Consider the following 126,024-nt stretch of genomic DNA (forward strand, 5'->3'; position numbering starts at 1 on the left):
ATAAATGTTCCTTTTGTTCAATAAAGTCTCTCTTTATATCCAAAAACCTCTGTTTTGTTTGCGCGTTTTCTTCAGTAATCCACAGGCTCAAACGCAGTCACGACAGGCAGACAAAAAATCCAAATTGTATCCGTAAAGTTCATAGAAACATGTCAAACAATGTTTATATTCAATCCTCAGGTTGTTTTTAGCCTAAATAATCGCTAATATTTCAACCAGACAATAACGTCGTCAATATAAAAGGTAAACAAGAAAGGCACTCTCTCGGTCACGCGCATGAAAAAGCTCTGTGACACAGCAGGGTACACTCATTCAGACTGCTCTTACTCCCTAATATTTCAGAATACAAGCCTGAAACTGAAATTTCTAAAGACTGTTGACATCTAGTGGAAGGCATAGGAACTGCAATTTGAGTCCTAAGTCAATGGATACTGTATTGAATAGAAAACTACAACCACAACAAAAAATCCTACTTCCTGAATGGATTTTTCTCAGATTTTCTGCCAAATCAGTTCTGTTATACTCACAGACACTATTTTAACAGTTTTGGAAACTTTAGAGTGTTTTCTATCCAAATCTACAAATTATATGCATATCCTATCTTCTGGGCCTGAGTAGAAGGCAGTTTAATTTGGGCACGCTTTTCATCCAAAATTCCTACCCTAGAGAAGTTAATGGAAACAGAATGCACCTGAGCTCAATTTCAAGTCTAATAGCAAAGGGTTTGAATACTTATATAAATAAGGTATCTGTTTTTTATTTGTATTAAATTTACAAAGATTTCTAAAAACCTGTTTTCACTTTGGCATTATGGGGTATTGTGTGTACACTACTAGGAATATTTTGGGGGGTTGTGGCTAATAGTGTTGTTCCCCAGCCCAGAGTTGAGGACGCTGTACCATCCACTGACCTCCACTATCTCGCCCTGCTCAGTGATGTGGTCCCCTGGGTCCTTGGCTGCGCCCGTCTGGGATTCCAAGATGGCTGCCCAGTCTCCCTTGTTAGGCTCCAGCCAACCACCTGCAGGAAGAAGTTACAAAATAGACATTTACAAACATGGCAGAGAAAACTCTAAATATGGAGTTTGAGTCAATGTCCTGGTCAAGTACATAAATTATGTGTGTGAACATAAGTTGTATTGATTGTATTTTATAAATGAAGAAAATGATAACCAGATGCATCACTATTCCCATTGAAGATCTGCACTGTGTGTAGGCTATATGTATTTCTCTCTTACCTTGCTCCCCCATTTTTAGTCCACTCAGCAGATCAATGCTCTCTGGTTCGTCTTCTATTGTCTCCACTTTGACTATCAGCAGATCAGGCTTCCCATTCTCCATGTCTACTGACTGTAAGAGATAGTGAGAGGATGTTGGATCAAGAAATCTGATATGAGCACCCTGCTATGGAGAATCTTCTGATTGAGCAATGAGGGATTGCCATGAGTACTATGCAAACATGTTAGTTGACTTGATACGATGCAAACCTGTTAGTTGATTTGATTACGTGACACTCTTTAAAGAGATGAATCAGATGAACTCGTGGATACCATTATTGTCTCTGCGTCCAGTATGCAGGCAGTTAACAGGTAATTCAGCGAACCAATGCTAACTAGCTTGCTAGCTGTACCGGAAGACTTCCAGCTAGTTAGCACTGGTTCACAAAATTACCTCTAACTTCCCTTTTAATGGTTTGATAATTCAAAGGCATGGTACCACACTTAATACAAAATAAATCAAGACCTGGGTCCTTATTCACAAAGAGTCTTAGAGTAGGAGTGCTGATCTAGGATCTTTCCAACTAATCTTATTCATTATTATCTTAAAGGAAAAACGGATCCTAGATCACTCCAACTCTGATGCCACATTCAAAACAATTTGTGAACTCGAAAAAATATGAGGTCAAATCATGACATCGGTGATATTCAGGTCGGAAAGTCGGAGCTCTAGAAAGAGACCCGAGTTGGAATTCCGGGTTGGATGACCGATGATTTCCCCCAGTCAGAGCTAGTTTTTTTCCCCAGAGTTCCCAATTGCTTTGGACGCACTTAAGTCGGAAGACTGAGATTTCCGAGTTCCCAGTTCCGAGTTGTTTTTAACGCGGCATGAGAGCCCACTCTATGGTTCATCCTATGGTACTACAGCCATACATTTTTTAGATGTGAATATATAAAAAAAAATATTCATGGCCAATACACAGAATTCATTTTCTGAATTGAACATCATTTCATGGAATGTGAAGTTTATGGCACATCGCATTAAAAGGAAACAAATATTTAATTACCTAAATAAATTCAAATGTGTCATAGCTAATGTTCCCTCAGCTGCATGTCCAGCAGCTCCCCGAGGCTGCCAGGGCAGCTCCCCGAGACTAACCCGGACGACACTGAGCCAAATGTGCGCCGCCCTATGGGACTCCAATCACGTTCGGTTGTGATACAGCCTGGAATCGAGCCAGGGTCTGTAGTGATGCCTCTAGCACTGAGATGCAGTGACTTAGACCGCTGCGCCACTCGGGAGCCCTAATAAGCTAAGTAGACAATAGGCAGAGGGTAGCACCGTTTGTGTGATTCTCTGTAATAATGGTATGGGAATAATAATGCTTTTTATTTTGTAAAGTGGTTTCTTGAAATCAAACAACATTTTCAGTCACCTCCTTGTCTGAAGGAATAGTGGATAAACAGGTTAATGTCAGGCCCTGCATGTTTTTCTCATGGAATGTTGGCTGCTACTGTAGGCTGAATGATAGAATAGCTATTAACATGTTAAAATGTTATGGGATGCATTTTCTCCATTATTTTTGATGGTAGGCCACTCTGGTAGGTCTACATTATGATCAAATAGCCACAGTAGCCTAAAAGGCCACTGTTAAACTGCACCATTAAAGCAGGTACAGCCTCAGTGTTCAGAGTACCGGCGTGCTGGAAATTGCACAGAATTTTTAATGCTCAAGCTTGCACTCAGCAGACCTGAAATTTGCTCAGTGCCCAATTTTTTTTGAGGGAACATTGGTCATAGCCCTGTTGCAAGAAACTCATATAATGGGACACGACATGGAAGAAATGTTAAAAGATTGGGATGGAGAAATACATTTAACATCTTACTCGCAAGGGGAGTGGCTTATAAGGTTAATTTAGAATCTGTCAATTCAAATTGCACGCTCCCTCAAAACATCTGTGGCATTGTGTTGTGTGACAAAACGGCACATTTTAGAATGGCCTTTTATTGTCCCCAGCACAATGTGAACCTGTGTAGTGGTCATGCTGTTTAATCAGCTTCTTGATATGCCACACCTGTCAGGTGGATGGATTATATTGGCAAAGGAGAAATGCTCACTAACAGGGATGTAAACTAATTTTTTGCGTATGGAACATTTCTGGAATAATTTATTTTAGCTAATGAAAAATGGGACCAACACTTTAGATGTTTAGAAATTTTATATTTTTGTTCAGTATATATAATTTGGGCTAATTTATTTCCATTTTCTTTTCTTATTGGACCCACCACTATGCCATTTCTCTCCTTTTCTATTGGTTTTCATATCAACTTTCTTTTATTGTCCAGACGCCACAATCCTAACCATATTAGCAATGGTGTTTTCCCACTAATTGCATTTTGGCAAATGTTTTAAAATGTTGTTTTCTTGGCTGCTTCATTACATGAGTTGCATGTTCTGTTAAGATGCATTACCATAATCTAAATGTGATTTATGTCGTTCTGAGCAACGTAGGTGGATATTAATGGGTTATGCACCCACGGCATATGGGTCCGGTAATTTTCTCAAATGGACGGTAAATAAATCTTCCCGGTTACATTGTCCGGTGCCACATTTTCCTAACGGAAATCCTGACGTTTGAAATAAATCATTGTTAATTAAAAAATAAAAGGCTTTGTGGATATGGACCCTGACCAAATATAATTTAGACAGTAGTTCACAGTGGGCTCACCTCAGTGAGACTGTGTGTGGTCCTGTGCTGCTCAGCTGGTTCCTCTGTGGGTTCAGGAGGTGGTGTAGTCTGGTTGTCCTCCATGACCATGGTCTCCTCAGGGTTCCCAAGGCCCTCCTCCTTCACCAGCAGTACCTCCTCATCCTCCTTGAAGAGAGAGGTGACACAAATTACACAGACATACACTCCTCAGGTAGGTACACATAGATAATAAACACAGTGTATATCCATCCCCACTACGTTTGAGTCCTACTGTAGTTACAGAATAACTTCATTGTTGTTAAACCCATCATGGTGGACATAAATATGTTGTGGGGAAATAGTCAAAAGTCACCATCAGACAAATCTGACTAAACTATTTTGACGTGTAAAGTAGGTGTTTGTTTGTGAGTGGGTATATTTAGTAAGTGTATATTGGTTATAAAACACTGTCAGGTGTATGCGAATAGGGGGAGATCGGATGTGATGTGTACTAAAGAGTCTTTAACTTGTCTCCTCCACTTCATCTACACTGATTTGAAGTGTATTTAACATGTGACGTCAAAAAGAGATCATAGCTTTCACCTGGTCAAGTCTGATCCCTTATTGACATCACTTGTTTCAATCAGTGTTAAGTCATTTTATGCTTTGAGACAACGGAGACATGGATTGTGTATGTGTACTATTCAGAGGGTGAAAGTGCCTATGAACGGGGTATGGCAGTAGGTGCCAGGCGCACCAGTTTGTGTCAAGAACTGCAACGCTGCTCGGTTTGTCACTTTCCAGTTTCCCGTTTGAATCAAAAATTCAGGTGCGTACAAAGATAAACACACTTCCAACATCGAGTGTTTACCCATCCCCACTACGTTTGAGTCCTATACTGTAGTTACATAATGACTTCATTGTTATTAAACCCATCATGGTGGACATAAATATGTTGTGGGTAAAGATGTCAGCTATGATAAGTCAAGTCATCAGACAAACCTGACTAAACAATTTTGACATGTACAGTAGGTGTTTGTGTAGGTATATTTAGTAAGTGTATATTTGTCATCAATAGTTAACACAGTCACAATTAACCATAAAAATGAATGAAAATTAAACATTTGCTTTTTGGTCTTAATTTAAGTTAAGGCATGAGGTTAGTATTATGGTTAGATTTAAAATCAAATTAAGAGAAATTGTAGAAATAGGTGGGGTTTAGCAATAATTATGACTGACTGTTAACTAGTGATGAACCGTGTTATTGGTTTTAAAAGCAGAATAGGGTGAGATCAGATCTGATTTATATTAAAGGGAGTCTCAATGAATGTCAGAATGAAAAGTCCCATTTTTGTGTTTATTAAACAAACAAGTTAAATACAACATATGAAAACACAGGTCTCAACAACAACAAAAAAAAAACAGCATGAACTTGATTAACTGCATTCATTTTCTCATTAAAAAAGTGTCTTGGGAAAAAAATTAAGCAGTTGAATTTAAGTAATGTAATATTCTTTCATGAACATCATATAGCCTATACAGTACAAACACAATTTGAAACAGACTTTAGGCTTACAATGCATTCAGAAAGTATTCAGACCCCTTTACTTTTTACACATTTTATTACACTACAGCCCTGTTCTAAAACGGATTCAATTTTTTTTTTCCCCTCAATCTACACAATACACCATAATGACAAAACAACCCCCTTTTTTTTTTTTTTTTTTTTTTTTTACATTTCTGCAAACTTTATATAAAAAATCCTCGTATCACATTTACATAAGTATCCAGACCCTTTACTCTGTACTTTGTTGAAGCACCTTTGGCAGTGATTACAGCCTCGGGTCTTCTTGGGTATGAAGGTACAAGCTTGGCACATTTGTATTTGGGGAGTTTCTCCCATTTCTCTTTGCAGATTCTCTCAAGCTCTGTCAGGTTGGATGGGGAGCGTCCCTGCACAGCTATTTCCTGGTCTCTCAAGAGATGTTTGATCAGATTCAATTCCGGGCTCTGGCTGGGCCACTCAAGGACATTGAGACTTGTCCCAAAAGCCACTCCTGTGTTGTCTTGGCTGTGTGCTTAGGGTCATTGTTCTGTTGGAAGGTGAACCGTCACCCCAGTTCGAGGTCCTGGGCGCTCTGGAGCAGTTTTTCATCAAGGATCTCTCTGTACTTTGCTCCGTTCATCTTTCTTGATCCTGATGGCTGAAAAACATCCCCACAGAATGATGCTGCCACTACCATGGTTCCCCGTTAGGATGGTGACAGGTTTCCCCCAGACGTGACGCTTGGCATTCAGGCCAGAGTTCAATCTTGGTTTCATCAGACCAGAGAATCTTGTTTCTCATGGTCTGAGAGTCTTTAGGTGCCTTTTTGGCAAACTCCAAGCGGGCTGTCATGTGCCTTTTACTGAGGAGTGGCTTCCGCCTGGCCACTCTACCATAAAGGCCTGACAATACATTTGCAAAAAATTCTAAACATGTTTTTGCTTTGTCATTATGCATTATTGTGTATAGATTAGTTTTGATTTAATCCATTTTAGAATAAGTAACAAAATGTGGAAAAAGTCAAGAGGTCAGAATACTTTACAAATGCATTTTATGCCTTATTGCAATATATACTGAAATCTGTTACTCTTGTTATTCCAAATGCATCTGTGGGTCTTTTTAGCTGATAACAATAAATGCATCTTCGTCAGAAGCTATTAAATGGAATGGTTACTTTCTATGTTATTGAGTGGAATGGTTTTTCTGCTGGTGTATCCTGAGGTAGCTCCTCTCTGAGAACCTCTTCCTGCAGTGTGTACAGGCGAACGACCTCTCTCCCGTGTGGACCTTCAGGTGCATCTTCAGCTGGTGCTGACGGGAGAACCTCTTCTCACACTGGGGGCAGCTGAAGGGTTTCTCCCCTGTGTGGACCCTCTCGTGCCTCTTCAGGTCACCAGCCTGAGCAAAGTGCATTTGACACTGGGTACAGCTGAAAGGTTTCACCCCTGTATGGACCCTCTGGTGCCTCTTCAGGTTTCCAGCCACAGAAAAGTGCATATGACACTGGGTACAGCTGAAGGGTTTTACCCCTGTGTGGACCCTCTGGTGGATCTCTAGCTTTTGGGGGCAGCTGAATCCTTTGTTACAGAACATGCATAGGAACCGTTTCTCTTTACCATTGCCTGATGTGGCTCCCACTCCCTGAGCCGGGACTCTAGCCCTGTCGTTTGAGTTCAATACCTGATCGGAAAGGACATGGCTGTGTAAAGCGAAAGGTGGCATTAATGTGGACGCAGGATTGTGATCCCTGAATGTGTGTAAAGGGGAGTGGGAGGCAACATTTAGATTTGTCTCTAAGCTTCCCCTGTAATCTAAGAAATCTCTGCCCTGTGAGTGTCCGTCTCCTAGGTGACTATCTGCATTCCATATGGGAGAAGCATCACCCTCCACTTTCACAGTCACTTCATCTACCACTATAACCTCCCCTTTCTTATCTAGGCACCCTTCAGAGTATACACTACTACTGTACCGGTTCCAGTCCCCTCTGGACAGATCAGTCTGTGTCTCTAAACCCAAGGATATGTTGCCAGGTTCCATCTCTGTGGTGTAAGAACAAGACGGATCATCACCACCAGTGTCTAACGCATCACCATCTCCACGGGAATGAACTGTCTTCTGGCTCTGGTGAAATACCGGTAAATACTCTGAGCTGGGAGCAGGAGGACAGCCCAGTCTCCCCAGCCCCAGTCTCTCTGGGTCTGATCTGTGGTCAGATCCTGTGTGTAAGAGCCTTTGTGTTACAATTAATATCTCGGTGTCCATCTCTGACTTGAGGGCGGCCTTCGGCGTTCCACTGACCTCTGTGATGCTGGGTTGGGTCCAGGCCTGGGGCACGGTGGTGGTGGCAAGGTCCTTGGTGGCTACAAGGTGCTTTCCAGCCGCTCCAGTCTGGATGTCTTTGCTGTGTCTTGGGTCCTCCTCTCCTACACACCTCTCCTGCTTGACCCCAGAACTTGCAGCCTCTGCATCTGCAGACTGACATAAGAAGAGGGGAGGTTATTACCAGTACATGAGTAGAATTTGATAACAATGTCATAAGGAAGTCTCACAAGCTCCCCTATGGCAGATAAATAAGTATGTCCATGTAAGCAAGTAAATAGCTGAGGGGAGTCTTCCTGAAATAAACTGTCCACATTTTATTTTCTGACGTAATACTATTACACTAACCTCTATCACAATAACGTGCTGGGTTGAGGTTCCACTCCCCTCATCAACAGTGATTGGTTGGTCATCTCTCCATGTATTGTGTCCTGCTGGCTTCACAAAGCTCCCGTGGCCTCCAGTAAGATGTCCTTCACCTGAGAGAGCGATTGGGGGGAAAGAGGTGGTTAGGTACTGTCAATGCGCAATGGTATATTGTACACTATTGACAGTTTTGACACTGTCTAGAATTGGCAAGGATGTAAGATAACACTTCGCATAACTTCTTGATATGATATTTATAGATTGAAAACAATATAATGCATGGAACATAATCAATGAGTAAATAATGGGAAATGCAGTAAATCAAGAATGGTTAGAACATGATAGTGTCTTTCTGCAAGTTAGCTAAGTAATCAGAAGTATTGCCTAATATCCAAATAATGATCAAGACCGAATTCTGGTTAACACATCTAAAGTTACACATGCGCAGATGTGAACGGGGAGACCGGCCCGCAGCCTCCACCTTCTGCAAAATGTACCGCTTGTCATTCCTCTGCACCGGTCGAGGATCTTGACACTACTGGGGCGACTGGTGAGGACGCGGTCCCGTGCCACCTTCAGTTCCAGTAGCTGTAGTTTCCTCCGCAATGACCTGTTTTCTTTCTGGCTTTGAGTTATTTCCAAACGAAACACTGCATAGTCGTCGTCTACGAGTTTACAGACTTCTGCCACGGCTGCATTCGCTAACACCTCCATGATGGAGGCTATTTGCGTGTGAAAAGCCATACAGTTAGCCATTGTTAGCAGCTAGCTAGTCAACGTCCGTGTTACCTAGATAACATCGATCAACCAAGTCCTGTTTCAAACGCGAATTAAACACTATATGGGGTAAGTAGGCGATGCTGTGGAGTTCAATGGGGCATATTGAGTTCCAGGGTGTTAATAAACGTCAAAATAACAACAAAAAACGCTAACTTGAAAATTGTTACGGTTCCCTTCCGTTTACGATTCTTCTTCAGTGGTTTTCAAATGGCGGTTGACAACCAACTTTAATGATGCATTTCCGCCACCGTCTGGAGTGTGGATCAGAGATAGGGAAGGTTTAAAGTTTAACCCTACCCAATTAAACCCTTCTCCCTAAGTAAACGAAATATATAATTCAATACAATATCACATTAAGGTTTTCTTAACAGTTCAATAAAACGTGGCTCCATAATACCATTATTCCAGAAACTGTCCCTTTCCCTTCCATATCAATGTCACTGAAATAGAATGTGTTCCACTGTCTCCATCTCCCTCTGCTTGTGATTTAACTTCCCAGTTGGATGTTTCCCTACTAATTTCAAAGTGCTGTTGAGCCTGATGAGTCTCAGCCTTGTGATTACATCTTCGTCCCTTCTCTCTGGACCTGAGGACCTCCCTGCCCCCACCTTTTCCTGGATCTTATACAGGTGTCTTTCCCTTCCTCAACTCATACCATTTTTATAACTGTTCTTATTAATCCATTGGTCTCTGCTTTACTTAAGAGAAATGATCTTATTGGTTGGTGTAATAGAACAAAGGGAGTGGTTAAATGAAAAAGGTATGCAGTGTTTAAAAAAATATATGATACTGCCTATTACATTACACATAAAATCTCCTATGATCAGTATCTTTCAAGCTCAGAGAAGACTTGTTTCGAAAGAAGACTGCGTTAACAAGAATAGAGTAGAAAATGAACGAGGTTACCGGCTTCTACCCCTGCCGTAGGTGTGCGTTAATAGGGACTCCTGTATTAAACTGCGAATTCAGTAGCTCTGCCACTGGTAAGCAATACACTATGAAGCAGTTCCTCACATGGGCCAAACCAGTAAACAGAACACGTATTATAGAACACAGGAGTGGTGTAAGGAGAAATTACCCTAAATCCCCAATAGCACGTCTTTTCTCAAAGGCCGGTCACCCAGTCTCCTCCATGTCCTTCTGTACAGAATATAAATTGTTCACATAGGGGTGGTAATCTTGAACTGAGTGTTCTCCAGACAGAATACAGGTGGATGTTCTAAAAACTCTCCACCTATCAGGCATGAACAAAGAATCGTTATTGAAGTGTTTTCTGTAAGTTTTACTGGAGCTTGATACCCCCATCTAGTGTTTTCTTTCAAGCTCCCTACTCTATATTCTGTTTTTCTACAACCCTGTGTTATTTATTCTGAGGAAAGGTTCACATGGTATTTCTAAAAGCAATAATTGATTATGTTTCTCTGTCTGCTTATATACACAATGTATTAGTTCATGCATTCTATTGTATAAGGTACTGATTTAATGTATTTTCTTTCTTGATCATGTGACACATGCAATTATCCTTGAAATCGAAGTCAGAGGTGTGTGTGTGCCGATCATTTAAGTCGCGAATCAAACTCATTCACCGGAGGGCCGAGTGTCTGCGGGTTTTCGCTCCTCCCTTGTACTTGATTGATGAAGTAAGGTCACTAATTAGTAAATAACTCCCCACACCTAATTGAAAGGAAAAAACTAAAACCAACATACACTAGGCCAGAGGTACTCAGCTCTTACCCTACGAGGTCTGGAGCCTGCTGGTTTTCTGTTTAACCTGATAATTAATTGCACACACCTGATGTTCCAGGTCTAAATCAGTCTCTGATTCGAGGGGATCAATTAAAAGTGCAGTGGCACTGTCTTCAAGGTTCAGAGTTGAATTTGAGGGCACTAGGCCCTCCATGGAATGAGTTTGATGCCTCTGATTTACACTGATGATGGCTTGATGGGGAAGCGTATTGTTTTCATCTTTTCACCATATATATATATATATTTTTTTGCATTTATTCCTCTTTTTCGACAGTGTCCGAGTCTACATCTCTTGCAATAATTACCCTCCTAAACCGAAGTTAAAAGGACAGTTTGTAGAGACCAGTCAGTCTGGAATATCAAGTACAGGGTTGCATTTGTTCATGTTTAATATTTCACCCCAGTCATCACAAGACCTGAAGCCTTCATGCCATTTTCTGCAAACAGCTTGAGGTCAACGACTGTTTGTAACGATCCCATAACACAGATGATAGATAAGCTTGTGTGCTCTGGGATTTTGCATAACAGAAACAGTTGAGGGGCTTGACTTGAGCATGTTTTGGTCATTATTGCATTGATGAACACAGTGAAGTACATCAGTTTAAATACATCCAACTTTGTGTGTAACCAGGATTCCATCCAACCTTTTTATGTGAGAAAAGTACATTGGATAATAAATGTCAAAACAGGCCTGATGGAAACAGCAAATCTGGCGGTAAACTCTCCAAATGTCAACATAACAAAATAGGCTAGACACGGACGGACCTTTTTGTGTCGTTAAAATGTATTCTGCGACAAATGGCGGTGGAACCCCAAATATTGATATAATAACCATCATCATCGAAGTGAACTTGGAGGGCACGAAAAACACGATATGTTGTCTGGTATTCTCACTACGGCTCGAGAAAGCCGGCAGTTTATCGAGCTGACAAGGTACAAATCTGTCACTCTGCCCCTGAACAAGGCAGTTAACTGACTTGCCTAAAGGTAAAAAAAAAAAAAATTAAATGCACAGTGAGCTTGATGCTATTTTCAATTAAATATCAAAGGTCTTATTCTGGTGAAATGACGATTGGCTGCCGTTTGAAAAATAAAAAGAATCTCACCCTTATCCATAATAATCCTACCTGCATTGTATCTGCCAGCTGGAGCTCATGTGCCAAGACCACAGTGTGGACATTCGCAATAACCCAGCATTTTGTTGTGATAAAGCCATTAGTAGAGTTGAACAATAGAAAATAGATAGAATAGAAACCCATGTAATTTAAGACAAAATTAATCAAGGCATGGGCCCGTATCCACAAAGCGGCTCAGAGTAAAAGTGCTGATCGAGGACCAGGTCCCCACCTGTCAAATAAATAAACACATAGTGTTATTATTATGATCTAAAAGGCAAAACTGATCCTAGAACAGCACTCCTACTCTGAGAGGCTTTGTGGATACAGGCTCTGACCTAATACCATTCAGACAGTAGTTCACAGTGGGCTCACCTCAGTGAGACTGTGTGTGGTCCTGTGCTGTTCAGCTGGTTCCTCTGTGGGTTCAGAAGGAGGTGTCGTCTGGTTGTCCTCCATGACCTTGGTCCCCTCAGGGTTCCCCAGACTCTCCTCACAACCATCCTCCTTCACCAGCAGCACCTCTGGACCCTCCTCCTGGAAGAGACATGTGATACAGACATACACTCCCTCAGGTACGTACACACAGATAATAAACACACTTTCAACATGGAGTGTTTACGCTTCCCCACTACATGAGTCCAATACTGTAGTTATAGAATAACTTCATTGTTGTTAAACCCATTATGGTGGACATAAATATGATTTATCATCTCAGATAAGCCTGACTTAACTATTTTGAGGTGTACAGTAGGTGTTTGTTAGGGTGTGGGTATGTGTAGGTATATTTAGTAAGTGTATATTGGTTGTAAAGCGTGAGATCAGATGTGATGTATTCTAAAGAGACTCTCAATGAAAGTCTTGGAATGAAAAGTCCCATTTCGTGTTTATTAAACAAACAAGTTTTAAACACACCATATGAAAACCACACATACACATGTCTCAACTACAAATCTGCATGAAGTTGATGAATATAAAATATTAAAAGTGTCTTGGGAAAATGTGTGAACATCATATAGCCTACAAAATACAACCACAATATGTTACAGACTTTTGTAGGCTTATTTATGCCTTATACACTGCTCAAAAAAATATCGGGAACACTAAAATAACACATCCTAGATCTGAATGAATGAAATATTCTTATTAAATACTTTTTTCTTTACATAGTTGAATGTGTTGACAACAAAATCACACAAAAATGATCAATGGAAATCAAATTTATCAACCCATGGAGGTCTGGATTTGGAGTCACACTCAAAATTAAAATGGAAAACCACACTACAGGCTGATCCAACTTTGATGTAATGTCCTTAAAACAAGTCAAAATGAGGCTCAGTAGTGTGTGTGGCCTCCACGTGCCTGTATGACCTCCCTACAACGCCTGGGCATGCTCCTGATGAGGTGGCGGATGGTCTCCTGAGGGATCTCCTCCCAGACCTGGACTAAAGCATCCGCCAACTCCTGGACCGTCTGTGGTGCAACGTGGCGTTTGTCGATGGAGCAAGACATGATGTCCCAGATGTGCTCAATTGGATTCAGGTCTGGGGAACGGGCGGGCCAGTCCATAGCATCAATGCCTTCCTCTTGCAGGAACTGCTGACACACTCCAGCCACATGAGGTCTTGCATTAGGAGGAACCCAGGGCCAACCGCACCAGCATATGGTCTCACAAGGGATCTGAGGATCTCATCTCGGTACCTAATGGCAGTCAGGCTACCTCTGGCGAGCACATGGAGGGCTGTGCGGCCCCCCAAAGAAATGCCACCCCACACCATGACTGACCCACCGCCAAACCGGTCATGCTGGAGGATGTTGCAGGCAGCAGAACGTTCTCCACGGCGTATCCAGACTGTCACGTCTGTCACATGTGCTCAGTGTGAACCTGCTTTCATCTGTGAAGAGCACAGGGCGCCAGTGGCGAATTTGCCAATCTTGGTGTTCTCTGGCAAATGAAAAACGTCCTGCACGGTGTTGGGCTGTAAGCACAACCCCCACCTGTGGACGTCGGGCCCTCATACCACCCTCATGGAGTCTGTTTCTGACCATTTGAGCAGACACATGCACATTTGTGGCCTGCTGGAGGTAATTTTGCAGGGCTCCTCCTGCTCCTCCTTGCACAACGGTGGAGGTAGCGGTCCTGTTGCTGGGTTGTTGCCCTCCTACGGCCTCCTCCACGTCTCCTGATGTACTGGCCTGTCTCCTGGTAGCGCCTCCATGCTCTGGACAGTACGCTGACAGACACAGCAAACCTTCTTGCCACAGCTCGCATTGATGTGCCATCCTGGATGAGCTGCACTACCTGAGCCACTTGTGTGGCTTGTAGACTCCGTCTCATGCTACCACTAGAGTGAAAGCACCGCCAGCATTCAAAAGTGACCAAAACATCAGCCAGGAAGAATAGGAACTGAGAAGTGGTCTGTGGTCCCCACCTGCAGAACCACTTCTTTATTGGGGGTGTCTTGCTAATTGCCTATAATTTCCACCTGTTGTCTATTCAATTTGCACAACAGCATATGACATTTATTGTCAATCAATGTTGCTTCCTAAGTGGACAGTTTGATTTCACAGAAGTGTGATTGACTTGGAGTTACATTGTGTTGTTTTAGTGTTCCCTTTATTTTTTTGAGCAGTGTATGTCACACAATGACTGGATGCAAAATTCTACCCAGGAATATTAAACACTGAAATCTGTTACTCTCTTTATTCCAAATGTATCTGTGGATCTTTTCTGCTGACAACAATGACCATTCATCTTAGTCTTTAATGCAGGGTTTGATCTAAATGTCAGAAGCTATCGAGTGGAATGGTTACTTTCTATGTTATAGAGTTGAATGGTGTTTTTGCTGGTGCATCCTGAGGTAGGTCCTCTCTGAGAACCTCTTCCCACAGTGTGTACAGGCAAATGGCTTCTCTCCCGTGTGGACCTTCAAGTGCATCTTCAGCTGGTCCTGACGGGAGAACCTCTTCTCACACTGGGGGCAGCTGTAGGGTTTCTCCCCTGTGTGGACCCTCTCGTGCCTCTTCAGGTCACCAGCCTGGGTGAAGCGCATGTGACACTGGGTACATTTGAAGGGTTTTACCCCTGTGTGGAACCGCTGGTGCCTCTTCAGGTTGCCAGCATGGGCAAAGCGCATATGACACTGGGTACAGCTGAAGGGTTTCACCCCTGTGTGGACCCTCTGGTGGATCTCCACCTTCTGTGGGCAGCTGAAGCCTTTGTTACAGAACATGCAAAAGAACTGCTTCTCTTTACCGCCTGTTGTTGCTCCCTCTCCCCACACCTTGGCCGTTTGGTTGTTTGAGTTCAATACCTGATCTAAAAGGATGCAGCCTTGTGAATCGGAAGGCCCCATCGACATGGACACTGGGTGTAAAGGGGAGTGGGTCGAGACATTTAAATTTGTCTCCAAGCTGTCCCTGTAGTCTAAGAAGTCACTGGAGCTGCCATGCGAGTGTCCTTCTCCGAAGTGAGTCTCGTCTGCATTCCATGTCACAGGAACATCGCCCTCCACTTTCACAGTCATCTCATCTACGACCAGACCCTCCCCTTTCTTATCTAGGCACCGTCCAGAGTTAACACTACTACTGTACTGGTTCCAGTTCCCTCTCATTGGATTAGTCTGTGTATCTAAGCCCACAGGCATGTCACCAGGTATCATCTCTGTTGTGTATGAACAGGACGGATCATTGCCAGTCTGTAACGTGTCACCTGAGTCCTGATGGGACAGAACCGTCCTCGGGTTACCGTACTGGAAATATTCTGAGTGGGGAGCAGGACAGCCCAGCCCCGTTAAAGTCTTGGTGTCTGTCTCTGACTTGAGGACGGCGTTTGGCGTTCCACTGACCTCCGTGATGCTGCGTCGGGTCATGGGTAGCACTGTGGCAGTGGTGGGGTCCTCCGTGGCTACAGGGGGAGCTCCAGTCTGGATGTTACGGCTGTGCCATGGTTCCTCCTCTCCTTCAGTCTTCTCCTGCTTGACCTCAGGACCTGCAGCCTCTGCATCTGCATCTGCAGACTGACACAAGAAGAGTGGAGGTTATTAACGGTACATGAGTGGAATTGGATAACAATGTCGTAGGGAAGTCTTTTTTTTTAAACCAAGTTTGTATATGTTTTGTCTTTTTTTTTGGAGGGGGGGGGGGGGTACAATATTAATGTCAATTTACACAGTTCATACGGTAACCCGAGGCTGCCAAAGAAAAACATACAGAGAAATTATCATATTGATCACACAGTATTGTGTAAATAATAAAATTGGTGTAAAGAGAGAAACATAAAGAGGTGGTCCTGCACCACCAACTCCCCCATTCCATTTAGACGTCTTCACGGGTCCAAAGAGGTTGACGTGCACTGTCAACTATGGGACCTTATATAGACAGGTGTGTGTCTTTCCAGATCATGTCCAATCAATTGAATATACCACAGGTGGACTCCAATCAAATTGTAGAAACATCTTAAGGATGATCAATGGAAACAGGATGCACCTGATCTCAATTTTGAGTGTCATAGCAAAGGGTCTGAATACTTATGTAAATAAGGTATTTATTTAAGGTGGTAGATTAGCTTTAATGTTGCAGATAGATTGTGGCTTCCATTAATGTAATTGTCTGCATCATTTCCAATCCACCATATAAATATATATCATTTTATTTTTTAATGTGTTTTCCTTTATTTTTTGCAGCAGCAGCACTGCCTGACAGCAGTAATAATCTCTTATTGATTGAGAGATTCAAGGAGCTATCATCGTTAAGTAACATAGTAGATGCAACGCATTCAATATTTACATTCATGCACTTCGAAATGAACTTTGTCCTAGAAGCATTTAACTACAGGGCATTCCCACATCATATGAAGGATGAGGGGAGCCTTTCTGAAATAAACAGGCCACATTTAAAGTAACTAATGTTTTATGCAACACTATTGCACTAACCTCCATCACGATAACGTGCTGGGATGAGGTTCCATTCCCCTCATCAACAGTGATTGGTTGGTCATCTCTCCATATATTGTGTCCCGTTGGCTTCACAAAGCTCCTGTGTCCTCCAGTGAGATGTCCTTCGCCTGAGAGAGTGATTGGGGGGAAAGAGGTGGTTAGGTTAGCTACTGTCAATGTTCAACACTATATTGTACACCATTGACACGGTCTAGAATTGGCAAGGGTGTAAGGTAACACTTCTCATCACTTCATACAATTTATTGATTGACTGAATTATGTTCTATGCATCTAATTGTTTTCATTGAGCTAATAATAGGAAATGCAGTAAATTAAGAATCTGGTTAAAATTTGATATTATGTCTTTGTGCAAGATAGTATGCAATAATTGCCTTGATTACTAAGCTATCGAAAAACTGTCCAAGGCTCAATTCTGGGTAATACATCTGAACACATGTGCAGAACGGGTGACAGGCACTGAGCTATGCCGCGCAGCCTCCGCCTTCTGCAAAATGTACCTCTTGTCATTCCTCTGTATCGGTCGAGGATCTTGACACTACTGGAAATGGCGAGGACGCGCTCCCGCAATGTCCTCTCTGCGCGCTCCCGTGACACCTTCAATTCTAGTAGCTGTAGTTTCCTCCGCAATGCCCTGTTTTCTTTCTGGCTTTGAGTTATTTCCAAACGAAACACTGCATAGTCGTCGTCTACGACTTTACAGATCTCTGCCACGGCTGCATTCGCTAGCACCTCCATGATGGAGGCTTTTTGAGTGTGAAAAACCATACTGTTCACGTTAGCCATTTTTAGCTAGTTAGCAGCTAGCTAGCTAGCTATCAACAAAATCCTGTCTCCAACGTGAATTAAACTACCCTAGGTACGTATGTGATGCTGTACAAGTAAATTAGTCATATTTTAAGTTCCAGTGTGTTAATAAACGTCTAAATAACAACAATAAAACCGCTAACGGGGAAATCGTTCTTAGTCACTGTTCACTTCCGTTTACACTGAATAGAAAGGATCTCATTGGTTGGCGTCATACTGTATCTCAAAGGGTTTTGTTAAACGGAAAAGTAATGCGCGTTGTTGTTTGAAACACGGTAATGCTTATTACATTATATTACACATAACATATCCTATGATCATTCTCTCAAGCTGAGAGCAGACTTGTTTAGAAAGAACAGTAGCCGTGTCCGAATACCCGTAGTAAGTAGTATGCGAAAAAAATACGTTTTATAAGTATATGAAATTTCGAAAATATGCCGCCTTCATATTCCAGTCGGAACTAGAAACTCCGAAATTTCCGATCTGTAGATTCGTTGAACGCCTGTACATCCGACTAAAATGTAAACGCAGCATTGGTACACTGAAAGTTACAACTAAAATGCTTGATTGTGTTGACTCCCGCCATTCGTTCATTTTGGTACAGGCGTCATTTTATCTGCTCTTGTCAAACACGTGAGTCAAAAATATGAGTTTAATATACTATATCAAACGCTGAAATTAGTATGCAGTTTAAGTATGTAATACTAGTATGGGTATTCTTACAAGGCCACTGTGTTAATATTAATAGAGTAGAGAAGAATAGAATGACTGACTTCATTCCATTTACACTGAACAAAAAATATAAACGCAACATGTAAAATGTTGGTCCCATGTTTCATGAGCTGAAATAAAATATCCCAGAAATGTTCCATATGCACATATAAAATATCCACTAACATCCATGTTAGGAGCATGCTGCCTTTTCCAAGATAATCCATCCACCTGACAGGTGTGGCATATCAAGAAGTTGATTAAACAGCATGATCATTACACAGGTGCACCTTGTGCTGGAGACAAAAGACCAATCTAAAATGTGCAGTGTTGTCACACAACACAATGCCACAGATGTCTCAAGTTTTGAAGGAGCATACAATTGGCATGCTGCCTGCAGGAAGGTCCACCAGAGCTGTTGCCAGAGAATGTAATGTTAATTTCTCTACCATAAGGTTCCTCCAACTGAGTTTTAGAGAATTTGGCAGTACGTCCAACCGGCCTCACAACCGCAGTGTAACAACGCCAGCCCATGTGTAACCACTCCATCCCAGGACCTCCACTCCTGGCTTCTTCACCTGTGGGATCGTCTGAGACCAGCAACACGGACAGCTGATGAAACTGAGGAGTATTTATATCGGTATTAAAGCCTTTTTGTGGGGGAAAAAATAATTCTGATTGGGTGGGCCTTGTTCCCAAGTGGTTGGGCCTATGCCCTCCCAGGCCCACCCATGGCTGTGCCCCTTTCCAGTCATGTGAAATCCATAGATTAGGGCCTAATTCATTTATTTAAATTGACTGACTGACTTATATGAACTGTAACTCAGTCAAATCTATGAAATTGTTGCTTGTTGTGCTTATATTTTTGTTCAGTGTAGTTGAGGTAATATGAACATATAGGTAGGGGTAAAAGTGACTAGGCAATCAGGATAGATAATAAACAGAGTAGCAGCAATGTGTGTGAGCATATGGAGTGTTTGTGTAAGTGTATGTGGGTAGCGTCCAGCGAGTGTGCATAGTCAGTGTAAGAGTCGGTGCAATAAAGGGTCAATGCAATAGTCTGGGTAGCCATTTGATTAGCTATTTAGCAGTCTTATGATTTGGGGGTAGAAGATGTTCAGGTGCCTTTTGGTCCCAGAATTGACGCTCCAGTACCGCTTGCTGTGTGATAGCAGAGGAACAGTCTGTGACAATTTTCCGGCGCTTCCTCTGACACCGCCTGTTATAGAGGTCCTGGATGGCAGGGAGCTCGGCACCAGTGATGTACTGGGCCATCTACACCACCCTCTGTAGTGCCTTGCGATCGAGGGTGGTGCAGTTGCCATACCAAGCGTTGATGCAGCCGGTCAAAACGCTCTCAATGGTGCAGCTGTATAATTTTTTTAGGATCTGAAGGGCCATGCCAAATCTTTTTAACCTCCCGACGGGGTAGAGGCGCTGTCGCACCTTCTTCATGACTGTGCTAGTGTGAGAAGACCATGTTAAGTCCTTGGTGATGTCGACACAGAGGAACTTGAAGCTCTCGACATGCTCCACTAAAGCCCTGTGGATGGGGCATTCTCACCTCTCCTTCTCCTGTAGTCCATGATCCTTTGTTGAGGGAGATGTTGTTGTCCTGGCACCACACTGCCAGGTCCTCCTCCCTGTAGGCTGTCTCATTGTCATTGGTGATCAAGCCTACCACCGTCATGTCATCAGCAAACTTGATGATGGCATTGGAGTCGTGCTTGGCCACAGTCATGGGTGAACAGGGAGTACAGGACGGGACTAAGCCCACACCCTTGAGCGGCCCTGTGTTGAGGGTCAGCGTAGCAGATGTTACCTACCCTTACCACCTGGGGGCGGCCCGTCAAAGTGCAGGATCCAATTGCACAGGAAGGTGTTCAGTATCAGCAGTTCCTCATCAACTACCGTTCATTAACACAAATTATAAAGAAGAGCATTTAAAGGTTTATATGATCAAATCAAAGTTTATTGGTGGCGTACACAGTTTATTGGATGTTAGTTACTAGCTAAATGCTTGTTACCAGCTCCTAACAGTGCAGTACAATGTCAAACAATGAAAAATTAAGAAATAACAGAACGAATCAATCCAAATAACACTATCAATAATCCAAATAGCCATTGGTGGTGCGTATATACACAGGATGAATGATATGTACAGCAGTAGATGTATTAGAGTGAGCTATTTCGAGAATACTGTATATACAGTGGGGCAAAAAAGTATTTAGTCAGCCACCAATTGTGCAAGTTCTCCCACTTAAAAAGATGAGAGAGGCCTGTAATTATCATCATGGGTACACTTCAACTATGACAGACAAAATGAGAAGAAAAAATCCAGGAAATAACATTGTAGGATTTTTTATGAATTTATTTGCAAATTATGGTGGAAAATAAGTATTTGGTCACCTACAAACAAGCAAGATTTCTGGCTCTCACAGATCTGTAACTTCTTCTTTCAGAGGCTCCTCTGTCCTCCACTCGTTACCTGTATTAATGGCACCTGTTTGAACTTGTTATCAGTATAAAAGACACCTATCCACAACCTCAAACAGTCACATTCCAAACTCCACTATGCCCAAGACCAAAGAGCTGTCAAAGGACACCAGTAACAAAATTGTAGACCTGCACCGGGCTGGGAAGACTGAATCTGCAATAGGTAAGCAGCTTGGTTTGAAGAAATCAACTGTGGGAGCAATTATTAGGAAATGGAAGACATACAAGACCACTGATAATCTCCCTCGATCTGGGGCTCCACGCAAGATCTCACCCCGTGGGGTCAAAATGATCACAAGAACGGTGAGCAAAAATCCCAGAACCACACAGGGGGACCTAGTGAATGACCTGCAGAGAGCTGGGACCAAAGTAACAAAGCCTACCATCAGTAACACACTACGCCGCCAGGGACTCAAATCCTGCAGTGCCAGACGTGTATCCCTGCTTAAGCCAGTACATGTCCAGGCCCGTCTGAAGTTTGCTAGAAAGCATTTGGATGATCCAGAAGAAGATTGGGAGAATGTCATATGGTCAGATGAAACCAAAATATAACTTTTTGGTAAAAACTCAACTCGTCGTGTTTGGAGGACAAAGAATGCTGAGTTGCATCCAAAGAACACCATACCTACTGTGAAGCATGGGGGTGGAAACATCATGCTTTGGGGCTGTTTTTCTGCAAAGGGACCAGGACGACTGATCCGTGTAAAGGAAAGAATGAATAGGGCCATGTATCGTGAGATTTTGAGTGAAAACCTCCTTCCATCAGCAAGGGCATTGAAGATGAAACGTGGCTGGGTCTTTCAGCATGACAATGATCCCAAACACACCGCCCGGGCAATGAAGGTTCCAGCAACATTTCAAGGTTCCTGGAGTGGCCTAGCCAGTCTCCAAATCTCAACCCCATAGAAAATCTTTGGAGGGAGTTGAAAGTCCGTGTTGCCCAGCAACAGCCCCAAAACATCACTGCTCTAGAGAAGATCTGCATGGAGGAATGGGCCAAAATACCAGCAACAGTGTGTGAAAACCTCGTGAAGACTTACAGAAAACATTTGACCTCTGTCATTGCCAACAAAGGGTATATAACAAAGTTTTGAGATAAACTTTTGTTATTGACCAAATACTTACTTTCTACCATAATTTGCAAATAAATTCATTACAAATCCTACAATGTGATTTTCTGGAATTTTTTTTTCTCATTTTGTCTGTCATAGTTGAAGTGTACCTATGATGAAAATTACAGGCCTCTCTCATCTTTTTAAGTGGGAGAACTTGCACAATTGGTGGCTGACTAAATACTTTTTTGCCCCACTGTAAATACAGTGTGTATAAAAAAAGAAGAGGGAAGTGTCCAATGTTTCTATGCATGGGACAGCAGTGTTGAATGTGTTTGTGAGTATGGGTGTATGCATGTGTCTGAGTGTATACAGTGCCTTGCGAAAGTATTCAGCCCCCTTGAAATTTGCGACCTTTTGCCACATTTCAGGCTTCAAACATAAAGATATAAAACTGTATTTTTTTGTGAAGAATCAACAACAAGTGGGACACAATCATGAAGTGGAACGACATTTATTGGATACTTTTCTAACAAATCAAAAACTGAAAAATTGAGCGTGCAAAATTATTCAGCCCTTTACTTTTAGTGCAGCAAACTCTCTCCAGAAGTTCAGCGAGGATCTCTGAATGATCCAATGTTGACCTAAATGACTAATGATGATAAATACAATCCACCTGTGTGTAATCAAGTCTCCGTATAAATGCACCTGCACTGTGATAGTCTCGAGGTCCGTTAAAAGCGTAGAGAGCATCATGAAGAACAAGGAACACACCAGGCAGGTCCGAGATACTGTTGTGAAGAAGTTTAAAGCCGGATTTGGATACAAAAAGATTTCCCAAGCTTTAAACATCCCAAGGAGCACTGTGCAAGCGATAATATTGAAATGGAAGGAGTATCAGACCACTGCAAATCTACCAAGACCTGGCCGTCCCTCTAAACTTTCAGCTCATACAAGGAGAAGACTGATCAGAGATGCAGCCAAGAGGCCCATGATCACTCTGGATGAACTGCAGAGATATACAGCTGAGGTGGGAGACTCTGTCCATAGGACAACAATCAGTTGTATATTGCACAAATCTGGCCTTTATGGAAGAGTGGCAAGAAGAAAGCCATTTCTTAAAGATATCCATAAAAAGTGTCGTTTAAAGTTTGCCACAGGCCACCTGGGAGACACACCAAACATGTGGAAGAAGGTGCTCTGGTCAGATGAAACCAAAATTGAACTTTTTGGCAACAATGCAAAACGTTATGTTTGGCGTAAAAGCAACACAGCTGAACACACCATCCCCACTGTCAAACATGGTGGTGGCAGCATCATGGTTTGGGCCTGCTTTTCTTCAGCAGGGACAGGGAAGATGGTTAAAATTGATGGGAAGATGGATGGAGCCAAATACAGGACCATTCTGGAAGAAAACCTGATGGAGTCTGCAAAAGACCTGAGACTGGGACGGAGATTTGTCTTCCAACAAGACAATGATCCAAAACATAAAGCAAAATCTACAATGGAATGGTTCAAAAATAAACATATCCAGGTGTTAGAATGGCCAAGTCAAAGTCCAGACCTGAATCCAATCGAGAATCTGTGGAAAGAACTGAAAACTGCTGTTCACAAATGCTCTCCATCCAACCTCACTGAGCTCGAGCTGTTTTGCAAGGGGGAATGGGAAAAAATGTCAGTCTCTCGATGTGCAAAACTGATAGAGACATACCCCAAGCAACTTACAGCTGTAATCGCAGCAAAAGGTGGCGCTACAAAGTATTAACTTAAGGGGGCTGAATAATTTTGCCGCCCAATTTTTCAGTTTTTGATTTTTTAAAAAAGTTTGAAATATCCAATAAATGTCATTCCACTTCATGATTGTGTCCCACTTGTTGTTGATTCTTCACAAAAAAATACAGTTTTATATCTTTATGTTTGAAGCCTGAAATGTGGCAAAAGGTCGCAAAGTTCAAGGGGGCCGAATACTTTCGCAAGGCACTGTATATGAGTGCAGAGTCTGCGTGTGTGTGAGAGAGCTTGTGTGTGTATTTTGTGTGAGTGAGCAGGTGTATGTGTGCAAAAAAAGTCTCTACGATGCAGGACAGGCAGACAGCCAGTGATGGCTGTTCAACAGCCTGATGGTCGGATGTTAGAAGCCGTCCCGGAGCCTGTTGGTTCCGGCTCTGATGCTCCTGTACCGTCTGCCAGACGGTAGTAGAGGGAACAGTCCGTGGCTCGTTGGCTGAGGTCCATAATGATCTTCTTGGCCTTCCATCGACACAGAGTGGTGAAAATGACCTGGAGGGCCGGCAGCGTGCCCCAGATGGTGCTTTTGGCTGATCACACCACTCGCTGAAGAGCCGTACGGTTGAGGGTGATGCAGTTACTGTACCAGGCGGTGATGTAGCCCAACAGAAAGCGCTTAATGATGCATCTGTAGAAGTTTGTGAGTGTCGTAAGGGCAATGCCGAACTTCTTCACCATGGTGCTGATGTGATCATATCAGGTCCTCGGTGATGTGCACACAGAGGAACTTGAACCTTTTGACCCTCAACACTGTGGCCCAGTCTATGTGGAGGGGGGTGTGCTCTCCCTTCTGTCTCCTGTACTCCACAATCAGCTCCTTGGTTTTGTTGACTTTGAGAGAGAGGTTATTGTCCTGACACCACTCCGCCAAGGCTCCAACCTCCTCACTGTAAGCTGTCTCGTCATTGTTGGTAATCAGGCCTACCGCTGTCATGTCGTCAGCAAACTTGATTGTGTTGGAGTCGTGGGTGAACAGGGAGTACAGGAAGGGACTGAGCACACACCCCTGGGGGGCCCCCTGTATTAAACGTCAGCATGGCAAAGGTGCTGTTGCCTATCCTCACCAACTGGGGTCAGCCTTTTAGGAAGTCCAGGACCCAGTTGCACAAGGATGAGTTCCAAGGTAACGAGCTTTGAGGGCACTATGGTGTTGAAAGCTAAGCTATAGTCGGTATTCCTCTTGTTCAGGTGGGATAGTGTGTGCTTTTCTAGTGTGAATGTGATTGCGTCGTCTGTGGATCTGTTGGGACGATAAGATGGAGGTGATGTGACCCTTGACTAGCCTCTCTAAGCACTTCCTGGTGACAGGAGTGAGTGCTATGGGGCAATATTGACATTTAGTTCAGTTACCTTAGATTGCTTGGGTACAGGAACAATGGTGGACATCTTGAAGCATTTGGGGATGGCAGACTAGGATAGAGAGATTGAATATGTCAGTAAAAACTCCAGCCGGCTGGTCTGCGCACGCCTTGGGATGCCGTCCGGGCTGGCAGCCATTTAAGAGTTAACAGTCCCTGCCACATGCTTCTTTGTGTCTGAGCCGTTGAATTGCAACTCCACTTTGTCCCTGTACTGACTTTCTGCTTCTTTGGTTGCCTTACGGAGTTTGTAGCTGGTCTGTTTGTACTCCATGTTCCGGGTCACCTTACCGTGGTTGAATGCTGTGGTTCCAAAGTTTTGCGCAAATACAGCCATCTATCCCTGGTTTTTGGTTGGGGTATGTTAGAAACGCTTTGCTGTACACACAGAAACATGACATTATAAAATGTTAACTACGGTCAAGCCTCTCTCTAACACTGATTCAAGTATCTAACAATATGGATCTATTGGAGTCTTTGCAATGATACAAAAATAACCAAGTCAATCAGCACAGAGTCAATTTTGTATTTAATTTCAACAAAATGGTCATACACTCACATAACATGAAGTACAGTACTTATATTGCACAAAATGATACATGATACTTTTCACTAACACTTTACCTTTAATGTAAATCTGGTACCTCACTTTAATAAAATACATGTTTAAATACTTTGGAAAAGGTTCAACATTACACATCTTCACTATTTTATGTCAAGTAAATGTGAATTAAGGCACTCATTATCTCACTATAAAATACCAGTATCAACCTAAAGTGACAAGCAGTTAGGGTTGGACCCATCAATTAAGCATTTTTACAGACACCATCACACCAACCATCACCATATCATCTACTCTGCCTCATCATACTAATTTTTTCCTCAGTTCACCTCATCCAGTTCCCTACTACACCCAAAACCAACAGAATTACAAACAAACTAGTACTACTACATGTCACTAGACTCTATACATGGGCCGTGTGCATTTTCTGCTGGTGTATTCTGCGGTTGCTCCTCTCTGAGAACCTCTTCCCGTAGTGTGTGCAGGCGAACGGTCTCTCTCCCGTGTGGACCTTCAGGTACATCTTCAGCTGGTGCTGGTGGGAGAACTGCTTCCCAAACTGGGGAAGCTGTTGGATTTCTCTCCTGTGTGGACCCTCTGGTGCCTTTTCAGGTTGAACGAGTGGGAGAAACTAGCCTGGCACAGGTGGCAGCCGAACGGTTTCTCCCCTGTGTGCATTCTCTGGTGTCTCTTCAGGTTGGAAGAGTCAGAAAAACTAGCCTGGCACAGGTGGCAGCTGAATGGTTTCTCCCCCGTGTGCATCCTCTGGTGGAGCTCCACTTGTTTGGGGAAACTGAAGGCTTTCCCACAGAACGAGCACGGGAAGCGCTTCTCTTTGGCCCTGCCACCTTTACTGATTACGTCTCTACTACTGTCATTTGTCAGTGGGCTTGTTGAGGCATTGTCAGAGTTCTGGTTTAACATTAGGAAATTGTGAGGAGGATGAAGGCCAGGGAGTGTCTGTGTTGTCACAGGGTCCATGTTCCAGTTGATAGATCCTATAGAAGGCAGACTGAAGGCAGCACCTGTTAGGGGGTTAACCTGAGGCCCCATCAGTCTCTCTGAATCACAACTATAGGAGCAGGATGGAGCATCACTAGCCAAGTCTATGGCTGTTCTCTCCCGTCGCATACGGACACCTCCCCATCCCTGCAGACCAAATCTACGCCTCGCCCTGGTCTCAGCCAGTCTGTTGTCATGGAGACTAAATTTGTTTGTTGTTTTATGTTCGACAGTCTGTTTCTGGTTGTGGTTAACAGCGTTGTTCCCCAGCCCAGAGTTGAAGATGCTGTCCCATCCACTGACCTCCACTATGTTGCCTCTAGTCCTGTCCTGCTCAGTGATATCATCCCCTGGGCCTTTGGCTGCACCGGTCTGGGTCTGGAAATCTAAGATGGATGCCCAGTCTCCTCTGTTAGCCTCCAGCCAACCACCTGCAAAAAAAGACTACAAACATGGCAGTGAAAAAACTCCATATCTAGAGTTGAGTCAATTACCTGGTGAAGTTCATACATTATAATGTGTGTGTTTCGGTAACTAAACATAAGTTATATTGATTTTATGAATGAAGAAAATAAATAATAGCCAGGTGCATCACTATTCCCATTGAAGATCTATTACTGTATGTAGGCTATATGTATTTCTCCCTTACCTTGCTCCCCCATCTTTAGTCCACTGAGCAGAGCAATGCTCTCTGATCCGTCTTCTATTGTCTCCTCTTTGACCAGCAGCAGATCAGGCTTCCCATCCTCCATGTCTACTGGCTGTAAGAGATACAGAGTGAGAGGGTGTTGGATCCAGAAATCTGATATGAGCACCCTGATTTGGAGCATCTTCTGACTGGGCAATGAGGGATAGCTATGAGTACTATGCAAACGCATTAGTCAATTTGATTACTTGACACTCTTTAATGGCTTGATCATTCAAAAGGCATGGTCCCACACTTAAGACAACGAATCAAGACCTGGGCCTGTATCCACAAAGCCTTTCAGAGTAGGAGTGCTGATCTAGGATCAGTTTTGCCTTTTAGATCATAATGAATAAAATGATATTAGATCAGCAGTTTTACTTTGAGGATACGGACCCTGACCTAATACCATTCAGACAGTAGTTCAGTGGGCTCACCTCAGTGAGACTGTGTGTGGTCCTGTGCTGCTCAGCTGGTTTCTCTGTGGGTTCAAGAGGTGTAGTCTGGTTGTCCTCCGTGATCATGGGACCCTCAAGGTTCCCCAGACCCTCCTCACACCCCTCCTCCTTCACCAGCAGCACGTCTGGACCCTCCTCCTGGAAGAGACAGGTGATACAGATTACACAGACATACATTCCCTCAGGTACGTACACAGATAAACACTTTCAATATGGAGTGTTTACCCATCCCCACTATGTTTGAGTCTCATACGATTTCACAAATTCCTGTACATGCAAATGTAACCGCAAAATTATTGGCACCCTTGATAAAGATCAGGGAAAATACTAAACAAAAAAAATTGTTCATCTTTATCAAGTTTCCATAATTTAGGACCCCATTGAATATGCCTTATATACAGTATATATAATTAAAGTAGTTGAATGGAAATAATGAAACACATCATATATCCTACACTAATATATATATATATATATATATATTAAAAAAAAATCACAGAATGTCTGGATGCAATATTCTACCCAGGAATATTCAACACTGAAATATGTTACTCTCGTTATTCCAAATGTATCTGGATTTTTTTTCTGCTGACAACAATGAACATTCATCAGTCTTTGATGCTGGGTTTGATCTAAACGTTAGAAGCTATCGAGTGGAATGGTTACTTTCTATAGCTCGGTATCCATTCAATTGACGCCAGATTTGAAAGAAAACGTGCACATTTTCCCAACAGTGGTGTTTCCACCAAACTGACTTGATGCAGATAAAAAAAATAATTGCGTGATGACGTAGCGCACACGAAATGTACTTTTTCGCTTACGTTCTCACGTACAGAATAAAAATATTACGTTCAATGTGTTTCCATCGCATTTTCAACTCTACGGACTGTTGCGTTAAATATCAAATGTGCCTAATCTGGTCTTGGCACGTGGGCTCTAGCCAACAGCTCGCAGATACAGTACGGGTAGGCTAGTCTACGTCATGATATTATTATGGAAAAGAGCAAGAATATTTAGTAAGTCAAGCCTTGATATTTCTTTGAAAATGAGCATCAAGATCACCGTGCACTTTCACCACCCTCGGGAGCCTAATAAACGAGCCTAGTCGTAGTGGGAGGACCACACACCATGTCATCGCGTGACTCCAAGTTTACTTCGATATGATGGCTTTTATATCAACATTTGCGCATAAAGGCGTTTCCACCGCCCATTCTCTCATAATGAATTTTACAGACGCAAAAAGATCCCATGTCGAACAAACAAATTCTGTCGGCATTTAGAAAATTGTACCGAAACTTCCTGTTTCCATCACAGCTGCCATGATTTTTTTTTCTCGGTATGACTTTACTTGCACAAAATCTGTGAATGTAAACGTGGTTCATGTTATAGAGTGGAATGGTTTTTCTGCTCCTGTGTGGACCTAGGAATATTTTTAGCTGGTCCTGGTGGGAGAACCTCTTCTCACACTGGAGGCAGCTGTAGGATTTCTCCCCGGTGTGGACCACCTGGTGCCTCTTCTGGTGTCCAGCTTGGGTAAAGTGCATACTGGGTACAGCTGAAGGATTTCATCCCTGTTTGGATCCTATACACTACTACTGTACTGGTTCCAGTCCTCTCTAGACAGGTCAGTCTGTGTCTCTAAACCCAAGGGCATGTTGCCAGGGTCGAAATGGGATTGAATCGGGTTACTCTGAGTCGGGAGCAGGAGGACAGTCCAGTGGCCCCAGCTCCAGTCTCTCTAGGTCTGATCTCTGGTCAGATCCTTTGTGCAAGAGCCTTTGTGTTAAAGTGTCTGTCTGTCTCTGACTTGAAGACAGTGTTCTGCGTTCTACTGACCTCCGTGATGCTGCGGCAGGTCCTGGGTTGGGGCGTAGCAGTGCGGTTCTCCGTGGCTACAGGGGGCGTCCCAATCTCGATGTCTCTTCTGTGTTGTGGGTCCTCTCCTTCAGACCTCTCCTGCTTGACCTCAGGACCTCTAGCCTCTACATCTGCAGACTGACACAACAAGGGAGGTTATTATTGGTACATGAGTTGAATTGGATAACAATGGCATAGAGAAGTCTCACAAGCTCCCCTATGGTAGATAAATAAGGATGATCTAGAAGAAAAAGAAACGCACACTCTAGGAGCTCAGATGCAAAAATTTAATTACCAACGTTTCAACAGCCAAGCTGTCTTCATCAGGGTATAATCACAAACACTGCGGGATGACTCGTTTATGTAGCGTCAAAAGACACAGGTGTCTGTAATCATGGCCAAGAGTGGCCTAATATCATTGGTTAATTCTCACATATTAAAATGTCATACAAAGAACAGCATACAAACAACAAATGGATAGCTTACGATCATAGACAGATATGACTACACAAGCTTACAAACAATTACAATGGCAAAGTCACAATAATCACAAGAATTGCTTCAGGTCAAAGTCTACGTTGAGACCGAAGGGCGCAAGGGTCTTTAAGTGAAAGATCCAGGCAGCCTCTCGTTTTAACAATAAATTATCAAGGTCACCCCTTCTCCTAGGGAGGGTGACATGTTCGATGCCAATATAACGCAGAGACGAAATCGAGTGGCCTGCCTCCAAGAAGTGGGCCGCAACTGGATTTTTTATTTTTTTATTTTTTTTATTTCACCTTTATTTAACCAGGTAGGCTAGTTGAGAACAAGTTCTCATTTGCAACTGCGACCTGGCCAAGATAAAGCATAGCAGTGTGAACAGACAACACAGAGTTACACATGGAGTAAACAATTAACAAGTCAATAACACAGTAGAAAGAGAAGAAGAAAAAAAAGAGTCTATATACATTGTGTGCAAAAGGCATGTAAGTAAAGTTTTTACACCTAATGGTGCTACGATGCTCTGAGATACTTACTTTTAATTCGCGCTTTGTTTTACCTACATAATTTTTACCACAAGGACAAGTTATAAGATAAATAACTGCCTTAGTGGAGCACGTAATAACACCTTTGATTGGGATCGATTTCCCTGTTTGTGGGTGTTTGAAGGATGTACATTTATAAGTGCCATTGCATTGAGCACAGCCATTACATTTGTAATTTCCATCCAGTAGGGACGCAAATAGACGTTGTTCAGAAATATCTTGGGGTGGTAAATCAGTGTACCAATTGGTCTCTGAGATTTCTGCCCCGCGAGAATACGACAAAGGGAAGGTCCGAAAACACATTACCGAGACGATCATCGCATTTTAGGACGTGCCAATGTTTGTGAACAATTCCCTTAATTTGTTCAGAGCACTTTGAATAGCGGGTAGTTAGAACACAATAATGCGTGTTTTTGCGAGACTGACCTTGAAAAAGGTCATGTTTCGTTTTGTTTTGAATTTTCTCAATGGCAATATTAATCGGATCATTCTTGTAGCCCCTCTCCTTGAACTTTCTTTGCGTCTCAGCCATATTTCTGTCGAAATCTGATTGTTTTTTGCAAATTCTTTTCATTCGACAGAATTGGCTGTAGGGCAAACTATTTTTCAAGAGAAGTGGGTGACAACTATCAGCCCTCAACAAACTGTTACGATCAGTAGGTTTCCTGTAAATTGTATAGAACATTATCTTCACACAAGATCAGAAGATCAAAAAAACTGATTTGACGTGTGTCAGATAGCATAGTAAATCTCAGATGCTCAGAACAGGAGTTAAGAAAAGCATGGAACGCCTGGAGCTGTTTTGCATCACCCCTCCATAGAACAAAAATATCATCAATATACCGTTTCCAAATAATGATGTGAGACAAGAAAACATTTTTGAGAGGTTGAAAATAGACTGTTTCTCCATGTAACCCACATACAAATTAGCATAGTTAGGAGCCATGGGGGATCCCATAGCAGTACCTTTCGTCTGAATAAAGAAATCATTTAGAAACATGAAATAGTTATGTGTGAGTACTATTTCAGCCAATGTTATAATGCAGGCACTGGAAGGAAGTTCATTAGGGTCACGTTGCAGAAGAAAATGTTCCATAGCTTCAATGCCGTCCTCGTGTGGAATATTTGTGTATAACAACTCAACATCAAAAGTAACTAACAAGGTATTCTCAGGGAGAGGATCAATAGATTCAATGATAGAGATCATACTGCTGGTGTCCTTTATAAAGTAGGGGAGCTGTTCTGCGAGTGGTCTAATAAAAAAGTCAACAAAAGTAGATAGAGGGGCCGTTACTGCATCAATGCCCGCTACAATAGGGCGCCCTGGAGGTTGTGTAACATTCTTGTGTAATTTCGGCAAAGTGTAGAAAGTGGCAATTTTAGGGTGTTGAAATCATGCTATTTTTTGGTTATCTACCAGAACTTAAATACCCATCTAGGACAGTAAAGATAGTGTTCTGAAATTGGGAAGTGGGGTCACTTCTGAGTTTCTTGTAAAAGGTGTTGTCAAGCAGCTGTCTATGACACTCATGTACATAAACTGTCCTATCCATGAGTACAACTGACCCACCCTTATCAGCAGGACGAATAAGGACTGACGTATCGGATTGTAAATCAAGCAAAGCTTGTTTTTCATCCTTAGGTAAATTATGGAAAGATTTGGACCCCTGTTTATTATTCTTAAGGAGATTTCCAACATCATTTTCCACAAGTCTGCAATATGTCTCGAGCGAGTGATTGCGTTTGGCTGGAGGTATAAAATAACTCTTGCTTCTAAAAGGAGTCGGAGTATGTGCAGGAGAGCAACCTACTGGTTCAATAGAAGTGTCAGAATTAGGGGAGCTAAAGTATTCCCTTAAGCGGATATTTCTAAAAAACTTAAACATGTCTACCTTAACATCAAAATCGTTGCACTGGGTTGTAGGCACAAAATATAACCCTTTATTAAGCAAAGAACCTACTGATCGTAACAGTTTGTTGAGGGCTGATAGTTGTCACCCACTTCCCTTGAAAAATAGTTTGCCCTACAGCCAATTCTGTCGAATCAAAATCATTTGCAAAAAACAATCAGATTTCGACAGAAATATGGCTGAGACGCAAAGGAAGTTCAAGGAGAGGGGCTACAAGAATGATCAGATTAATATTGCCATTGAGAAAATTCAAAACAAAACGAGACATGACCTTTTTCAAGGCCAGAAATACACCCTTGAGTTTGAAATAGTTGAGGCTAGTCAACAGCCATTACTGTCAGCTTCTACATGCGAGCGCCTTGGGCATATTAACTTCACCATCCCAGCTGATCTTAACATTATAGACAAAGTCCAGGCTGGGCCCCTGAGCAAGGAGACACTCCTAAGCAAAGTACCATGATGTCTTCAACGCACCGGTTGAGTCAGTTCCCGGGGAAGTCCACTTTGAGTTGGAAGCAGCAATCCAGCCTGTCCAGTGTGCACCCCGCAATGTACCAGTGGCCATGAAAGCAGCTACGAAGGCTCAGCTTGACAAATACGAAGCAGATGGCCACATCATATCCGTCACCGAGCCTACAGACTGGATAAGTAATATGGTTATCGTCAAGAAACTAGACAAGCTACGGATATGCATTGATCCTTAAACACCTCAACCGGGCTCTGCGACATTCACATTACATTATGCCCACGTTGGAGGATGTTCTTTACAAGCGCCCAAAGGCCAGAGTCTTCACACTCGTGGATGCCAGAGATGCCTTCCTGCAGTGCAAGCTCGACGAGCCCGGCAGCTACATGACCACCTTTTGGACACCCTGGGGCAGGAAGAGGTGGTTGAAGCTTCCGTTTGGTGTCTCCGTGGCTCCAGAGGTGTATCAGTGGAAACAGCATGAGCTGTTGATGGGACTCAGTGGCGTGGAACCCATAGCAGATGACCTCCTCGTAGTGGGCTGTGGGGACAGTGATGAGGAGGCAGAATGTGACCATGACGCCAAGCTGCTGGCCCTGATGGTCAGATGCAGACAGATCAAGCTAAGGCTAAGCATAAAAAAGCTTCAGTTTAAAGTGCCAGAGGTCCGCTTTCATGGGCACATCTTGTCCTTCGTCACCTACCTGGCCAAATTCCTACCGCGGCTCTCTGAAGTGTGTGAGCCACTGAGGAGGCTCATGAACAAGGACACCATCTGGCATTGGCTCCCAAAACATGACGCAGCGGTGAGGGAAATAAAACAACTGGTCACCCAGACACCTGTACTGCGATACTACAATGTGTCAAAACCTGTCACGATTCAGAGTGACTCAAGCCAGTATGGACTTGGCTGTTGCCTCATGCAGGAGGGCCAGCCTGTGGCATTCGCCTCTAGGGCACTCACACCAACAGAGCAGAACTATGCCCAGATAGAGAAGGAGTGCCTCAGCATTGTGTTTGCATGCCAACGCTTCCACCACTACCTGTACGGGCGCGACAATATTACTGCAGAGACAGATCACAAGCCCCTTATTGCTATATTCAGCAAGCCTCTCCTGAATGCCCCAAAACAACTGCAGAGCATGCTACTGGCCCTACAAAACTACAACCTCAAGGTGGTGTATAAGCCAGGGCCAGAGATGTATGTGAGTGACACGCTCAGCAGGGCTACTGCATCAGGCACTCACACACGCTCCATGCATGAACAACATGCAGTGTGCAGCTTACAAACAGAGCAAGTGGATGTTGAACACATCAACCAGGCTGACTACCTCAATGTTACGGACCAGCGCCTTATACAAATCAGACAGCACACAGACAGGGACGAGCAACTCCAGGCATTGAGGTCTGTGATTCTGATGGGCTGGCCCGACTGCAGGGAAGAAACTGCTTTAGCCGTCAGAGAATATTGGCCAGTCAAAGAGGAGCTCAGTGTTCAAAACGGAGTAATATTCAAGAGTCAGAGAGTCGTTATTCCCCGGTCTCTGCGCCCTGAGATGTTGGCACGCGTGCACTCAAGTCACATAGGAGGTGAGGCCTGTTACAGACAAGCACGTGACACACTGTATTGGCCAGGAATGCAGAGTGAAATCAAAGACTATGTCAGTAAATGCACAATCTGCATGAATATGCCATTGAGCAACAGAGAGAGACGATGATGTCCCACGAGCTACCGATGCGCCCCTGGCAGATAGTAAGTCTAGATCTCTTCCAGCACAGTGGCAAAGACTTTCTGCTGGTAGTCGATCATTACTCAGACTTTTGGGAGATCGACCTCCTCCCCGACCTCTCAGCAGAGACAACGATCAAACGCTGCAAGGCTCAGTTTGCCCGCTATGGCCAGCCAGATAGGGTAATTTCAGACAATGGACCCCAATTCTCCGGAGTTGAGTTCCGAAAATTTGCTGCAGGATGGGAATTCGAGCACGTCACTTCATCACCACGACACCCAAAGGCTAATGGGAAGGCGGAGTCCGCAGTAAAAATCGTAAAGAACCTCTGCAAAAAGGCTCTGCGAGAGGGCAAAGATGCCTGGAAAGCAATCCTGCAGTGGCGCAATACCCCGACAGAAGGCATGGATAGCAGCCCGGCACAGCGCCTCATGGCACAGCGCTTAAAAGCAGTTCTGCCAGTAGCCAGCACTCTCCTAGAGCCATGTGTGGTGACAGACGTGCTGGTGAAGCTACGTCACAGAAGACAGGTCTCCAAGTTCATCTACGACAAATCAGCAAAAGACTTACCTGAGCTCAGGGTGGGTGAAACGGTGCGAATGAAGCCCCTACCAGGGGACCGGACAGGCCTCTGGAGACTCGGATCCTGTGTACAGAAAGTGGCACCACACATGGCTCCAGTACCGTAACAGGGTTGACCTTCGGATTGCTGAGCCAGCACCTACTCAGAACCCTGATGGCCAAAGGGGTCGCATGACAAAATACTTAATCTGTAGGTTTCCCATCAGGGATTGTTGACAGACAGATAAAAGTGAAGAGAATATCAAAATGTGTTGTTACCTGCGGAAAAAAATAAAACAAATAATACTAAACTGTTCATGTTGGAAATTGTTACTATTTTATTAAATGGAAGATGTTATAAAAGTAAGATGCCATGTTGGTAAATGTTCATTACTGCAACTCTTGTGTTTTACCGGGGTGCTTGAGATACCCGGATGTGTTCTGATGTACTGAACAAGACTGGTTACTCGCATCAATGCCTCTGTCTCGTCATTTAACATTCAAGCCTTAATTAATTAATGGGCCACATTTTATGTACTGTCATTTTTCATGTTACACTAACCTCTATCACGATAACTTGCTGGGTTGAGGTTCCACTCCCCTCATTAACGGTGATTGGTTGGTCTCTCCACACGTTGTGACCTGCTGGCTTCCCAAAGCTCCTGTGGCCTCCAGTGAGAAGTCCTGAGAGAAAGAGGTGGTGAGGTACTGTCAATGATCAACGGTATATTGTACACTATTGACACTGCTTGTGTAACAGTATAACTTTATAAACCGTCCCCTCGCCCCCGGGCTCGAACCACAGTTGTTGCACACATCAACAACACATCAACAACTGACACGCATCGTTACCAATCGCTCCACAAAGGCCGCTGCCCTTGCAGAGCAAGGTCTCAGAGCAAGTGACGTCACCGACTGAAACGCTATTTAGCTCGCACTACCGCTAGCAGTTACATCCGTTACACTTTTGACCTCCTCCTTTTCCGCAGCAAACAGTGATCCGGGTCAACAGCATCACTGTATAACTTTAGACCGTCCCCTCGCCCATACCCGGGCGCGAACCAGGGACCCTCTGCACACATCAACAACAGTCACCCACGAAGCATCGTTACCCATCGCTCCACAAAAGCCGCGGCCCTTGCAGAGCAACTTCAAGGTCTCAGAGCAAGTGACGTCACCTATTGAAAGGCTATTTAGCTCGCACCACCGTTAACTAAGCTAGCCGTTTCACATCCGTTACACCTGCAACTGGGTAAAGTTCATGATGCCGTTGACCTTAAAGGGCCCCAGGACCAAAGATCCACCACTATATTTTACAGTAAGGTGTGAGGTTATTTTCTGCTCATGCATTCTCATTTCGAAGACAAACCCACCATTGGTGTGCGTGGCCATAGAGCTCTATTTCATGTTATCCAACAAATGATTCTGATTAATAAGGCTGTAATACACAATGAATTGGGATATACAGCCTGAAACTAATGCCTGCAAATTTAAAATTTAAATTTAAAACGTACTATACATTTAAACTTACTCTGGCAGACAAAATATAGACAGGAAAGTATTGTTTACCCAACTTTTTAGAGAGCTGGTGGGTATATGGTTCAGTTTGGCACCAAGGTAAAAAAAAAATTGGGGGGGATATTCGTTTTTCATCTTCAATAGCTATGTCAGGACAATGAAAATGGTATATTCTGAATCAGAGGAGGATTGTGAACAATCCAGTTACTAGCAGTTGATATTACGATGTCAATAAATGAATCTTAAATGGTGCTTGCTTTTTAAATGACTGAATATATACAGGGCAATTTAGCAATTAGGATTTTATTTGTAACGGTTTGATAAATTAGGCATTGTTGCACTCTGTTGGCATATAGATAAATGCACATATTTTTTCCATTTTTACTCAGAAAGAAAGCATGCAAGTACTCCAACAGTCGAAAAATGTCAATGCCCATCCCTATTATTTTCAAACTGTATATACCAATAAATTGTGTATTGCAGCCTGATTAATCTGACTACCAACAAATGTAAGTTTGCTAAATGGCATTGGCACTTGGATTGGAACCGGTGCCCTGGTCAGATGAAATGAAAATTGAACTCTTGAGTGCCTATTCAGTAATCTGGCCCTGGATGTAAGGTAACACTTCTCATAACTTGTTGATACACAATTTATTGATTGACTATGTTCCATGCATCACTTAATTTTTTTTTGAGTATGACAATTGGAAATTCGGTAAAGAATATTTTTGCAAGAATAATTTGCACTTAATTGACATGGCTGGTTAAAAATATATATATGTGCAAGATAGCCAAGTAATCAGGGGAAGTAGGGTATACTATCCAAAAACTGACAAAGACCCAATTCTGTAACACATCTGAACACATGCGCAGAGGGGAACGGGGCGACAGAATAGAATGTAGAATGTACCTCTTGTCATTCCTCTGTATCGGTCCAGGATGTTGACACTACTAGATCGACTGGCGAGAACGCGCTCTCGCATTGTCCTCTCTGCGCGCTCCCGTGCCACCTTCAGTTCCAGTAGCTGTAGTTTCCTCCGCAGTCCTCTGTTTTCTTTCTGGCTTTGAGTTATTTCCAAACGAAATACTGCATAGTCGTCGTCTACGAGTTTACATATATCTGCCACGGCTGTATTTGCTAGCTCCTCCATGATGGAGGCTATTTGAGTGTGAAAAACCATATGGTTAGCCATTGTTAGCAGCTAGCTAGCGTTACCTAGATAACATATATCAACCAAGTCTCCCAGCGCGAATTAAAGACGGCCTGAGGTAAGTATGTGATGTTGTGCAGTTAAATTAATCATATTTTGAGTTTCAGGGTGTTAATAAACGTCTAGATAACAATAAAAACGCTAACATCGAAATCGTTCTTGGTCCTTGTTCGCTTCCGTTTACTTAAGAGAAAGGATCTTATTGGTGTGCGTCATAGGTGGAATGGTATAATTAGATGAAAAATGTATGCGTGCTATTCTTTGAAATACGGTACTGCTTATTACATTACACATCAAATATCCTATGATCAGTATTTTTTTAAGTTGAGAGCTGACGTGTTTATGAAGAGCAGTGTGTTAGCAAGAATAGAGTAGAAAATAGCATGACTTTACCTCAGTAAGGTAAATATTCAATAGTCCTTGTTATAGTCTGACCAACTCAGTGGCCTTGTGGTTAGTGTCTGCCCTGAGATTGGAAGGTTGAGTTCAATCCCTGGCCGAGTCATACCAAAGACTGTAAAAATGGGCCCTGATGAGTCTAGGCTTGGCACTCAGCATTAAGGAGCTAGATTAAGGCTAAGGCCCTGCAATAGACTGCGTCTTGTCCAGGGGGTGTACTTGTACGTCAAGCTGCCTCACACTACAGAAATAGGAGATGAGCTAAGGTTCATGCAAGGCTACTTACTTGTTATAGCCTATGTTTACCATCTCTCTAAAAACAGTTTTTTACAAATGACAAGTTAACAAAGCGTTACCCCAATACACTTAACATAACTATAATATAACAGCTAAAGAATGGTTCCCAGATATCCCCTGCGCACATCTCACACTGCTACGATTTCTTCCCGTTGTGGACACTCCTATGTCTATAAGGTTACTTGGGAAGGAGAAGCTCTTGTAACATAGTTTGCACATGAAGGGACTCCTTGAGGCAGCTGAGGAAGGTTAGACCCAGGTCCCTTCTATGAACCCTTTCAGTAGGCATTAGACGGGACCCTGAAAGAGAAGACTACCACTAGAGGGGTCTCCCGCCACTCCCTGTGAAGGTTGAATCCCAGGGTGACCTGCTCTGTTCAGCATGGATACTGTGGTGTTTGTATCATAGGAACAAGATGGTCTATCAGCCACAAGTCCTGCTTCATCCCTGCACTGAGACTGTGAAGAGAAGGGTCTGGGCTGCAGACTGGATCCCTGACTGGAGTCTCTCTGATGACCACCTGTCCACTGGTTGTGTTCTATGTAGTGGTTGTGGTGGAGTCTCTGTCCCTTGCGGTTGGGTCCTGGTTCCGACTCGGGAAGGAAGAGCGATGGCTCCTGATCCAGGGTTCTGAGACGGGGCCAGGGTTTGTGACCAGCCACCTCAGTGGTCCAGTCTCTCCCACCAGTAACACTGGATATCATCAGGTCTTCAAGGACTGCAGTCTGCAAACAAAGATGGTACAGAAAAGCATAAAGGTTTATATAAGAAACTCTTTACTGTACACAAACATGACATTATAAAATGTTAACCAGTCAAGCCCATCTCTAACACTGATTGAAGTACCTAACAATATGGAGCCATTGGATTGAATTTTTATGTTCAAACTCCGTCCCTGCAATGATACAAAAATAACCAAGTCAGTCAGGACAGTGTTAATTTCGTATTTAATTAAAACAAATCACATTTATTGCACAAAACGATATGTGACAAGTAGAATGACTTTTCTCATCATGGTAACACTGCCTTTTCTGTAAATCTGGTATCCTCCCTTTGGTAAAATGAATGTTAAAATACTTTGGAAAATGTTTTACGTTACATTACACACAGCTTCACTACTTCATGTCAAGTAAACATGAATTAAGATACTATCATTATCTCACTATAAAACACCAGTATCAAACAGGACAAAGTTGTCACTTTTCATCAGTGAAGCATTTTTACAGACACCACCACACCAACCATCACCATATCATCTACTCTGTCTCATCATACTCATTCTTCCCTCAGTTCTCCTCATCCAGTTCTCTACTACATCCTAAACCAACAGAATTAACTACAAACTAACTAGTACTACATTACATGTCACTATACTCTACACATGGGCCTGTGCATTTCCCCCAGACCCTCCTCACACCCCTCCTCCTTCACCAGCAGCACCTCCTCCTCCTGGAAGAGACATGTGACACAGACACACACTCCCTCAGGTAGGTAGGCACAGATAATAAACACACTTTCAATATGGAGTGTTTACCCATCCCCACTACATGAGTCCTGTACTGTAGTTACAGAATGACTTCATTGTTAAACCCATCATGGTGGACATAAATATCATGTGGGTAAAAACAAGTCAGTTATGATAAGTCAAATGTCATTATTGGTCAAACCTGACTAAACTAGTTTGACGTGTACAGTAGGTGTTTGTGTGTGGCTGTGTGTAGGTATATTCAGTAAGTATTGTAAAACGGCTAGCTGACGCCGTCTGAACCCTCATCCGCTAGTGACTTAAATGCCGAGTTGACTTAGGTCTGACCACAGGCGGTCCGGTAAGAACCAGGCAGATGTGTCCATATCAATGCTATTCGTTTCAAAGGAATGAAGGTGTGGCGGAGGTGTGTCAGCAGATGCCATATTCTGACCTTGACTTGATTCCCGCATAATTCCGCCACCTTTATGCACGAGGAAACTACGAATTAGGTCGAGCACACCTTCCGCTTCCAAGTGAAAAAAGCATCTACTTAATTTTTTCTGATAGAAATTACACCATTCTCCATGCACTGTCAGTTACAAATTGATAAGAGCTATTGATAACACCTAGGTAAATGAATAATCCGTTTGGATTGTAAATATAAATTACAATCGTTTAAGATCTATTTTACCTAATGATCGCAGGAGATAAATGTGAAAGCAGTCATATTTCAGCTAACTGAAAAGCATGTCAACATGACCGGTATTTCAACTTTTCCACAGTGTAGTATAAATCGCTGTGTCGTTATTCTGACTTTTAATTGTAGGCCTATGGCTTGATTTTGTAGGCATAATTTCATTACATTGTTAGTTTAGCTTTCATTCCTCTGCCATGTCTGTGTGGTTGTTCCTGGGGGTCGCTAGCAATAGTGGATTGTATTAGGCTAACGTATTACAAATTGCGCAATAATTTGGGACACGTAGCCTATTTGAATCATGGAACGCAGTTCCGTGATTAGGGAAGATTTATAGGACTATTGTTGAACTCCTGTTGCACACATGTTTCACCTTCCAATATTTCATGGAATAAACCATTTAATTTGGCAATTTTCATAACGAATCAAACCAATATTTTTGATTCACCAATATTTTTTGTGCGTAATAGGCTCTCCAAACCTGTTTATGTATGATTCATAAATACTTTCCTAACCCTAAATATTCTACAAGATTATATATTTTTAAATCTAACAATTGGTGCTGAAAAAGAGACGAATATGCATGTATTTAAATTGCTTTCTTTCATTGATCCCTAATATTCTGAACCATTCTCTCCATATATTCTAATGAGTCTGTCAAAAAAATTCAAATTATTAAAAGTACACCAAATTTAAAGGGATGACTGTAGATAAATGTCCTGAAAACACGATTGATTGAAAACCCCACAAGAAAATCTGTTGGCCAGCCAGTTGGAGGGATTTCTGCGGTTGAATTAAATTGATTCAGCCCGCGCAAGGGAACCACGCCTGCAAAGCCTGTTACTCACCTGCATAAGGTACGTCTACCAACTACTGAGAAATGCGTAAGAAAAAGGTGTACATTACATAAATCTGAATCTGGCCCTTGGTCACCACCACACAGTTGCACATACATTTACACCATAAGTGATAATGTGGTTTATTTCAGATGAACACTTCTAGAAGAAACTCTGAAAACTTGGTCAACAGCCAAACTTGTCGTCTGTCTACAACTAAAAACACCAATAGGGCAGCGAACATAGCATAGCAGGGGGCTCTAAAGGTGTCAGCATGTTTCAGTTAGGCTTTAAAATACATTCGCTTGAAAAATGAGAAAAAAGCAGCAAAAGTAATGTTTGTCCATTTTGAAATGCTGTAGCCAGAATACAGTTCCTCAAAATAGTCAGAATTAATATAAGATAACTCAAGACATCGGTCATTAATTTTGACGTTTTTACCGATCTTAGTCGCGCAGTTTTACGTCTAAGATGTTGGATGCAGTATTTTTCGACGAAAACGAGTTGTCTCTCGTTGAACTACAACAGACCTTTATTGAAGAATCCCTACTGTTGACCAATCACTGATGAAGGTGCGTAGACTTCGGCTCCGAACTTCTGCTTGCCTCCAGAAAAAATGTGTGCCCGAACAGCCGAAAAAAACACTCACTGATGTCCAAAACTAACAAAAATGTCACCAAATGTCATAATTCACAAACTCTATCGAACTGTTTCGAGTGGGAAGCATGCGGGCACCTTCAGCCTGGTGGGCTAGGCAACTGTCTACCAACTCAGGCAGGTGGCTGAAATCTAAGCAGGGTAGGAGACTGCAGACCTGCAATGGGGCAGTTAACTTAGGGCCTAGCATGGCAGGGGGGCTCTAAGCCTGGCTGGATAGGAAGCTGCACACCTAATAAGGCAGGGAGACTGAAAACCTGACTGCAAAGCAAACGTTGGGCTTAGCAATGTAGGGTGCCTAGGGCCTGAAAGAGCAGCAAACTTAGGGGTTACTAGTGCAGGAGGCTGTGGACCTAGAACAGCAGAGGACTGGGGACCTAGCACTAAGACAGGAGTCCAGGAACCTAAGTCAGAACAGTGTGAACCTGCAACTAGGGCCAGAGACTGAAGACTGGGTACGGCCGGAAACTGAGAGCCTACCAAGAGAGCCTTTTTTCTGCGTCAGGGACTGGGAGACTAGTCATGATCGAGGGAAAGATGAACGGAGCGAAGTACAGAGAGATCCTTGATGAAAACCTGCTTCAGAGCACTCAGGACCTCAGACTGGGGTGAAGGTTCACCTTCCAAAAGGACAACGACCCTAAGCACACTGCCAAGACAACGCAGGAGTGGATTTGGGACAAGTCTCTAAATGTCCTTGAGTGGCCCAGCCAGAGCCCGGACTTGAACCTGATCAAACATCTCTGGTGAGACCAGAAAATAGCTGTGCAGCGACGCTCCCCATCCAACCTGACAGAGGTTGAGAGGATCTGCAGAGAAAAATGGGAGAAACGTCCCCAATACAGGTGTGCCAAGCTTGTAGTATCATACTCAAGAAGACTCGAGATTGTAATCGCTGCGAAAGGTGCTTCAAACAAAGTACTGAGTAAAGGGTCTGAATACTTTTATATATGTAAATGTGATTTCAGTATTTTTATTCTCAATAAACTGGAAAAAATGTTGCTTTGTCATTATGGGGTATTGTGTGTAGATTGTTTTCTCTCAATGTAATCCATTTTAGAATAAAGCTGTAACGTAACAAAATGCGGAAAAAGTCAAGGGGTCTGAATACTCTTTGAATGCACTGTAAATGTAAGTCCATTATAATTTCTACAGTTTAGATTTGTCATTTTTATGTATATCGAGTTTGTTTCTCCCCAACCTAAGAAAATTATATAAAAAATGTTCCCTAGAGTATGCCCTCCTGATCTCTTCTCTTTTACAGGGCAGGTCCTCGTAGTCCCTCAGCAGCTCCCAGCTGGTGAGGGAGGTCACTACCTGACCAATGGTTGACTGTGTGATGAGAGAGGTGCGTAAGACCTCGCAGCTCATCTTCTTCTGGGACTCGATGGCTTCGTCCGTGTGTTGTGGGTGGTGACAACAGCCTCATGGCTTTGCAGGGCAGGATAACTCATCTGCCTCCTGGGCGCAGAATTTTATTCTGTTTTGGGTGCAGAATTTAATTATGTTTTGGGTAATGGAACATCTTAACCGTAGCCAAGTCAGAATCCGGCGAAACAAAGGACCATGTAAAAACGTCCATTCAAGTGCGTCCAGTTTGCTGGAATGGCCTTTTCTTTTTTATACATGTGTATTGGTTATAAAGCGCTGCCTGGTGTTTTAAGAATATGGTGAGATCAGATGTGATGATGTATACTAAAGAGTCTCAAATGAAAAGTCCCATTTTGTGTTTATTAAACCAACCTTTTTTAAATACACCATATAAAAACCACACATGCACATCAACTAAAAATCTGCATGACCTTCATAAACTGCATTCATTTACTCATTAAAAGTATTGTGGGAAAAATATTCTGTACTTGAACATCATATATCCTACACAGTGCAAACACTATGAAACAGACCTTTCAGGCTTAGATATCACACGTCTGTCTGGATTCAATATTCTACCCAGGAATATTCAACACTGAAATTTGCTACTCTCTTTATTCCAAATGCATCTGTGGATCTTTTCTGCTGACACCAATTAACATTAACCTTAGTCTTTAATGCAGGGTTTGATCTAAATGTCAGAAGCTATTGAGTGGAATGGTTAATTTCTAGGTCAATCCGTGGAATGTTTTTTTCTGCTGGTGTATCCTCTGAGAACCTCTTCTCGTAGCGCATACTTTCTCCCGTATGGACTTATAAGTGCATGTTCAGTTGGTGTTGGTAGGAGAACCTCTTCTCACACTAGGGGGTTGTTGTTTTCTCCCCTGTGTGGACCCTCTGGTGCCTCTTCAGGTTGCCAGCCTGGGCAAAGCTCATGTGACACTGGGTACAGCTGAAGGGTTTTACCCCTGTGTGGACTCTCTGGTGCCTCTTCAGGTCACCAGCCTGGGTGAAGCGCATATGACACTGGGTACAGCTGAATGGTTTCTCCCCTGTGTGGACCCTCTGGTGGATCGCCACCTTCTGGGAGCTGCTGAAGCCTTTGTTACAGAACATGCAAAGGAACCGTTTCTCTTTACTATTTCCTGATGTGGCTCCCCCTCCCTGTGCTTTGGCCCTTTGATCCTTTGAGTTCAATACCTGATCGAAAAGGTATTGTGAATCGGAAGATGCCATTGGCGTAGACAGTGGGTCGCAATCCCTGAGCGTGTGTAAAGGGGAGTGGGTTACGACAGTTAGATTGGTCTCTAAGCTTTTTCTGTAGTCTAAGAAGTCATTGGTGTTGCCCTGTGAGTGTCCTTCTCCAAAGCGAGTCTCATCTGCATTCCATGTCAGAGGAGAGTCACCCTCCACTTTCACAGTCACCTCATCTATGACTATAACCTCCCCTTTCTTATCTAGGGACCCTTCAGAGTATACACTACTACTGTACTGGTTCCAGTCCCCTCTCATTGGATTAGTCTGTGTATCTAAGCCGACAGGCATGTCACCATGTATCATCTCTGTAGCGTATGAACAAGACGGATCCTTGCCAATCTGTAACGTGTCTCCTAAGTCCTGATGGGACAGATCCATCCTCGGGCTCGGGTTACCATCAAGTAAATATTCTGAGTGGAGAGCGGGACAGCCCAGTCGCCCCTGACCCATTAAATTCTTGGTGTCGATCCCTGACTTGAGGACGGCATTCAGCGTTCCACCGACCTTCGTGATGCTGCGTCGGGTCTTTGGTGCCGCTGGGGCGGTGGTGGGGTCCTCCGTGGCTACAGGGGGCACTCCAGCCACTCCAGTCTGGATGTGCTCTCCTTCAGATCTCTCCAGCTTGACCCCAGGACCTGCAGACTGACACAAGAAGGGGGGGTTGATGGTATTTTTAAAAAGTTATTTAACCTTTATTTAGGTAGGCAAGTCAGTTAAGTACAAATTCTTATTTACAATGATGGCCTACCCCGGCCAAACCCGGGAAACGCTGGGCCAATTGTGCGCCGCCCTATGAGACTCCCAATCATGGCCGGATGTCATTCAGCCTGGATTCGAACCAGGGACTGTAATGACACTTCTTGCACTGAGATGCAGTGGCTTATACCGCTGTGCCACTCGGGAGTAGAATTGGGTAACAATGTCGTAGAGAAGTCACACAAGCTCCCTTATGGCAGATAAATGAGGATGTACATGTAAGCAAGTGAATAGCTGATGGGAGCCTTTCTGAAATGTACTGTAATTTTGATTTAATACTATTACACTAACCTCTATGATGATAACTTGCTGGGTTGAGGTTCCACTCCCCTCATCAACAGTGATTGGTTGGTCATCGCTCCATGTATTGTGTCCTGCTGGCTTCACAAAGCTCATGTGGCCTCCAGTGAGATGTAATTCACCCAAGAGAGTGATTGGGGGAAAAGAGGTGATTAGGTTAGCTACTGTCAATGTTTAACGCTATATTGCAAGTAATCAGGGGAATTAGGCTATTTCATACTATCCAAAAACTAACCAAGACCCAATTCTGGTTAAACATATGTGGTTAACACAAAGTTACATGTGTAGAGGGTAACGGGGCGACAGGCCACGCAGCCTCATGCAAAATGTACCTCTTGCAATTCCTCTGTATCGGTCGAGGATCTTGACACTACTGAAACGACTGGCGTTGACACGCTCTCGCATTGACCTTTCTGCGCGCTCCCGTGCAACCTTCTTCAGTTCCAGTAGTTGTAGTTTCCTCCGCAATGCCCTGTTTTCTTTCTGGCTTTGAGTTATTTCCAAACGAAACACTGCATAGTCGTCGTCTACGAGTTTACAGATCTCTGCCACGGCTGCATTCGCTAGAACCTCCATAATGGAGGCTATTTGAGTGTGAAAAACCATAGCCATTGTTAGGTAACTTTAGCAACTAGCTAGTTAGCGTTACCTAGATAACATATATCAACCAAGTCCTGTCTCCAAAGCGAATTAAATAATACCTGGGGTAAGTTTGTGATGCTATGCAGTTAAATGAGTCATATTTTGAGTTGCAGGGTATTAATAAACGTCTAAATGACAACAAAAACGCAAACGTGGAAATAGTTTTTGGTCACGGCTTACTTCTGTTTACGTCGTCTTCTTTGAGGTTTTATCGACGGACTACACAAAAATGGTGTATTGTTGCCACCTACTGGGTGTGTTCAAACTGGGAGGTTTTAAAGGGATAGTAAATGCAAAATCAATATTCGTGTCAAATTACCTTTAGCTTCCTTGAAGCTTCTGAAGGCCCATGGTGACAGAATCCACAATAATACATTGTTGTACATATGGCTACAGCCTGGAGTTAGCATATTATAGGGTGTCCACCCACTAAACGCGCTGAGGTGATGAAATTTCACTTCCTTATGTTATAAAATTTACCAAGACAAATCTGATTCTTCATGTTCTATCTCGCTCAGTGGGGTCTGTAACATATCCGCCACCAATAAAAGACAATACTGTGCAGCCGTCTTCATCGACCTGGCCAAGGCTTTCGACTCTGTCAAGCACCGTATTCTTATCGTCAGAATCAACAGCCTTGGTTTCTCAAATGACTGCCTCGCCTGGTTCACCAACTACGTCTTAGATAGAGTTCAGTGTGTCAAATCGGAGGGCCTGTTGTCCGGACCTCTGGCAGTCTCAGGGTTCAATTCTCGGGCCGATTCTTTTCTCTGTATATATCAATGATGTCGCTCTTGCTGTGAGTGATTCTTTGATCCACCTCTTCTTTGGACACTGTGTTAACAAACCTCCAAACGAGGTTCAACGCCATACAACACTCCTTCCGTGGCCTCCAACTGCTCTTAAATGCAAGTAAAACTAAAAACATGCTCTTCAACCGATCACTGCCTGCACCCGCCCGCCTGACTAGCATCACTACTCTGGACAGTTCTGACTTAGAATATGTGGACAACTATAAATACCTAGGTGTCTGGCTAGACTGTAAACTCTCCTTCCAGACTCACATTAAGCATCTCCAATCCAAATCTAGAATCGGCTTCCTATTTCGCAAAACAAAAGCCTCCTTCAACTCATGCTGCCAAACTTACCCTCGTAAAACGGACGATCCTACCGATCCTTGACTTAGGCGATGTCATTTACAAATTAGCCTTCAACACTCTACTCAGAAAATTGGATGCAGTCTATCACAGTGCCATCCGTTTTGTCACCAAAGCCCCATATACTACCCACCACAGCGACCTGTATGTTCTCGTTGGCTGGTCCTCGCTACATTTTTGTCGCCAAACCCACTGGCTCCAGGTCATCTATAAGTCTTTGCTAGGTATAGCAGCACCCACGCGCAGCACGGGCTCCAGCAGGTATATTTCACTGGTCATCCCCAAAGCCAACACCTACTTTGGACACCTTTCCTTCCAGTTCTCTGCTGCCAATGACTGGAGCAAATTGCAAAAATCACTGAAGTCAGAGACTTATTTTGTGTGTTCTCTACTCTAACAATTAATCCACAGATACAAGGGGAAACCTAGTTGGTTTCTAGTAATCTCTCCTTGTTCAGTCATCTTCTGTGGATTTTACAGTTGAAGTCAGAAGTTTACATACACCTTAGCCAAATACATTTAAACTCAGTTTTTCACAATTCCTGACATTTAATCCTAGTAAAAAAATGTCCTGTCTTAGGTCAGTTAGGATCACCACTTAATTTTAAGAATGTGAAATGTCAGAATAATAGTAGAGTGATTTATTTCATCTTTTATTTCTTTCATCACATTCCCAGTGGGTCAGAAGTTTACATACACTCAGCTCTGTCCTCCTGGTGTAACCGAGTCAGGTTTGTAGGCCTCCTTGCTCGCACATGCTTTTTCAGTTCTACCCACAAATTTCATATAGGGTTGAGTTCAGGGCTTAATGATGGCCACTCCAATACCTTGACTTTGTTGTCCTTAAGCCGTTTTTCCACAACTTTGGAAGTATGCTTGGGGTCATTGTCCATTTGGAAGACCCATTTGCGACCAAGCTTTAACTTCCTGACTGATGTCTTGCGATGTTGCTTCAATATATCCACAATTTTCCATCCTCATGATGCCATCTATTTTGTGAAGTGCACCAGTCCCTCTTGCAGCAAAGCACCCCCAAAGCATGATGCTGCCACCTCTGTGCTTCACGGTTGGGATGCTGTTCTTCGGCTTGCAAGCCTCCCCCTTTTTCCTCCTAAGATAACGATGGTCATTATGGTCTAACAGTTCTATTTTTGTTGCAAGATCGAATCCCTGAGCTGACAAGGTAAAACATCTGTCGTTCTGCCCCTGAACAAGGCAGTTAACCCACTGTTCCTAGGCCGTCATTGAAAATAATAATTTGTTCTTAACTGACTTGCCTTGTTAAATAAAGGTAAATAAAATAATATAAGATTTGTTTTACTGTGGATATAGATACATTTGTAACTGTTTCCTCCAGCATCTTCACAATGTCCTTTGCTGTTGTTCTGGGATTGATTTGCACTTTTCGCACCAAAGTACGTTCATATCTAGGAGACAGGACGCGTCTCCTTCCTGAGTGGTATGAACGCTGCGTGGTCCCATGGTGTTTACACCTGCGTACTATTGTTTGTACAGATGAACGTGGTACCTTCAGTCGTTTGGAAATTGCTCCCAAGGATGAACCAGACTTGTGGAGGTCTACAATTGTTTTTCTGAGGTCTTGGCTGATTTCTTTTGATTTTCCTATGATGTCAAGCAAAGAGACAATGAGTTTGAAGGTAGGCCTTGAAATACATCCACAGGCACACCTCCAATTGACTCAAATGATGTCAATTAGCCTATCAGAAGCTTCTAAAGCCATAACATAATTTTCTGGAATTTTCCAAGCTGTTTAAAGGCACAGTCAACTCAGTGTATGTAAACTTCTGACCCACTGTAATTGTTAATAAGTGAATTATAAGTGAAATAATCTGTCTGTAAACAATTGTAGGAAAAATGACTTGTGTCATGTACAAAGTAGATGTCCTAACCGACTTGACAAAACTATAGTTTGATAATAACAAGAAATTTGTGGAGTGGTTGAAAAACAAGTTTTAATGACTCCAACCGAAGTGTATGTAAACTTCCGACTTAAACTGTATCTTCCTCACTAACTTTAAGCGTCAGCTGTCAAAGCAGCTTACCGATCGCTGCAGCTGTACACAGCCCATCTGTAAATAGCCCATCCAACCAACTACCTACCTCATCCCCATATTTGTTTTTCTGCTCTTTTGCACACCAGTATTTCTACTTGCACATCCTCATCTGCACACTTATCACTCGTGTAAATTGCTAAATTGTAATTACTTTGCCACTATTGGCCTATTTATTGCCTTACCTCCTTACTTCATTTGCACACACTGTATACATATTTTTCTATTGTGTTATTGACTGTGCATTTGTTTATCCCATGTGTAACTGTGTGTTGTTGTTTTTGTCGCAATGCTTTGCTTTATCTTGGCCAGGTCGCAGTTGTAAATGAGAACTTTTTCTCAGCTGGTCTAAATAAAGATTAAATAAAATAAATAAAAAATGTACATTTCGGAAACGTAAAACGTCTGATAATAAACAGCACGCTCTGTTGACAGCAGTGACTTTTGAGGAATTAACATGACACAAGCTGAATTTACTGTGAAACGCATTCACTAAAATTAGATAATAATGTCTCAAAATTGGCCATTTTACAAGGGTAAAAGCTCCAATAACTTTTAAAAAGATTACGATAGAGAAATTAGGTTTGGACCATTGGTTTTCTTAGAGTAAACAATTATCACAACACAGAGGATGTAATATGGCATTTTCCCCTAGATTGGCTTCCCTGTTGATTTTACCCACGCACAGCTACTGCAATTCAGGAAGTGATTCAATTATTATTATTTTTTAACCTTTTGTCATGAGTAGCTTCTCCATCAGTTTATTAATTAGTCTGTATATAAAGGATCTCACAGGATAGCACACATATCACAGCTGCACTTGGTTTGGGAGACACAAAAAACAAGGACAGACAAACTCTTCTCCTTCATGTCATTTACCATACGATTCATTCCTCAGTAGAGCAATGTCGACTTCTTCCAAGACTCCAAAAATGACTCCTTTTGACAGGTGGCACATCAATGCAAGACACAATATATTCATAAATTTGGTTGAGACACGCCTTTTCTGATCAGCAGAAACACACTACATGGAGACGGATTCACCAAGTCTGGCATAGGCCTACATTTGTTTTTCCAAAAACCGCAGGAATATCAGATAAAATGGGATATGATCAGAATCCACAATTTTTTCTCCTTTTCCCATTCTTTTGGACAAAAATCCACTCATCCTTTTTTACACCGCCATCCGATTCAAGTTCCACATCCGCTTCCACCTTGTCGCCTAGCCGCACCCACTTCTGTTTACACTGAAGAGAAAGTATCTTATTGGTTGGCGTCATAGCTCAAAGGGTGTGGTTAAATGAAAAAGTTATTTACCCTGTTCTTTGAAATAAGGTACTGCTTATTACATTACACATCAAATCTCCCATGATCAGGATCTTTCAAGCTGAGCGCAGACTTGTTTAGCAAGAATACAGTAGAAAATAATAATGACTTTATTCCATCTACATCACCTCAGTAAGGTCAATATTAAACTGTCCTTTATTCTAGCCTAGTCTCTCTAAAAACAGGTACACAAGCCTATTTTAAATGACAAGTTAACCACATAATTCATAAAATCTTTGTTAATTACCCTCTTACCCAAAGACACTTCACATGATAATTATAATATGTCAGCTAAAGAATGGTTCCCAGATATCCCCTGTGTACATCTGAAGACAAACTGCTACGATTTCTCACCATTGTGGACACTCCTGTGTCTGATAATGTTACTCAGTTTGCACTTGAAGGGCTTATCCTTAGTGTGAACGGTCTGGTGCTTCTTCACATAGTTCACCTCAGCAAAGCGCTTTACACACGTGAGACAGGCATTCGGCTTGTCTGTGTCCGTCCTAATGCTCGGCCTCCCATGATGTGACCCAATGACATCAGAGGAGGTAGAAGCAGGAGCCACGCTCAGGTGGTTAGTCTTTGAGCTCCCTCCTTGACCTCTAGTCATTGTTTGGGTGTTGTTGGCATTGTGTGCTTGCTGTGTTATAGGCTAGGTACCTCTTGTGGTGAATGCCCATCCTGACCCTGTCTGTATTGGTGGGGTAACTGAGGAAGGCTAAACCCAGATTCAGGACCAGGCCTTGTAGGAACCCAGTCACCAGGCATTAGACAGGACCCTGAAAGAGAAGACATACTTTATTTGTTTTTGGCTTTTTTTTTAAGTGACAAATTCTGTATCACTTACTATACACTATACGTTGTCCGTGTGCATTTTCTGCTGGTGTATCCTGAGGTAGCTCCTCTCCGAGAAACTCTTTCCCCAGTGCGTACAGGCCTTTCCCCCGTGTGGACCTTCAGGTGTATCTTCAGATGGTGCTGGTGGGAGAACCTCTTCTCACACTGGGGGCAGCTGTAAGGCTTCTCCCCTGTATGGACCCTCTGGTGCCTCTTCAAGTTGGACAATTGGGAGAAACTGGCCCGGCAAATATGACAGCTGAACGGTTTCTCCCCTGTGTGCATCCTCTGGTGGATCTCCACCTGTTTGGGGAAACTGAAGGCTTTCCCACAGAATGAACACGGGAAGCGCTTCTCTTTGCCACCAGATCTGCTGATAGCATTACTACTACTGTCATTTGTCAATGGGCTTGTGTAGCCATTTAGTGTTGAGGCAGTGGCATTGTCTGAGGTCTGGTTTAACATAAGGAGAGTGTGAGGAGGATGAAGGCCAGGGAGAGTCTGTGTTGTCGCAGGGTCCATGTTCCAGTTTATAGATCCTATAGAAGGCAGGCTGAAGGCAGCACCTGTTAGGGGGTTAACCTGAGGCCCAATCTGTCTCTCTGAATCACAACTATAGGAGCAGGACGGAGCATCGCTAGCAGAGTCTGTGTCTGTCCTCTTCTGTCGCATACGGACACCTCCCCGTCCCTGCAGACCAAATCTACCCCTTGTCCTGGTCTCAGCCAGTCTGTTGTCATGGCGACTAAGTTTGGTTGTTGTTTTGTGTTCGACTGTCTGTTTCTGGTTGTGGTTAAAGGTGTTGTTCCCCACTCCAGACTTGAGGACGCTGTCCCATCCACTGACCTCCACTAAGTCACCTCTGGTCCTGGACTGGTCAGTGATTTTGTCCCCTGGGTCCTTGGCTGCACCAGTCTGGGAATCCAAGATGGCCACCCAGTCTCCTCTGTTTGCCTCCAGCCAGCCACCTGCAAGAAAAGGTTACAAAATAGACTTTACAAACATGGCGAATAGAGAATTCTACATATGCAGTTTTTTTTGTCAATTACCCGGAGAAGTTCATACAATATGTGTGTTTTTGTATGTAAACATAAGTTGTATTGATTTCATGAATGAATGAAGAAAAATATAAAATAAGCCAGGTGCATCACTATTCCCATTGAAGATATATTACTGTATGTAGGCTATATGTATTTCTCCCTTACCTTGCTCCCCCATCTTAAGTTCACGCAAATCAATACTCTCTGGTCCGTCTTCTATTGTCTCCTCTTTGACCAGCAACAGATCAGGCTTCCCATCCTCCATGTCTACTGACTGTAAGAGATACAGAGTGAGAGGATGTTGCATCAAGAAATCTGATATCAGCACCCTGCTATGGAGCATCTTCTGATTGGTCAATGAGGGATTGATATGAGTACTATGCAAGCATGTTAGTTGATGTGATACTTTGCAAGCGTGTTAGTTGATTTGACTTTCTGACACTCTTTAATGGTTTGATACTTCAAAGACATGATCCCTCACTTAAGACAAAATTAATAAAGACCAGGGGCCATATCCACAAAGCCTCAGAGTAGAAAATTGGTCGTAAGTGCTGAGAAGAGATACATTTTACTTCTACTCTTATGGGTAAAAATAAAAGCTATGCTTGAAGCCTCTTTAGTTATGAGTCCCACCTATTTGACCGATATCTAGGGGACCTCATGAGCTTTCCTAACCAGTTAAGAGTTATCAGCTTTCCTAACCAGTTATTTCCTAACCAGAGATATCAGCAGGTGTCTTGATAATATAAAAGGGCAGCGAGTCATTGGTTCCGGTGCCATAGACAGGAAATTGCTTTAGAGTTGTTGAAATAATGTATTGATATTTCTATATATATATATATAATCTAGACTTACATGCAACAGTATTCCCATGTAGGCCTGCGCTTTTGACAATGATTTCACGAGGTTTCATTCACATGATATGCCTAAATACTAACAACCACTAGGCTAATAAATAATCATACGTTGAGTGTACAAAACATTATGAATACTTGCTCTTTCCATGACAGACTGACCAGGTGAAAGCTATGATCCCTTATTCATGTCATTTGTTAAATCCACTTCAATCAGATGAAGGGGAGGAGACATGTAAAAAAAAAAAACATTTTAAAGCCTTGAGGCATGGATTGTGTATGTGTGCCATTCAGAGGGTGAATGGGCAAGACAAAATATTTAAGTGCCTTTGAAGGGGTACAGTTTGATACAGTTTCCTGTGTGTATCAAGTATGGTCTACCACCAAAAGGACATCCAGCCAACTTGCCACAACTGATGGAGGCATTGGAGTCAACATGGGCCAGTATCCCTGAGGAACACTTTCGATACCTTGTTGAGTCCATGCCCTGACAAATTGAAGCTGTTCTGAAGGCAAAACTCAATTTTGGGAAGCTGTTCTTAATGTTTTGTACACAGTGTATTTTTCATAGATGGAGAAATAGCATCACAGACAAGGTCAGTCACAAAGTATAAAATCTCTATCTAACCGGTATCTTTTGATTAAATTGTCATTACCATATGTTTGTTAAAAATGTGTGTGCTTATCATCGTCTCAATGCAGCCATCTTCTGGCAACTCCTAACTGGTTAGGATACCTCTTGAGCTCTCTTAAATACACCTTGAGATAGGAATGTTGATAACCGGCTCTTACTCCTATGTGTAAAATTAGGACCAAATTTGCAAAACTGAAATTTCAGGCAGTTGGATAACTACGGGCCCTGGTCCCCACCTGTCTACATAGTGTTCTTTGAGGAAAAGATCATGATTATTAGAAAGCAAATTACGGACTCCTCTTTAAATCTGCGTATTCCTTCAAAGATCAGTTGTCCTGAGTCTGCACAACTCTGCCAGGACCTAGGATCAAGAGAGACACTCAAGTGTTTCAGTACTATATCATTTGACACAATGATGAAAATAATCATTGCCTTTAAACCTTCAAGCTGCATATTGGACCCTATTCCAACTAAACTACTGAAAGAGCTGCTTCCTGTGCTTGGCCCTACTATATAAACGGCTCTCTATCCACCGGATGTGTACCAAACTCACTAAAAGTGGCAGTAATAAAGCCAAACCTTGACCCAGAAAATATAAAAACTATCGGCCTATATCGAATCTTCCATTCCTCTCAAACATTTTAGAAAAGGCTGTTGCGCAGCAAATCACTGCCTTCCTGAAGACAAACAATGTATACGAAATGCTTCAGTCTGGTTTTAGACCGATTCAAGGCACTGAGACTGCACTTGTGAAGGTGGTAAATTACCTTTTAATGGCATAAGACCGAGGCTCTGCATCTGACCTCGTGCTCCTAGACCTTAGTGCTGCTTTTGATACCATCGATCACCACATTCTTTTGGAGAGATTGGAAACCCAAATTGGTCTACACTGACAAGTTCTGGCCTGGTTTAGATCTTATCTGTCGGAAAGATATCAGTTTGTCTCTGTGAATGGTTTGTCCTCTGACAAATCAACTGTACATTTCGGTGTTCCTCAAGGTTCTGTTTTAGAACCACTATTGTTTTCACTATATATTTTCCCTCTTGGGATGTCATTCGAAAACATGTTAACTTTCACTGCTATGTGGCTGACACACAGCTGTACATTTCAATGAAACATGGTGAAGCCCCAAAATTGTCCTCGCTAGAAGCCTGTGTTTCAGACATAAGGAAGTGGATGGCTGGAAACTTTCTACTTTTAAACTCGGACAAAACAGAGATGCTTGTTCTAGGTCCCAAGAAACAAAGAGATCTTCTGTTGAATCTGACAATTAATCTTAATGGTTGTACAGTCGTCTCAAATAAAACTGTGAAGGACCTCTGCGTTACTCTGGACCCTGATCTCTCTTTTGACGAACATATCAAGACTGTTTCAAGGACAGCTTTTTTCCATCTACGTAATATTGCAAAAATCAGAAACTTTCTGTCCAAAAATGATGCAGAAAAATTAATCCATGCTTTTGTTACTTCTAGGTTAGACTACTGCAATGCTCTACTTTCCGGCTACCCGGATAAAGCACTAAATAAACTTCAGTTAGTGCTAAATACGGCTGCTAGAATCCTGACTAGAACCAAACAATTTGATAATATTACTCTAGTGCTAGCCTCCCTACACTGGCTTCCTGTCAAGGCAAGGGCTGATTTCAAGGTTTTACTGCTAACCTACAAAGCATTACATGGGCTTGCTCCTACCTATCTCTCTGATTTGGTCCTGCCGTATATACCTACACGTACTCTACGGTCACAAGACGCAGGCCTCCTAATTGTCCCTAGAATTTCTAAGCAAACAGCTGGAGGCAGGGCTTTCTCCTATAGAGCTCCATTTTTATGGAATGGTCTGCCTACCCATGTGAGAGACGCAAACTCGGTCTCAACCTTTAAGTCTTTACTGAAGACTCATCTCTTCAGTGGGTCATATGATTGAGTGTAGTCTGGCCCAGGAGTGTGAAGGTGAACGGAAAGGCTCTGGAGTGTCTCCTGACCCCTCCTGTCTCAGCCTCCAGTATTTATGCTGCAGTACTTTATGTGTCGGGGGGCTAGGGTCAGTTTTTTATATCTCGAGTACTTCTCCTGTCCTATTCAGTGTCCTGTGTGAATTTAAGTGTGCTCTCTCTAATTCTCTCTTTCTTTCTCAGGACTACCTGACATGATGACTCCTTGCTGTCCCCAGTCCACCTGGCCGTGCTGCTGCTCCAGTTTCAACTGTTCTGCCTTATTATTATTGGACCATGCTGATCATTTATGAACATTTGAACATCTTGGCCATGTTCTGTTATAATCTCCACCCGGCACAGCCAGAAGAGGACTGGCCACCCCACATAGCCTGGTTCCTCTCTAGGTTTCTTCCTAGGTTTTGGCCTTTCTTGGGAGTTTTTTCTAGCCAACGTGCTTCAACACCTGCATTGCTTGCTGTTTGGGGTTTTAGGCTGGGTTTCTGTACAGCACTTTGAGATATCAGCTGATGTACAAAGGACTATATAAATACATTTGATTTGTTATTATTATGATCTAAAAGGCTAAACTGATCCTAGATCAGCACTCCTACTCTGAGAAGCTATGTGGATACGGGCCCTGACCTAATACCATTCAGACAGTAGTTTCCAGTGGGCTCACCTCAGTGAGACTGTGTGTGGTCCTGTGCTGCTCAGCTGGTTCCTCTGTGGGTTCAGGAGGTGTAGTTTGGTTGTCCTCCATGATCATGGCCTCCTCAGGGTTCCCCAGACCCTCCTCACACCCCTCCTCCTTCACCAGCAGCACCTCTGGACCCTCCTCCTCCTGGAAGAGACAGGTGATACAGATTACACAGACATACACTCCCTCTGGTACGTACACACAGTCGCACACACGTATAATAAACACACTTTCAGCAAGTGGAGGCCATACTTACGAACATTAGAACAGGTTTAAGTTCAAGGTTAAGTTTAAGCATCAGCCAATTAAAATCGTTGACATAGTGGCATGTGAGCAAAGGCTACATGTCAGCTGTTTCCATTACATAAGCTTGCAAATGTATCCCTATGCTAACCTATTACGCTAATCAGTTGGTCGCTTAAACTTAACCTTTTTCTATGTTTTGCAAGTATGGCCCGGAGTGTTTATCAATCCCCACAACGTTTCAGCCCTATACTGTAATTACAGAATGACTTCATTGTTGTTAAACCCATCATGGTGGACATATGATGTTGGTAAAATTAAGTCAGGTATGATAAGTCAGTAGGTGTTTGTTAGTGTAATAGACTATATAGGGTGTTTGTTAGTGTAATATACTATATAGGGTGTTTGTTAGTGTAATAGACTATATAGGGTGTTTGTTAGTGTAATAGACTATATAGGGTGTTTGTTAGTGTAATACACTATATAGGGTGTTTGTTAGTGTAATAGACTATATAGGGTGTTTGTTAGCGCAATAGACTACATGGTGTTTGTTAGTGTAATAGACGTCAAGGTGTTTGTTAGTGTAATAGACTACAGGGCGTTTGTTAGCGTAATAGACGACAGGGTGTTTGTTAGTGTAATAGACTATAAAGGGTGTTTGTTAGTGTAAGACTATATTGGGTGTTTGTTAGTGTAATAGACTATATAGGGTGTTTGTTAGTGTAATAGACTATATAGGGGGTTTGTTAGCATAATATACTACAGGGTGTTTGTTAGTGTAATAGATTACAGGGTGTTTGTTAGTGTAATACATGACAGGGTGTTTGTTAGTGTAATAGAATATATAGGGTGTTTGTTAGTGTAAATCAAATCAAATTTTATTTGTCACATACACATGGTTAGCAGTTGTTAATGCGAGTGTAGCGAAATGCTTGTGCTTCTAGTTGACAATGCAGTAATAACCAACGAGTAATCTAACCTAACAATTCCACAACTACTACCTTATACACACAAGTGTAAAGGGATAAAGAATATGTACATAAAGATATATGAATGAGTGATGGTACAGAACGGCATAGGCAAGATGCAGTAAATGGTATAGAGTACAGTATATACATATGAGATGAGTAATGTAGGGTATGTAAACATTATATTAAGTGGCATTGTTTAAAGTGGCTAGTGATAACATTTTTTACATCAATTTCCATTATTAAAGTGGCTGGAGTCTAGTCAGTATGTTGGCAGCAGCCACTCAATGTTAGTGGTGGATGTTTAACAGTCTGATGGCCTTGAGATAGAAGCTGTTTTTCAGTCTCTCGGTCCCAGCTTTGATGCACCTGTACTGACCTCGCCTTCTGGATGATAGCGGGGTGAACAGGCAGTGGCTCGGGTGGTTATTGTCCTTGATGATCTTTATGGCCTTCCTGTGACATCTGGTGGTGTAGGTATCCTGGAGGGCAGGTACCCTCTGGAGAGCTTTACGGTTGTGCCGTACCAGGCGGTGATACAGCCCGTCAGGATGCTCTCGATTGTGCATCTGTAGAAGTTTGTGAGTGCTTTTGGTGACAAGCCAAAAGTGATGTGTGCGCCGAGGAACTTAAAACTTTCTACCCTCTCCACTACTGTCCCGTCGATGTGGATAGAGCTCCCTCTGCTGTTTCCTGAAGTCCACAATCATCTTCTTTGTTTTGTTGACATTGAGTGTGAGGTTATTTTCCCGACACCACACTCCGAGGGCCCTCACCTCCTCCCCGTAGGCCGTCTCGTCGTTGTTGGTAATCAAGCCTACCACTGTAGTGTCGTCCGCAAACTTGATGATTGAGTTGGAGGCGTGCATGGCCACGCAGTCGTGGGTGAACAGGGAGTACAGGAGAGGGCTCAGAAAGCACCCTTGTGGGGCCCCAGTGTTGAGGATCAGCGGGGTGGAGATGTTGTTACCTACCCTCACCACCTGGGGGCAGCCCGTCAGGAAGTCCAGTACCCAGTTGCACAGGGCGGGGTCGAGACCCAGGGTCTCGAGCTTGATGACGAGTTTGGAGGGTACTATGGTGTTAAATGCTGAGCTGTAGTCGATGAACAGCATTCTTTTTATTTTTTTATTTTTTTTGAATTTTACCCCTTTTTCTCCCCAAGGACCCCAATTTCGTAGTATCCAATTGTTGTAGTAGCTACTATCTTGTCTCATCGCTACAACTCCCGTACGGGCTCGGGAGAGACGAAGGTTGAAAGTCATGCGTCCTCCGATACACAACCAACCAAGCCGCTGCTTCTTTAACACAGCGCACATCCAACCCGGAAGCCAGCCGCACCAATGCGCTGGAGGAAACACCGTGCACCTGGCCACCTTGGCTAGCGTACACTGCGCCCAGCCCGCCACAGGAGTCGCTGGTGCGCGATGAGACAAGGACACCCCTACCGACCAAGCCCTCCCTAACCCGGGCGACGCTAGGCCAATTGTGCGTCGCCCCACGGACCTCCCGGTCGCGGCCGGTTACGACAGAGCCTGGGCGCAAACCCAGGACTCTGATGGCACAGCTGGCGCTGCAGTACAGCGCCCTTAACCACTGCGCCACCCGGGAGGCCCCGATGAACAGCATTCTTACATAGGTATTCCTCTTGTCCAGATGGGTTAGGGCAGTGTGCAGTGTGGTTGCGATTGCGTCGTCTGTGGACCTATTGGGGCGATAAGAAAATTGGAGTGGGTCTAGGGTGTCAGGTAGGGTTGAGGTGATATGGTCCTTGACTAGTCTCTCAAAGCACTTCATGATGACGGAAGTGAGTGCCAAGGGGCGGTAGTCGTTTAGCTCAGTTACCTTAGCTTTCTTGGGAACAGGAACAATGGTGGCCCTCTTGAAGCATGCGGGAACAGCAGACTGGGATAAGGATTGATTGAATATGTCCGTAAACACACCAGCCAGCTGGTCTGCGCATGCTCTGAGGACGCGGCTGGGGATGCCGTCTGGGCCTGTAGCCTTGCGAGGGTTAACATGTTTAAATGTTTTACTCACGTCGGCTGCAGTGAAGGAGAGCCCGCAGGTTTTGGTAGCGGGCCGTGTCAGTGGCACTGTATTGTCCTCAAAGCGAGCAAAAAAGTTATTTAGTCTGTCTGGGAGCAAGACATCCTGGTCCGCGACAGGGCTGGTTTTATTTTTGTAATCCGTGATTGACTGTAGCCCCTGCCACATACCTCTTGTGTCTGAGCCGTTGAATTGCGACTACTTTGTCTCTATACTGACACTTAGCTTGTTTGATTGCCTTGCGGAGGGAATAGCTACACTGTTTGTATTCGGTCATGTTTCCGGTCACCTTGCCCTGGTTAAAAGCAGTGGTTTGCACTTTCAGTTTCGCGCGAATGCTGCCATCAATCCACGGTTTCTGGTTTGGGAATGTTTTAATCGTTGCTGTGGGTGTAACATCGCCGATGCACTTTCTAATGAACTCGGTCAGCGTATTCGTCAATGTTGTTGTTGGACGCAATGCGGAACACATCCCAATCCACGTGATCAAAGCAGTCTTGAAGCGTGGAATCAGATTGGTCGGACCAGCGTTGAACAGACCTGAGCGTGGGAGCTTCTTGTTTTAGTCTGTTTCTGTCTGTAGGCTGGAAGCAACAAAATGGAGTCGTGGTCAGCTTTTCTGAAAGGAGGGCGTGGAGGGCTTTATATGCATCGCGGAAGTTAGAATAACAATGATCCATGGTTTTACCAGCCCTGGTAGCACAATCGATATGCTGATAGAATTTAGGGAGTCTTGTTTTCAGATTAGCCTTGTCAAAATTCCCAGCAACAATGAATGCACCCTCAGCCAGCAGCATACCACCCTGCATACCACTGCTGGCTTTCTTCTGAAGCTAAGCAGGGTTGGTACTGGTCAGTTCCTGGATGGGAGACCAGATACTGCTGGAAGTGGTGTTGGAGGGCCAGTAGGAGGCACTCTTTCCTCTGGTCTAAAAAAATATCTCAATGCCCGAGGGCAGTGATTGGGGACACTGCCCTGTGTAGGGTGCCGTTTTTCAGATGGGACGTTAAACGGGTGTCCTGACTCTCTGAGGTCATTAAAGAACCCATGGCACTTATCGTAAGAGTAGGGGTGTTAACCCCGGTGTCCTGGCTAAATTCCTAATCTGGTCACTTAATAATCCCCAGTTTACAATTGGCTCATTCATCCCCTCATCTCCCCTGTAACTATTCCCCAGGTCGTTGCTGCAAATGAGAACGTGTTCTCAGTCAACTTACCTGGTAAAATAACGAATAAATAAAATCAGGATATGTGGTTTCCAGTTTACATTGTCAAATAAAGTTAGTTCAGGGCCGTCGATGTGTCTGCTTGGGGGGGAATATATACTGCTGTGATTATAATCGAAGAGAATTCACTTGGTAGATAATGCGGTCGACATTTGATTGTGAGGAATTATAAGTCAGGTGAACAGAAGGACTTGAGTTCCTGTATGTTGTTATGATCACACCAAGTATCGTTAATCATAAGGCCCCTCTTCTTACCAGAAAGATGCTTGTTTCTGTCGGCACAATGCGTGAAGAAACCAGCTGGCTGCACCGACTCCGTTAGCGTCTCTCGAGTGAGCCATGTTTTCGTGAAGCAAAGAACGTTAGTCTCTGATGTCTCTCTGGAATGCTACCCTTGCTCGGAGTTCATCAACCTTGTTGTCAAGAGACTGGACATTGGCGAGTAGTATGCTAGGGAGTGGTGCGCAATGTGCCCGTCTCCGGAGCCTGACCAGAAGACCGCTTTGTTTGCCCCTTTTACGGCGTCGTTGTTTTGGGTCGCCGGCTGGGATCCGATCCATTGTCCTGCGTGGAAGGCAAAACACAGGATCCGCTTCGGGAGAGTCATATTCCTGGTCGTAATGATGGTGAGTTGACGTTGCTCTTATATTCAGTAGTTCCTCCCGACTGTATGTAATGACATTTAAGATTACCTGGGGTACCAATGTAAGAAATAACATGTAAAAAAATAAAAAATACTGCATAGTTTCCTAGGAACGCGAAGCGAGGCAGCCATCTCTGTCGGCGCTGGGAGTACTCTAGACTATATAGGGTTTTTGTTAGCATAGTAGACTACAGGGTGTTTGTTAGCGTAATAGACTATATAGGGTGTTTGTTAGCGTAATAGACTATAGGGTGTTTGTTAGCGTAATAGGCTATATAGGGTGTTAGTGTAATAGACTATATAGGGTGTTAGTGTAATAGACTATATAGGGTGTTTGTTAGCGTAATAGACTATATAGGGTGTTTGTTAGTGTAATAAGACTATATAGGGTGTTTGTTAGTGTAATAGACTATATAGGGTGTTTGTTAGTGTAATAGGGTGTTAGTGTAATAGGGTGTTTATTAGTGTAATAGACTATATAGGGTGTTTGTTAGTGTAATAGACTATACAGGGTGTTTGTTAGTGTAATAGACGACAGGATGTTTGTTAGTGTAATCGACTATATAGGGTGTTTGTTAGTGTAATAAGACTATATAGGGTGTTTGTTAGTGTAATAGACTATATAGGGTGTTTGTTCGTGTAATAGGGTGTTAGTGTAATAGGGTGTTTATTAATGTAATAGACTATATAGGGTGTTTGTTAGTGTAATAGACTATATAGGGTGTTTGTTAGTGTAATAGACGACAGGATGTTTGTTAGTGTAATCGACTATATAGGGTGTTTGTTAGTGTAATAGACTATACAGGGTGTTTGTTAGTGTAATAGACGACAGGATGTTTGTTAGTGTAATCGACTATATAGGGTGTTTGTTAGTGTAATAAGACTATATAGGGTGTTTGTTAGTGTAATAAGACTATATAGGGTGTTTGTTAGTGTAATCGACTATATAGGTGGTTTGTTAGTGTAATAGACTATATAGGGTGTTTGTTAGTGTATTAGACTATATAGGGTGTTTGTTAGTGTAATCGACTATATAGGGTGTTTGTTAGTGTAATAGACAACGGGGTGTTTGCTAGTGTAATAGACTATATAGGGTGTTAGCGTAACAGACTATTTTGGGTCTTTGTTAGCGTAATAGACTATATAGGGTGTTTGCTAGTGTAATAGAGTATAGAGCAGGGCTGCCCAACCCTCTTCCTGGAGATCTACTGTCCTGTAGGTTTTCATTCCAACCCTAATTTATCTGATTCAGCTAGGTCTTGTTGAGCAGCTAACAAGTAAAATCAGGTGTGTTAAATTAGGGTTGGACTGAAAACCCTCAGGACTGTAGATCTCCAGGAAGAGGGTTGTGCAGCCCTGCTATAGGATGTTTGTTAGTGTAATAGACGACAGGGTGTTTGTTAGTGTAATAGACTATATAGGGTGTTTGTTAGTGTAACAGACTATATAGGGTGTTTGTTATTGTAATAGACTATGGGTATATTTAGGAAGTGTATAGTGGTTATAAAGCGCTGTTGGGTGTATGCATAGCAGGGTGAGATCAGATGTGACGTCTGCTAAAGAGAGTCTCAATGAAAGTCAGAATGAAAAGTTCAATTTTGTGTTTACTAAATATAAACAAGTTTTAAATACACCATATGAAAACCACACATGCACGTCTCAACATAAAATCTGCATGAAGTTGATAAACTGCCTACATTTTCTAATTAACAGCGTTGGGGGGAATTTGTGAACATCATATAACCTACACAGTACAAACACAATATATAACAGACCTTTTAGGCTTATATATGCCTTATTTTTCACACAATGTCCGGATGCAATATTCTACACAGGAATATTCAACACTGAATGAAATCTGTTACTCTCGTTCTTCCAAATTCATCTGTGGATATTTCCTGCTGACAACACTGACAATTCATCTTTGTCTTTAATGTAGGGTTTGATCTAAACTAAATAAGCTATGAATAGGAATGTTTTTTATTTAGTGGAATGGTTTTTCTGCTGGTGTATCCTGAGGTAGCTCCTCTCTGAGAACCTCTTCCCACAGTGCGTACAGGCGAACGGCCTTTCTCCCGTGTGGACCTTCAGGTGCCTCTTCAGGCTGCTAGCCTGGGTGAAGCGGATATGACACTGGGGGCAGCTGTAGGGTTTCTCCCCTGTGTGAACCCTGTGGTGCCTTTTCAGATCACCAGCCTGTGTGAAGCGCATGTGACACTGGGTACAGCTGAAGGGTTTCACCCTTGTGTGGACCCTCTGGTGGATCTCCACTGTCTGGGGGCAGCTGAAGCCTTTGTTACAGAACATGCAGAGGAACTGTTTCTCTTTACTATTGCCTGATATAGCCCTGTCGTTTGAGTTCAATACCTCATCGAAAAGGACGCGGCCGTGTGAATTGGAAGGCCCCATCGATGTGGACACTGGGTCTGGATCCCTGGGCGAGTGTAAAGGGGAGTGGGTCACGACATTTGGATTTGTCTCTAAGCTTTCCCTGTAATCTAAGAAACCTCTGCCCTGTGAGTGTCCGTCTCCTAGTTGACTATCTGCATTCCATGTGGGAGAAACGTCACCTTCCACTTTCACAGTCACTTCATCTACAACCAGACCCTCCCTTTTCTTATCTAGGCCCCCTTCTGAGTATACACTACTACTGTACCAGTCCCCTCTAGACAGATCAGTTTGTATCTCTAATCCCAAGGATATGTTGCCAGGGTCCATCTCTGTAGTGTAATAAGACAGATCATTGCCAGTCTCTAATGCGTCTCCTGAGTCCGGATGGGAATGAACCGTCCTCAGGCTTGTGTTACCGTAAAGTAAAGACTCTGAGCTGGAAGCAGGACGACAGCCCAGTGGCCCCAGCCCCAGTCTCTCTGGGTCTGATCTGTGGTCAGATCCTGTGTGTAAAAGCCTTTGTGTTACAGTTAAATTCTCGGTGTCTGTCTCTGACTTGAGGACGGCGTTCGGCGTTCCACTGACCTCCGTGATGTTGCACCGGGTCCTGGGCTGGGGGGCGGGGGCAAGGTCCTCCGTGGCTACAGGGGGCGCTACTACAGCCGCTGCTCCAGTCTGGATGTCTCTGCTGTGTTGTGGGTCCTCCTCTCCTTCAGACTTCTCCTTCTTGACCAGAGACGATCCTCCAGGACCTGCAGCCTCTGCATCTGCAGACTGACAAGAGGTTATTATTCATGAGTAGAATTGGAAGGGATGTAACTATTTAACCAAAACGCAACGGTCCCAATTGAAACGTTTCAGATACAACTGCATTGGTCCGCGGATCCCAAACCGATCCAAATGTAGCACGCTTCGGTCAGAAAGTCCATTCAAACATTACGAAGCACTGATTCACTAACATGTTACTTTATTTCTACCTTACCATACCTCATATTTTGTCACAACTAATGCGTCCTCTATTCAGTGTCAAACTAAGAATATGCCTGTGTCGACAGTCATTGGTCTACAAGTCAGCTTGCATGCCGAACAACCCCAGGAAATATCAGTAGCCTAGTTAAGCTGCTGAACGGGGGTTTACAATAGATTTGAGTTTCGATTGTTCAGGTTCACCATCAGCAATAAGTTTTGGTAGTTTTGCTTCGAACAATCAGTGTATATGGTCATTTTTAGATATACAGGGTAAAGTTCATCATTTCAGATTGAGGACAGCAATCTGGCGCACTTTTTTTAACAATCAATATTGATACATTACGAGCTTCAACACTTCAACTGCAAACATGACAAGTTAATTAGTAGGTGTTGGTGATTTCAGAACCAAAGTGGGGACACAAAAACACATTGACCCCCCTAATCGGATAGTGGTACAAACCTAGACTCCCATTTGGTTCAGATCATGTGCCTAGTACAGTTCAAATCGGAAGTTTACTTACACTTAGGATGGAGTCATTAAAACTCGCTTTTCATCCACTCCACAAATTTCTTGTTAACAAACTATAGTTTTAGCAAGTCGGTTAGGACATCTATTTTGTGCATGACAAGTAATTTTTCCAACAATTGTTTACAGACATTTTTTCACTTATAATTCATTGTATCACAATTCCAGTGGGTCGGAAGTTTACATACACTAAGTTGACTGTACCTTTAAACAGCTTGGAAAATTCCAGAAAATGTCATGGCTTTAGAAGCTTCTGATAGGCTAATTGACATCATTTGAGTCAATTGGAGGTGTGCCTGTGGATGTATTTCAAGGCCTACCTTCAAACTCAGTGCCTCTTTGCTCGACATCATGGGAAAATCAAAAGAAATCAGCCAAGATCTCAGAAAAAAAATTGTAGACCTCCACAAGTCTGGTTCATCCTTGGGAGCAATTTCCAAATGCCTGAATGGACCACGTTCGTCTGTACAAACAATAGTACGCAAGTATAAACACCATGGGACCACGCAGCCATCATACCGCTCAGGAAGGAGATGCGTTCTGTCTCCTAGAGATGAACGTACTTTGGTGCGAAAAGTACAAATCAATCCCAGAACAACAGCAAAGGACCTTGTGAAGATGCTGGAGATGACAGGTACAAACATATTTATATCCACAGTAAAAACAAATCCTATATCGACATAACCTGAAAGGCCGCTCAGCAAGGAAGAAGCCACTGCTCCAAAACCGCCATAAAAAAAAGCCAGACTACGGTTTGCTACTGCAAATGGGGACAAAGATTGTACTTTTTGGAGAAATGTCCTCTGGTCTGATGAAACAAAAATAGAACTGTTTGGCCGTAATGACCATTGTTATGTTTGGAGGAAAAAGGGGGAGGCTTGCAAGCCAAAGAACACTATCCCAACCATGAAGCACGGGGGTGGCAGCATCATGATGTGGGGGGTGCTTTGCTGCAGGAGGGACTGGTGCACTTCACAAAAAAGATGGCATCATGAGGCTGAAAAATGATGTGGATACATTGAAGCAACATTTCAAGACATCAGTCAGGAAGTTAATACTTGGTCCCAAATGGGTCTTCCAAATGGACAATGATCCCAAGCATACTTCCAAAGTTGTGGCAAAATGGCTTAAGGACAACAAAGTCAAGGTATTGGAGTGGCTATCATAAAGCCCTGACCTCAATCCCATAGAAAATTTGTGGGTAGAACTGAAAAAGTGTGTGCGAGCAAGGAGGCCTACAAACCTGACTCAGTTACACCAGCTCTGTCGGGTGAATTTTGTCCCATTCCTCCTAACTTATTGTGGTAAGCTTGTGGAAGGCTACCCGAAACGTTTGACCCAAGTTAAACAATTTAAAGCCAATGCTACCAAATACTAATTGAGTGTATGTAAACTTCTGACCCACTGGGAATGTGATGAAAGAAATAAAAGCTGAAATAAATCACTATTATTCTGACATTTCACATTCTTAAAATAAAGTGGTGATCCTAACTGACCTAAGACAGGGAATTTTTACTAGGATTAAATGTCAGGAATTGTGAAAAACTGAGTTCAAATGTATTTGGCTACGGTATGTAAACTTCCATCTGTATAATCCACAGAAGATGACTGAACAAGGAGAGATTACTAGAAACCAACTAGGTTCCCCCTGGTATCTGTGGATTCATTGTTAGAGTAGAGAACACATTTTCTGTGACTCAAAGTGGGTCGATATTCTTCAGATCCAGACCAAAAAATATATTTATATCCCAGGACAAATTAGCTAGCAACAGCAAGATAGATAGCTAAATGTCCATGAATGTTTCATATGTGTTGTGGTGGAAATTCAACACCAGGGACACCTGAAGTCAATCTTAACATGAATAACTCTTTAATATCAGCAAGCTGGAGAGGTTACAACAAACCCGTACAAGTCTATAAGAAGCTCCGTTGGGGCGGTCCCAACAGTTGTCTTATATATGGCAACGCACAGACAAGTTATATTTGCATGATTTAACATAGTGAATTAATCACTACCGGTGACTCGCACATGTGACTGACCAATGCCTCACGAGGCTCTCTCTCTCTCCAAGTTGAGATCTTGAAACAGATACCTCGGTTGTTCCCATAGCAATATTCTGGGCGTACTGCCAAGTTGAGGAACAGTGATAATGAGGGTTTCTCCATACACAATCAGTCAGTCACCTGCATGAACCTTTCTAATTAGTTATTAAAAAGTAGCATTGATTCGATACATAAAAATAACATTTCCCTCACCGAGTAACAACTGGTCCCCAAATGAATATAGTTGGTTCAGAGTTCACTTTGATATTTCAACCTGCGTGTCCTGATCGTGTCTGGTGTGGATAGACAAAATCAACATGCGCGCGATGGCGCACACGTGTGGCCGGTGTAGTCAGCATGTAAGAATTGGATAACAATGTCATAGGGAAGTCTCACAAGCTCCCCATTGGCAGATAAATAAGGATGTACATGTAAGCAAGTGAATAGCTGACTAGCCTTTCTGAAATAAACGGGACGCATTTGATTTACAAAGTAACTCTTTTTTTTTTTATGCAACACTATTACACTAACCTCTATCATGATAATGTGCTGGGTTGAGGTTCCATTCCCCTCATCAACAGTGATTGGTTGGTCATCTCTCCATTTATTGTGTCCCGCTGGCTTAAAGCTCCTGTGGCCTCCAGTGAGATTTCCTTCACCTGAGAGAGTGATTGGGGGAAAGCGGAGGTTAAGTTAGCTACTGTCAATGCTCAAAGCTATATTGTACACTCTTGATAATGTCTAGAATTGGCAAGGATGTAAGGTAACACTTCTCATAACTTCTTGATATACTATTTACTGATTGATGTATTGTTTTCAATGAGTAAATAACAGGAAATGCAGTAAATCAAGAATCTGGTTAGGTTATAATAGTGTCTTTACGCAAGATATCTAGTTACGTAATCTGGGGAATTATTACATACATACACATACATACATTACAACACCCCATTATTTTTAACCATATATAGTATGTGGGTAACAAATCTAAAGTCACACATGCGCAGAGCGGAACGACAGGCCTCGGCATTCGGCAAAAATGTAACGTTACCTCTTGCCATTTCTCTGTATCGGTCAAAGATCTTGATGCTTCTTGGACTGGCGAGGACGCGCTCGCGTGACACCTTCAATTCCAGTAGCTGTAGTTTCCTCCGCAATGCCCTATTCTCTTTCTGGCTTTGAGTTATTTCCAAACGAAACACTGCATAGTCGTCGTCTACGACTTTACAGATCTCTGCCACGGCTGCATTCGCTAGCACCTCCATGATGGAGGCTATTTGAGTGTGAAAAACCATACAGTTATCCATTGTTAGCTTCGCAGCTAGCTAGCTAGCGTTACCGAGATAACATATATCAAGCAAGTCCCGTCTCAAACGCGAAATCACTACATTAATCACTACATGGGGTATGTATATTATGTTATACTGTTAAATTATTCATATTTTGAGTTCCAGGTTGTTAATAAACGTCTAAAGTAAAACTCTTAACTGTGAAAACGTTATTGGTCACTGTTTACGCCAGCGCCTTGTCACGACACAAAAAAAGTACTTCCGGGTCACGGATTTTCGAAATATTTCAAAATAAAAGTTTCCCATGTACTAGTAAAGTATCAACAACCTGTACTAATTCATGATATGTGAAACGTAATTGTCTAAACATTAACCATGATTCATATTTGTTCATATTTAAGTGATATTTTCATTACATTGAGGTTTTAAACATGTTCCAATGTCAAATAAATCCCTCCAAAGCAATACACTATACATTATATACATATAGGCTTTTAGAGATAACTATTCTAGGTGCTGAAGTAAAAGTGGGATTGGGATTACTCACTAGTGTCCGTAGAAGCTATATGGTGTCATTTTATGGGGGACTGAGGTGTATACCGTTGGTCCCAATGCAATACACTATAGGCCTTCAATTACATATTGGTTTATAGAGACAACTTCTAGGTGCCAAAGTAAAAGTGGGGTTTGGATTACTCACTAAAGCATACTTTAGTAACTGTAACTGCAGTTGCAGTGCAGTAAAACTGCAGTTCAACCACCGCAAACTGCAATTATTCTGCAATTACTGAGTCCAAAACGGCAGTTATGAAACTGCAATGTTGTTTTGTAAGGAATTAATAATTAGGTTGAAAATGATGGGAAAGGTGCACAATTATCCAAATGTTATACTAGTTATCATACAAAGAATAATTCAAAGTATTTCTATGAGATATTATGTGATTTATTTGTTTTTTCAAGTCTAAATGCTAAACAATGTTTTTTTTTTTGTGTGTGTACTCCTATAATTTATTGCAGAATTGCCTGTACGTTGTGTCGCAGTAAAAGGGGGGGTTCCATTCTACTCAGGAGCACTTGTTTCCAAATCCACAGAGTTTACACCCAGAGGAGCGTTTCTGCTCATTTTGTGGCTTTTAAAGTGTGGCCAATCAGCTTAAATCCAATCGTTTTTTTCATATTGGACATACATATAGCACTGGTTGTGTACAGCTTAATATCTATGTTCAATATGAAAAAAAACTATTGGATTTAAGCTGATTGGCCACATTGTTTCAAATGACAAGTTAATGAGGGGTTTGTGGTTAATTACCCTCGTAAACAGAAAGGTCATTCCATTTGATTTTAATAACTTTTTGACCACACTCCTTTTGATTTGAATGAAACTTTCCATACATGTTTGCCCATGGTAGTAGTGGTCAGAAAGTGACATTCTTGGACCTGAATGCCAAAACATTCATGAGATAGAGCTGCCCCTTTTTGCATACCCCACCATACCATGAGACATCCATATCTTCATCACTGGACAATATTATTGTTGAGTTTGATATAATTTAAAAGCTTAAAAACAGGGTTGTCAAACTATTTAGAATTTCTTGAAGTAAATGTTTTTTTATAAAAAAAATATAAAGGACTGTATCTAATAACACAAACTCAGATTTGTTTAATTTATTTTCGTATATGTTGTAGTTTAGACCCTAATTTACATCCTCTGAGGTGTATGTGTTGTGTCCGCCATCAGTTGAGACACAGCATGCATACTCTTGAATACAGGGTGGGCGTTAATTCAATCATATAAATATAATTCATAGAATGGGCCTACCCCTTCAGACCACTGCAATTTAGCTGGTACACCATTGATATTGAAATTGATATTTTAACTTCCAATTCCTACTTACAAAGATGGCTGCCGGTCCACCCACTGTTGAATATCAACTTAAATGGGAATGTCTATTCTATTATCTATATTCCTATGATATCAATAGGTTTCATATGGAAGATTGACAGTAAATTTAACTGATATCTCATTCAAGTCAACATTCTCTGATATGTGGACCTCCATCCATTTTTGTGGTACCATTTGAAAGTAGAAATGTCAATGTTATTCCCATTTTAGTACATTAATCAGCCAAAACATGACACCCACCATGTTTTCAAGAGCGTGCTGTCTCTCAACCGATGACGGGCATAAACACAAACATCTCAGATTATGTCAAATATGGTCAAAAGCTGCAACATATGTAAAAAAATATATATATAAAAAAAAAAAGTTTAATTTGTTTTTAGATAATTGACATTAAAGTTTAAAAATGTTTTAAATTAAACTTTAATTTCAGGAAATTATCAAATAGTTTGACAATCCTGTATGCAAGCTTTTAAAATATTAAATTCAACTGTTTATCTTTCCCAGTGAGGAAGACATTGATCTCATGGTATGATGAGGTATGCCAAATGGGACAACTTTGAGCACCTCCCTCTCCTGAATGTTCTGGCACTCAGGTCCAAAATGTTACTTTCTGACCACTTCTACCATGGGCAAATATGTATTGAACGTTTAGTTCGAATCAAAAGGAGTGTGGGCAAAAAGTGATTGAAATCAAATGGCATGACCCAGAAGTCAACATGTTGTACACTGACTCAGTTTGTGAAGACCAGACAGTCTGGAATATCAACTACAGGTTCAATATTTCACCTCAGTCATCACCTGAAGGTAACTTATAGGCCATTTACTGCAAACCGCTTGAGGTCAAGGACTGTAGACTAAACACAGTGACACGGTGACATACATCTGTATAAATACAGCCAAAGTCAATTATTGGGTGGCAAAGTTTGCTACAGCCATGTGAGATTCATAACAATAATACACATTGTGCCTGTGCTTAACTCTATTCCGTTTCTCTTTTATCCTGAAAAACTCCCCATACACATATCATGCAACCACCACTATGCTTGAAAATGAGTGGTACTCTTTGTAATACAGATAGGGTAGAGGTGAGTGTGTAGGGTAGAGGTGAGGTAGTCGTTCAGAAATCGTGTTAAACACTATATTATTGCACACAGTGAGTCCATGCAACTTATGTGACTTGTTAAGCACATTCTTGCTCCTGAACAAATGGGTTGAATACTTATTGACTCAAGACATTTCAGCTTTTCATTTTTAATCAATTTGTAAACATTTTGAAAAACATAATTCCACTTTGACATGGGGTTTTGTGTGTAGGCCAGTGACACAACTCATCTACATTTAATCAATTTTAAATTCAGGCTGTAACAACAAAATGTGGAAAAAGTCAAGGGGTGTGAATACTTTCAGAAGGCACTGTGTGTGTAATGGTTGTGGTGGAGTCTCTGTCCCTCACGGTTGGGTTCTGACTCAGGAATGGCTCCTGATGCATTGTCCTGGTTCAAGATTTGTGACCAGCCACCTCAGTGGTCCAGTCTCTCCCGCCAGTAACACTGGATATCAGCAGGTCTTCATGGACTGCAGACTGCAAACAAAGATTGTTTTTCTGTACATAACGGTTTATAAAATAAACCCTTTGCTTTACCCACAAACATGGCATATTATATTACATGTTAACCACAGTCAAGCCCATCTCTAACACAGGGATTCAAGTACTTAACAATATGGAGCCAACACTGTCTCTACAATGATATAAAAATAACCAAGTCTGTCAGAACAGTCCATTTAGTATTTAATTTCAACAAAACGGCATTACAAATCACATTTATTGCACAAAACGATAAGTGACAAGAAGAATAACTTCTCACTAAGGTAACACTTTTCCTTTTGTGTAAATGTGGTACTCTCGCTTTGATAAAATACATTTGAGAATACTTTAAAAAGGTTCAACATTACATAACACACAGCTTCACTACTTCATGTCAAGTAAACATTAAGGCACTATCATTATCTCACTATAAACACCAATCTCTAAAGGGACAAAGTTTGTCACTTCATCAGTGAAGCATTTTTACAGACACAATCACACCAACCATCACCATATCTACTCTGTCTCATCATACTCATTATTTCCTCAGTTCACCTCATCTAGTTCCCGATACATCCAAAACCAACATAATTAACTACAAACAAATTAGTACTATATTACATGCTGTGCATACAGGCAAACAGCCTTTCTCCCTTATGGACCTTCAGGTGCATCTTCAGCTGGTGCTGGTGGGAGAACCTCTTCTCACACTGGGGGCAGCTGTATGGTTTCTCCCCTGTGTGGACCCTCTGGTGGATCTCAGCCTGTTTGGGGAAACTGAAGGCTTTCCCACAGAACGAACACAGGAAGCGCTTCTCTTTGACGCTGCCAACTTTACATCTCTACTACTGTCATTTGTCATGGGCTTGTGTAGCCATTTAGTCTTCAGGCATTGTCTGAGGACAGGTTTAACATTAGGAGAGTGTGAGGAGGACGAAGGCCAGGAGAGTGTGTTGTCACAGGGTCCATGTTCCAGTTGATAGATCCTATAGAAGGCAGGCTGAAGGCAGCACCTTTTAGGGGGTTAACCTGAGGCGGCATCAGTCTCTCTGAATCACAATTATAGGAGCAGGAGGGAACATCTCTAGCCAAATCTTTTCCCTCCCGCCGTATACTGTCCCCACAGACCACACCCTGTTGTCATGGAGACTAAGTTTGGTTGTCGTTTTGTGTTCGACTGTCTGTTTCTAGTTGTGGTTAACAGTTGAGGATGCTGTCCCATCCACTGACCTCCACTATGTTGCCTTTGTTCCTGGCTTGCTCAGTGATGTCGTCCCACGGGCCCAATGGAATTTGAGTCAATTACCTGGTCAAGTTCATAAATTGTGTGTGTTTTAGTATGTAAACATAAGTTGAATTGAATTGATTTAATTTTATGAATAAAGAGAAAATAAAAGCCAGATCCATCACCATTCCCATTGAAGATCTGTACTGTATGGAGGCTATATGTATTTCTCCTTTACCTTGCTCCCCCATCTTTAGTTGACTCAGCAGGTCAGTGCTCTCTGGTCCATCCTCTTTTCTCCTCTTTGACCAGCAGCAGATCAGGCTTCCCATCCTCTGTGTCTACTGACTGTAAGAGATACAGAGTGAGAGGATGTTGGATCAAGAAATCTGATATGAGCACCCTGCTATGAAGCATCTTCTGATTGGGCAATAAGGGACTGCTATTAATACTATGCAAACTTGTTAGTTGATGTGATTACTTGACACTCTTCAATGGTTTGATAATTCAAAGACATGGTCCCACACAAAATCCATCCAGATCTGGGCCCGTATCCACAAAGAGTCTCAGTGTAGAAGTTCTGATTGAGGATCAGGTCCCCACCGGTCTACATAGTGTGGTGGAAATTCTACCTTGAACTAATAATGAAGAGAGGCAAAATAGTAATAATCAATTACTGTTATTAAAAACGTATTATAATGAGGAGGCTGGTCGCACCACCCACGCAGGTGAGATGGAGAGAGACCCTCCTGTGCAAAGAATACAGGAGCATTTATATAGTCAAACTACCCCATGCAAGCATCTGCAAAACACGTGACCCTGTGTATGTGTGTGTGAGGGGAGACAACTGGGTGAAAAGGTTGCCTCAGTCTGTCACAACTGAGTGAGGACAATACGGTCCAGAATGACAGGAAGTCACTCCAGGCATACTTCAGCTAAGAGTAGCTCAACGGTTCCCCCAAGTTGGGCAAGCAAGCGCCTTTGACTGTCGGCCCAGATGATGTATGGGCGACCTGTTCACACACACAAAGCATGAGTCTCTCGCCCAGAAACAGGCTCCAAACAGAACAATAGCTCTATGACTTGTGTGCAGAAGATAACACTTTTCCCTGTCTCCAGTTAAGCTAAGAGGAACCAGTTAGTTTCTGTCAGCTCTTGGCTGAGCGCCCAGATATGATGGGGTCATGCTACACACACAGAACAGTTAGAACAGGCCTCTTATTAATGCACGCACACCTTTATATCTTATGAGTTTGTCAAAGAAACTATCTCAAGCCCAATGCCTGGGCGTAAAGACATATTTCGGTACATAAGCATTAGTAAGGTTTAACTTCAAAATGCCCTCACAAAAGTCTCATTCATTATAGGCTAAACTGTTCCTAGATCAGCACTCCTACTCTGAGAGGGTTTGTGGATACAGACCCTGACCGAATACCATTCAGACATTAGTTCACAGTGGGCTCACCTCAGTGAGACTGTGTGTGGTCCTGTGCTGCTCAGCTGGTTCCTCTGTGGTTTCAGGAGGAGATGTCGTCTGGTTGTCCTCCATGACCATGTTCCCCTCAGGGTTCCTCAGACCCTCCTCACACCCCTCCTCCTTCACCAGCAGCACCTCTAGACCCTTCTCCTGCCTGGAAGAGATACCTGAGGGCGTGTGTAATCTGTATCAGCTATGTACACATGTGTACAGAGATAACACACTTTCAACATGGCGTCCCGTGTGGCTCAGTTGGTAGAGCATGGCGCATGCAACGCCAGGGTTGTGGGTTGATTCCCACAGGGGACCAGTACGAAAAAGTTATGAAAATGTATGCACTCACTACTGTAAATCGCTCTGGATAAGAGTGTCTGCCAAAGGACTAATGTAAAACAGTATTTACCCATCCCCACCTTGTTTCAAATCAAATTGTATTTGATGCTTACTTACAAGCCCTTAACCAACAATAGTTAAGCTAAATATTTTCTAAATAAAATACAAAATAAAAGAGCAACAAAATAACGAGGCTACGTTGACTCGGTACCGGTACCGAGTCAATGTGCGGGGGTACAGGTTAGTTGAGGTAATATGTAGGTAGGGGTGAAGCGACTCCAGCACTCCAGTACCGCTTACTGTGCGGCAGCAGAGAGAACAGTCTATGACTAGGGTGGCTGGAGTCTTTGACCATTTTTAGGGCATTCCTCTGACACCGCCTGGTATAGGGGTCCTACATGGCAGGATGCTTGGCCCCAGTGATGTACTGGGCCGTACGCAATCCCCTCTGTAGAGCCTTGCGGTCAGAGGCCGAGCAGTTGCCACACCAGGCGGTGATGCAACCAGTTAGGATGCTCTCAATGGTGCAGCTGTAGACATTTTTGAGGATCTGAGGAGCCATGACAAATCCTTTCAGTCTCTTGAGGGGGAATAGGCATTGTCGTGCCTTCTTCACAACTCTCTTGGTATGTTTAGACCATGATAGTTTGTTGGTGATGTGGACACCAAGGAACTTGAAGCTCTCAACCTGCTCCACCACAGCCCCGTCGATGAGAATGGGGGCGCGCTCAGCCCTCCTTTTCCTGTAATCCACGATCATGTCCACAATCACTGCCAGGCCTCTGACCTCCTCCGTTTGAGTCCTATACCGTAGTTACAGAATTACTTAAATTGTTGTTAAACCCATCACGGTGGACATAAATGATGTTGTGGGTAAAAACAAGTCAGAAATTATCAATCAAAAGTCATCAGACAAACCTGACTAAAGTATTTTGACTTGTACAGAAGGTGCTTTTTTAATGTGTGGGTTTAAAGAGTCTCAATGAAAGTCATGGGAATGAAAAGTCCCATTTTGTGTTTATTAAACAAACAAGAGCTGAATACACCATATGAAAACCACACATACATGTGTCTCAACTAAAAATCAGTATGAACTTGATGAACGGAATACATGTCTTGGGAAAATTTGTGACCACCATATAGCCTACACAGCACAAACAATATGAAACAGACTTTTATACATCTCACACGTCTGGATGCAATATCCTACCCAGGAATATTCAACACTGAAATTTGTTACTCTCATTATCCCAAATTTCTGATAAATGTATCTTTGTCTTAAATGCAGGGTTTGATCGAAACACTAGAAGCTATCAAGTGGAATGGTTACTTCCTATTTTATAGAGTGGAATGTTTTTTCTGCTGGTGTATCCTGAGGTAGCTCCTCTCTGAGAACATCTTCCTGCAATGCGTACAAGCAAACTGCCTTTCTCCCGTGTGGACCTTCAGGTGCATCTTCAGGTGACCAGCCTGGGCGAAGCGCATGTGACACTGGGTACAGCTGTAGGGTTTCTCCCCTGTGTGGACCCTCTGGTGCCTTTTCAGGTGGTCCTGGCGGGAGAACCTCTTCTCACACTGGTTACAGCTGTAAGGTTTCTCCCCTGTGTGGACCCTCTGGTGGATCTCCACCTTCTGGAGGCAGCTGAAGCCTTTGTTACAGAACATGCAGAGGAACCGTTTCTCTTTACTATTGCCCGATGTGGCTTCCCCTCCTTGAGCCCTGTCGTCTGAGTTCAATACTTGATCGAAAAGGTGTGAATTGGAAGGCCCCATCGATGTGGACACTAGGTCGCAATCCCTGAGCGCGTGTAAAGGGGAGTGAGTCGTGACATTTGGATTTGTCTCTAAGCTTTCCCTGTAATCTAAGAATTCTCTGCCCTGTGAGTGTCCGTCTCCTAGGTGACTATCTGCATTCCATGTGGGAGGAACATCCCTCTCCACTTTCACAGTCATCTCATCTACAACTATAACCACCCCTTTCTTATCTAGGAACCCTTCAGAATATATACTACTACTGTACTGGTTCCAGTCCCATTTTGACTGATCAGTCTGTCTCTCTAAATCCAAGGGCATGTTGCCAGGGTCCATCTCTGTAGTGTAAGAACAAGATGGATCATCAACTTCAGTGTCTAACGCATTACCATCTCCATGGGAATGAACCAGCTTCAAGACTTGTTGATATACCGGTAAATACTCTGAGCCGGGAGCAGGAGGACAGCCCAGTCTCTCTGGGTCTGACCTTAGGTCAGATCCTGTGTGTACAGTTAAAGTCTTGGTCTCTGACTTGAGGACAGCGTTCGGGGTTCCACTGACCTCCGTGATGCTGCATTGGGTCCTGGGCGGTGCTGTGGCGGGGTCTTCTGTGGCTACAGAAGGTGCTCCAGCTACTCCAGTCTGGATGTCTCTGCTGTGCCATGGATCCTCCTCTCCTTCAGACCTCTCCTGCTTGACCTCAGGGCCAGCAGCCTCTGCATCTGCAGACTGACAAGAAGAGGGGGGGTTATTACCGGTACATGAGTAGAATTTGATAAATGTGGTAAGGAAGTCTCACAAGCTCCCCTACGGCAGATAAATGAGGATGTACATGTAAGCAAGTGAATAGCTGAGGGGGAGCCTTTCTGAAATAAACAGACATTTAATTTATAAAGTAACACATTTTTATGTAACACTATTACACTAACTTCTATCACGATAACTTGCTGGGTTGAGGTTCCACTCCCCTCATCAACAGTGATTGGTTGGTCATCTCTCCATGTATTGTGTCCAGATGGCTTCACAAAGCTCCCGTGGCCTCCAGTGTAATGTCCTTCACCTGAGAGAGTGATTGGGGGGGGGGGTAACTCTGGGTTTCCCAAACTCCATCCTCAGGACCCAAAGGGGTGCACATTTTGGGTTTTGCCCTAAGACTACACAGCTGATTCAAATACTCAACTAATCATCAAGCTTTGATCATTTGAATAAGCTGTGTAGTATTAGGGCAAAAACCAAAACGTGCACCCCAAGGACTGAGTTTGGGGAAACCCTGGCGTTAGCTACTGTCAATGCTCAATGGTATATTATACACCATTGAGAGTCTGCAATTGGCAAGGATAAGGTAACACTTCTCATAACTTATTGATATACTATTTATTGATCCATGTATCATATTGTTTTCATTGAGTAAATAATAGGAAACGCAGTAAATCAAGAATCTTGTTAGAATATGATAGTGTGTGTTTGCACAAATTAGCTAAGTAATTTGGGGAATTATTGCGTACAGTCCAAAAACTGACCAAGACCAAATTCTGGGTAACACATCTGAATACATTTGCATAGGGCAAGGGGGCGAAAGGCATTGCCGTATATATATATATATATATATATATATATATATATATATGCAGCCTTCTGCAAAATGTACCTCTTGCCATTCCTCTGTATCGGTCGACAATCTTGACACTACTGGGACGAGTGGCGAGGACGCGCTCTCGTGTTGTCTTTTCTGCAAGTTCCCGTGCCACCTTCAGTTCCAGTAGTTTCTTCCGCAATGTCCTGTTTTCTTTCTGGCTTTGAGTTATTTCCAAACGAAACACTGCATAGTCGTCGTCTACGAGTTTACAGATCTCGGCCACGGCTGCATTCGCTAGAACCTCCATGATGGAGGCTATTTGAGTGTGAAAAACCATGCCGTTAGAGTTACCAGCCATTATTAGCAGCTAGCTAGCGTTACCTAGATAACATATCAACCAAGTCCTGTCAACAACGCGAATGAAAAACTACTTGGGTTAAGTATGTGATGCTGTGCAGTCAAGTCATATTGCGTTCCAGGGTGGTAATACACGTCTAAATATTAACAATAAAAACTCTTAACGTGGATCTTGGTCACTGTTCACTTCCGTTCGTCATAGTCTTCTATGGTATCATTGCCGTCCGCAAACAAACGTTTAAAGGTGCATGCCGCCACCTACTGTGTTGGAGTGTGCGTTAATCATGGTCTACCTAATTATGCCCTACTAAGAAAAAATAACTGGGGGGGGGAAAGCCCTACTAACCCTCCCAAGCCCCCAACCCATTAAACTGTATTTATATAATTCTGAAACAATCCACCCGTAGGATTATTCAGCATGTCTACAACCATTTCAACGGTATCTGTTAACCCCAATAACTATTTTGCCATATCCACAATAACCTTCAACCTGGCATTTCGGCTTTCCACAACCCGAGTCGTGTTGATAACGTCATAGGTTAAGTTTTGTCACTATCAAAATGTCCTTTGACAGAGCACGTTCATGAGTGCAAGACTTCTGAACAGGTCTAGAAAACATACCAGCCCCAACAGTTGGTCCACTTAGTACAGGAGCAGCCATGGGAGCTCCATCATTCTGCACTGTAGTCGTACCAATCTGTCTTACATCCTCTGTATATGAAACATCCTGACTGATTCTAAATCTCTGAGCCTCTCTAGCCTCTCGCTGCATCTGGCATCCACCAAATGGGAGGGAGGGCGACGACGTCATACAAAAAGTGAAATAAATCCAAAACCCATCCCACTCCTTCAATCATAGTCCAAATTGCATCCCAACACAGGCTCAGGGGCCTGTGAGAGCGGAACATTCATTGACAGGATTACTTGTAATGTCTCTGCTATAAGTCCCCCCCAAAAAATGTTGAGCAGCACTCAATGGTTACCATTTTCTTTGATTTTTCTTTCTGTTTGCGCTGTGCAGTTTATAACCATTGCAAGTCATCGTTTAACATGTAAGGATCTCTCTGTTGGCGAGGAACATTTACTAGTGTCTCTAATCGAACTACCATTGTTTCCAAAACGTTACTCCCTTCTCCCTGACAGCCCTATTTTTGCCACCTCTGTCTCCTTCACCCTAACAATTCAGGAATTTGGGTGCATGTTCGCCACCACAATTGCAGCATTTAACCATCTGGCATATAATGTTTTGATAGTCATCCCGTCTACATACACTACCGGTCGAAAGTTTTAGAACACCTACTCATTCAAGGGTTATTTATTTGTACTATTTTCTACATTGTAGAATAATAGAAGACATTAAAACTATGAAATAACACATATGGAATCATGCCTAGAAGGCCAGCATCCCGGAGTCGCCTCTTCACTGTTGACGTTGAGACTGGTGTTTTGCGTGTACTATTTAATGAAGCTGCCAGTTGAGGACTTGTGAGGCGTCTGTTTCTCAAACTAGACACTAATGTACTTGTCCTCTTGCTCAGTTGTGCACCGGGGCCTCCCACTCCTCTTTCTATTCTGGTTAGAGCCAGTTTGCTCTGTTCTGTGAAGGGAGTAGTACACAGTTGTACGAGATCTTCAGTTTCTTGGCAATTTCTCACATGGAATAGCCTTCATTTCTCAGAACAAGAATAGACTGATGCATTTCAGAAAAGTTATTTGTTTCAGGCTATTTTGAGCCTGTAATCGAACCCACCAATGCTGATGCTCCAAATACTCAACTAGTCTAAAGAAGGCCAGTTTTATTGCTTCTTTAAATCAAGACAACAATTTTCAGCTGTGCTAACAATTGCAAAAGGGTTTTCTAATGATCAATTAGCCTTTTAAAATGATACATTTGGATTAGCTAACACAACGTGCATTGGAACACAGGAGTGACGATTGCTGATAATGGGCCTCTGTATGCCTATGTAGATAGTCCATTTAAATTCTGCCGTTTCCAGCTACAATAGTCATTTACAACATTAACAATGTCTACACTGTATTTCTGATAAATGTATTTTAAATGGACAAAAAAATATGCTTTTCTTTTCTCAAAAACAAGGACAATTCTAAGTGACCCCAAACGTTTGAACGGTAGTGTATATTTTGATTTGTTTAACACTTTTTTTGGGGGTTACTACATGATTCCATGTGTGTTATTTCATAGTTGATGTCTTCACTAATATTCTACAATGTAGAAAATAGTAAAAATAAAGAAAAACCCTTGAATGAGTAGGTGTTCTAAAACTTTTGACCAGTAGTGTACACTTGCTTCCAAATATTTTGCATTTATCACACTGCGTTATGTTCGGGCACAAAGGCTCTTACATAACCCAAATATGTGAGAAGGGAGACTAATTCAAAGGACAATAGAATGGATGAAGCGGGCTTCCTCAATCCATCCACCATGCAGGTCAGTCGGCGTGCACCAACCATTCCATCTACTTCTTCAGCGATGTCTTTTGCTTTCCCTTCTAGTGTCACCCCAGAGATAACCCCCTTGATAGGCGCCCTGCTTTGATGATCCACACGCGACACATTCCAATCCGATATCTTTATGAGTCGCAAAGCACGCTCCGTCTGCTCCGGACACACACAAACAAAATAAGCCCAATTCTTGTTATTCTCACGGATGTCACTTCATCCAAAGCCGTCAGTTTCAAACAAAACATCCGCTTCCGACATCTTCCTACGTTAAGTCTTCACTTCTGTTTACAACTACATCTACTACTTCTTCTGTGGGTTTTTTTTCCCCAATAAGGTGTGTTGCTGCCACCAACTGGACGGGGTTGGAAAAAAACAAGTTAAAAAGAAAATCCATATGTGATGTAGGAAAACGAACTTAATCCACACAACAAAAAATAATACATTAACAAAAACAAAGCTCACTACTTCCACCCTTCAGCTTCATATCTCCCCTCTCAGGCTCTAAGGCTTGAGAGGGTGGTATGGCTCTTGACAATACTCCATGCATCTCCTCCGCTGAGAAGTCTTCCAGTCCCAGGAACTGCTCTGCCACATCCACAATGATGGTTATTTTCCTGGACTTCCTCTCCACTTTGGCAGTGCCATTAACCACCATAGTTATTAAAGGCCACAAAGTCCACCTTCTTGACATGCAAAATGTCTGGCAACCCCTGCAGAGAAGGCCTCTTCACCACCATAGGCTCTTCAGGACCATTAGATCCCTCAATCCTTTTTTTACAGCTGTTTCATATGAAATGTTCTGGTTGGCCCTGACTTCAGCGACCTCATCCTCTTCCAGCCTCGTCGGCCATTCTTCAGATGTTCGCTTCATGACCCCCCACCACAGTCGCAACACTTCACATGCTCCTCACTTTTACAACACATGAGATGATCTCTTCCACAACACGGACATCTCGAATTGTCCCTTCTGCAGACACTTTCCACATGTCCATAACCTCTACAGTGATTACACTGCGTTGGTCTTTGGATATATATACCCACACTGGGTACCAAACTGCACCTGGGTACGGATGGACTCGTACATTTTTAAAAAAAACTCCATTCACCACACGATTCATCTGCCGTGCATCAATCACCCCATGGATACCTTTTTATTTCTGCAACATCGATTTCCCACAAGACTCCTGCACAGGAAGTTGGTGGCACCTTAATTGGGCAGAACGGGCTTGAGGTAATGGCTGGAGCGGCATCAGTGGAATGGTATCAAACTCAGTTTCCATGTTTGCCATTCCATTTGCTCCGTTCCAGCCGTTATCCCCTCCGCAGCCTCCTGTGGACGCCAGATATGACCCCCTTGAGGGGTGCCCTGCTCCGAATAGCCACGCATGACATGGCAACCTTCTCGAATCGGGTGAAACACAACACCCGCTCCTTCTGTTCCTCTGATGTACAAGAAATCAGAACAAGTCCACTTCTCATAATCCACACAGAATTCCCTTTACCATCACTCTTTCCACCAGTCTGGATATCTCAAATGGATTACTCTGATTTGGCAACTTGTTCCGCTCCTCTTCAACAAACGTTCTCCTATAAGACGAGGGGACATACACAGAACTGGACGTTTTATTTCCTAACTCTGCTTTGCTCTGTTTTCCAGGCTGTCAGACGCTATAATGGCACAGATATAAAGAAGAGTCCTCTATCTATCTTTATGATCCACACCTCATCCTGCTTGCGCCATCTTGCACCTACGAGTCACATCCTCACTTCTGTTTACACTGAAGAGAAATGATCTTATATTGGTTGGGAATCATAGCTCAAAGGGTGTGGTTAAAGGAAAATGTATGTGTGCGGTTCTTTAAAATATGATACTGCTCCATTACACATCAAACCTTCTTCTTGTGCATTTCCGGCAGACTAGACGCTGTATCGCTGCGTTTCTCAGGTCAGAGTGCAAATTACACATTTAAATATCTAATAACCTCACACCAGTAGATGCAGGCCGGTGGAATACAACAGCTTCCTTGTTATTTCGATTTGCCTATCATTTGAGCTCAATCAAATGTATTTATAAAGCCCTTTTTTACATCAGACGTGAAAGTCCTAGCTCAAAATTGTTACAGGCGAAAATGCGGTTAGTCAGCTCACAGAAGAATGTCCTATCCTCAGCATACCACCGGCAATATAACATGGCATACTTCAATCTCTACCTCACCACATTCCCCTGTGTGTTTCCCCACTAACAATAACCCACTACCCAATCCACAATGACCCAACCTCAGCCTTGTCAACAGAACCCCATCCCTCCTTTCACACCCCAGATACCCGACCTCCCTCTCAGAATTCTGGATAGAGAAACTGCCTTCCCCACTTCTCTCTCTCTCTCTCTCTCTCGTTGCCACTCCTGGATCAACCCCTCTGCTATGATGCTCGTACATTCCATCCCCCCTAATGGGACCACCTTATGCACCACCTCCTTCTTCACAGCTGCTTTTGGCTACCTCATCTGCTGCCTCATTTCTTCCTACCCCAACATGAGCTGGGCAGTGGCGGTTGTAGACCATTTCAACTGGGGGGGGGGGGGCCAAGCTGGGGCCAGTTGTACTGTTAGAGGGGCCAGATACATTAGACGTTATTGTTGTCATATCGTTTTCTTCACTGCATTGCAGGCATTAGCAGGCAAAAGACCATGTTCATAATCATCATCGTTGCCACTGTCTAATAACGGATGTAAAAAAAAAAGAACGATAGCAAAAACAAGTTATGTAAAAATGATTTCATACTCCACATTTAGGGGGGCCACAAGGGGGTCCAAAATAGTTGTCACAGGGGCACTGCCCCCCCCCCCCCCCTCATTTATTAACAGATTTGATCACATAAAGGAACAGGTGCAACCTGACTATGCCAAATGTGTTAAAGGTATTATAAATCATTTGTTATGAATAGGAAAAAAAGGCAAAACCAAATTCAGAGGCTTGTGTGTAACATCCAAAGGATTCTGGATAGCAAGGACCCCCGGAGGGCAGGGACCGAGCTTTAAAGGGTTTCCACTATGTTCCACAGGTACAAAGTCCAAAAAATGTAGGGTATTGCAAAAATTCATGAAAACTTAGTTTTTGGCTAATTTCAGTGTTTTTTTGTTTGGCTATGCCAGCACACCAAACAACAAGCCTGTATCATGAGAGCATCCCCAGATAATCAACTAAAAGGACCTAGTAATCCCCCAAAAACTCTGACCCCAGTAGACTTAATGAGAACTATAATATTTCAGCTAAAGAATAGCTACAATTTCTCCCTGTTGTGGACACGCCTATGTCTGATGAGGTAACTCAAGAAGGAGAAGCTCTTGTAACATAGTTTGCACTTGAAGGGCCTCTCCTTGGTGTGAACGGTTTGGTGCTGCTTCATATATTTTGTCTTAGCAAAGAGCTTCCCACATGTGGGGCAGGCATACGACTTATCGGCGTCCGTCCTAATGCTCGGCCTCCCATGTTGTGACCCAATGACACCAGAGGAGGTAGAAGCATGAGCCACCACCCTCAGGTGGTTAGTGTTTGAGCTCCCTCCTTGACCTCTAGCCATTGTTTGGGTGTTGTTGGGATTGTGTGCTGTGTTATAGGCTAGGTACGTCTCGTTGTGAACACTGATCCTGACCCTGTCTGTATTTGTGGGGTAACCATGAGGTAGTTGAGGAAGCCTAGACCCAGATTCAGGCCCAGGCCTTCTATGAACCCAGACCCCACCAGGCATTAGATGAGACCCTGAAGGAGAAGACCGACTACCACCAGGGGGGTCTCCCACCACTACCTGTGAAGGCTGAAGCCCAGGGTGACCTGCTCTATTCATCATAGATACTGTGGTGTTTGTATCATAGGAACAGGAGGGTCTATCTCTATCAGCTCCAGGCCCTGCTTCATCCCTGCACTGAGACTGTGAAGAGAAGGGTCTGGGCTGCAGACTGGATCCCTGACTGGAGCCTCGGTCTCTCTGATGACCACCAGGACTGAGGTTGTTCAGTCCACCTGTCCATTGGTTGTGTTCTGTGTGGTGGTGGTGGAGTCTCTGTCCCTCTTGGTTGGGTCCTGGTTCCGATTCAGGAAGGAAGAGAGACGGCTCCTGATCCAGGGTTCTGATTTGTTGCCAGGGTTTGTTACCAGCCACTTCAGAGGTCCAGTCTCTCCCGCCAGTAACACCGGATATCAGCAGGTCTCCATGGACTGCAGACTATAAACACAAATTGAACAGAAGAACATGAAGGTTTATATAAGAAACTCTTTGCTGTACATACAGAAACATGACATTCTAAAATGTTAACCACAGTCAAGCAAATATCTAACAATGTGAATCAAGTACCTAACAATATAGAGCCATTGGAATGATACAAAAATAACATTAAAACAAAATGGCATTACAATCAGGTGACAAGTAAAACTGAACAAGTTCCACAGACATGTGACTAACAGAAATTGAATAATGTGTCCCTGAATAAAGTGGTGTGTGTGTGGGGGGGGGGGGGGGGGTTCCAAATCAAATGTAACTGTGGCCACCAGCTGCATTAAGTACTGCAGTGCGTCATGGACTGCACCAGATTTGCTGGTTCTTGCTGTGAGATGTTACCACCAAGGCACCTGCAATTTCCCGTACATTTCTGGGGGGGGGAATGGCCCTAGCCCTCACCCTCCGATCCAACAGGTCCCAGACGTTCTCAATGGGATAAGATCCGCGCTCTTCGCTGGCCAAGACATTCCTATCTTGCAGGAAATCAAGCACAGAATGAGCAGTATGGCTGGTCGCATTGTCATGCTGGAGGGTCATGTCAGGACGAGCCTGCGGGAAGGGTACCACACGAGGGAGGAGGATGTCTTCCCTGTAACGCATAGCGTTGAGAGGATGCTGTGACACACCGCCCCAGACCATGACGGACAGGCTTTGGTGTAACGCTCATTCCTTTGACGATAAAAGCAAATCCAACCATCACCCCTGGTGAGACAAAACCGTGACTTGTCAGTGAAGAGCACTTTTGCCAGTCCTGTCTGGTCTAGCGATGGTGGGATTGTGCCCATAGCCGACATTGTTGCCGGTGATGTCTGGTGAGGACCTGCCTTACAACAGTCCTACAAGCCCTCAGTCCAGCCTCTCTCAGCGTATTGCGGACAGTCTGAGCACTGATGGAGGGATTGTGCCTTCCTGGTGTAACTCAGGCAGTTGTTGTTGCCATCCTGTACCTGTCCCGCAGGTGTGATGTTCGGATGTACCGATCCTGAGCAGGTGTTGTTACACGTAGTCTGCCACTGTGAGGACGATCAGCTGTCCGCCCCGTCTCCCTGTAGTGCTGTCTTAGGCATCTCACAGTACAGACATTGCAATTTATTGCCCTGACCACATCTGCAGTCCTCATGCCTCCTTGCAGCATGCCTAAGGCACATTCACACAGATGAGCAGGGACCCTGGGCATCTTTCTTTTGGTGTTTTTCAGAATCCGTAGAAAGGCCTCTTTAGTGTCCTAAGTTTTCATAACAGTGACCTTAATTGCCTACTGTCTGTAAGCTGTTAGTGTCTTAACAACCGTTCCACAGGTGCATGTTCATTAATTGTTTATGGCTCATTGAACAAGCATGTGAAACAGTGTTTAAACCCTTTACAATGAAGATTTGTGAAGTTAATTCATAAAAATCCAAATATCTTTGAAAGACAGGGTCCTGAAAAAGGGCCATTTATTTTTTTGCTGAGTTTAGAATAACTTGACATTTTCTGTAAATCTGGTACCCTCCCTTTGATAAAAATGTATTTTAGAATACTCTGGAAAAGGTTCAAAATTACATTCTGTAAACATGACACTTCATCAGTGAAGCATTTTAGGACACCAACCATCACCATATCCTCTACTCTGCATCATCATCATACTCTATTTCCTCAGTTCATCTCATCCAGTAATCTACTACATCCTAAACCAATAGAATTAACTACAAACTAACTAGTTCTACACTACATGTCACTATACAGGGGCCGTGTGCATTTCTTGCTGGTGTATCCTGAGGTAGCTCCTCTCTGAGAACCTCTTCCCACAGTGCGTACAGGTGAACAGCATTTTTCCAGTGTGGACCTTCAGGTGCACCTTCAGCTGGTGCTGACGGGAGAACCTCTTCTCACACTGGGGGCAGCTGTAGGGTTTCTCTCTTGTGTGGACCCTCTGGTACCACTTCAGGTTGGAGGAGTGGGCCAAACTGGCCCGGCACAAGTGGCAGACTAACAATTTTTTCCCCCGTGTGCATCCTTTGGTGGATATCCAGGCTTTCCAACAGAACGAACATGGGAAGCGCTTCTCTTTGCCACCGGATCTACTGATAGCATTACTACTACTAATACTGTCATTTGTCAATGGGCTTGTGTAGTCATTTAGTGTTGAGGCACGGATATTGTCTGAGGTCTGGTTTAACATTAGGAGAGTGTTAGGAGGACGAAGGCCAGGGAGTGTCTATGATGTCACAGGGTCCATGTTCCAGTTGATAGATCCTATAGAAGGCAGGCTGAAGGCAGCACCTGTTAGGGGGTTAAACTGAGGCGCCATCAGGCCTCCCGGGTGGTGCAGTGGTAAAGTGCACTGTACTGCAGCGCCAGCTGTGCCACCAGAGACTCTGGGTTCATGCTCGGTCGTAGCCGGCCGCGACCGGGAGGTCCGTGGGGCGACGCACAATTGGCATAGGGAGGGCTTGGCCGGTAGTGATATCCTTGTCTCATCTCGCACCAGTGACTCCTGTGGCGGGCTAACCAAGGTTGCCAGGTGCACAGTGTTTCCTCCGACACATTGGTGCAGCTGGCTTCCGGGTTGGATGCGCGCTGTGTTAAGAAGCAGTGCGGCTTGGTTGGGTTGTGTATTGGAGGACGCATGACTTTCAACCTTCGTCTCTCCCGAGCCCATACGGGAGTTGTTTCGATGAGACAAGATAGTAGCTACTAACAATTGGATACCACGAAATTGGGGAGAAAAAGGGGGTAAAATTCAACAAAAAAACTTTTAAAAACGGAGGCGCCATCAGTCTCTCTGAATCACATCTATAGGAGCAGGATGGAGCCTCGCTAGCCGAATACGGACACGTCCTCACAGACCAAATCTACACCTTGCCCTGGTCTCAGCCAGTCTATTGTCATGGAGCCTAAAATTGGATGTTGTTTTGTGTACGACTGTCTGTTTCTGGTTGTGGTTAACAGTGTTGTTCCCCAGCCCAGAGTTAAGGACACTGTCCCATCCACTGACCTTCACTATGTCACCTCTAGTCCTGGCCGCCTCAGTGATGTTGTCCCCTGGACCCTTGGCTGGACCCGCCTGGGTCTGGGAATCCAAGATGGCCGTCCAGTCTCTGTTATCCTCCAGCCAACTACCTGCAGGAAGAGGTTATAAAATGGGCTTGACAAACATGTGAGAATTCTACATGTTTTTTTTGGTCAATTACCAGGTCAAGTTCATACATTTGTGTGTTTTTGTATGTAAACATAAGTTGTGCTGATTTCATTTTAATAAATATCCAGATCCATCACTATTCCCATTGAAGATGTATGTATGTAGGCTATATGTATTTCTCCCTTACCTTGCTCCCCAATCTTTAGTCCACTCAGCAGATCAATGCTCTCTGGTTCGTCTTCTATTGTCTCCTCTTTGACTAGCAGCATATCAGGCTTTCCATCCTCCATGTCTACTGGCTGTAAGAGATACAGAGTGAGAGGATGTTGGATCAAGAAATCTGATATCAGCACCCTGCTATGGAGCATCTTCTGATTGGGTAATGAGGGATTGCTGTGAGTATTATGCAAACATGTTAATTGATTTAATTACTTGACAGTCTTTAATGGTTTGATAATTGAAAGGCTTGGTCCCACACTTAAGACAAAATTCATCATCCACAAAGAGTCTCAGAATAGAAGTACTGATCTAGGATATTTCTATATAATTGTATTAATTGTGATCTAAAAGGCTAAACTGATCCTAGATCAGCACTCCTGCTCTGAGAGGGTTTGTAGATATGGGCCCTGACCTAATATAATTGACAGTAGTTTACAGTGGGCTCACCTCAGTGAGAATGTGTGTGGTCCTGTGCTGCTCAGCTGGTTCCTCTGTGGGTTCAGGAGGAGGTGTAGTCTGGTTGTCATCCACGACTATGGCCTCCTCAGGGTTCCCCAGACCCTCCTCACACCCCTCTTCCTTCACCAGCAGCACCTCTGGACCCTCCTCCTCCTGGAAGAGACAGGTGATACAGATTACACAGACATACATACACAGACATCAGGTATGAACACACAGATAAAAACATGGAGTCTTACCCATCCCTACTCCGTTTGAGTACTATACTGTAGTTAAAGAATGACTTTGTTGTTAAACCCATCATGGTGGACATAAATATGTTGTGGGTAAATGGGTCAGCTATGATAAGTCAAGTCATTAGACAAACCTGACTAAACTATTTTGACGTGTACAGTAGGTGTTTGTTAGTGAGTAGGTATATATTTGTTCTAAAGAGCTGTCATGTTTATGCAGAATAGGGTGAGATCAGATGTGATGTATATTAAAGAGTGTCTCAATGAAAGTCTTAGAATGAAAAGTCCCATGTAGGTGTAACAGTACTCGTCTTGCGTTGTGTACAATCAGTCATCGACACGGAACTCCAACATGTAGCACCAGTCATGTAGCTTTATTCTGATAAGAACGACACAAAATTGCACGTCATGCAATGCACGTCTCACCCTCCAACTCTGCACTCACGCACGCTGGTTTGGTGCTTGTTCACTGGGCTAGTTACCAAAATAATACAATTACAATATACAATATAATATATTTAACAATGTACCTGATAAGAACGACACAAAATTGCACGTCATGCAATGCACGTCTCACTATCCAACTCTGCACTCACGCACTGTACAAAATATATGAACCCCTCCACCAGACACAGTAAGTTGCTAGCTAATACTGGCGGGAATTCTCTACAACAAAATGCACAACAAATATTCTCCAAAAACCGCTGCATCTTATGTGTGATGTTCGAATAACATTTACAAACAATTTGATATAAATTGTACATTTAAATCATCACTTGAGAGTATAAAATCCCTTTTGATGTACAGTGCTTTGCAACCAACAACTTACCGCTGGTTTGGTGCTTGTTCACTGGGACGATTCTAACTGGAACATCCTCCCTCGTAAGGGAGCTACGCAAACCAGCCAATAAGATGCCATGTTGAGTAGGTGAAGGCAAAACAAACTCAAACCAAAAACCCATTGGCTTAACAATAAAGTGGCAAGGGGAATCACCAATATAACCCTGTTACATAGGTGTTTATTGAACATAAACAAGTTTGAAATACACCATCTGAAAACCACACATACACGTCTCAATTAAACATCTGCATGAACTACATGAACTGCATTCATGTTATCTTAGTGTCTTGGGGGGAAAAAAACATGTTAAATGGAAGGAATGTACTAGGCATGTGAAAACATCATATAGCCTACACCAGTGTTTCCCCAATTCCAGTTCTCAAGTACCACCAACATTAAACATTTTTATTGTGGCACTAATTCAACTTGTCAACTAATCATCAAGCCCTCTGAGTAGAATGAGGTGTGCTTGTCCGGGGCTACAATGAAAATGTGTACTGTTGGGGGACTTGAGGACTGGAGTTGGTAAACACTGGCCTACACAGTACAAACACTAAGCAATATACTTTTTAGGCTTATACATCCTACAATGTCTGGGCCTTGCACTTCAACACTCGTACTTGTTGTGGAAATTGACCCACTACTGTTGTTTACTTTGTGCATCTGCGTCATCTCTCTGAGTCTAGCTTTAATGCAGGGTTTGATCTAAACGTCAGAAGCTATCGAGTGGAATGGTTACTTTTGTTCGGTTCTAATTTTGAGTAAATAACTCACGGACACCAGAGAAGCTTAACCAAGTTGAATTCTTCCCAAAGGGTCGATACAGCTGTAATTCCGACACAGACATGGCTTCCCCCGTGGTAGTATTCATACCCCACTGTGGGTGGAGTCTCCTCCTTATCGCTAAACATTGCATCATTATTGCTAAGCAGGGAACTAAGTGATATGAGCCTTCAACGGTTTCTCCCCTTACCAGTACTGTCACATGCGATTGTTTTCCATGCACTCAGCCCCCCCCCCCCCCCCCTCCATGCCCGAATCCAACACTTTCTATGTTATAGAGTGGAATGGTTTTTCTGCTGGTGTATCCCGAGGCATCTCCTCTCAGAGAACCTCTTCCTGCAGTGCGTACAGGCGAACGGCTTCTCTCCTGTGTGGACCCTCTGGTGCCTCTTTAGGTGACCAGCCTGGGTGAAGCACATGTGACACTGGGTACAGCTGAAGGGTTTCTCCCCTGTGTGGACCCTCTGGTGCCTCTTCAGGGCGCCAGCCTGGGCGAAGCGCATGTGACACTGGGTACAGCTGAAGGGTTTCTCCCCTGTGTGGACCCTCTGGTGGATCTTCACATTCTGGGAGCAGCTGAAGCTTTTGTTACAGTACATGCAGAGGAACCGTTTCTCTTTACCATTGCCTGACGTGGCTCCCCCTCCCTGAGCCTGGGCTTTAGCTCTGTCGTTTGAGTTCAATTCCTGATCTAAAAGGATGTGGCCGTGTGAATCGGAAGGCCCCATCGACATGGATAATGGGTCGCGATCCCTGAACATGTGTAAAGAGGAGTGGGTCGGGACATTTAGATTTGTCTCTAAGCTTTCCCTGTAGTCTAAGAAGTCATTACTGTTGCCCTGTGAGTGTCCTTCTCTTAAGTGAGTCTCATCTGCATTCCATGTCAGAGGAGGATCACTCTCCACTTTCACAGTCATCTCATCTACGACCAGACCCTCCCCTTTCTTATCTAGACAACCTTCAGAGTTTAAACTACTACTGTACCGGTTCCAGTCCCCTCTAGACAGATCAGTCTGTCTCTCTAAACCCAAGGGCATGTTGCCAGGGTCCATCTTTGTAACGTAAGAACAAAATGGATCATCACCTCCATTGTCTAACGTGTCACCATCTCCATGGGAATGAACAGTCTTCTGGCTCTGGTGAAATACTGGTAAATACTCTGATCCGGGAGCAGGAGAACAGCCCAGTCTCCCCAGACAAAGTTTCTCTGGGTCTGATCTGTGGTCAGATCCTGTGTGTAAGAGGCTGTGTGTTACAGTTAAAGTCTCGTTGTCTGTCTCGGACTTGAGGACGGTGTTCGGCGTTCCACTGACCTCCATGATGCTGCGTCGGGTCCTGGGCTGGGGCGCGGCGGCAGCGAGGTTCTCCGTGGCTTCAGGGTGCGCTCCAGTCTGGATGTCTCTGCAGTGACGTGGGTCCTCCTCTCCTTCAGACCTCTCCTCCTTGACCCCAGGACCTGCAGCCTCTGCATCTGCAGACTGACACAAGAAGAGAGGAGGTTATTACCAGTACATGAGTTGAATTGTATAACAATGTCATAGGGAAGTCTCACAAGCTCCCCTGTGGCAAGTGAATAGCCGAAGGGAGCCTTTCTGAAACAAACTGGCCACATTTAATGTACTGTAAATTTGATGCAACACTAACCTCTATCACGATAACATGCTGGGTTGAGGTTCCACTCCCTTCGTCAACAGTGATTGGTTGGTCATCTCTCCATGTATTGTGTCCCGCTGGCTTCCCAAAGCTCCTGTAGCCTCCAGTGAAATGTCCTTCACCTGAGAGAGTAATTGGGGGAAAAGAGGTTAAGTTCAGTACTGTCAATGCTCCACACTACTGTACACTGTTTACAAGGCAAGGATGTTAGGTAACACTTAGCATAACTTATTGATATGCTATTTATAGATCGATACTGTTTTCATTGAGGAAATAAAAGAAAATGCCGTAAATCAAGAATCTGGTTAGAATGTGTCTTTGCGCAAGATCACTAAGTAATTAGGGGAATTATTGCATACTATCCAAAAACTGACCAAGACCAAATTCTGGTTAACGATATCATTAACACATCTAAAGTTACACATGCTCAGAAGAGAACGGGGCTATAGGCCCCACAGGCTCTGCCATGTCGTTCAGTCGATATGTGCCAAACTTTAGGTGATATGTTCACTTTTTCATAAAAAGTATGAAACTTGGTACACTTTGGGAATTAATATGTTCAGATATGGGGCTATCACAAAAACGGCAGTTTTTCATTCTGACACAACTAAATGTATTTTGTGTCATATCTTCTGAGCCAAACATTAAAACACAGGAAAAGGTGATGTCTACACCAATGTTTTGATGGTCAAGGATGACAATGATGCCCAGTACAGCATCATAAATAGTTAAGTTTATTATATAATGGTGGACTGCCATAGTAAGCCATGGGAAGAAAGCCACTGAAATCGCAGATTCTGACAACATACACAACATAATATTAGAATGAAACATAAAATGAGCAAATCCGCCAACAAATGATGCTTTGTGGCTGGACGATCAACTGACAAATACAGACTCATTTATATAGCCCTTTTCACAACAATGACGGTCAGAGTGCTTCACAACAGCCTGGCCTAGACCCCCAAAGAGCAAGCAGTAGCGGGGGGGGGGGGGGGGGGGGGGGGGGGGGGGGTAGAGTAGGGTAGAGTATACAGTACTTGTCCATTGTACAGATATTCATTTTAGGCAAGATTCATGGCTTGGATGACCAACAGGGTCATAGCAGATCAGAGTGTACGAGACCCTCTAGCCAGAGAGTTGTCCACAAAGGCTGACAAATCTCATTCTAAATAGATGCACATACTCATTCCACTTCATCCTCTTTGGGACATTAGCCCATAATGAGTCAAAACTGGGCATTCTGAGAATGTGGGCAAGTCATTGTCTCTTGATGTGTTGTGACATTTGGTCAACCGGTCTTCTTGTATAACCGTACTGAAGTACTGTTGTACTTCTTGTATTTCATTCGGCCGATGTGTCTGGAGGATTTAATATCATCCACAGCCTAATTATTAACTTGACCATGCTTAAAGAGATAGTCAATGTCTGATGTGTTATTGTTACCATCTACCAATCCCCGCCTTTCTTTATGAGGCTTTTGAAAATCTCCCTGGTCTTTGTAGTTGAATCTGTGCTTGAATGTCAATGCTTGACTGGGGGACCTTACGGATGTATGGGGGACAGGGGAAAAGGTAAACATTCAAAAATCATGTCAACCTATTATTTCATAAAAAGTCCATATAAAATTGTGATTTCTAAGCCAACTTCTGAACTAATTTAGGCTTGCGTAACCAAAAGGGGCTAAATACTTATGCAACAACTATATTTTTGTTAATTTTTATGAATTTGAAGAATAAAAACTATTATATACAGTACCAGTCAAATGTTTGGACACACCTACTCATTCAAGGGGTTTTCTTTATGTTCTACATTGTAGAATAACAGTGAAGACAAACTGAAATAACACATATGGAATCATGTAGTAACCAAAAAAAGATTCTTCAAAATAGTCACCCTTTGCTTTGATGACAGCTTTGCACAATCTTGTGTAATTTCTTTCCTTAATGCGTTTGAGCCAATCAGTTGTTGTGACAAGGTAGGGGTGGTATATAGAAGATAGCCCTATTTGGTAAAAGAGCAAGTCCATATTATGGCATTTCTTTAAGACATGAAGGTCAGTCAATACGAAACATTTCAAGAACTTTGAAAGTTTCTTCAAGTGCAGTTGCAAAAACCATCAAGTGCTATGATCATACTGGCTCCCATGAGGAACACAACTGGAAAGGAAGACCCACATTTACCTCTGCTGCAGAGGATAAGTTCATTAGTTACCAGCCTCAGATTGCAGCCCAAATAAATTCTTCAGAGTTCAAGTAACAGACACATCTCAACATCAACTGTTCAGAGGAGACTGTGTGAATCAGGCCTTCATGGTCGAATTGCTGCAAAGAAACTACTAAAGGACACCAATAAGAAGAGACTTGCTTGGGCCAAGAAACACAAGCAATGGACATTAAACCTGTGGAAATGTGTCCGTTGGTCTGGGGTCCAATCCTGTCTTTGTGAGACGCAGAGGGTGAACGGATGATCTCTGCATGTGTGGTTCCCGCCGTGAAGCATGGAGGTGGTGGTGTGACGGTGCTATGCTGGTGACACTGTCATTGATTTATTTAGAATTCAAGGCACAATTAACCAGCATGTCTACCACCGCATTCTGCTTCGATACGACATCCCATCTGGTTTGCGTTGAGTGGGACAATCATTTGTTTTTCAACAGGACAATGACCCAACACCCACCTCCAGGCTGTGTAAGGGCTATTTGACCAAGAAGGAGAGTATTGGAGTGCTGCGTCAGATGACCTGGCTGCCACAGTCACCCGAACTCAACCCAATTAAGATGGTTTGGGATGAGTTGGACCGCAGAGTGAAGGAAAAGCAGCCAACAAGTGCTCAGCATATGTGGAACTCCTTTTAAGACTGTTGGAAAAACATTTCTCACGAAGCTGGTTGAGAGAATGTCAAGAGTGTGCAAAGCTGTCAAAGGAAAAGGGTGGTTACTTTGAATAATCTAAAAAATATTTTGATTTGTTTAACACTTTTGGTTGCTACATGATTCCATGTGTTATTTCATAGTTTTCTACAATGTAGAAAATAGTAAAATAAAGAAAAACCCTTGAATGAGTAGGTGTCCAAACTTTTGACTGGTACTGTGTGTGTGTATGTATGTATGTATGTATGTACAGTGCCTTGCGAAAGTATTCGGCCCCCTTGAACTTTGCGACCTTTTGCCACATTTCAGGCTTCAAACATAAAGATATAAAACTGTATTTTTTTGTGAAGAATCAACAACAAGTGGGACACAATCATGAAGTGGAACGACATTTATTGGATATTTCAAACTTTTTTAAAAAATCAAAAACTGAAAAATTGGGCGTGCAAAATTATTCAGCCCCCTTAAGTTAATACTTTGTAGCGCCACCTTTTGCTGCGATTACAGCTGTAAGTCGCTTGGGGTATGTCTATCAGTTTTGCACATCGAGAGACTGACATTTTTTCCCATTCCTCCTTGCAAAACAGCTCGAGCTCAGTGAGGTTGGATGGAGAGCATTTGTGAACAGCAGTTTTCAGTTCTTTCCACAGATTCTCGATTGGATTCAGGTCTGGACATTGACTTGGCCATTCTAACACCTGGATATGTTTATTTTTGAACCATTCCATTGTAGATTTTGCTTTATGTTTTGGATCATTGTCTTGTTGGAAGACAAATCTCCGTCCTTCAGATTGAGAAAAGTAACAAATATTCACTTCTCAAACCCCTGGCTGGTCTGTCGAGTCTGCTTTGAGAGGTGTTCCTGTGCTGGCCACTTGGAACTCTGGGTTTGAAAACTCTTGTATTGCCCATAATTGAGGGTTGTGCCACCAAATTGTGGGTAGTGTAAGTGCCAAATAAAGTAACAGGGTTGACGATTTCATCCTAAATCATCAGTAAATCCCCTTATGACAGGGGGAATGGAAGCTTGTTGTGGGCAACAGGGAGGGGTAATTGAATGTGTCCTTCACAACCACAAAAATCATTGTTAAAAAACATTTATAGCATGTCTATCTATGGGTAACAAGGTTGATGTGTAATGCTCGACCTGCTTAGTTTTCCAGCACAAATCACCAGAAAATGGACGATTAAAAAAAAAGAACAGTAGAACCAGCTCAGCTTTTACACTATGATTAGTCTATTAGATGTTTTAATATAGTGAAACTATTGAACAAGAGTTCACGTAACAGGGTTGACCTTAAAATGAGGGACAGACATTTCACGTGAGGAGACGAACCACTAATCACATGAAAGAAACAAAATCTTCAGAAATGACTGTCAAAGAAACACAACAACTAGGGCTTTACAATGATGGAGAAAACCCCAACATTTCTCCCAAGTTAAGTGGGTTCAAATATTCTAAGTCACAGAAGATGCACAAGAGGGCGGCATGTCAAAATGCTGAATTGTGGCACATTAGGAAGTCTTTATTCATATAGGCAAATCAAATGTATTCAATGTTTCCATGTGGTCTATATTAAGGGAAACTTCATTTAATATAAACAGGCTTTAAATGTAATATTGGTGCACAATTTCTACTTAAAATATCAAAGAAAGGTACTCATTTGGTGAAACGACCCTTGAAGTAGTCAAAAAATGTCCATGTTTGTAACAATCTTGAGAAGCATACCATAGAATCTCAATCTTCCAGCACCATGCATACTACCGAAGCCTTCTTGAAGTCTATGGTTAAAAAGTTATAGTGGGGGGGACCAGACATATGTCCCTGTCCTGTTCAGAATCCTGCTTGCTATTGCCTTAGTTTGGTGTCAATAGCTGACTCCATGCTACTTCATTCATAGACGCAAAACTGCTTTAGCGCCTATTGGCGATAGTATCTTCTGACCTGGGTAGTTTTGTTATTAAGAGCCCCAACACTTGCTTTCAACATTTAACATCGCTTGCAGTACGGTTTTGGGAACAAAAGGAACGTATCTTTCATATCAGCAATAAATTATTTACGACACCTTTTTTATAGGGTTACCACACAGCCATATTAACATGTTACAGTGCTTGTTTATGGAAAACAGAAGGACGACAGAGTGGACTACCTGTGTTAGTTAGCTTCCTGCGTCTCCGAACACCTGTGTAAACGGAAGATGGACACCACAAACACGTCACTGAAAAATACTGTTGGTTGGTTGCAACCGTGTTTAATTAAAACAAGTTAAGTGTGTATTTTGCATTTGTGAAATCATTTTGATGTGATATGAATGTAGAGGTCGTTATGCTTCTACAACAGTACCGCAATTGAGAATCAATTCATGTTTAGAAATAGTGTTTGGCTGTTTTGGCTTCCAGAGACAATTCGCCTTTAAACAAAACATTTTAGATCCTTGGACTATAAGGAGTAACATTAGGCTCCTTTAGTCCAATATTGGCCTAACTCTATGAATACATTTCCAGTAAAGCAGAATAAATAAAAAAAAATGGTTGATTCCGCATTGCTCCTAAACTGGGACTCACTTTCAAGTGTTGTTTCTCAAAAAAAAGTTTTTTTTAAATCAACAGAAATAATATTCTATGGTGTATGTTGTGAGAAATGGCGATTTTAGAGGAGACCTTCCCATGGCAGTCCACCATTATATAATTATCGGAACTGTTTATGATGTTGTACTTGACCATCAAAGCATATAGTACATGGACAAAAGTATGGTCACCTGCTCATCGAAATTCTCCTTCCAAAATCATAGGCAATAATATGGAGTTGGTCCCTCCTTTGCTGCCATAACAGCATCAACTCTTCTGGGAAGGCTTTCCACTAGATATTGGAACATTGCTGCAGGGATTTGCTTCCATTCAGCCACGAGCATTAGTGAGGTCGGGCACTGATGAGAATGCGTTTCCACCCGGCTCGCAGTCGATGGGGTTGAGGTCAGGGCTCTGTGCAGGCCAGTCAAGTTCTCCCACACCGATCTCAACTAACCATTTCTGTATGGACCTCGCTTTGTGCACGGGGGCATTGTCATGCTGAAACAGGAATGGGCCTTCCCCAAACTATGGCCACAAAGTTGGAAGCACAGAATCGTCTAGACAGGTCTGGGGAACTCCAGGCCTCGGGGGCCTGATTGGTGTCACACTTATGCCCCAGCCAGCTAACACACCTGACTCTAATAATCAACTAATTATGATCTTCAGTTCAATGCAATTAGTTGAAATCAGGTGTGTTTGCTAGGGATGGGGGAAAAGTGTGACACCAATCAAGCCCCCGAGGCCTGGAGTTGCCCAGACCTGGTCTAGAATGTCACTTTGCTGCAGCGTTAAGATTTCCCTTCACTTGAACTAAGGAGCCGAGCCCGAACCATGAACAACAGCCCCAGACCATTATTCCTCCTCCACCAAACTTTACAGCTGGCGCTATGGATTTGGGGCAGGTAGCATTCTCCTGGCACTTCAGGGAACGTGTTTCCACTGTTCCAGAGTCCAATGGTGGCAAGCTTTACACCCCTCCAGCCGACACTTGGCATTGCGCATGGTGATCTTAGGCTTGCGTACGGCTGCTTAGCCATGGAAACCCATTTCATGAAGTTCCCGACGAACAATTATTGTGCTGACATTGCTTCTAGAGGCAGTTTTGAACTCGGTAGTGATTGTTGCAACCAAGGACAGACGATTTTTACGCTCTATGCGCTTCAGCAGTCCCGTTCTGTGAGCTTGTGTGGCCTACTACTTCGTAGCTGAGCCGTTGTTTCTCCTAGACATTTATACTTCACAATAACAGCACTTACAGTTGACCGGGGCAGCTCTAGAAGGGCAGAAATTGAACGAAGTGACTCATTGAAAAGGTGGCATCCTATGATTGTGCCACGTTGAAAGTCAAAGCTCTTCAGTACGGGCCATTCTACTGCCAATGTTTGTCTATGGAGATTGCATGGTCGTGTGCTCGATTGTTTACACCTGTCAGCAATGGGTATGGCTGAAATAGCAAATCAACTCATTTGAAGAGGTGTCCAAACTTTTGGCCGTGTAGGTGTGTCATTTTTTTATAAATCACATTCTGTGTTGTGTTTGGTTCAGCAGATATTACAGAAAATGCATTGTCCGGTTATGGTGGAATAGCAAAATGAGGTTTGAGGTTGTGCATGGCATCCTTGTAGTCATTGACCATCAAAACATAGGGGTAGGTATACATCACCTTTTCTGTAATATCATGTTAGATTATTTGGTTATGGCGGAATGGAAAAAAGCCACCAGGATGCGTTTTTTTTACGATGGCTGCATATGTGTTCAGGGCCCCCAAACTCTACTTGTGTACTAAGGGTGTGTTCGTAAATTCAGAACGTTTCGCTCTCGGAGTGCACACTGGACGCTCTGATCGAGGAACTGGGTTCATCCGAGAGTTCTGACCTCAAAACGGCAGTCAAGCACCCAAGCTAACAGGCTAAAGTTGGCTAGCTACTTCCAGACACATGAGAGAACACCTCACTCTGACCATTTTACTCGCCGTAGCAGAGCTAGTTAGGCTGTTTTCATGTTATCTAGATCGTTGGTGACAATCTGCTGGCAACAATAGAATCACTTTTTTTGCCGAGGTTTACTGACACCGGTCACTTTTAACCGGTGTTGCGCGTTCGTAAATGCATCAGATATTCTGCCCTCCCTGGCACACCCAGACGAGAGTGCGCTGAAATCAGAGTAGATAGATTGAATTTACGAACGCACCCTTGGTGTCATGCTTTTATGAAAGCGTGAACATAATTTCCACATATTGCCAGGGCTATTCTGAAAAATGTACCTCTTGCGGTTGCTCTGTATCGGTCGAGGATCTTGGGACTGGCGAGAACGCGCTCTCGCATAGTCTTCTCTGTGCGCTCCCGTGACACTTTCATTTCCAGAAGCTGTAGTTTCCTCCTCAATGCCCTGTTTTCCTTCTGGCTTTGAGTTATTTCCAAACGAAACACTGCATAGTCGTCGTCTACGACTTTACAGATCTCTGCCACGGCTGCATTCGCTAGAACATCCATGATTGAGGCTATTTGAGTGTGAAAAACCATACTGTTCACGTTAGCCATTGTTAGATGCTATCTAGGTAACGTTAGCTATCAGTCAAGTCCTGTCTCTGTTGGTGTTCACATACTGGAGAGGGAGTGCAAAACAATGACGCTGGACAGAGTGGAATCAAGTGTAGCAAAAACCTAAAAGACCTAAGCATATGACTCTGTGAGGAGTCAGCTAATTAAGCTGCTTAGACAGAGTTTGCAGCAGAATGTATACACAGAATAATGTAGGCGGAGTCTCGTCGTGTTGGTGCACAGCAGAGTCCTCTGCTCTTGGCACCCGACCAGTAGAGGGGGGTGGAGTGTGAGTGTATGTGCTTATGAAATGTCTGTGTGTCAAGGAAGCGTGAGATAAGGGGAACTGGCAGTGTCTGCTTTAGGCTCAGGTGTTTCCTGTTTTTGCAGGAGTGCAAGCAAAGACCAATGTCAGTGAAATAGTTTGGCACTCTAAGCTCGTTAGTGTTGCAGGATGTTCTTTGTAGTTTACAGGGGAGTATATTTTGAGTGATGGCAGCCATGTGTCCTTCCCTTGAGCTGTTTTGTGCAAGGATAATCATGTTATTGCACGTAGGCTCTAAACTTGACTGAGGACACTGGGCCCAGAGTTATCTGAGGACATCCGGTTTAACCAGAGCGTTTGGCCAGCTAGTAATGCTTGATATTTGATTATTTATATAACATCTCCAAATCGAATTAAAGACTACATTGGATAAGTATGTGATGCTGTGCAATTAAACGAGTAATATTTTTGCTAAAACGCTGACGTTTTCTTGATCACTGTTTCCTTCCATTTACTTCTTCTTCGGAGTTTAACGGCGGTTGGCATCCAATATGTTGCATTACCTCCCCCAACTGGACTATAATATAAATCCATTATACTTTGCGATAATTTAAAGAAAACATTATTTTAAATTGGAAGATATTTTAAAATAAATAAACACCCTTCCAACTAACCCTACACTCATTAACCCACTACCCCATTCCACTACTTTGACCCTATCTGCTCCTGCACCATGCCAAAGGCCTGGTATTTATAAATGCATTTATAAAGCCCTTTTTACATAAGCAGATGTCAAAGTGCTATACAGAAACCCAGCCTAAAACCCAAAACAGCTAGCAATGCAGATGTAGAAGCACAATGAGGTTCATTTTGAGAAAATACTGCTAACCTTGATAGCTATCTATGTATAACTCATTTCTCTCACGATTATAAAGCAAACAAAAAAACATTTAAAAACAGCATATTATTGGCCTAAAAGGTTTGCTGTGTTAGCCCAGTCTATCTTATCTAGGGTCAGGATTGCCTTCAGAAAGTATTCACACCCCTTGAATTTTTCCACATTTTGTGTTAGCCTGAATTTAAAATACATTAAATTATGAATTCCTTTGTCACTGGCCTACACACAAAACCCCATAATGTCAAAGTGGAATTATATTTTGTTGAATTATTTTACTAATGAATTAAAAATGAAAAGCTGAAATGTCTTTAGTCATTAAGTATTCAACCCCTTTGTTATGGTAAATCTAAATAAGTTCAGCAATAATGTTTAACTTTTTTTTTTTATGACTTCATCTCTGTACCCCACACATGCAAATATCTGTAATGTCCATCAGTCAAACAGTGAATTTCAAATACAAAAGACCAGGGAGGTTTTCCGATGCCTCGCACAGAAGGCCACCTATAGGTATTTCAATATATATATTTTTAAAGCAGACATTAAATATCTCTTTGAGCATGGTGAAGTTATTACACTTTGGATGGTGTATCAATACATCCAGTCACAACAAAGATACAGGCATCCTTCGTAACTCAGTTGCCTGAGAGGAAGGAAATCGCTCAGGGATTTCACCATGAGGTCAGTAGTGACTTAAAAATAGTTAGAGTTTAATGGCTGAATGGCTGTGAGAGGAGAAAACTGAGGATGGCTCAAGAAAATTAGAGTTACTCCACAATACTATCCTAATTGACAGAGTTAAAATAAGGAAGCCTCTACAGAATAACAATATTCCAATACATGCATCCCGTTTGCAACAAGGCACTAAAGTAATACTGCAAAAAATGTGGCAAAGCAATAACACTGTATTCAGGGCAAAAAAGTGTATGTTCGGGGCAAATCCAATTCAACACATTACTGAGTACCACTCCATATTTTCAAGCATAGTGGTGGCTGCATCATGTTATATGCATGCTTGTAATCGTTAAGGAATGTGGGGGTTTTCAGGATAAAAAGTTAACGGAATGGAGATAAGCACAGGCACAACCCTAGAGGAAAACCTGGTTCAGTATGCTTTCCACCAGACATTGGGAAATTAATTCACCTTTCAGCAGGACAATAACCTAAAACAAGGCCAAATATACACTGGAGTCGCTTACCAAGATGACGTTAAATGTTTTGACTTAAAGCAACTTGAAAATCTATGGCAAGACTTAAATGGCTGTCTAGCAATGATCAACAACCAACTTGACAGAGCTTGAAAAATAAAAAAAAATCATGTGCAAATATTGGACAATCCAGGTGTGCAATGCTCTTAAGAGACTTAGCCAGAAAGACATCACAGCTGTAAACACTGTCAAAGGTGATTCCAACATGTATTGACTCAGGATTGTGAATACATATGTAAATTAGATAGCAAATTTCTTAAATGAAATACAGTTAACATTTCTAAAAACATGTTTAGATGGATGAGAGAAAAAACTATATTGAATACCTTTTGAATTCAGGCTGTAACATGACAAAATGTGGAATAAGTCAAGGGCTATGAATACTTTCTGAATGCACTGTATTTCCAGCCCCCAAACATGGAAACGGAAAGAGACGTCTGTCACACAAAACACCACAAAGTCTAATGACATTTTGAATATTTTTCATTAGGCCAGAATTTATACATCCACTGCTGTCCACGTGTCTCTGTCAGCCATTCATCACTGCCTTGGAAAAATGTCAGTGTTCCCGTCGAACCACGTCGAATTTTGGAGAAGTTATACCACTGGTTTTCAAGTCCATTCGCAAATTGTTCATGCCTCAGCTATGCGGTAGCTTAATGAAAAATAATGGTGTAATAGCCTACAGTTTTATTGACATTTTGCTTGCATTATTGTGATTGGCTCATGTTTTACCGGTACGGCGTACCCCCACTATTTATTTTGCCGGGACGCCACCAGGACCACCTTACTTTCATCCTGATTACATGTCACCATACTCTATACAAGGGCTGTGTGCATTTTCTGCTGGTGTGTCCTGAGGTAGCTCCTCTCTGAAAACCTCTTCCCACAGTGCGTACAGGAGAATGGCCTCTCTCCCGTGTGGACCTTCAGGTGCATCTTCAGCTGGTCTTGGCGGGAGAACCTCTTCTCACACTGGGGGCAGCTGAAGGGTTTCTCCCCTGTGTGGACCATCTGGTGCCTCTTCAGGTGGTCCTGGCGGGAGAATCTCTTCTCACACTGGGTACAACTGAAGGGGTTCTCCCCTGTGTGGACCCTCTGGTGGATCTCCACCTTCTGGAGGCACCTGAAGCCTTTGTTACAGAACATGCAGAGGAACCGTTTCTCTTTACCATTGCCTGATGTGGCTCTCCCTCCCTGAACCTGGGCTCCAGCCCTGTTGTTTGAGTTCAATACCTGATCGAAATGGTGTGAACCGGAAGGCCCCATCGACGTGGACACTGGGTCGCGATCCTTGAACGCATGTAAAGGAGAATTGGTTGTGACGTTTAGATTTGTCTCCAAGCTTCCCCTGTAATCTAAGAAATCTCTGCTCTGTGAGTGTCCGTCTCCAAGGTGACTATCTGCATTCCGTGCAGGAGGAGCATCGCCCTCCACTTTCACAGTCACCTCATCTACCACAATAACCTCCCCTTTCCTATCTAGACACCTTTCAGAATTTACACTACAACTGTACCGGTTCCAGTCTTCTCTAGACAGATCAGTCTGTGTCTCTAAACCTAAGGACATGTTGCCAGGGTCCATCTCAGTATCATAAGAACAGGAGAGATCATCAACCTCAGTGTCTAGCACGTCACCATCTCCAAGAGAATGAACCGTCCTCTGGCTCTGATGAAATACCGGTAAGTAATCTGAGCCAGGAGCAGGAGGACAGCCCAGTCTACCCAGCCCCTCTGGGTCTGATCTGTGGTCAGACCCTGTGTGTAAGAGCCGGTGTGTTACATTTAAAGTATCAGTGTCTGTCTCTGACTTGAGATTGACATTCAGAGCAGTGGCCAGGTCCTCTGTGGCTACAGAGGGCGCCACTCCAGCCGCTGCTCCAGTCTGGATGTCTCTGCTGTGTTGTGGGTCCTCCTCTCCTTCAGTACTCTCCTGCTTGACCCCAGGACCTGCAGCCTCTGCATCTACAGACTGACAAGAACAGAGGAGGTTATAATCAATATAATTGGATAACAATGTCTTAGGGAGTCTCACAAACTCCTACACGGCATATACATATTGATGCAAGCCAGTGAATAGCTGAGGAAAGCATTTCTGAAATTAACAAGCCACATTTAATGTACTGTAATTCTGATGTTACACTATGACACTAACCTCTATCACGATAGCATGCTGGGTTGAGGGTTCACTCCCCTCATCTATAGCTATGGGCTGGTCATTTCTCCACCCATTGTGTCCCGCTGGCTTTACGATGTTCCTGTGGCCTCCAGTGAGAAGCCCTTCACCTAAGAGGGTGATTGGGGGAAAGGGGTGGTTAGATTAGATCATGTGAATGCTCAACGCTATATTATACATTATTTACACAGTCTACAATTGGCAGGAATGTAAGGTAACACTTCTTATAACTTGTTGACATACTATTTATTGATTGATTATGTTCCATGCATCACATTATTTTAAAAGTATGATAATAGGAAATTCAGTAAATCAAGAACCTGGTTAGAATATGGTGGTGTCTTTGTGCAAGAATTTGTCCTGACTGGTAAAATAAAAGTAAAATACAACAAATGTGCAAGATAGCTAAGTAATCAGGGGAAGAATTGCATACTATCAAAAACTGACCAAGACCTAATTCTGGGTAACACTTCTAAACGCATGCGAAACGGGACGAAAGCCCCCGCAGCCTCGGCCTCCTGCAAAATGTACCTCTTGCCATTCCTCTGTATCGCTCTCGCATTGTCCTCTCTGCGCGCTCCCGTGCTGCCTTCAGTTCCAGTAGCTGTAGTTTCCTCCGTAATGCCCTGTTTTCTTTCTGGCTTTGAGTTATTTCCAAACGAAACACTGCATAGTCATCGTCTACGAGTTTACTGATCTCTGCCACGGCTGAATTCGCTAGCACCTCCATGATGGAGACTATTTGAGTGTGAAACACCATACAGTTAGCCATTGTTTGTTAGCTAGCTAGCATTACCTAGATAACGTCTATCAACCAAGTCCTGTCTCCAACGAGAATTAAAGACTACATGGGGTAAATATGTGATGCTGTGCAGTTAAATTAGTAATATTTTAAATTCACTTGGTGTTAATAAACGTCAAAATAACAACAATAAAAACGCCAAGGTGGAAATTGTTCTTCGTCATTGTTTCCTTCCGTTACACTGTAGAGAAAGTATGTTATTGGTTAGCGTCATAGCGCAAATGGTGTTGCAAAATAAAAAGTTGTGCGCTCTTTTCTTTGAATTACGGTACCAGAGATACTAGATACAATGACGAGATGCTTGTATCCCCGCCCTAACAATGGGACTCGTTGTCCACAGAGCGGAACGGCTGACTGTCAAACTCCAGCCTAAGCCTATGGAGACCCTTAGGGGCCTTGGTGGAGGAGAAAAAAAACAGCCAAACTAAATCGTTCGCTCAGTTTTGTTTTATCCGTTCCCTCTGTTTTATTTGTTCCGCCTGTTTTCTTTTTATCCATTCCATCTTATTTTATCCGTTCCCTCAGAATTTGTTTTATCTATTCCTTTTTTTTTTTTTTTTTTTTTAAGTCCGGGGGCCCAGTTTTGCCTTATCTGGTTGGCTAAACCAGAGGTTCTCAAACCTGTCCTCGTAGACCCCCAGCCGGTTCATGTATTTGATCTGTCCCAGAGCTAACGCATCTAATTTAACTTGTAAACTATTCATCAAACCCTTGACTAGGTGAATCAGTTGAACTAGTTCAGGGCTCAAACAACATTGTGAAACATCTGGGGGTCCCCGAGGAGAGGTTTGAGAACCACTTTATATGGGCAATGATGGAACCAGATTGTTTCTAATCAGGTCATATGGTTTAAAAAAAATGTAGACATCTGTGATTGGACAATAGAACGAACAGGGCTGAGTTTGCTTTAAGAAGGGTTGCAATTGTGTAGGAATTTGCATCTGCAATTAAAAAGTTACTCACACAGTAAGTCATCAATATTGTGCTGGTCTATTAATTCCAGTCAATTATTTTGGATGGATAAGGTATAGGTAGCCTAGCCACCCGAAGTTGGAATATAAAGCAAATTTGGTCACATTCACATTTTCTCTTAAAACAAATAGGCCTATTTTAGGCTATAAATACATGACTTAAGATGTAAATACACAACTTTACCGCTTCGTTTCCCCTGGCGGGAGGGGATCAGAGCCGATAGGCTTCACTAGGCTACCGCAGCTGTGGCTGTTATCAGTAGGCTACAGTTGATCAGACTGAAACACAGATTAATTGTGCACAAGTTGACAAAACATGAAGCAAATCAGTGTAAACATTTTCAATGCCTTTGTGTCAATATTTTTTTATCACATAGAATCAAAAGTGTTGGGGCATATGCCAGCTCAACACACGTTTGCCGGCAGCCCTGCTATGCTTATCTCTGCAACACGGATTGATGGAAATCGCCACACAATGCTAGAAATGAAGAAACATATGGAAATATACATACATGTATACAGTTGAAGTCGGAAGTTTACATACACTTAGGTTGGAGTCATTAAAACCCATTTTTCAACCACTCCACAATTTTCTTGTTAACAAACTATAGTTTTGGCAAGTCGGTTAGGAAATCTACTTTGTGCATGACACAAGTGATTTTTCCAACAATTGTTTACAGACAGATTATTTCACTTATAATTCACTGTATCACAATTCCAGTGGGTCAGAAGTTTACATACACTAACTTGACTGTGCCTTTAAACAGCTTGGAAAATTCCAGAAAATGGCTTTAAAAGCTTCTGATAGGCTAATTGACATTATTTGAGTCAATTGGAGGTGTACCTGTGGATGTATTTCAAGGCCTACCTTCAAACCCAGTGCCTCTTTGCTTGACATCATGGGAAAGTCAAAAGAAATCAAGACACTTGTCTTGGCTGTGGAAGCTTGTGGAAGGCTACCTGAAACGTTTGACCCAAGTTAAACAATTTAAAGGCAATGCAACCAAATATTATTTGAGTGCATGTAAACTTCTGACCCACTGGGAATGTGATGAATTAAAAAAAACTCAAATAAATCATTCTCTCTACTATTATTCTGACATTTCATATTAAACTGATCAAAAACAGGGAATTTCTACTAGGCTTAAATGTCAGGAATTGTGAAAAACTGAGTTTAAATTTATTTGGCTAAGGTATATGTAAACTTCCAACTTCAACTGTATGTATATATATATACAGTGGGGCAAAAAAAGTATTTAGTCAGCCACCAATTGTGCAAGTTCTCCCACTTAAAAAGATGAGGCCTGTAATTTTCATCATAGGTACACTTCAACTATGCCAGACAAAATGAGAAAAAAATTCCAGAAAATCACATTGTAGGATTTTTAATGAATTTATTTGCAAATTATGGTGGAAAATAAGTATTTGGTCACCTACAATCAAGCAAGATTTCTGGCTCTCACAGACCTGTAACTTCTTCTCTAAGAGGCTCCTCTGTCCTCCACTCGTTACCTGTATTAATGGCACCTGTTTGAACTTGTTATCAGTATAAACGACACCTGTCCACAACCTCAAACAGTCACACTCCAAACTCCACTATGGCCAAGACCAAAGAGCTGTCAAAGGACACCAGAAACAAAATTGTAGACATGCACCAGGCTGGGAAGACTGAATCTGCAATAGGTAAGCAGCTTGGTTTGAAGAAATCAACTGTGGGAGCAATTATTAGGAAATGGAAGACATACAAGACCACTGATAATCTCCCTCGATCTTGGGCTCCACGCAAGATCTCACCCCGTGGGGTCAAAATGATCACAAGAACGGTGAGCAAAAATCACCACACACGGGGGGACCTAGTGAATGACCTGCAGAGAGCTGGGACCAAAGTAACAAAGCCTACCATCGGTAACACACTACGCCGCCAGGGACTCAAATCCTGCAGTGCCAGACGTGTCCCCCTGCTTAAGCCATTACATGTCCAGGCCCGTCTGAAGTTTGCTAGAGAGCATTTGGATGATCCAGAAGAAGATTGGGAGAATGTCATATGGTCAGATGAAACCAAAATATAACTTTTTGGTAAAAACTCAACTCGTCGTGTTTGGAGGACAAAGAATGCTGAGTTGCATCCAAAAAACACCATACCTACTGTGAAGCATGGGGGTGGAAACATCATGCTTTGGGGCTGTTTTTCTGCAAAGGGACCAGGACGACTGATCCGTGTAAAGGAAATAATGAATGGAGCCATGTATCGTGAGATTTTGAGTGAAAACCTCCTTCCATCAGCAAGGGCATTGAAGATGAAACGTGGCTGGGTCTTTCAGCATGACAATGATCCCAAACACACCGCCCGGGCAACGAAGGAGTGGCTTCGTAAGAAGCATTTCAAGGTCCTGGAGTGGCCTAGCCAGTCTCCAGATCTCAACCCCATAGAAAATCTTTGGAGGGAGTTGAAAGTCCGTGTTGCCCAGCAACAGCCCCAAAACATCACTGCTCTAGAGGAGATCTGCATGGAGGAATGGGCCAAAATACCAGCAAGTGTGTGAAAACCTTGCGAAGACTTACAGAAAACGTTTGACCTCTGTCATTTCCAACAAAGGGTATATAACAAAGTATTGAGAAACTTTTGTTATTGACCAAATACTTATTTTCCACCATAATTTGCAAATAAATTCATTAAAAATCCTACAATGTGATTTTATGGATTTTTTTTCTCATTTTGTCTGTCATAGTTGAAGTGTACCTATGATGAAAATTACAGGCCTCTCTCATCTTTTTAAGTGGAAGAACTTGCACAATTGGTGGCTGACTAAATACTTTTTTGCCCCACTGTATATTTTCTATATTATTTCGAAATGTAGATTTAATATCTTGACATTTTGAGACAGTATACATTTTTGTTATTTTTGGGGGGTGGCGGGAATGGGCTTCCAAACCTTTCTCCCTCTGATGAGTCATGTACAATTGTTAACATAAACATATCATGGCGCTTGGCTGCACCATGTTTTACTGGCCGTATATAGCCCTAATATCATGCATAAGGGGTAAAATACTGGGTCGCGGGGATAAGAGGCGCGCAAAATGGACAGCTGTCGAGTTTGCACAAAGTTTCGCCTATTTGATTTGCATCATAAACATTCAGTTATGAATGCTAGTGAAATTCCTGGCTTTTCATCATAATTTGAAGCATGTAATTAACAGTATAATTACATTTAGGCTGCAATGTTTTCGCCCACGTGGAACCGTCATGGTAGCCTACATAAGGAGAATGCCGTTTAGGCCTAGAGATAGGGATACCCCTCCAGACCTCGTAGGGTAAGAGTTGAATCTCACGTTAACCGCCTGGATTCAATACAAAAGTGAGTGAGATGTTATGCTAGCCTCATGAATAGACCGTCTCCAATTTTAAGAGACAACTCCGATATAAAGTGTTTTTTTTTTCTCTCGGAGTTCCCATGATGTCACGTGCATCACACTTACTGTATATGTAGGCCATGCTATTTTAGACAACGTTTTCACACAAAAAGAGACAGTCCCTAAATTCTTCACAATAATTTGATGGATTTGGACTTTGTTGGCAACCCCTAGAGCCTGAACATCTATTCTGTGCTAACTGGCTTTTGGACCGCGAAGCCAGTTCCACTTGCTTGTTTTATTGTTCCCCTCTAATCAGATACTGATTTAGACCTGGCAGACCAGGTGGGTCCAATTAATTATCAGGTAGAACAAAACCAGCAGATGCCAGACCTCGTAGGGTTAAGGTAGAATACCCCTGATCTGCAGCCGCCACAATCATCATCGCCTCATCTCTGGTAGGAACTGAGATAATTGAGTGCGCTCAAATGTTATTTTTATTGGGTACCCAGTTCATTAAATATTTGTATTTTTGTATTGGATACAACTATTGTGAACGAATGACACTTGTCATAAGAGAATTAAAACGATTTCAACAATAAATAAACTTAAAATTTCAAACATATCACTGAGTCCACTATTCATTCGTTTTTTCTTGCTTAATTAGATGACATTGCTTTAGATATAGATAAATGTCAACTTTTTTTTAGGCTTACAGTGTCTTCTGAAAGTATTCACACCTTGACTTTTTCCACATTTTGTTGTGTTACAGCCCGAATTTAAAATTGACTAAATTGTATATATATTTTTTTTGTCACTGGCCTACCTACACACTAACAAATTCATTAGAATCTGAAAAGGTGAAATGTCCTGAGTCAATAAGTATTCAACCCCTTTGTTATGTCAAGCCTAAATAAGTTCAGGAGTAAAAATGTGCTTAAGTTGCATGGACTCACTCCGTGTGTAATAAGTGTTCAACATGGCTTTTGAACTGAGAGACAATTATCTGTAATGTATGTGGGGTACCTCATCTCTGTACCCCCACATACAATTATCTGTAATGTCTCTCAGTTAAGCAGTGACTTTCAAACACAGATTCAACCATAAAGACCAGGGAGGTTTTCGACTGCCTCGCGAAGAAGGGCACCGATTGGTAGATGTAAAATTCAATTACAATCATTTTAAAAAGCAAAAGTTGAATATCCCTTTGGGCATGGTGAAGTTATTCATTACACTTCAAATAAAATGTTATTGGTCACATACACATGGTTAGCAGATGTTATTGCGAGTGTAGCGAAATGCTTGTGCTTCTAGTCCCGACAGTGCAGTAACACCTAACAATTCCACATCTAATACACACATCTAAGGGGTGGCATATAAATATATGGATGAGCGATGACCGAGCGGCATAGGCAAGATGCAATGGATGGTATAAAATACAGTATATACATTGGATGGTGTATCAATACGTCCATTCACTACAAAGATACAGGCATCTTTCCTAACTCAGTTGCCGGAGAGAGGAAGGAAGCCGCTCAGGGATTTCACGAGGCCAATGGTGACTTTAAAAGAGTTTGAGTTTAATGGCTGTGATAGTAAACGGAGGATGGATCAACATTGTAATTACACCACAATACTAACCTAATTGACACAGTGAAAAGAAGAGAGCCTGTACAGACCAAAAAAACATGCATCCCGTTTGCAACAAGGCACTAAAGTAATACTGCAACAAAATGTGGCAAAGCAATTAACTTTTTCCTGAATACAGTGTGTTATGTTTGGGGCAAATACAACACATTAGTGAGTACTACTCTCCATCTTTTCAAGCATAGTGGTGGCTACATCATGTTAGATTTATTTGATCATTTACATCCATTCAACCACGCATTTTAAAGTAATCGAGGATGACAAGTTTGAAAACATATTTCCATTGTGGTCCTCTTAAATGGCTCAAACAATTTAAGAACATTAACATGTAGACCCAACCTAGGAATAGTTGGGTTACAGATATGAATACGTTTTTGAACTAGTATAGTGCTTTTCAAAGACTCAAAGCGTATAAATAGTCAAACAAATGTCAATTATCGAGATTGAAAGCTTCAGGCAGCTTGGGATGAAGTTGAGGCAGTTTGGACTTTAGGGTCAGTGGAAAGGCAGTGGAGGTTCAGTAGAGGGGGCATCGAGGGGACAGCCAAGGTGAAACAAAGACAGTCTGAAAGAAAACAGGCCACCGCACCTGCTTCGCTGAATGGTCAGTCACTCCATTGGAGCTGCTTCTCTGGTACTGGTCCTCCATTGACAGGAATGTAGCACCCACCTGGGTGATGCCACCGCTGCTGAAAAGCCACATCTTGGCAGTGGTTAGGCGCATTCCCTGAACTTTCTCTGCTACAGTGGTAAGAAAAAGGTATGTGAACCCTTTGGAATTACCTGGATTTCTGAATAAACTGGTCATCAAATGTTCTGCTCTTCATCTAAGTCACAACAATAAACAGTGTGCTTAAACTAATAACACAAATTATAGTATTTTTTGTGTCTATATTGAATACAAGATTTAAATATTCAGTGTAGGTTGGAAAAAGTATGTGAACCCCTAGGCTAATGACTCCTCCGAAAGCTAATTGGAGTCAAATCAATGAGACGTGATTGGAGATGTTGGTTAGAGCTGCTCTACCCTAAAAAAAAATCACAAAACTTGAGTTTGCTATTCACAAGAAGCATTGCCTGATGTGAACCATGCCTTAAACAAAAGAGATCTCAGAAGACCTAAGATTAAGAAATGTTGACTTGCATAAAGCTGGAAAGGGATACAAAAGTATCTCTAAAAGCCTTGATGTTCATTAGTCCATGGTAAGACATATTGTCTATAAATTGAGAAAGTTCAGCATTGTTGCTACTCTCACTAGGAGTGACCGTCCTACAAAGATGACTGCAAGAGCACAGCGCAGAATGCTCAGCGAGGTTAAGAAGAATCCTAGTGTCAGCTAAAGACTTACAGAAATCGCTGGAACATGCTAACATCTCTGTTGACTAGTCTACGATAAGTAAAATACTAAACAAGAATTGTGTTCAGGGAAGGACACCACGTAAAAAGTCCCTGCTGTCCAAAAAAAACTGCTGCACGTCTGAAGTTTGCAAAAGTGCACCTGGATGTTCCACAGCGCTACTGGCAAAATATTCTGCGGACATATGAAACTACAGTTGAGTTGTTTGGAAGCAACGCACAGCACACCAACATCAAAACCTCATCCCAACTGTAAAGTATGGTGGAGGGATCATCATGGTTTGGGGCTGCCTCAGGTCCTGGATAGCTTGCTATCATCAATGGAAAAATGAATTCCCAAGTTTATCAAGACATTTTGTAGGAGAATGTTAGGCTGTCTGCCAATTGAAGTTCAACAGAAGTTGGGTGATGCAACAGGACAGCGACCCAAAACACAGAAGTAAATCAACAACAGAATTGCTTCAACAGATGAAAATATGCCTGACCTGAGTCCTGACCTCAACCCGATTTGAGATGCTGTGTCATGACCTCAAGAGAGCAGTTCACACCAGACATCGCAAGAATATTGCTGAACTGAAACAGTTTTGTAAAGAGGAATGGTGAAAAATTCCTTCTGACCGTAGTGCAGGTCTGATCCGCAACTACAGAAAATTGCCAAAGGAGGGTCAACCAGTTATTAAATCCGAGGCTTCACTTTTCCCACCCTGCACTGTGAATGTTTACACTGTGCTCAAAGACATGAAAACGTATCATTGTTTGTGTGTTATTAGTTTAAGCAGACCATTTGTCTATTGTTGTGGCCTAGATGAAGATCAGATCAAATGTTATGACCAATTTATGCAGGAATTCAGGTATTTCCAAAGGGTTAACAAACCTTTTCTTGCCACTAAGTATTCAACCCCTTGGTTAGGAGCTTTCACTGGAACTTCCTCTGTTACCTCTGGACACAGCACGCAGTCCTTGTTGTAATATTTCCAAACAGATTAAACAAACAGCCAGCAAGCTATCAAGCCAAAATACTTCATTTTACGATCCTGCAACTTTAAGAGTCAAGACCACAGGATATAGTGATCAAACCCTAGAGCAGCCAAAACTAAAATATACAAATGCAAAAAGAAACAATCAAAATTATTAAAAAATATATACAATATTCACACTACTCTTCCTAGGCTTATGTCTGCTTGTAATCGTTAAGGACTGGGGAGTTTATCAGGATAAAAAAAAAAATAACAGAATGGAGCGAAGGACCTGAAATTGTTGTCGAGCAATTTGACAGAGCTTAACAAATTTTGAGAAGAATAAAATCAGCACACGTTGCACAAACCAGGTGTGGAAAGGGCTTACAGCGATTACGCTGCCAAAGGTGATTCTAACACGTATTGACTCGGAGGGTTGAATACTAAGCTAATAAAGATAGTGTTATTTTTCTTTTTTTAAACAAATGTAAGAAATTCCATTTTGTGTAGATCATTGACAAAAAATCACAATTAAATCCATTTTAATTCCACTTTGTAACAACAGAATGTGGAAAAAGCCAAGGGGTGTGAATACTTTCTGAAGGCACTGTATATATATGCCTTATACTGTATTTTACACCATGTCTGGATGCAATATTCTACCCAGGAATATTAAACGCTGAAATCTAAACAGATATTGGGTGGAATGGTTACTTGAAATGTTATAGAGTGGAATGGTTTTTCTGCTGGTGTATCCTGAGGCAGCTCCTCTCTGAGAACCTCTTTCCGCAGTGCATACAGGTAAATGGTCTCTCTCCTGTGTGGACCTTCTGGTGGATCTTAAGCTGGTGCTGGCGTGAGAACCTCTTCTCACACTGAGAGCAGCTAAAGGGTTTCTCCCCTGTGTGGACCCTCTGGTGTCTCTTCAGGCTACCAGCCTGGGCGAAGGGCATGTGACACTGGGTACAGCTGAAGGGTTTCACCCCTGTGTGGACCCTCTGGTGCCTCTTCAGGTTGCCAGCCTCTGCGAAGCGCATGTGACACTGGGTACAGCTGAAGGGTTTCTCCCCTGTGTGGACCCTCTGGTGGATCTCCACCTTTTGGGAGCAACTGAAGCCTTTGCTACAGAACATGCAGAGGAACCTTTTCTCTTTACTATTGCCTGATGTAGCTCCCCCTCCCTGAGCCTGGGCTCTAGCCCGGTCGTTTGAGTTCAATACCTGATCGAAAAGAACGCGGCTGTGTGAATCAGAAGGCCCCATCGACGTGGACACTGGGTCGCGATCCCTGAACGCCTGTAAAGGGGAGTGGGTTGCGACATTTAGATTTGTCTTTAAGCTTTCCCTGCTGTCTAAGAAATCTCTGCCTTGTGAGTGTCCGTCTCCAAGGTGACTATCTGCATTCCATGTGGGAGGAACATCGCCCTCCACTTTCACATCATCTACGATCAGACCCTCCCCTTTCTTATCTAGGCACCCTTCAGAGTATACACCACTACTGTACCGGTTCCAATCACCTCTAGATGGACCAGTTTGTGTCTCTAAACCCAAGGGCGTGCCAGGGTCCATCTCTGTAGTGTAAGAACAAGACGGTTCATTGCTAGTCTCGTCACCTGAGCCTCGATGGGAATGAACCGGGCTCGGGGTATCGTAAAGTAAATACTCTGAGCTGGGAGCAGGAGGACAGCCCAGCCTCCCCAGCCCCTGTCTTTCTCTGTGTAAATGCCTTTGTGTTACAGTTAAAGTCTTGGTGTCTGTCTCTGACTTGAGGACGGCATCTGGCCTTCCACTGACCTCCGTGATGCTGCTTCTGATCCTGGGCTGTGCTGGGGTGGTGGTGGGATCCTCCGTGGCTACAAGGGGTGGTCCAGTCTCTCCAGTCTGGATGTCTCTGCTGTGCCGTGGGTCCTCCTCTCCTTCAGACATCTCGTGCTTGACCCCAAGACCTGCAACCTCTGCAGACTGACACGAAAGGAGGTTATTACCTGTACATGAGTTGATGTCGTAGGGAAGTCTAACAAACTTCCTTATGGCAGATAAATGAGGACGTACATCTAAGATGGTGAATAGCTGAGGGGTGCCTTTCTGAAATAAAAAGGCCACATTTGTTTTATAAAAAGTAACTCATTTTAACATAACACTATTACACTGACCTCTATCATGATAACGTGCTGGGTTGAGGTTCCACTCCCCTCATCAACAGTGATTGGTTTAACATCTCTCAATGTATTATGTCCCACTGGCTTCACAAAGATCCTGTGTCCTCCAGTGACATGTTCTTCACCTGAGAGAGTGATTGGGGGAAAAGAGGTGGTTAAGTACTGTTAATGCTCAATGGTATATTGTACACTATTGACTATTGACACAGAAATGGCAAAGATGTCAGGTAAAACTTCACATAACTTCTTGATATACTAAACTCAGCAAAAAATGTCTTCACACTTTCAACTGTGTTTACTTTCAGCAAAATTAACATGTGTAAATATTTGTATTAACATAAGATCCAACAACTGAGACAAACTGAACAAGTTCCAAAGACATGGAATAATGTGTCCCTGAACAAATGGGGGGTCAAAATCAAAAGGAACAGTTAGTATCTGGTGTGGCCACCAGCTGCATTAAGTACAGCAGTGTATCTCCTCGTCATGGACTGCACCAGATTTGCCAGTTCTTGCTGTGAGATGTTACCCCACTCTTCCATCAAGGCACCTGCAAGTTCCCAGACATTTCTTGGGGGAATGGCCCTAGCCTTCACCCTCCAATCCAACAGGTTCTAAACGTGCTCAATGGGATTGAGATCCGGGCTCTTCGCTGGCCATGGCAGAGCACTGACCTTCCTGTCTTGCAGGAAATCACGCACAGAACGAGCAGTATGGCTGGTGGCATTGTTATGTTGGAGAGTCATGTCAGGATGAGCCTGTAGGAAGGGTACCAAATGAGGGAGGAGGATGTCTTCCCTGTAACGCACAGCGTTGAGATTGCCTGCAATGACAACAAGCTCAGTCCGATGATGCTGTGACACACCGCCCCAGACTATGACGGACCCACCACCCCAAAAAAATCGATCCTGCTTCAGAGTACAGGCCTCGCTGTAACGCTCATTCCTTTGACGATAAACGCGAATCCGACCATCACCACTGGTGAGATAGAACCGTGACTCGTCAGTGAAGAGCACTTCCAGTCCAGCGACGGTGGGTTTGTGCCCATAGGCGACGTTGTTACCGGTGATGTCTGGTGAGGACCTGCCATACAACAGGCCTACAAGCCCTCAGTCCAGCCTCTCTTAGCCTATTGCGCACAGTCTGAGCACTGATTGAGGGATTGTGTTCTCCTGGTGTAACTCGGGCAGTTGTTGCCATCGTGTACCTGTCCCGCAGGTGTGATGTTCGGATGTATCGATCCCGTGCGGGTGTTGTTGCACGTGGTCTGCCACCGCGATGACGATCCCCTGTCCATCCTGTCTCCCTGTAGCGCTGTCTTAGGCGTCTCACAGTAATTTATTGCCCTGGCCACATCTGCAGTCCTTCATGCTTCCTTGCAGCATGCCTAAGGCACATTCACGCTCATGAGTTGGGACCCTGGCATCTTTCTTTTGGTATTTTTCAGAGTCAGTAGAAAGGCCTCTTTAGTGTCTTAAGTTTTCATAACTGTGATCTTAATTGCCTACCGTCTAAGCTGTTAGTGTCTTAACGACCGTTCCACAGGTGTATGTTTATTAATTATGGTTCATTTAACAAGAATGTGAAACAGTGTTTAAACCCTTTACAATGAAGATCTGTGAAGTTATTTGGATTTTTACAAATTATCTTTGAAAGACAGGGTCCTGAAAAAGGGACGTTTATTTGAGTTTATTTATAATCAATCTATTAAATTCCATGCATCACATTGTTTTCATTCAGTAAAAAATAAGAAATGCAGTAAATCAAGAATCTGATTCGAATGTGATAGTGTCTAAGCCAATCAGGCGAATTATTGCATATTTTCCAAAAACTGACCAAGACCCAATTCTGGGTAACACATCTGAACACATGCAGCGTTGAACAGAGCGACAGGCCGCGCAGCCTCATATGCCTTCCGCAAAATGTACCTCTTGCCATTCCTCTGTATCGGTCGAGGATCTTGACACTACTGGGTCGACTGGCGAGGACGCGCTCTCGTGTTGTTCTCTCTGCGCGCTCCCGTGCCACCTTCAGTTCCAGTAGTTTCCTCCGCAATGCCCTGTTTTCTTTCTGGCTTTGACTTATTTCCAAACGAAGCACTGCATAGTCGTCGTCTACGAGTTTACAGATCTCTGCCACCGCAGCATTTGCTAGCACCTCAATGATGGAGGCTATTTGAGTGTGAAAAACCATACAGTTAGCCATTGTTAGCAGTTAGCTAGCATTACCTAGATAACATCTATCAATCAAGTCCTTAACCCGAATTAGACATTACATGCGGTAAGTATATGATGATGTGCAGTTAAATTAGTCATTTTAAGTTCCAGGGTTTTAATAAACGTCTAAATAAAAACGTTAACGTGTAAATTGTTCTTGGTCACTTCACTTCCGTTGACTTATTTTTCTTCCTGTGAGTTTCCAGCAGACTATCTGCTGTCTTCTTCGTCGTCTTGTGCGTTTCCGGCAGACTAGACGATGTACTGTGAATTGCTGTCTTTCTCAGGTCGGAATGCGAATTAATAATAGCCTCACACCAGTAGGTGCAGGCCGGTGGAATATAGAAAAGACAACAGCTTCCTTGGTATTTCGCTTTGCCTATCATTTGAGCTCAAAATTGTTACAAGCAAAAATGCGGTTAGTCAGCTCATGGAAGAATGTCCTACATACCACCAGCAATATAACATACTTCAATCTCTACCTCGCCACCTTCCTCACACTTCCCATCTGTGTGTTTCATCACTAACAATAACCCAACCTCACTCCCCATACCCACTGACCTTCCTCACAGAATTATGGATAGAGAAAAACTGCCTTCTTCTCTCCCACTCACGTTGCCACTCCTCAAATCAAATCAAATCAAATTTTATTTGTCACATACACATGGTTAGCAGATGTTAATGCGAGTGTAGCGAAATGCTTGTGCTTCTAGTTCCGACAATGCAGTAATAACAAGTAATCTAACTAACAATTCCAAAACTACTGTCTTGTACACAGTGTAAGGGGATAAAGAATATGTACATAAGGATATATGAATGAGTGATGGTACAGAGCAGCATAGGCAAGATACAGTAGATGGTATCGGGTACAGTATGTACAAATGAGATGAGTATGTAAACAAAGTGGCATAGTATAGTATAAAGTGGCTAGTGATACATGTATTACATAAGGATACCGTCGATGATATAGAGTACAGTATATACGTATGCATATGAGATGAATAATGTAGGGTAAGTAACATTTATATAAGGTAGCATTGTTTAAAGTGGCTAGTGATATATTTACATCATTTCCCATCAATTCCCATTATTAAAGTGGCTGGAGTTGAGTCAGTGTCAGTGTGTTGGCAGCAGCCACTCAGTGTTAGTGGTGGCTGTTTAACAGTCTGATGGCCTTGAGATAGAAGCTGTTTTTCAGTCTCTCGGTCCCAGCTTTGATGCACCTGTACTGACCTCGCCTTCTGGATGATAGCGGGGTGAACAGGCAGTGGCTCGGGTGGTTGATGTCCTTGATGATCTTTATGGCCTTCCTGTGACATCGGGTGGTGTAGGTGTCCTGGAGGGCAGGTAGTTTGCCCCCGGTGATGCGTTGTGCAGACCTCACTACCCTCTGGAGAGCCTTACGGTTGAGGGCGGTGCAGTTGCCATACCAGGCGGTGATACAGCCCGCCAGGATGCTCTCGATTGTGCATCTGTAGAAGTTTGTGAGTGCTTTTGGTGACAAGCCGAATTTCTTCAGCCTCCTGAGGTTGAAGAGGCGCTGCTGCGCCTTCTTCACGATGCTGTCTGTGTGAGTGGACCAATTCAGTTTGTCTGTGATGTGTATGCCGAGGAACTTAAAACTTGCTACCCTCTCCACTACTGTTCCATCGATGTGGATAGGGGGGTGTTCCCTCTGCTGTTTCCTGAAGTCCACAATCATCTCCTTAGTTTTGTTGACGTTGAGTGTGAGGTTGTTTTCCTGACACCACACTCCGAGGGCCCTCACCTCCTCCCTGTAGGCCGTCTCATCGTTGTTGGTAATCAAGCCTACCACTGTTGTGTCGTCCGCAAACTTGATGATTGAGTTGGAGGCGTGCGTGGCCACGCAGTCGTGGGTGAACAGGGAGTACAGGAGAGGGCTCAGAACGCAACCTTGTGGGGCCCCAGTGTTGAGGATCAGCGGGGAGGAGATGTTGTTGCCTACCCTCACCACCTGGGAGCGGCCCGTCAGGAAGTCCAGTACCCAGTTGCACAGGGCGGGGTCGAGACCCAGGGTCTCGAGCTTGATGACGAGCTTGGAGGGTACTATGGTGTTGAATGCCGAGCTGTAGTCGATGAACAGCATTCTCACATAGGTATTCCTCTTGTCCAGATGGGTTAGGGCAGTGTGCAGTGTGGTTGAGATTGCATCGTCTGTGGACCTATTTGGGCGGTAAGCAAATTGGAGTGGGTCTAGGGTGTCAGGTAGGGTGGAGGTGATATGGTCCTTGACTAGTCTCTCAAAGCACTTCATGATGACGGATGTGAGTGCTACGGGGCGGTAGTCATTTAGCTCAGTTACCTTAGCTTTCTTGGGAACAGGAACAATGGTGGCCCTCTTGAAGCATGTGGGAACAGCAGACTGGTATAGGGATTGATTGAATATGTCCGTAAACACACCGGCCAGCTGGTCTGCGCATGCTCTGAGGGCGCGGCTGGGGATGCCATCTGGGCCTGCAGCCTTGCGAGGGTTAACACGTTTAAATGTCTTACTCACCTCGGCTGCAGTGAAGGAGAGACCGCATGTTTTCGTTGCAGGCCGTGTCAGTGGCACTGTATTGTCCTCAAAGCGGGCAAAAAAGTTATTTAGTCTGCCTGGGAGCAAGACATCCTGGTCCGTGACTGGGCTGGGTTTCTTCCTGTAGTCCGTGATTGACTGTAGACCCTGCCACATGCCTCTTGTGTCTGAGCCGTTGAATTGAGATTCTACTTTGTCTCTGTACTGGCGCTTAGCTTGTTTGATAGCCTTGCGGAGGGAATAGCTGCACTGTTTGTATTCAGTCATGTTACCAGACACCTTGCCCTGATTAAAAGCAGTGGTTCGTGCTTTCAGTTTCACACGAATGCTGCCATCAATCCACGGTTTCTGGTTAGGGAATGTTTTAATCGTTGCTATGGGAACGACATCTTCAACGCACGTTCTAATGAACTCGCACACCGAATCAGCGTATTCGTCAATGTTGTTATCTGACGCAATACGAAACATCTCCCAGTCCACGTGATGGAAGCAGTCTTGGAGTGTGGAGTCAGCTTGGTCGGACCAGCGTTGGACAGACCTCAGCGTGGGAGCCTCTTGTTTTAGTTTCTGTCTGTAGGCAGGGATCAACAAAATGGAGTCGTGGTCAGCTTTTCCGAAAGGGGGGCGGGGCAGGGCCTTATATGCGTCGCGGAAGTTAGAGTAACAATGGTCCAAGGTCTTTCCTCCCCTGGTTGGGCAATCGATATGCTGATAAAATTTGGGGAGTCTTGTTTTCAGATTAGCCTTGTTAAAATCCCCAGCTACAATGAATGCAGCCTCCGGATAAATTGTTTCCAGTTTGCAGAGAGTTAAATAAAGTTCGTTCAGAGCCATCGATGTGTCTGCTTGGGGGGGGATATATACGGCTGTGATTATAATCGAAGAGAATTCTCTTGGTAGATAATGCGGTCTACATTTGATTGTGAGGAATTCTAAATCAGGTGAACAGAAGGATTTGAGTTCCTGTATGTTTCTTTCATCGCACCATGTCACGTTAGTCATAAGGCATACGCCCCCGCCCCTCTTTTTACCAGAAAGATGTTTTTTCCTGTCTGCGCGATGCGTGGAGAAACCTGTTGGCTGCACCGCTTCGGATAGCGTCTCTCCAGTAAGCCACGTTTCCGTGAAGCAAATAACGTTACAGTCTCTGATGTCCCTCTGGAATGCTACCCTTGCTCGGATTTCATCAACCTTGTTGTCAAGAGACTGGACATTGGCAAGAAGAATGCTAGGGAGTGGTGCGCGCTGTGCCCGTCTCCGGAGTCTGACCAGAAGACCGCCTCGTTTCCCTCTCTTTCGGAGTCGTTTTTTTGGGTCGCTGCATAGGATCCACTCCGTTGTCCTGTTTGTAAGGCAGAACACAGGATCCGCGTCGCGAAAAACATATTCTTGGTCGTACTGATGGTGAGTTGATGCTGATCTTATATTCAGTAGTTCTTCTCGACTGTATGTAATGAAACCTAAGATGACCTGGGGTACTAATGTAAGAAATAACACTCCTGGGTCAGCCCCTCTGCTATGATGCTCCAACATTCCATCGCTCCTAATGGGACCACCACATTTACCTCCTCCCTCTTCAGAGCTGTCTTCGCTACCTTATCTGCTGCTTAATTTCCCCAACCCCAACATGAGCTGGGGGACCACTGTTCCCTTATTTTTTTGGGTGGCACTGAGCAAATTTCAGTTTGTGTGGACATTAACTAGAATGTTGTGAGAATTCTGTGGAACTTCCTGCGCGCATTTTAGGTCCTGTACCCGCTTTAAGTTGAAGTTTTAGACTATCCAATAGGCTATTGTGGCTATTTGAACATAATGTGGTCCTATCAGAGTGTCCTAGCAACAAAACCACTGATGCAATAACATTTTCAATAACATGGAAATAGCTTTTGAATTCTATGATATATGACATTTATTATGGATCCAGCAAAATTAAGGCAGTTATACAATTTTAAAAACAGCCCTCAGTCCCCTACTCCACTACTACATATCTACAACACAAAATCCATTGGTACTTGTGTGTATAGTGCGTACAGTACATTTGGAAAATATTCAGACCCCTTGACCTTTTCCACATTGTTACGTTACAGCCTTATTCTAAAATTAATTAAGTTGTCCCCCCCATAAATCTACACACAATATCCCATAATGTCAAAGCAAAAACAGGTTTTTAGAACATTTTGCAAATGTATTAAAAATAAAAAGCAGCACATTTACATACAGTGCCTTGCGAAAGTATTCGGCCCTCTTGAACTTTGCGACCTTTTGCCACATTTCAGGCTTCAAACATAAAGATATAAAACTGTATTTTTTTGTGAAGAATCAACAACAAGTGGGACACAATCATGAAGTGGAACGACATTTATTGGATATTTCAAACTTTTTTAACAAATCAAAAACTGAAAAATTGGGCGTGCAAAATTATTCAGCCCCCTTAAGTTAATACTTTGTAGCGCCACCTTTTGCTGCGATTACAGCTGTAAATCGCATGGGGTATGTATGTCTCTATCAGTTTTGCACATCGAGAGACTGAAATGTTTTCCCATTCCTCCTTGCAAAACAGCTCGAGCTCAGTGAGGTTGGATGGAGAGCATTTGTGAACAGCAGTTTTCAGTTCTTTCCAAAGATTATCGATTGGATTCAGGTCTGGACTTTGACTTGGCCATTCTAACACCTGGATATGTTTATTTTTGAACTATTCCATTGTAGATTTTGCTTTATGTTTTGGATCATTGTCTTGTTGGAAGACAAATCTCCGTCCCAGTCTCAGGTCTTTTGCAGACCATCAGGTTTTCTTCCAGAATGGTCCTGTATTTGGCTCCATCCATCTTCCCATCAATTTTAACCATCTTCCCTGTCCCTGCTGAAGAAAAGCAGGCCCAAACCATGATGCTGCCACCACCATGTTTGACAGTGGGGATGGTGTGTTCAGGGTGATGAGCTGTGTTGCTTTTACGCCAAACATAACGTTTTGCATTGTTGCCAAAAAGTTCAATTTTGGTTTCATCTGACCAGAGCACCTTCTTCCACATGTTTGGTGTGTCTCCCAGGTGGCTTGTGGCAAACTTTAACCAACACTTTTTATGGATATCTTTAAGAAATGGCTTTCTTCTTGCCACTCTTCCATAAAGGCCAGATTTGTGCAATATACGACTGATTGTATCCAGAGTGATCATGGGCCTCTTGGCTGCATCTCTGATCAGTCTTCTCCTTGTATGAGCTGAAAGTTTAGAGGGACGGCCAGGTCTTGGTAGATTTGCAGTGGTCTGATACTCCTTCCATTTCAATATTATCGCTTGCACAGTGCTCCTTGGGATGTTTAAAGCTTGGGAAATCTTTTTGTATCCAAATCCGGCTTTAAACTTCTTCACAACAGTATCTCGGACCTGCCTGGTGTGTTCCTTGTTCTTCATGATGCTCTCTGCGCTTTTAACGGACCTCTGAGACTATCACAGTGCAGGTGCATTTATACGGAGACTTGATTACACACAGGTGGATTGTATTTATCATCATTAGTCATTTAGGTCAACATTGGATCATTCAGAGATCCTCACTGAACTTCTGGAGAGAGTTTGCTGCACTGAAAGTAAAGGGACTGAATAATTTTGCACACCCAATTTTTCAGTTTTTGATTTGTTAAAAAACGTTTGAAATATCCAATAAATGTCGTTCCACTTCATGATTGTGTCCCACTTGTTGATTCTTCACAAAAAAAATACAGTTTTATATCTT

At 43.1% G+C, this 126,024-nt stretch overlaps 7 protein-coding genes, 1 long non-coding RNA gene and 2 pseudogenes across 11 annotated transcripts in view; 1 reads left to right on the plus strand and 9 right to left on the minus strand.

Annotated features, from left to right (window-relative positions):
- LOC139374827 (uncharacterized) overlaps positions 1 to 9,140 on the minus strand; it is a 19,264-nt gene extending 10,124 nt beyond the window's left edge. Inside the window, exons 1-6 of the mRNA XM_071115974.1 lie at positions 8,636 to 9,140; positions 8,121 to 8,251; positions 7,752 to 7,928; positions 3,947 to 4,093; positions 1,238 to 1,349; positions 911 to 1,020 (exon numbers count right to left, since the gene is read on the minus strand). Coding sequence (XP_070972075.1) covers positions 911 to 1,020; positions 1,238 to 1,349; positions 3,947 to 4,093; positions 7,752 to 7,928; positions 8,121 to 8,251; positions 8,636 to 8,894 — 936 coding nt within the window. The 5' untranslated portion in view covers positions 8,895 to 9,140. The remainder of the gene's footprint in view (positions 1 to 910; positions 1,021 to 1,237; positions 1,350 to 3,946; positions 4,094 to 7,751; positions 7,929 to 8,120; positions 8,252 to 8,635) is intronic.
- Positions 9,141 to 12,648: 3,508 nt separating this feature from the next.
- LOC139374833 (uncharacterized) lies at positions 12,649 to 17,725 on the minus strand. Its single transcript, XM_071115985.1, has 3 exons — positions 17,235 to 17,725; positions 16,714 to 16,844; positions 12,649 to 15,798 (listed from the first exon to the last, which is right to left on the minus strand). The coding sequence occupies exons 1-3, from the start codon at positions 17,518 to 17,520 to the stop codon at positions 14,602 to 14,604; spliced, it is 1,614 nt and encodes a 537-aa protein (XP_070972086.1). The 5' UTR covers positions 17,521 to 17,725; the 3' UTR covers positions 12,649 to 14,601.
- Positions 17,726 to 25,500: 7,775 nt separating this feature from the next.
- On the minus strand, positions 25,501 to 27,745 carry LOC139374840 (uncharacterized; annotated as a pseudogene).
- Positions 27,746 to 29,386: 1,641 nt separating this feature from the next.
- LOC139374841 (uncharacterized) lies at positions 29,387 to 37,916 on the minus strand. The gene is made up of 3 exons (XM_071115994.1): positions 37,634 to 37,916; positions 35,768 to 35,889; positions 29,387 to 29,648 (listed from the first exon to the last, which is right to left on the minus strand). The coding sequence occupies exons 1-3, from the start codon at positions 37,914 to 37,916 to the stop codon at positions 29,409 to 29,411; spliced, it is 645 nt and encodes a 214-aa protein (XP_070972095.1). The 3' UTR covers positions 29,387 to 29,408.
- LOC139374842 (uncharacterized) lies at positions 37,754 to 41,494 on the plus strand. The gene is made up of 2 exons (XR_011627735.1): positions 37,754 to 37,992; positions 39,040 to 41,494. It is a non-coding gene; the product is annotated as an uncharacterized lncRNA (long non-coding RNA).
- A 2,502-nt stretch (positions 41,495 to 43,996) lies between these two features.
- LOC139374839 (uncharacterized) lies at positions 43,997 to 46,814 on the minus strand. Its single transcript, XM_071115993.1, has 3 exons — positions 46,303 to 46,814; positions 45,962 to 46,071; positions 43,997 to 45,556 (listed from the first exon to the last, which is right to left on the minus strand). Exons 1-3 carry the CDS (start codon positions 46,580 to 46,582, stop codon positions 44,519 to 44,521), a joined length of 1,428 nt encoding a protein of 475 aa, XP_070972094.1. The 5' UTR covers positions 46,583 to 46,814; the 3' UTR covers positions 43,997 to 44,518.
- A 3,518-nt stretch (positions 46,815 to 50,332) lies between these two features.
- LOC139374830 (uncharacterized) lies at positions 50,333 to 69,755 on the minus strand (annotated as a pseudogene).
- Positions 69,756 to 77,030: 7,275 nt separating this feature from the next.
- Positions 77,031 to 79,920, minus strand: LOC139374836 (uncharacterized). Its single transcript, XM_071115990.1, has 3 exons — positions 79,438 to 79,920; positions 78,719 to 78,849; positions 77,031 to 78,518 (listed from the first exon to the last, which is right to left on the minus strand). The coding sequence occupies exons 1-3, from the start codon at positions 79,721 to 79,723 to the stop codon at positions 77,376 to 77,378; spliced, it is 1,560 nt and encodes a 519-aa protein (XP_070972091.1). The 5' UTR covers positions 79,724 to 79,920; the 3' UTR covers positions 77,031 to 77,375.
- A 5,029-nt stretch (positions 79,921 to 84,949) lies between these two features.
- On the minus strand, positions 84,950 to 119,994 carry LOC139374826 (zinc finger protein 34-like). 4 transcript variants are annotated; one of them, XM_071115969.1, is made up of 7 exons: positions 101,479 to 101,926; positions 93,764 to 93,894; positions 93,433 to 93,597; positions 90,251 to 90,415; positions 89,772 to 89,883; positions 89,441 to 89,565; positions 84,950 to 86,409 (listed from the first exon to the last, which is right to left on the minus strand). In XM_071115969.1, exons 1-7 carry the CDS (start codon positions 101,753 to 101,755, stop codon positions 85,468 to 85,470), a joined length of 1,917 nt encoding a protein of 638 aa, XP_070972070.1. In that variant the 5' UTR covers positions 101,756 to 101,926; the 3' UTR covers positions 84,950 to 85,467. The 4 variants fall into 4 exon arrangements, with proteins under 4 accessions (XP_070972070.1, XP_070972074.1, XP_070972072.1 ...); XM_071115973.1 differs by lacking the exon at positions 101,479 to 101,926 and adding an exon at positions 119,469 to 119,930 and having other exon boundaries at positions 85,406 to 86,409; XM_071115971.1 differs by lacking the exons at positions 84,950 to 86,409; positions 89,441 to 89,565; positions 89,772 to 89,883; positions 90,251 to 90,415 and having other exon boundaries at positions 92,392 to 93,597; positions 101,479 to 101,737.
- LOC139374838 (uncharacterized) lies at positions 102,531 to 107,378 on the minus strand. Its single transcript, XM_071115992.1, has 3 exons — positions 106,830 to 107,378; positions 106,278 to 106,408; positions 102,531 to 106,094 (listed from the first exon to the last, which is right to left on the minus strand). The coding sequence occupies exons 1-3, from the start codon at positions 107,068 to 107,070 to the stop codon at positions 104,943 to 104,945; spliced, it is 1,524 nt and encodes a 507-aa protein (XP_070972093.1). The 5' UTR covers positions 107,071 to 107,378; the 3' UTR covers positions 102,531 to 104,942.
- Positions 119,995 to 126,024: the final 6,030 nt, after the last annotated feature.

The sequence above is a fragment of the Oncorhynchus clarkii genome, chromosome 19, assembly GCF_045791955.1.
Source record: "Oncorhynchus clarkii lewisi isolate Uvic-CL-2024 chromosome 19, UVic_Ocla_1.0, whole genome shotgun sequence".
NCBI classification, from domain to species: Eukaryota; Metazoa; Chordata; class Actinopteri; order Salmoniformes; family Salmonidae; genus Oncorhynchus; species Oncorhynchus clarkii.

What these genes read in the sequence shown, in the direction of transcription:
- LOC139374833 (XM_071115985.1), bottom strand. Translation starts at nt 17,520, where the DNA reads ATGGCTAACGTGAACAGTATGGTTTTTCACACTCAAAAAGCCTCCATC. An exon ending in ATACAGAGGAATGACAAGAG is followed by an intron (nt 16,845 to 17,234) that starts GTACATTTTGCA and finishes TCACTCTCTCAG; the next exon opens with GCGAAGGACATCTCACTGGA. An exon ending in AGCACGTTATCGTGATGGAG is followed by an intron (nt 15,799 to 16,713) that starts GTTAGTGCAATA and finishes TTCTTGTGTCAG; the next exon opens with TCTGCAGATGCAGATGCAGA.
- LOC139374841 (XM_071115994.1), bottom strand. Translation starts at nt 37,916, where the DNA reads ATGGCTAACCATATGGTTTTTCACACTCAAATAGCCTCCATCATGGAG. An exon ending in ATACAGAGGAATGACAAGAG is followed by an intron (nt 35,890 to 37,633) that starts GTACATTCTACA and finishes TCTTTCTCTCAG; the next exon opens with GACTTCTCACTGGAGGCCAC. An exon ending in AGCAAGTTATCGTGATAGAG is followed by an intron (nt 29,649 to 35,767) that starts GTTAGTGTAACA and finishes TTGTTGTGTCAG; the next exon opens with TCTGCAGATGTAGAGGCTAG.
- LOC139374839 (XM_071115993.1), bottom strand. Translation starts at nt 46,582, where the DNA reads ATGGCTATGGTTTTTCACACTCAAATAGCCTCCATTATGGAGGTTCTA. An exon ending in ATACAGAGGAATTGCAAGAG is followed by an intron (nt 46,072 to 46,302) that starts GTACATTTTGCA and finishes ATCTCACTGGAG; the next exon opens with GCCACATGAGCTTTGTGAAG. An exon ending in AGCAAGTTATCATCATAGAG is followed by an intron (nt 45,557 to 45,961) that starts GTTAGTGTAATA and finishes TTCTTGTGTCAG; the next exon opens with TCTGCAGGTCCTGGGGTCAA.
- LOC139374836 (XM_071115990.1), bottom strand. Translation starts at nt 79,723, where the DNA reads ATGGCTGGTAACTCTAACGGCATGGTTTTTCACACTCAAATAGCCTCC. An exon ending in ATACAGAGGAATGGCAAGAG is followed by an intron (nt 78,850 to 79,437) that starts GTACATTTTGCA and finishes TCACTCTCTCAG; the next exon opens with GTGAAGGACATTACACTGGA. An exon ending in AGCAAGTTATCGTGATAGAA is followed by an intron (nt 78,519 to 78,718) that starts GTTAGTGTAATA and finishes TCTTCTTGTCAG; the next exon opens with TCTGCAGATGCAGAGGCTGC.
- LOC139374826 (XM_071115969.1), bottom strand. Translation starts at nt 101,755, where the DNA reads ATGGCTAACGTGAACAGTATGGTTTTTCACACTCAAATAGCCTCAATC. An exon ending in CCCGACGCAGCATCATGGAG is followed by an intron (nt 90,416 to 93,432) that starts GTCAGTGGAACG and finishes TGTCTCTTCCAG; the next exon opens with GAGGAGGAGGGTCCAGAGGT. An exon ending in CCACACACATTCTCACTGAG is followed by an intron (nt 89,884 to 90,250) that starts GTGAGCCCACTG and finishes TATCTCTTACAG; the next exon opens with CCAGTAGACATGGAGGATGG.
- LOC139374838 (XM_071115992.1), bottom strand. Translation starts at nt 107,070, where the DNA reads ATGGCTAACTGTATGGTGTTTCACACTCAAATAGTCTCCATCATGGAG. An exon ending in ATACAGAGGAATGGCAAGAG is followed by an intron (nt 106,409 to 106,829) that starts GTACATTTTGCA and finishes TCACCCTCTTAG; the next exon opens with GTGAAGGGCTTCTCACTGGA. An exon ending in AGCATGCTATCGTGATAGAG is followed by an intron (nt 106,095 to 106,277) that starts GTTAGTGTCATA and finishes TGTTCTTGTCAG; the next exon opens with TCTGTAGATGCAGAGGCTGC.